The sequence below is a fragment of the Bos indicus genome, chromosome 4 (assembly GCF_029378745.1).
Source record: "Bos indicus isolate NIAB-ARS_2022 breed Sahiwal x Tharparkar chromosome 4, NIAB-ARS_B.indTharparkar_mat_pri_1.0, whole genome shotgun sequence".
Classification (NCBI taxonomy): Eukaryota; Metazoa; Chordata; class Mammalia; order Artiodactyla; family Bovidae; genus Bos; species Bos indicus.
In genome coordinates, this window is record NC_091763.1 from 94,487,815 (window position 1) to 94,631,993 (window position 144,179).

The following is a 144,179-nucleotide window of genomic DNA, read 5'->3' on the forward strand; positions in this document are numbered from 1 at the left end:
AGTTGATAAGAGAAAGATACTGTTTCTCTGGGCAATTTTTTTTGTACATTAAAGAAAAATATATTATTTTTTTCCCCATCAGATAAAGAATAGAAAGACTGACAATTCAGTATTATCAAGAGTATGAAGAAATAAGACCTGTCATATACTGCTGGTGGGAGGATAAATTTATACCACCTTCCCAGGGGGAATTTGGTGATATAAATAAAACATTTCAACATATTGCTGCTTTGACTCAGTAAGTCCACTTGGAGGAATTTACTTTATAAAGATTCCCTGAGAAATTCAAATAAACACATGTACAACATTGCAATAATAAAAATTTAAATAAAATAGAAAAGAACCTAGATAGATACCAGTATTAATATGGATATTACATGTTTACATAATGGAATATTGGGAAGCCGTTGTAGTCTGTGATTGATATGGAAAAATGGTCACAATATACTGAGTGAGACAAGCTGGTCACATGATGGAAATATTCTAAAATAGGATTGTGGTAATGCTTGCTCAACCCTGTAAATTTACTAAACTCCACTGAACTGTATCCTTCAAATGGGTGAATTTTATGGCATATGATTTGTATTTCCACAAAGTTTTTTAAAAAGCAGGCTATAATATAGTATATGGAGTATGAATCTCATTTTTGTTTGGAAAACATATACCCACTATGCCTGGAAGTAGATATTCTCCAATAATAATAATCGTGGTTACCCTAGGTGATGGTTTTTCCTCTTTACACTTTTCTGAGTTTCTTGCAATGAAAGAAGCTACTCAAACACACCAGATCACCTGTGGGTAACGTTACCTAGTATCAACTTATTATCAAAATCAAACATCTATATGATCGTCTTAATTTGTGCCCAGATTCTTTTTCATAATTTGTCTAAAGTCATTTCTTCTGCTGTCGCCCTGAACAAGGTAATTGTCTTACTTTTGGAAAAGTTCATATTCCAGACAGAGCTGGAAGTAAGTGCCCTACCAAGGGCAGGGTACCAACATCTCCTTGTTGGGGCCAGAGGTGGTGCAGGTGACAAATCCCAGGAGCCCTTGCCGCTCACATTTAATTCCTGCAGCAATCTGGGGAATTAATTAGGCTAATGCCTATTCTCCAGGAGTTTTCAAAAATCTTTATTTTAAAATGAACTCATTTACTCCATTCTTAGACCCTTATCCATGGCTCTCAGTGTGGCCTGTGAAGCCATCGGTGGTCCATAAGAATCCTTTGGGTGGTCTTTTGAATTAACACCAAGATATGTATGTCTAGCTTTGGCCTGAAGTTAAAATTGAAATGTCACTGAACACAATCCAGATATGACCTCACCAGTCCCTCATCCAGTGCAGGGCTGTTCATCATCTCAGTGATTGTTTTGCAAGGACATGTGGGACTAGGTGGATTTGAAGATGCAGATGGATTCTTGCTCTAAGGACTCTAAGGTCAGAAACATCATTCTGTGAACACACTGAGACCCAGATGCTCCTTACAGGAAACTGATATGACCAACCAAAACATTCAAACTGGCCAGATGAAGGAAGAGCTCTGAGAAAGAAGCACAGAACACCCGTCAAATCCAAAAAAACTGTCAAAGGGTAATGAATTCTCCCCAAAGCTTTCAGGATCCATTTGGCAACTCAAACTGTGAGCATCATCTACCAACCCCAGAGACAAAGACGGCCAAATGTTTACTGCCAAACTAAAAGAAGAAAGTTAAAAGTCTTCTTTGTAACCACAGTGGTGTGTTCAGCTACATTTTTAGAGGACTGCAGTGGAATGAGAGCTCTGCTCACACACGGACAGAGGTGCAGAGGTTTGCTGCTGCTTCCTCCCATGAAGCCTAGGCCTGTAACCATGAGCCAATTCACACAATTTATGTTTCAGCCTACATCAGAAACATAGCCACAAAGGAAAGAGAAGATCGGACACAAATCATATCAATATGGTTTTATTGGAGAGTTCAACCATCAGGAAAACAGCCTACCTTCCCCGTACAATCTGTTGAAAAGCCTGTAACTCCCCTTCCCTAAGTGATACCTCATTAGGGACACGCTGAGAACCAAAACAAATCTTAGAAACCCTGGGGCACCTGTCTTCAAGACAGGTCACCAGACACAGACAGCGGTGGAACGGGGAAATTCATGGTCCCAGAAGCACATGCTTCTGTCCCTGAACTCCCACTGCCCTTCGTGTAGGTAGAGGAGGAAGGCTTTCAGTGGAATCTCAGGTAACAGGGAAGGGAGGGAGGCGGACAGCCAAGGGAAAGTTACATTTTTGTTGGTGAACTGGAGGCATGGCCAGGGAGAGGGTGTTGGGCCCACCCAGAGGGGGAAGCCCAGAGCAGTGCAGTTTTCTCAACCTTCCAGCTCAGTGACTCAAGGGCAAGTTGCTTAATTTCCACTCGACCCTTAGTCTCTCCCTCTAAGAACGGGGGCGCCTACCTTGTAGGGATGTTGGGATGGTCAAATGAGTCAAAACATAAAATGAAGACTCTAAGAATACTACCTAACACATAGTAGACGCCCCATAAATGTTTATAAGCATAAATACCTGGAAATCTTTAAGACTTGAAACCAAAGAGAAAGTAAAACCTGCTCTCAGATGGGGAGATGGTGTATAACCCGTAGCTGATGAATTCTGAAGGCTATGCTGAGCCTGAGGGGACCGTGGAAACAGGCAGACTGTAGACAGCCAGGGTAACAGTAAAGGTCCTCACAGCTTCCCGGGCACCTCCTGCAGGGGGTAATCTACAACTCTCAGAGTTACGAATGCCTCGCCTACGAAAGGACGTCCAAGGGGACAAGGGTAACAGCCTTTCCGGTCTCCAGAATGGCAGGCCAGGGCTGGGTGACCGCCACGGTGGGCCTGACATCCCAGAGTGCAGTCCTGACGGATTTCTTTAGCTCACTTATTCACATATGCTTATTAAGGGGCACTGTCACGTAGCTGGTGATTTTTACCTTCTAGGAGCTTACAGTCAAAATAATTTTTAAAAATGTAGTCAATCAGTCCGTAGTGTCTAGTAAGTGACCTCTGTTGCCAAACATTTCACCAGGTACCTCAGGATGTTATGCATGTGAAGAGAATCTGAGTCTGCCTTCGGAACAAAGAGGATCAGCACCAGAGAGTGAGGCCATAAGGGGATGGGATGGCGGGGGAAGGAGGCAGTAGAGTTCTGTAAACACATAAAATCAGGCACTGAATCCCGTTCTGCCAGGATTCAGTGCTGACAAATTGCCACCATTACACATTTTATGCCATAACTGACCTGCGTGCCGATTTAAGCACATGGCAATAGCAATTTCAATAATTACTGCAATTTTAGGAAAGTACTACTACCCAAATGTATTTTGAACACTTGGGAAGCACAGTGTGTCCTGTTTATTGTTTTCATAGGAAAAACATATTAATTTTCATCAAAAAAATAATTGAATAGAAGATAAGCATATCATCATGCTCACATAAACTGATGTAAAATACACATTTCTGATGTTTCTTGAAAAAAGAAAAAGGAGAGTATCATGGGAGTTACAACTTTGAAAGAACTGTGAAAAAATAAAAGCACATTATAGATACTGGGAGTATTTTAGAACTGGAGAAAGAAAGGTTCTTAATGATTATCTTCAGGATAGAACAGGAAGGGAGTCATGGATTTAAATCCAGGTGGACAGAAATTAATTATCCCCCCTAAAAAAGTCAGAGAACATAAAAGACAGAATCTACAACGAATATATAACGTGACAGAAACCAAAACCAACACAAGAAAAATTGCCTACATATTTCTTTCTAGCCCAGGACTCTGACTTCACTTATATTCCACAAGGGAATTAGAGAAAAGAAGTTTTGTTTTGTTCTGTGTTCTTGGTGAGTAGCCTAAAGTCTTATGAATTTTTGTATAATCTCAATAGCACTGCGGGAAAAATCCCTCAGCAACTAATGAACTCTATTTGCTCTCTTTTAATTCTGACTTATACCCTAGTCCAATATGATTGTGCTAGTTCTGACTTTCTACTAAAGGTGAAAAATAAAATTACTTTTAGGCCATTTAAATCATTCTATGTCTTTCAGTAGACTAAACCTGACATTACAGCCCGAGATGTTCTTTTTGTACTTGAATGAGTAATGTTGCCTTCTCCTCCCTCTTCACTTCTTGCTTTCACGCTTCCCTCCTTCCTCCCCTCCTTTCCTTCTTTAGAGTACTGAATGTATTAGTTAGACTTTGACCATCACTGTTGCTCAGAGAGAGGAGTAGCTGTACTTCGAGGAAGCATTTTCCATCCAGGGGGTCCTAAGTTCCCAGGCAAGAGCAGCTTGCCAGCCTCTGCAACACTGATGAGAGTCCCATGGTATTGTGTTTAAGGTGGCCATCAGTCCCTGCTGGGCATGGAGAGAAACCCAGACCTTCTAACTGGAGAGCTAAGGTCTCCTGCCCTAACTGGAATGATTTCCTGATTCATTTATACAAAGAAAATAGGCGTTCCTGGGAGATACAGCAAAAAGAAGTACACTTTCCAATCACCCCAGGCTCATGTGACTCCCCACAGATCATCTCAACAGAGAGGGAGAGAGAAGTTGGCAGACTTCAGCATATTAATAGCAAACAACAAATTAACAACTATGTACTTTAATCGTCAACATTCATAATTGCACAGAGTATCACAGATCACTTAAATAATACATGTCAGTTAATCTAATGAAGAAACTAGTCATGCAGAACATTCAGAGCAATACCGTGAGCGTGTAAAAACTGTCTGCGAGTGACACTTAACACAAAAAGTACAGAATGAGAGCAGGTCTTTGAGGAGCAGTTATATAAAACCCCTACCAACAGGCAAAGCACTATGGAGAGACACACGTCAGTACAGTCAACCTGCCAGGTCTCTCCAGTAAACGCACAGCAACTCTAATAGGATCAGCTACACCGACTGTGCACACACACACACAGCCATTTCAAACGCTCTAGTGTTGTGTGGTGATGGGAATGCAGAATAGGAACAAAAGGGGCTACCACTCACTTGTAAAACTGAATCCAGTGGGGGAAATCTAGACTCCTGACTAGTCGACTTGAAAATGGAATAAACAGAACTCTGTCACAGAGAAAAAAAATTTCTTAAAAATGTATATGTGTCCAAAATGGCTGAAAATCTTGTCCATGCTAGGGGAAAGTTGAATGTGGAAAAATTTGCATTAAAAAAAATCTATGCTGTAAAGAAAATAAAAAGCCAGAGCATTTTGGCATTAGCAAAAGGCTGAACTTAGTTCTCAGGCAATAAATTTATGGGGAAACATGACAGGCTCCTCATTAAAGCTTTGTGTACGTTGGCTGAATTTTATACAAGATTCTTGAATCTTATGGAAAATTGGGCACGGCCTGACATCTGAACAATGTCCCTGGTTTGTTTGATTTCTAAAGCATCGGAAAATGTTGCACTTTGGAAATCAAGTAGAGAAGAATAAACACACTAAAATAGAACTGGGCTGAATCTGAAAGTTATTTTTCCATATGTCTCTATAAGATATTTATTACCTTTATTTCTCCTACAAATACAGCTTCCCATGCTGGAAATACTGTGATACCTTTTTTTTGGTGGTGAGAAAAAGAGTCCTGTTAAGACAAATCTTCCCCAGCAGCAATAACCACCTAAGGATAGGCAATTTTCAGCTGGCTTTTCAGAGGCTGGTTGCCATGACAAAGAGCACAATTTATTCCTCAGTCCCTTATCACAACTACAGATCACAGACCATAAAAATTAACAAGCCTCTTTTTCCTTTTCCTGATGATTTCAGAGTTCCTCATCCTTACCTGAGGTCTTTTGTTCCCCCAATTAAATGGAATGAATGTCAGTCATCTAGCAATTCAATTAATGCCGATTCAAAATTCTGGCCAAACAAGAATCTATAATCACAACCTCCTAATCACAGCTCAGTCATGAGAATGAAAAGTAAGCAGGAAATTGCACTAATTACTCAATTAGACTAATACTGTATTTCTAAGCAAGGATTTCAGGGGTTGTCAGCTCTGACAAAGGGCTGTGGAGTCGTCCTCACCTTGTGTGCTGGTGGTGACCCAACCAAAGCCAGTGTTTTCAAGGGGCCATGATTTCTACCCATCTAATATGAATATGCCTGAGCTGGATAATGGAAATTTACAACTAATAAACCAACCACAAATGAGGGGCGACTCCAGGGGGCTTCAATGAATGGCTCTCAACCCAGCCCTGTACAGTGGATAGGGCTTTCCCATGAGGGTGGCTGAGCACACATCATCACCTGTGCTGGCCCCAGAACATCTCGTGAGGGGGAGCTTCGCACACATGTGAGAGCGGCTACTAAGTCTTAACTCAGTAATGCTTACAGGTATCGGCTTCCAAACTCAAGACAGAACGTGCATCGGGTGGGTGCTGGGCAAAAAGCTCCTCAGCCAGCGGGTCCACACCTGATGGAGACCCTGGTGGCGGCTCTGAATCATCTGCACCCCCAGGGGCAGCTTCTCAGGCTGCAAAGCCTACCTAGAGAACCTTCGTGAAACCAAGAACACTGAGTGAAAAAGAACTGGCTGGGAAGGACACACAGATGTGCCTGAAGTAGTTACAAAACAATGCAGGACACAGACCAAAACAAACTCGACCTTATTTTTTAAAAAATGAAAGCCTAAAAAAATTAAGACTTTTTTCCTACTCAGTTTCAGAGACTTAAATATTCTGTAAACAACAGGGAGGACACTAGAGCCTGTCATGCCTCTGGTTTTTGTAAAAATCCTTCCCAAGCTGGATGTGGGAAAGGAGTTGGAGATAGGAAGAGGGCCTGGCACACATGCTGAGGTCTTTGCAGCAGTTTCTGAAATGACCAACTTGGGAACTGCTCGGGGTTCCAAAAGGAGAGAAAACATTTATTTGACTAAGGCAGACAAGGTCCTTTACTTCCAGGGTTTGCCTTGCAGGTGGCCACTGCCCAGTGAGCGGGGATTCTGGTGGCTGGCAGGGCCCCCGGCAGGCAGGTTCTGACCGCTGCGGGTGCCTGGAACCTTGGCATCTCTTCCAGAAGCGTTAGCTTGGCTCAGCCGGCCTGGAGGAAGCAAGAAAGCAGGGAGCAGAGCTGCAAAAATGATTGCAGAGACAATCTGCCAAGTATACTTTTAAACTAATGAAGTCTTATGCTACACACCACTTTTAAGCTAATGAAGTTCTGTTCAGCATCTTCTTTAGGTTAAAACTTACTCTTGAGCCTTGAGATCAATTAGAAGGTGGGGAAGAGGGTAGGGATGAAAGGAAACCCAGATTATTGTTCTTTCCTTCCTCTCCACTGTCCCAACCAACCTCGCCTATTCGTCATTCCTTCTCACTAGAGAAGGAACAGGAACGACTAGAGGAGAAAGAGAAAGCACTGTGTCAAAGGAAAGGCTGGAAGTGTAAGAAGCAGCAGCAGAAGGAAGCAAAGTTTTCCAAAAAGGAATCAAGGGCTTCCCCGGTGGCTCACTGGTAAATAATCCACTGGCCAATGCAGGAGACATGGGTTCAGTCCCTGGGTTGGGAAGACCTTCCTGGAGAAGGGAATGGCAACCCACTCCAGTATTCTTGCTTGGAAAATCCCATGGACAGACGAGCCTGGCAGGCTATAGTCCTTGGGATGGCAAAAGAGTCAGACACGACTTAGCGACTAAACAATGGTAATGATGAGGGGAAAGATGGAATGCTTTGTATTCCAAGAAGGAATCTGAATGCTTTAGCTTAGCCTCTCAGCTCCTCCTAAGATACCCACTTTATTTGACTGAAAACTTTTCTTTCAGTTGTCTGTGTGCAATGCCTGATTCTTGCCATCATCTGGGAGCACCTCCGCTCACTCATTTCCCTTCTCCTCACATAGCACCTGCATATTTCCCTCCCCCCTGCAAATATTTTAAGAATCTGAATATAAGAGATCAAGCTTCTCATATGATGAGGTTGATGTTCAAAGCTGTAAATCTCAAGTTCTACAGAAACATTATTTCCAAAGGTCAAAATATCTTACTAGGATTGTCTGCAGGACCCTGGTCCTCTTCCAGGTAATATTCTATCTTCTTTAGGTCTTCCGGGGTAAATCTCCATTTATTTTCAGCTGGTAGGGGCGGCACTTTGGGACTGGATCGTTTTCGGGCAGAACCAGGAGGAAGGGCCTGCTGGCAAGATGCTGGCAGGGAACCTGTAATCAGTCCTTCTGGGAATTTCTGAGCTAAGACTTTTAGACCTGGGTATGGAAGATCATCAGAAAAAGCACTGTTAGCATGGTAAGGCCAAGGCAAACCTGGAAAGGAGCCCACGTGTCTCCTCAACACAAGGACGGGAAATCTTTCTTAATTGCTTCACCATTAAGTAAATTACACCAGAAAATGTCTGTTGTTATGTGGGATTCTGAGAATTCCACCAGAAATTGCTTTGCTCAAGTCTTCAGCATTAAGGCTTTCTTACAGAACCATAAAGCAACATCATTCTTTCAGGAATTAGAAACATGTGCTGATTGAGGTAAGGGAAGTTTCACATATCCTGACTCCCTTCCGCCAGCATGTTTTTTTTCTATTTCCAGAATACTGAATTCTGAGCTCTGCAGGGGAGGGGAGGGGGGAAACTCTAGGAGTGAAGCAGAAGGAGTGTGAGTCCAAGTATTTGCCTTTTAAGTCCTAAGCAGAACGTAGCCCCTCACCTCCAGAAAGCATGAAGAGGTTCTCAAATCCCCGCTCGCACATGGTGGTGGCCGCCTGGCTGGCCAGCCTCTCGTCGTCGTCATACAGGATGATGATCTTGCCGTGGGCATTTTTCTAACAGTCACATGAGTTAAGGTTTGACCACACTGAGCTAATGCTCCTAGACTATACAGAAATGCCGAAGGAAGGAAAGCAGTCAAGGTTTGCCTATCTTGAGTTCAGGGAGCACGGGATGACCCCTCTTCAGGGCATCCTGGATTTTTTTTCCTGTGCTGAAAACCAGCACAAGCTGGTATCCTTTTCTTGTGTGTGTGTGTACACATAACTCTCTCTCTCTCTCTATATATATATATCTCTCTCCAAGATGGCACTAGTTACATACTGTATACTCTTTGGCCCTTTCATCTGTACAGTCCTGGAGAGCAATTATTATAAACTCCATTTACAGATGAGGAAACATAAAAACTTGAGTGCCTGGTGTGTCCACTGCAGCCTTACTGAGAACGGTAAAAAAGTGGGAACCGCCTAAAAGTCCAGTCCTCCAGAGAAGAATGATTTAGTAAACTACAGTAAATCTTAAGATCAGATATTTTACTGCACCAAAAACAGAGTTTATACAGAGCTTGTGTTAGTGTGGGGAAATTCAAGTAATAGGAAGTGGGGGAAGCAACACACTAAATTATATATCTAAGTATGACTTCCACTTTGTTAAAAAGACTACATAGAAGACCGCCTGGAATAACATACACAAAAGATTCCCTAAGAGTTTCTTATGCAGTTGTGTGGTTATCGGGGATTTCAGTTTTCTTTTTTATATTTTTCAGTATTTAAATTTTCTATTTGTACAATTTTTATGAGCAAAGCAAACTAAAATTTTAAGAAGAAAAAAATTAAAATAGAAGGAAAAAATTCAATCCTTATATTTTACTTGGGGAAAATGAAAAAAAAAAAAAAGCTTTCTGGGGAAAAAAATGTCTTAGGACTAACTGTCAATAGATCCTAACTGTTAATCTAACGTTTCTTGTCCAACTGCAGGATGGACTAGAAAGCAGCCTCAGCAATAGCTAAAGATCCAAATTCTAAAATATGCTAAGTTAGCTAATTAATATCGGTAATAAATTTGATTCTTACAATCCTTATACCACCCAACTCCTTAAAGTGCAACAAAGGATACATACTCAAGAATATCATTTGAGTAAGGGTTCATTGTTCTAGACAGAGTTGCAATTGGGTAACTGTAAGCTGCAAAGAGAAGAAAAAGCTTAGGAAGTTTGTAGTTCTCAGTACAACTCGGCTCCAATCCCTAGCTGGTTTAACATCTAAGAGTTAAACATATTTTCAAACTCACTAGTGATAAACCTAAATGCTTCTGTGAGAGAGAAGAGAACAGGACACAGTGAAGGACAGGAAGCATTCTGACATTTAGCCCTGGGCCCCTGATCCCTCTGAGAATTTCCCCAGCCTCTCTCAGAGCATGCGGTGGAGCCAACTCACAGGTTCCCGGAACCCCTCTGGCTAGCACTGTGCTGACCACGGGGTGTGGGTCGAGTCTGCCTGGGCTCAGGACCGGGCTCTGTTCTTGGGAGTGAGACACTGAAAAGCCTTTCTCTCTTACCTCCAACAATGTGGCACTGCTGGTAAGAGTCTCTATCTCGTACATCTAGCAGCAGGAAAGGGCAGTCGGGATAAGGTTTGTCTTTGGTATTGGGCTCTGTTTTCTTCACAAGCCCTTTGTCTAGATCCAGTTCCCCAACACCACTGATGACGCTGCAAGTGCAAAAGTAGGCCGGCAGACACTAGTCAGGGGTGGGTGGCTTAAAGGTCAAATGCATTTCTTCAGAATGGCGACAAGAGTGCTCAATGTCTTTTCAAAAAGCACTTCAAAGGAAAAGGAAGATGGATATGGTGTCTCAGTTCTGTCTCTGAATGCAAGGTACTATGGATGGATTCTTATTCTATCACCCTGGACACCAAGGAAGGGATCCACTGTCCATACTCACCTTCAGAGAGTGCATGTTAGGTCATTAGCATGGCAGAGGGGGCAGAAACTGTAGGGCACATGCTGCCTCCAGCAACAAGGGCAGCATTCAGAGAAAGAAAGAGGCGAACAGTTAATCCAATGGAATTTTGATGAGTGTAAGAAAGCAGAGCAAAAGAAAAGAATAAGGTTGACCGGACAGGAAAACTGAAGACATTTCTATGTATATTATATGTAACATAAAGTAACAATGGTGTTTTAATATATTTCATATACTGTGACTTATCCAGTATGTCTTATCCTCAATGTCTTTAATAGTTATCTGTAGTCACTTAAATTTTTATGGGTTATGACGTTGAGGTTGAAGAGGCTTTTAGATTTTGTGGCATATGATAAGACGGTGGAAAAACTACGATTAAAATGAGGAAGGTTTGTTTCTGACCCATTTCTGAAGTCAGAATTACCAAAATTGCTTGCCAGGTTAATATAGGCAAAATGTGGTACAAACATGAGTTGGAGAAAACATGTGTTATGAGCAAAATGCCAAGCAGTGAAATATCTGCACTGGGATAAGAAGATGATCACTCTTCTGGTAATATGGAGACACACATGCCAAACCACAGGCTGGTTGGTCTGTAGCAATAGCTCCTCTCCCATCACAGCAAGTCAAAGTCTGCCTTTAAATCCAATGAAAAGCTACAACTCTATGCCATATGGTGCATATTTTGTTGATCAAAGAAGAAAAAACTATGTCATATGAAACTACATCCTCACGGAAGCCTTGTTCGTCTATCTTGTTTTGAATGCAATTTTAGAGTCCCTGCACAGAAGTAGTCATGAAAATAACAGTAGTGCGATTGACAAGAGCAGTGCTGTCCCCAGTAGAACTAGCTTGTCTGGTAGACCTGTTTTACCAGTAGAAGAGATGGATACGTGCAGAACATTAGTACCATCTTATAACCGACAGTGAATACAGGTGAGGACGTGCTGCACCGTGAAACTGCCCCGTGCATTGGAGAGCTGACATCAAGGCTGCTTTCACTCTCCTTCGCACCTATTTAGTATCAGAGCACTATGTGTGGCACTCTGTTTTTCTTCTGATTCTAGACAGGGTAATTATAAGCTGCAGCAGACAGAAAAGGAGAGGGGGGGAATCATACTCTGAGTCAAAAGACAGTGGTTGTAAAACTGAGTCCTAATAGCAAACTTGCATATGTGAAAGCTCAGAAGAAAGGGGTTGAGGAGTGAAAATTAAAGCTCTCCTATCAATATATGCTTGCATTAACTAAGAATGCTGTGAAAAGATTCAGGAGGTGGCATTTATATATAGAGAAAATCAAATGGCTGGGATGAAAATGTGGGATTTCATGACACCAACCTGTTTCTAAGGTAATTAAATCATTGACATGGTACATAGATTAATGAAGGTAAAATGCAGTGAAAACATGAATCTGATAAGAGCACCTCTGAAGAGTTGAGCGGCTAAAGTCCCCGGCTCCCTCACTGTTTATGAACTGCACGGGGCTTGGCGACTGCTCCCCAGGGCTCCCATTCCCGTTGGTCTTGGCAGTGATTTCAGCATCAGGCTCTGAAGTTGCAGAATCATTGTCTAAAATGAATAAATAAATAAATTTAACCTCAGAATTTGTATTTACTTGTTAGGTAGTTCCACTGAAAGTAGGTGGAGAAAAGGAACTCATATGATCATTATTAAACTGTTCTCTAAGTTCTAACATACAGATTCTCAAACTGTAGTCTGTGGACCCCAGGAGTCCCAAAGACCCTTTTTCAGGGGATCTGAAAGGTGAAAACTATTTTCATAATACTACAATGTTATTTGTCTTTTTTATCATGCTGCGGTTTGCACTGAGGGTAACCATGGCAGTAACATTTTTTAAAAAGTCCCTGATAAAGTAGTAATCATAATTTTTATTAAATGTCCTCCTTAAATAACACATCTTTAAAATATTCTGTGTGATGAAATGGGAGAATCCACACACAACAAATTTGCTACATACTAACATCCCATTGGTGTTTCAAGGGAAAGTATGTGTGGGATTCGTGCTGCTTTTGCCTTGAACTCCACTTTTATGTGGAAGAAAAATTGACATGAAAACTATAGTTATTTAGGTTTGTGCATTTGGCATATATTTTCTAAAAGATGATCTAAGTGAATTTCTCATTTCAAGGAAAACAACCAATGGTATTTGTTGCAATGATTAAATTTTAAACAAAAATAGAATTTTGGAAACTATTTGCCACCAAGAGCTTGACTTCTTTACCATCTTAATGACTTTCCTGATAAGATGGGTGTTGAGGTTAATAAATGTGACTTTTTGATATTGTGTAGTGAAATCTGTCAACATTTGGAAGATAACTCTTAACTCAGTGAAAGTAGTGAAAATGAAAGTCGCTCAGTTGTGTCCAACTCTTTGCGACCTCATGGACTATATAGTCCATGGAATTCTCCAAGCTAGAATACTAGAGTGGGTAGACTTTCCCTTCTCCAGGGGATCTTCTCAAACCAGGGATTGAACCCAGGTCTCCTGCATTGCAGGTGGATTCTTTACCAGCTGAGCCACAAGGGAAGCCCAAGAATACTGGAGTGGGTAGCCTATCCCTTCTCCAGGGGATCTTCCTGACCCAAGAATCGAACCGGGGTCTCCTGCATTGCAGGTGGATTCTTTACCAACTGAGCTATCAGGGAAGGCCTCATCAGTACTTTCCAAATGACCAATGAATGATGTTATAAAATTATGTATGAGTAAAAAATACATTCAGAGTTCAAAACAGACCAATGGGCTCAATGTAACAGGGTATGAAAAGTTCATTGATATGGTTTCAGATTCCACACTACAACCAACCTTTAAGAAGGTACCAGCTATCAAGTTTTGATGTAGTGTCAAAGAAAAATATTCATATTATATGAAAGGGCTATTAAAATGTTCTTCCTTTGTTCAATTAAGATCTGGGTGAGGCCAGATTTTCTTCAGGTTACTTCAGCCCAAAGAGTATATTGCAACAGACTGAATGCAGAAGGTATGAGATATTAGCTCTCTTCTGTTAAAACAGACATTAACATGACTTACAAAAAGTGTGAAACAATGTTATGCTTCATATATATTTTTGTTTTGGAAACACAGCTATTTTGCATAAAAATGTTATTTATGTTTGCAATGGGGTTAATATGATTATTTTTAAGGTAAATAGCAAATAAATATTCTTAAAATTCTATTTAAATTTTTAATATCACAAGTATTAATAGATATAATTCACAAAAACCAAAACTCTTTGAGGTCGTCAAAAATAAAGTGTAGAGGAAGACTAGTACCAAAAGGCTTGAGAATGTGCTGTTCTAACCAGTATAATGAGAGAATAAATAGAAATAGGAAGTGTAGTTATTAAAGAGAATATAAAATTTTAATTTGCATATAACATACCTAGAAACTTTAAGAGAATCCTATGAAAATAAGGAGAATATTCATAAATATGTTAGATTTTAAAATTAATCTAGATTGTAAGGTTAATTTAAAAAAATAAGCTATTTATAAAATAAATAAATACTGACAATCAAAATATTTTTTCTATATACCAGTAAGAAAATAACATGAAGAACATCTCATTTACGATAACAGCTAGTTACAAAATATACTGTCCTAGAAAATTAACCTATTAAAAAATGTAAAGGCCCTATAAAAACTGATAAGTGCTTTATAGGTCTTATAAAAATTTTACTTAGGGACATTAAAGAAGACCTGGATGAAGAGAGAGTGACATATTGTGCATGTTCCTGACTTAGTGATTAAAGTAAAGTGATGTTAATCCTTTCCTAATTTAATTTTCAGCCTTAAAACAAATCCCAATGGACTTTTTAAAAAAAAAAAGCTTAAAAGGATTTTAAAGATGAGAAGAAAAAAGATATATGTATATGTAATTCGGAGAATCTGCCTTTTCAAGTAGTCACATATATTGAAAAGGTGAAGGATCAAAACAGTGCAGTAGAACAATGGAAAATTACAAAGAACACAGAAACAAATCCTAGGAGACAGATATATATATATAAATCTAATGTATGTTAAAGGTACAAAAACCAGTAGGTAAGAACTATTAAATAAATAGTGCTGGGATAATCTGCCAACTATTTTAAAAAAGCAACCTTAGATAACCTCTTCTTATTTTGGATTTTATGACTCTAAAGCACCAAAATGAAAATACATCAGGCTAACAGATTTAATCATAAAAAATGCAAACCTCAAATATGTCAAAAGTCAACACAAAGAAAATTAAAAATCACAAATTAGGGAAAAAATCCATGACATGTGTAAGTGAGAAAAGGTTAATATACTTAGTTCATTAATATTTTAAAACTAGCTCTTTAGTAGAAAAAAGATTGTATGCACAAAATAAAAATGCAATCAAGATAAAACTGTTAACATGGAAAGGAAGCCTTCTTTGCACTCCAGAACTGCAGGCCATCAGGCCCCTTCCCCCAAGGGAACTACCTTCAAATATTTGTCTCCTTCCCAAAATGAAACAACTACATATTTTACATATATTTATTTCTCCTCTTCTTACATATCCAGAAAGATGCTATTCATACTGCTCTACACTATGGTTTGTTGTTTACTTTTTTTTTTAACTTAATAACATCAAGTAAAGATTTTTCTCATTTATTTTCAAGGCTATATTGGTTTCCAATGAATAAAGAGATCATAATCATTTAAAGATTTTACAAATCAGTAAGTAAAAGATGAACATTCCATTAGAAAAAAGCAAGAAAGGACATGTCCTCAAAAGAAGAAATATCTATGGCCACAAACACAGACATGTATGCCAAGGCTTGATCTCGTTTTCCGATAAATTAAAACTAAAACTATTATATACCGTTCTTCATCCATCAAACTGGGAAACATTTACAAAAGTGAGAACTATTCAGCACTGGCTAGGATGGGGAGAAATGGGTCTTCTTATTTGTTCGGTGGGAATACAAACAAGTAGAACCTTTCTGGAGATAATGTGGAATCAGCGCTGAGCATCTTAAAACGGTTCCACCCTTTGACCCTCTGCAGCAGTTTATCTTCAGGAAATAAGTCAGAACCATATAAAAATTTATGTATTTACATTACAACATTCTCTCATAAAAATGAAAAATCAGAAAAACATTAATGGCCAACAATAGGAGAATAATTAAATAAATCATGGCATATCTAAAGGCTAGACATTATATGACAACACAGCCTTTACAATTGAGCTTTGAAATCTATTTAATAGCAAAGTTTTCATGATAAAATGTTCAATGATAACAGTATAATACAAAACTATATACGAAGAGTATGGATTTGGGTGGGGAAAATAGACCAAAATGTTAATAGGGTTTATTAGTTATTTTAATTTTCTTCTTTATATTTTTTTTAACAGGTTTTTGATTTTCTAGAAATATATTTTAAAGCAGGGAAAAATAAATATTATAAAAGGAGTTTTTTTATTCCTTCAAAAACAGCCAATGTGTATACAGATACAATCTGCTCTACAAGCATTACTGAGTGAGTTATTATTCTGTATAGAGCACTAAAAACACTAATATTACTCACACATTATGGTGTCCTACTTTACAAGAGCCTATTTTGCTCTGCAAATTTATCTCAGAAGAGAAAATTGCATGTGCCCATATGTCCTGGTGTTGCAATCTCGACAATGAATTAAAGGACAAAATCCAGGTACTTTATAATAACCAGGTTAAAACTGGGAGTACTCGTATGAGGAGACTCAATTATCTCTATTACAAAGAGCCCTTATTTCTCTGCAGTGTGAGAGGCATCCGTCAAAAGATAAATTCCTGCCTTTTTCAGATTCTCTTTATCCTCCCTAACAAAAACAAGCCCAGGGAAATGACAGTTGAGTTGTACAAACCCGGTGTTCAGTCTTCCTGAGAAACTTGTCTTGAAATCAGAAGTCAAATTCCTGGCCTACATCAACCTTAACAAAACACATCCCCCTTCAACAAGCAGCCGCACATTGACAGCTGAGGACTTCAGGATGAATAAAGACCTTTGCTCTGTGGATTCTTTTCATGACAGTACACCTAAGAGGCTTTCTTTTCAACTTGGTATTTAAGAAAGGAGATCTGGTGCCTATCTGTCTTGCTAGTCTTATCTCATAACCCTCACTCAGACCCCAGCCAGACTGGGTTATGTGATTCCCCAAACACGCTTGGACTTCTCCGTGCCTTTGCTCAGGCTGCTCCTCAGCCTGAGACAGTCTCACCCTTAACTTGCACCTGTTGAGATTCCAGGCCCTGGAGGCCATGGTATGCACGTGCACACATGTATTGGGGGGGAAAATAACAACAGAAAGACAAGGTTACTCATATGACAGAAATTCACATGACTCCATGTAAGCAGAGCTGTGTCTTTTTCATCTTCAGCTGTAGTCCCATAGCACCTAACTCTGTGGCCTGTACATATACAGAGAGCAGTAAAAATATTTGTTTAAAAAATTAATTAGTATATTAAACACATTTAAAACATTTAAGACTAAAAATGTTACAACCAGTAAACCAGACAGCTTTTTTTTTTTTAAAGAAATAAGAATTAGCAAAGCAGCAGATAGCATTTCTCAGAGAGTCACAATCTAATTACAGACAGATACATCAAAGTCCCTGTGAACACAATAGCACAGGATCCCACAGTCAAATGGTCAACTTGTTATTTTCCCCAAATCCTCAATTCTCATTACCTTCTAGCCTTTGAATCTCCTCAGCTGTCACTTCCAGTGTTTGATCAGATAGGGACGCAACCTGGATGACCTGATAGAAAACAGAATGAAATGTGTAGATGTGTGTATGTTTGTCTTTAAACAGAGGCAATTCTGGTTTTAACAGAAGACGAGGAAATATCAATCAAAGATCTCCTGTTTTAAGAAACTGTCAGTGTTCCCAGTTGAAGACTAAATCTCAGGTCTTCTTACTTTGACGGCAGTAATTACATTACATTTTCTTCATTCCAGAAGAAAAAACTTGTTTAAAACATTACACAATAAACTCAAAAGACCAAAAGGATAATTTTGGACAAGAAACATAAATAAGGGTTTAAAACTGCCTTCATGTATATTCTAGTTTCAATATAACATGCTATTTCTTAAAAAATGCATAACAGCATTGTATTAGAAATTATTCAGTGAAGAAATAAATGTAATTATGGATATATTGATTACAATGTTGTACACCCAATACATAGTTTTTAAAGTACTTTTCTGTTGTAGGAAGTGATAAATTAGGAGATTGTGATTAATATACACATACTACTATATATAAAATAGATAATTAACAAGGACCTACTGTATAGCACAGGGAACTCAATATTCCATAATAACTTATATGAGAAAAGGATCTGAAAAAGAATATATATACATATAATAACTGATTCACTGTGCTGTACACCTGAAACTAACACAACATTATAAATCAACTGTACTCCAATAAACATTTAAAAAATGGTACGTAAAATTCAAATTAAAAAATAAATAAATCACTTTTCACAACTTAGCTCATTAGACTAACATCCACCTTGAGTTGCATATCACTGGAACTTTTGTTTGGGGGCCAGAGAGACATTTTGTCCATAATTTTCAAATGAAAGAAGAAAGTGACTTTCCTAAAGTAACAAAATAGCCCATGGCAGAAAGACTTGGAAAAAAGAGTACAGTCATAGATGGGAGATTACCTGCTTTCCACAGAGAAATATGTCCAAGCAATAAAGAACCCAGAATTCTAGATTCTCATTATTAAGATAAATTGACAAGGAAAAGTAAAACTTAAACTACAAATTTGATGATTAAAAAGTAGAATTTATATTTTACTGTATAAAGTTCTTTTCAAAGAAAAAAAGTTTCATCCCAATTAGCCCTCTCATAGGTGAAATATAAAGAAGCAGAAGAAAACTCTCTGCAAACATTACTCAGAGTTGAATTTAGAAATACAGAAAGTAGCACAAATTAGATAGTCTTTACTCCAATGGAAGATCATTAAACTTACCAGCTGGGCAAAAGTTGTTACTTTTAGTCTCTTGAAAAGCTCATCTTTTTTGTATCTATAATCTGCAAAGCAGAACGGGACAAATATTTTTCCAGGTTTATTTTGCTTTCTTGGAGGTACTAATTCTTTCTAGTCATCAAGAAATTTCATCAAGAAATGTACCAAAAAATGGTATATTTTTCCAGTTATCTACATGTATTTCCTTGCATTACCTCACTTGATCCTCCTGATACCCTCAGAATTAAATGTGGCAGGTGTTATATCATTTTTGCTTTGGACAGGAGAAGCCTCCAGCTGAAATTCTAAGCTACCTTTTTGGGTCCAGCAATTTTACCTCTTCCCTTTATTTTTATTGGTCTACAATTATCCTTACTATGCTGTCTCTACTTTGACCTCATTGTATAGCATACATTTTTGTAAGTCCTTTAAATCCTTTTCAGAACAAGCAGGGGATAAATATCTGAATTTTACAAATGAGGACAAAGACCCAGAGAAGCTGAGGTGCCCTAGGTCAAAAGCTGGTAAGACATTTATACCCCAGTATTCTGTCTCTGTCCTAGAAGGAGAATAATTATTCCTGAGGTTACAAACTATGCTAGAAATGGAGGAAGACCTTTTTTTCCTGGAGTCAATACTGGGCACAAACTTATGATTGGTCCTGATAATCTCTTATATCAATTTTCCTTCAACTTTACTTCAATAAAAATCAACTTATTGCAGTTTTGCAATAGGAAAAAGTTCTGGAGATCTATTGTACGACAAAGTAAATATACTTAACAGTACTGAACTGTATACTGAAAAATTTATAATCAAAGATTTATGATGGTAAATCTTGTATTGTGGGTTTTTTTAAAAACCAAAATTAGAAAAAAAAGAAAAATCAACGGAAAACATCAATATTTATTCAATGCTATCTTTACAATTCTGAGACATAACTCAAACTTTTGCATTCGTTTGTTAAACAGTTAAGAAATACAGCCAAACTCACTTTATTATTTGTCCCATAGAGGCATGTTAAAAGCTGGCCTCCCTAAACTTTTCTGAAGAAGACTTGCCAATTCTGAAGAGTTTCCAGCATGGAACTCCTGCCCACCCCTACTCTTCACTCTTCTTCTAGTTTATATATTGACATCCTTGACTCCTTAAATACTACCTCATTATTTCAGAATTACTGAAGGTTAGCTGGATAATTATTCAAGTCTCATAAACAAAGAATCCTAGCAAAGGAAAGGCTTAAAGGTACTTAATATTATTTACTTGGTTATACTAATCATTCCCACGAACTTTCCAAAACACCAGCGCACACCAGATAGCTACTTTGGAGGATAATGTGAGCATGGTTTACCAAACACCTTGAAGCTCAGAGTCGGGAAATGATAGGATCTTAAAAACATGCCTTCTCTAAGTACCTCAAGACTCTTTCTGATGAGGAACTAAAGCTTCTCTGTTCTAAAATGTCCTAAAGATAGCAATTTGGCTAAAAATTGATTTTTCTTTCTGGAAATTCTTAAAACAGTTTCTTCTAGATACAACAAGATAACAAACCCAGACGCAAAGTAGTTTCTAAAACACATCAGAATGCAGACCCGAATAAGCTGAGCAGAAGCTTTAGAAAGTGCAACTCAACTACAGTATTTCTCTCAGTTGCCATCAGCTTGCCCACCCAAAGTCATTTATGTAAATCAAAACGGCAATAAGTCAGCCAATGAAAATAGTCAATAGCTTTAAAAGGAGTTTGCACTGTGGCATTTATCCATTGCTATTCTTTTGGTATAGTTAACATAGTTGGAAGTACTACTCTAGTTCTTCACATTCTATGTACAAAATACACACATTAAAATCCTCTTTATATAGAAATCACCTTAAATAAGAAAACAGGCACTGCTGTTTTCTAATGATCGGCATTTCCAGCATCCTCTCATACGCACTAGAAATTGCACTGCACGTTTGAACCTGAACTCTACATACCTGGTTCTGGTTTAGAAGGACAGCCATCATGAGGACTTTCTGACATTATTACTCAGATAAAAGATTAAGCTAGACGCTTTACAGTAAGTCTTAAATTTTATAAAAAGGATAACTTGGAAAGCTCTGTCAGTCTGTCCCTGCAAGGGCGAACAGAGCTTTAAGAATGGAGCTTCTGCTACTGTAGCTTCTCCCGGACTCTATAATGGAGACAAACAATCCTAGTTTCAGATATGTTATCAAGTGTTGCCTCTCCGGTAAGTCTGGAGTCTAAGTGTGTCTCTCTCGAGTTACTGGAAGGACAGAGACCTAACTATCTAGGATGCTTCACACCGGGTCCAACCAGTGTCATCTAACCACCAGAAGCCAAGAATGGGCTTTGTGAATGGTCAATAGACACAGGGTGTCTATTTTCCCCAGGCAGAGTTGAAAGAATATTCAGATCACAAAGGAATTCTGCGTTTTCAGGGTTCTGTTAAAACGCGTTATTAGCAAAGGGAAGTTGGGCTCACAGTGGAAGACAAATCAAAGGAAGTAACAGGACAAGGTTTGTGATTTCACAGAAAGACATGGCATCTAAGGTAATCTGAGAAAAGAGATGGGTTTAGGGTGTCACAAAACAAGGCAACATTCTCTCCTCCTTCTGACCCAAAAGAACACCTACAACAGAAGATGGGAAAAGAGAAGGAAATATTTTCCAAGATGTAGATCCCAAACCAGAATCTGAAGTAATTCTAGCTGGAGAATCAGCACAAAGTGTGTGAAACAAGGTGAGTGGAACCTCCTGTCTTACTAAAAGGAAGCCCACAACTTCTGAAGAGGGAAGGTGAAGTACGCATTTTCAAGGACTCTAACCCACAGGTATTCCTTTTGGGAGATAAGCTCCATTTAAAGTTGATATATCACAGAAACCACATTGTGCTTTTATGAGGAATATTTTAAACAGGGTTTCAGCAAGCTGGGTGGCATGGGACAATTTTTATATGGGACAAATTTTGGTGTGGATGGGTGAGTTTACACTCAGCTACCTATGCTTAGGCGGTGAAAAAGGCTACAAACCAGAACAGAAGCAGGCCAGTTGAATTTTGCGCCCAGTGGATGAATTAAGGATGACAACAATAAAGTTTAGGTGAGTAAACAAGATTTTTTTCATAGTTTAAAAATTTAATATACACATATGTATGAATGTAAAGTGGAATATTTTGCAGATACATAACATTTTAAATATATAGCATAAATGTATAAAGTATAAAATATATAAGAAAAAAGGATACTGTGATATTACACATTAAAAAACAAATGTCTATAGCATCAGTCCTTATAGCTGAATGTAGCAAATAACAGATTCAGCACGGAGCTGCTCCTGCTGCTGCTGCTGCTAAGTCGCTTCAGTCGTGTCTGACTCTGTGCAACCCCATAGACGGCAGCCCACCAGGCTCCCCCGTCCCTGGGATTCTCCAGGCAAGAACACTGGAGTGGGTTGCCATTTCCTTCTCCAATGCATGAAAGTGAAAAGTGAAAGTGAAGTCACTCAGCCGTGTCGGACTCTTAGCAACCCCATGGACTGCAGTCTACCAGGCTCCTCTGTCCACGGATTTTCCAGGCAGGAGTACTGGAGTGGGGTGCCATCGCCTTCTCCAGGAGCTGTTCCTGACTCCATGTCTATTGTCTGGGGTTTCTCAATACTGCAGCAATTCAAAAGGAACAGGAACATTATCATTGAAATTAAAAGTCCTGCTATGTATGTAAAAACAAAAGTTCTGGTGAATTCTGGATTTGTAATATTTTCTTCTCAGAAGGTATATTCTACCAGAGCCAGGTCCTGAACTGCTACCAATCAGAGCAGCTCTCTGCTCAATACTGCCCTAGCACTGGGTTCTCCTACTGAAGCTATGAGCAAATCCATCTAAGAAAACAGATGTCCCTGCTTCTCTGATTCTGGCCATGATGTGTACATTTTACATCTGTTTTGGACACAGATTGAAAAATTATAATTTTGTGCAAGCGCAATGCACTCAGTGACTAGAAGCATATCTTTGCCAAAGATTAGTTTTTTAAAAGGATGTGTATGAAATATGATTTTTAATTAAAAGAAAGCTGACTGCAATGAATTTATAATGCATAACACTACTTTAAGAATAAGCTCTTTCTCACACCTCTCTTTCGTGAATACTGTCGAATTTATACTGAAAAGAATGCTATGAAATAAGATATTATTACTCCTATCTCAGGTACAGAGAAAATAAGAAAATAGGAAAGATTAAGTACCTTGAATACAGATCATAAAGACTGCAGTGCAATGAAACTAGAAGCTGGGGTTCTCACTGCTTAGCTAGAGATTATTTCATATTCCAACATTAATATCTCCCATGGGATTTAAGGTGGGCAGAACTCAGACCCAAAGACCACAGCCTCAGCAGCTGACCCGATGGTACAGTGTTCCCCACATCCTTCAGGGCATCTGCCATGCTCACCTGACTCCCATAGCTTTGTATGTGAGTCACCTGTAGAGTATGGTTAGGATTGTTAATAACCAACTTCCAGAGCCACTATAGGGTTCCATTACCCCACACCATAAATAGTCTTACTCACTTTTTTTGATCTCTTCTAGCTTCTCAATGTATTTAGTCATACTGTTACCTAAAAAGAGAAGGATTTTAAATATGCTTTTAATGGAAGAAAATGACGTCTGAGCCTTCCCATCCTGTTTTTACAGAACTGCAGCAGACAAATGGATCAGACATAGTAAACAGTCTTTATACGGCATTGTTAAAAGATAAGGAATCCCGGGAAATGTTTTGGTCAAATGTGCTAAGCTGAGGTGCACACCCAATAAACATTAAGAAGTCCCCCCAGGCACTACAAATGATCGCTTTATGTAATTTCTTTTGTTTCTGAGTTAAGCCTTTCATCCTCCATTTATTTGCCCCATAAGCTTTTTTTGTGGGGAAGGTGTGCAGAGGAAGAGAAAGAAGCAACAACCTCTGAATGTCTAAAATGAGCTGCCGTGCCCGGCCAAGTAACCCTTTCCTTTTCACTGAATCTTTGTGGTTTCCTTCTCTTCCCTGAACTTGGTCTTCCACTATTCATGCTGATACTGCAGCCTGAACTAGACCACACAGTCTGTACACCAGTATTCACCATGGATTTGATTTGCTGAGAAATCACAGCAGATCCTCAGCACTGTGGGGAGTCCCCCACCCTCATGTTTTATGGCCTGGTTCTATAACACTAGGTTCTAGCCAAGGTGGTTTGGAGAGTTTTCATGCATTAAAACTGGGCCAGGATCCTTATGGTTTCCAAATGAACTAAAGTCTGGTTCTCAAGCCAGGGGCTATTATTTTTTACCGAGCATACTTCGATTTGATTCAATTCAGCACAGCAAGCTCTATCTGGCACCTAACATGTATAGCAAAAAAAAGGAAAACACTAAAAATACTTTTTCATTTCTAAAACTGTGCTCCTAACTTTTAAGTCTTGAGAGCAACTAGTCAGTTTCAGTCACAAACTTTGGGTAAAAGAAGTGCTCCCGATTAATGGTATGAACTTATGGTTTTCAGCACTGTTCTGAACTTTTCTTCATGTGTAGGTGACAAGCAGAGAAAAGAAAATTATTTCTCTGAAACCCAAAGCACATTTTCAAAAAACAACTTAACATCACTTGTTATTATTAAATCTATACCATCATGGAATAAAATTTCACTGAGTTAGAACATTCTTTTTTCATCTGGCAACACACAGTCCCTAGATCAGAACCGAAGAGCAGGACTGATTCAGTGCAGTCCTGGACCCAGACCGTATCCTTCCAGAAGCTCAGAGACGTGACAGTAGTAGGGCTGCTCAGAAGGCCTGAGGCTTCTCAAGACAGACACTGAGAACACCTCAGAAGAGATCCAAAAAGGCCCAAAGCCCAAGGCTGGAATCAAATATGATCTTTTCTAGGTTCTTCAGGCTGGAATGAACCTGAGATGTTGACCAGATCTCCACAGTGGAAACCATGAATCCTTCCCAGACTCACAGCCTCTCCTGTGCAAGTCTGCACTTGGGCGGGAACTCAACTGGTCAGTACTTGGGTTAGAAGACAGGGCAAATGGCATGCTCCTCACTGTCCCACAGGCTTACTCTTAAACGACTTTATAGGAGCTTCTGGTTGCACATTCCTAGGCCTCTTTCAATGCCAGGCTGTTGACGTGGCAGTTAGTTTCTTTTCACTGGAGAAGCAAGCTTCAGGTCTCCTTCCAGAATTGCCGAAAAACTGAGGTACAAAAAGGTCCACTGACTTGTCCGGAGACAGCAAGTTAGTAACTAAATCGAGATTAGTATTCCCAACCTCCTGGTTTCTAACATGGCTCACAGAAACACACTGCTTCTCTAGCTGTGCTGTTTTAAAAACATGATTTCACTGTGAGGTAAATACGTAGGAAGTGTTACTTTCTTCATAGTAGCAGGTGGGAACCATTTCATGCTCTCAAATTCCCTGAGGCATGCTATGCATGGGAAACAATAGCCAACCTTATCAGATAGTCTTTATTATTAAAACACTGCATTTCCAGTCTATAGCAGTTTCCACTAACAATGTGTCTAAAATCCATTTCTCAGTCAGTTAACAACATGTTCAGAATATTTACACAGCACTTCATCTTGTACCAGCAGAGCCTCACAATGACCCTGTGAGGTATGTTTTCATTCCTACTGATTATTTTTTCCACTAAAGGAGAAGGCAGATACAAAGTCTTTTGCAGAGGTGTACAAATACTTGGCAAAATTAGGAATAAATCTAAGAGTGCTATTGATAAGAAGCTTTTTTCATTATGGCTATTCATTCTCTCCTGTAGGGGGGAAATAAAAGAAAACGGAAGATTTCTGCATTGCTTCAATTGGAGAAATGACTAATCAACACAAGAGAAATCCCTAAAAATGATTTTAGAAAGTACGAAAAGTAGTATTTTTACCCCACCTCATGTACTGCTTGTATCTTAACTAAGCAGCTCATCTTACTGGATCTAATTTCATCGGAAAACAGCTTTTTGACCTTTTAAAAAGAATACAAATGAATCAATTCTATAATTGACTTATTTATAAACATATTTTTATTTTATACAAAAGTAAGGAGGCTAAAAGACTATCAACAGAATAATTTTTTTAATTGAAATTACACATTACCGCCAGATATATTTTCCTAGACAAGACTTTGATTAAAAAAGAAAGTCAGTGGCTCCCCACTGCTTACTGACTGAAGTTTAAACTCCTTGCTCTACTGCTGAAGGCGCCAACGTCTTACCTACCTCTTCAATCTTGCCTTAATTATTAAACTTGACAAACTCTGTGAGTCTTTGGCTCGCTAATATGTCACCTTGCCCACATAATCATAATAGCTCACCCAGCTGGAAGTGACCTTTCCCTCCTCTGAACTTCTATAACACTCAGCTTACCGCTCACAAGGCATTTATCATTGTACTGCCTTATTTGTGTGTAAGTCTTATCTATCTTATTATACTGAAAGCCCTAAATAACTATTTACACGCACATAGACACACAAACACACACACAGAATATCTTTATCCTTTCCACTGTCTAGTGTTGGAGGCACTCAAAAATATTTGCTAAATGAGAAATACTATGAAGATGTACTAGCTGAAGAATCCTTATAATGGATCATATCATAATGTAAATAATCATATCCCAAATTGCTTTGAGTTTTTGGATGCCTGATTTTCTCTAAGCTATACACAACTTGATTTATATATAGTACATATATGTTACGTACTACTTAAATGACCTATATTGTTTCAGGACTCAGGTAATAGAAATGTATAAGGTGGTATTTAGCCTCTACTTAGTTTATAATTTAAGTTTCCAAAAAGAGATATATAAAAAGGTTTTACAAATGGAATCAAGAGAAAGAGACAACTATATTGATATTGCTAAGCAAAGATACAGCACAATCAACGAACTGAGGGGCTCATTCATTAGAGTTTTTCCTTTGTTTTCCTATAATGTAATAACCTTATTTGTACTGAGCCAGTAAGAAAAGCAAGTGATTTTGAGCAGCAGTAATCTAAAGTGGTTAAGATTTATAAGGCAGGAACTCAGTTGCTAAGAGACAATTCCACTGCTTTATTTTTCTTCAATATTTCCCTCCTCTATGGAGAAGTTCTTTTGGCTCGGAAGGAGCAGAAAGCGTGAAAAGAGGCACAGAGGTCCTTTGTTAATCTCAATAAGTTACACGAGCGCATAGCGCTTTCTGGTTTGTAAAAGGCTTTCACATACATTTCTTCCTTTGGTATAAGAAACAGAATTAAATACCAAGCAAAGATGAAGAGTACCTAGTCTGTAATGAGTTTCAGTGCTTAGGATCAAGGCTATTAGCAGATATTCAGGAAAAGTAAAGACTAAGAAGAAAAAAAGAAAATGACTAGTTTGTATGGAGATAAGAAAAGTAAGATGAATTTTTAAAAAATAAAAAATGGCTACAAAAGACTGAGTGGAGATAGTCTATGGAATTTTAGAGAGCTAAAGAAATTTGAAATTAGATTGAATATAGATTGAAATGAGAGAATAATGCCAGGAATGAAAGCGTTTAGGAGACTAACAAAGGGAGAGCCCTGTGGTTTGGAAATTGTCCCTTAATCAGCCTGCAGGGCTACAGACAGAAACCCAGAGAGGGTGCTTGAGAATACACAAGGGCCCTGCGGCGGTGGCTGAACAAAACGCCGGCAGGGATTTCATCGGAAGCATAATCCATTCCGGGCACAGTCTGGCAGTGCTGGGGAGCTGGGAAGATACACTCAGGAACCTATGGAACAAAAGAAATATTTGAAGTTCAAAATAATTCCGATATTTCTAGCCATGGCTATACAATGGTGTTTGAATTTATAAGAGAAGTAGCGTCAGAAGGACAGAAATAAAATATTATCTTTACCCAGGAAGAAGATATCTGGCTTTGAAGAAATCAGTAGAAGGCGATTTGGGTGAAGATTGGAGATGCCACAAAATTCTTGATTTCTTGGGATTAACTCTGAGTTGCTCACTGTTTGGTAAGAAAAGATTAAAGACCCATCTATTTAGCCTAGAAATGAGAAATGCTCCTTTGTTCCTGTGCCTATTTCTACTGCTCTGACTGCAGAGCTTAAAAATCATACCTCAGACAGGAATTCCTTACTTTTACTTGACCTTTAAAGTCAGTCTGGTGTTTTCACAGCCAGGATTCCTCACACTTTTCGCCTTATGGCAGACACACATAAGTGGTAACATTTGGACACAACACTGAGGTTTGGGCTGTCTCAGGCCCTGACGGCTAGCCACAGGGCTAAAGAGATCGGTAACCCATAGGCTGCTGTACTGAATATACAGAGAGGTAAGTCACACACACACAAAATGAATAGAAAAAAATGAAAATCTTTCCCTTAAATTGACTTTAACATAATTTTTAAAATCCAAAACAAAAAATCAAACACTAGAATTACATTTCTTCCATACCGACTTTAAAATACACTTGGTTTCCGGCAATGAAGCACACTTTGGCCCTTCCAAAGGTATTATAAAACTAGACTTCTGCTTCCAGGAAGATGAGGTAGGATGTACTTTTCTCTACTCCTCCAGCTAAGTACAACAAAATCCCCAGATGACCCACAAAATAGGAGGAAATATCTGCAAATTATCCTTCAGATAAGGGTCTACTATCCAGGGTATATAACAGAACTCTTGTAACTCAACAATAAAAAGAAAAATAACCCAACTGAAAAAAGAAAACCGGCCAAGGATATGAATAGCCATCTCTCCACGGGAGATGTATAATTGCCAATAAGCACATTAAAAGGTGCTCAACATCATTACTCATTAGGAAAATGCAAATCAAAACCACAATGAAAATACCACATCACACCCACAAAGATGACTATAATCAAAATGATGGACAACAGCAAGTATTGTTGAGGATGTGGAGGAAAAAAGAGCCCTCCTACACTGCTGGTGGGCATGCAAAGTGCAGCTGCTCTGGAACACAGTTTGGTAGTTCCTCAAAAAATTAAACCCAGGGTTAACATCTGACCAAGAATTCAACTTCTAGGTATATAAGCAAGAGAAAACAGGGTAAAAAACATGTGTGCGAATGTTTTAGCAGCATTATGGTCAAAAAGCATAAATAAACCAAACATCTATCAAATGATGAGAAGATACACCAATTGTGGTGCTGTGCTTAGTCGCTCAGTCGTGTCCAACTCTTTGTGATCCCATGGACTGTGGCCACCAGGCTCCTCTGTCCATGGGGATTCCCCAGGCGAAAATACTAGAGTGGGTTGCCATGCCCTCCTCCAGGGAATCTTCCCAACTCAGGAGTTAAACCCAGGTCTCCCGCACAGCAGGAGGATTCTTTACCATCTGAGAAATCAGGAATAGCTATATAAAAGAATATTGTTTAGCATTAAAATAAAGTATTGACACATGCTAGAACAATGATGAACCTTGAAAACATTATGCTAAGTGAAAGAAGTCAGACACAAAGGTCACATGCTGTATGATTCCATTTTTATGAAATATTCAGAAGAGGCAAAGTCAGAGATACAAAACATAGATTAGTGATTACCAGGAGCTGGTAAGAGTAAGGCATAGGAAACTACTGCTTTGGGTATGGGGTTTCTTAATGGGAAATATTCGGGTGGCGCTAGTGGTAAAAAACCCACCTGCAAATGCAGGAGATGCAACAGATATGGGTTTGATCCCTGAGTTGGGAAGATTCTCCTGGAGAAGGAAACAGAAACCCACTCCAGTATCCTTGCCCGGAAAATCTCATGAACAGAGGAGCCTGGCAGGCTACAGTTGCAGGCTTCATGGGGCTGTAAAGAGTCGGACATGACAGAGAGCATGCGTGCACACACACACACAGAAATATTCTACAGTTAGATAGTATTGATGGTCTGACAACCTTGTGAATGTTCTAAAAATGTCTGAATTGTACATTTTTAAAGGTTGAATTTTATGGTTGTAAATTATATCTTAATTTAAGAAAACATACCCAGTTAGAAAAAAAGATTGAATGGAAAAAGAAAATCCTGGAAGGGGTAAATTAAGAGTTTGGGATTAGAAGCTACATATTACTATATATAAAATAGATAAACAAGGTCCTACTGTAGAGCACAGGCAACTATATTCAATAGCTTATAATAACCTATAGTGGAAAAGAATCTGAAAAAGAAAATACATTTTATGTGTATATATATATATATATATATATATGTATAAAACTGAGTCATTGCTATACACTAGAAACTAACATGACATTATAAATCACCTTGCCGGAGAATTGATGCTTTTGAACTGTGGTGTTGGAGAAGACTCTTGAGAGTCCCTTGGACTGCAAGGAGATCCAACTAGTCCATTCTAAAGGAGATCAGTACTGGGTGTTCTTTGGAAGGAATTATGCTGAAGCTGAAACTCCAGTACTTAGGCTACCTCATGTGAAGAGTTGACTCATTGGAAAAGACTCTGATGCTGGGAGGGATTGGGGGCAGGAGGAGAAGGGGACGACAGAGGATGAGATGGCTGGATGGCATCACCGACTCGATGGATGTGAGTTTGAGTGAATTCTGGGAGTTGGTGATGGACAGGGAGGCCTGGCGTGATGCAATTAATGGGGTTGCAAAGAGTCAGACACGACTGAGCGACTGAACTGAACTGATACTTAAAATTTAAAAAAATACTGGACATTATATATAAAACAAACATAAGAAGACTCTGATAGGTGGAGCAAGGAAGGCAGATTGGCTAGGGACTTTGGGACCTGAGCAACGACATAATGGTTGAGCTACCTGGGGGTGTGTGTGTTTGTTTTTTGTCTCATTACCCTCAACATGGAGCTGAAGAAGCCAGAAATCCAAATATACCAACAGATGAAAAAATTCCTAACAAAAATCTGCTATCTCCAGCCAAAGGACAGTAAGACAGAAAACTATAAGATAATAACTACCTTATTCCAGTTGCATTCCACAGAAAAGCTATGTCTTACCCTTACCTGCCCATAAAGGCCAGATGGAGAATCTTGATTTTCATCTTTGTTGGGCTGTGATGAGATGCTATCAGAGTACCAAAAAGGATGAGAAAGAGGCTGGGGCTGAAAATGCACTCAAAGATATAATTGCTGAAACCTTTTCAAATTTGTTATCAGTCCCTGGTGGCTCAGACAGTAAAGAATCTGCCTGCAATTTGGGAGACCAAGGTTTGATGCCTGGGTTGGGAAGATCTGGAGAAGGGAATGGCAATCTACTGCAGTATTCTTACCTGGAGAATTCCATGGACAGAGGCTACAGTCCATGGGGTTACAGAGTCAGACACGACTGAGAGACTAATACTTTCAACACTATCAAATTTGGCAAGTAATATAAACTTCAGATTTATAATAGAAGGAAATACTGTTTGGCGTTTACTCCAAAGAAATCCACAGTAAGATGTTATCATAGTCAAACTTCTGAAAACTAAAGAAAGAAATCTCAAAAGCAGCAACAGAAAAATGACACCTGACCTATATGGGAAAAGCAGTTTGAAAAACAGAAGATTTCTCATCAAAAATCAGGTGTCCAGAAGAAAGTGGCACAATATTTTTCAAGTGCTGGAAGAAAAGAACTGTCAATTGGAATCCTATACGAAGAGAAGACACCCTTTAGAAATCAAGACATTCTCATTAAGGAAAACTAAGAGACTTTGTTACCAGTTCAGTTCAGTTCAGTTGCTCAGTCGTGTCCGACTCTTTGCGACCCCATGAATCGCAGCACGCCAGGCCTCCCTGTCCATCACCAACTCCCGGAGTTCACTCAGACTCACGTCCATCGAGTCAGTGATGCCATCCAGCCATCTCATCCTCTGTCGTCGTCCCCTTCTCCTCCTGCCCCCAATCTCTCCCAGCATCAGAGTCTTTTCCAATGAGTCAACTCTTCCCATGAGGTGGCCAAAGTACTGGAGTTTCAGCTTTAGCATCATTCCTTCCAAAGAAATCCCAGGGCTCATCTCCTTCAGAATGGACTGGTTGGATCTCCGCAGTCCAAGGGACTCTCAAGAGTCTTCTCCAACACCACAGTTCAAAAGCATCAATTCTTCGGCGCTCAGCCTTCTTCACAGTCCAACTCTCACATCCATACATGACCACAGCAAAAACCATAGCCTTGACTAGACAAACCTTTGTTGGCAAAGTAACGTCTCTGCTTTTGAATATGCTATCTAGGTTGGTCATAACTTTCCTTCCAAGGAGTAAGCGTCTTTTAATTTCATGGCTGCAGTCACCATCTGCAATGATTTTGGAGCCCAAAAAAATAAAGTCTGACACTGTTTCCACTGTTTCCCCATCTATTTGCCATGAAGTGATGGGACTGGATGCCATGATCTTCGTTTTCTGAATGTTGAGCTTTAAGCCAACTTTTTCACTCTCCACTTTTACTTTCATCAAGAGGCTTTTGAGTTCCTCTTCACTTTCTGCCATAAGGGTGATGTCATCTGCATATCTGAGGTTACTGATATTTCTCCCGGCAATCTTGATTCCACCTTGTGTTTCTTCCAGTCCAGCGTTTCTCATGATGTACTCTGCATATAAGTTAAATAAACAGGGTGACAATATACAGCCTTGATGTACTCCTTTTCCTATTTGGAACGAGTCTGTTGTTCCATGTCCAGTTCTAACTGTTGCTTCCTGACCTGCATACAGATTTCTCAAGAGGCAGATCAGGTGGTCTGGTATTCCCATGTCTTTCAGAATTTTCCACAGTTTATTGTCCACACAGTCAAAGGCTTTGGCATAGTCAATAAAGCAGAAATAGATGTTTTTCTGGAACTCTCTTGGTTTTTAGACCTATCCTAAAGAATGGTTAAAGGAAGCTCTCTAATTAGAAAGGAAAAGATAAAAGAAGGTATCTCAGAATATCATGAAAAAAAGAATTCACTAAGCAAAACTATGCCTCTTTTCAAGTACCCATGGAACATATACCAAGATGGACCATATCCTAGACAATAAAATAAACATCAATACATTAAAAAAAATAATATATACAGAGTACATTCTCTAACAACAGTGGTATCAAACTGGAAGTCATTAACAGAAAGATAACAGGAGAATCTCCAAATACTTGTAACTAAATAACATACTTCTAAATAACCCATGGATCAAAGAAGTCTTAAGAGAGGTAAAAAGATACACTGAAGTGAATGAAAATGAAAATTCAACATATAAAAATTTTTGAGACATAGCTATTAATCAGTGCTGAGAGAAATTTGTATTACTAGCTATATGCATTAAAAAGAGGAAAAATCTTTAATCAATAATCTAAATGCCTATCTCAAGAATCTAGAAACAAGAGCAGAATAAACCCAAAGCAAGCAGAAGAAAGGAAATAATAAAGAGAAAAACCAATAACATTTAAAACAGAAAACACAGAGAAAATTCATGAAACCAAAAGCTGGTTCTTTGAAAAGATCAATAAAATGGATAAATCTATAGTGAAGAAAAAAAAGACACAAATTACCAATGTCAGTAATGAAAGAGAGGCTTCACTTCAGACATTACAGATATCAGAAGGATAACAAGGAAACGCTACAAACAACTCTATGCACATAAATTTGAAAACTTGGATGAAATGTACGAATTCCTCAAAAAACACAAACCCACAACTCATCTAATATGAAACAAACAATTTGAATATCCCCTTAGCTATTAAAACATTACATTCAAAATTTAAAAACTCTCAAAAAAGAAGTCTCCAGGCACAACAGTTTTATTGGAGAATTCTACCAAATATTTAAGAAAGAATTGACACTAATAATATACAATCTCTTCCAGAAAAACAGGAGGGAATACTTCCCAACTCATTTTATGAGATCAGTATTACAACAATACTAAAACCAGACAAAGACAATCCAAAAAACAAACCAAAACTACAAACCAATGTCCCTCATGAATAGAGACACAAAAATCTTTAATGAAATAATAAATAGAATTCAGTAATATATAATAAGAATTATTATACCATGATTGAGTGAGGTTTACTTGATGAATGCAAAACTAGTACAATATTTAAAAATCTATAAAAGTAATCCATTGTATTATCAAGATAAAGAAAAAATATGTATGATTATATCAGTTGAGGTAGTAAAAAAGTATTCAATAGAATTCAATTGTCATTCGGGATTAAAACTCTCAGAAAAATAGGAAAAGGAGGAAACTCCCTCAACCTGATACAGCGAACAATGAAAGACAATGATTTCCCTGTAAGTCTGGGGTAAAGATAAGGATGTTTACTCCAATCACTCATTTAACATAGCTCTGCCAGTTCTGACCAGTGCAATAAGGCAATAAAAGGAAATAAACACATGTAGACTGGAAAGGAAGAAATAAAACTTTCTTTTTTTAGATGACATGATTGTCTACATAGAAAAGCCCAAGGAATCTACCAAAAACTCCTCCCTTACCTAATAAGTACTTTTAGCAACATCTCTGGATACCAGTTAAATGCACAAAATTAAGCTGTATTTCTATATGCTAGCAATGAAAACATGGACACTGAAGTTTAAAAATACAATACCATTTAAAATTGCTCAGAAAAAGAGAAATACTTATCTGTAAATCCAACAAAACATGTATAGGATTTATATGCTGAAAACTGTACAATGCTGATGAAAGAAACAAAAAGTCAAGTATATGGACAGAAATAGCATATTAATGGAATGTAAGACTCAACATAGGAACATGTCAATTTTCCCCAAATTGATAAGACAGGTTGAATGAAATTCCTATCAAATGTATATCAGTATTTTTAAAGTGTAAATAAGATTATTCTACAGTTTACATGGAAAGCCAAAGGAATTAGAGTAGCTAAAGTAATTTTGTAAAGAAAAATAAAGTGAGAATAATCCATCTAACCAATATCCAATTTACTATATACAGCTACAGTAATCAAGACTGTGGTATTGGCAGAAGGATAGACATATAAATCAATGGAACATGGAAGCAACCTAGATGTCCATCAGCAGATGAATGGATAAGAAAGTGGTGGTACATATACACAATGGAATATTACTCAGCCATTAAAAAGAATACATTTGAATCAGTTCTAATGAGGTGGATGAAACTGGAGCCTATTATACACAGTGAAGTAAGCCAGAAAGAAAAATACCAATACAGTATATTAATGCATATATATGGAATTTAGAAAGATGGTAACAATAACCCTGTATGCGAGACAGCAAAAGAGACACAGATGTACTGAACAGTCTTTTGGACTCTGTGAGAGAGGGTGAGGGCAGGATGATATGGAAGAATGGCATTGAAACATGTAAATTATCACATGTGAAATGAATCGCCAGTCCAGGTTCGATGCATGATACAGGTGCTCGGAGCTGGTGCACTGGGACGACCCAGAGGGATGGGATGGGGAGGGAGGTGGGAGCGGGGTTCAGGATGGGGAACACATGTTACACCCATGGCGGATTCAAGTCATTGTATGGCAAAACCAATACAATATTGTAAAGTAAAATAAATTAATTAATTAAAAAAAAAAAAATCAATGGAAGAGAATACAGAAACCAGAAATAGATCTACATAAATATGCCCACTGGTTTTTGACAAAGGTAAACATACAATTCAATGGAAGAAATGCAACCTTTTAAACAAATGGTGCTAGAGAAATTGGACATCCTCAAGCAAAAGTTAATTTCAATCTAAGTTGTACATCTTATACAGAAATTACCTCAAAATGTATCATGGAAACATTTTGTTACATATAAACAAATATTTATAAACAAATAAAAACATATAAACCTAAAATACATAACTTAAAAAAAATTATGATAGAATATCTTTGGGATCTAGGTTAGGCAAAGCATTCTTAGGCCTGACAACAAAAGCAAGATCCATAAAAGGAAATACTAATATCCTGGACTTTACCCAGATTAAAAACTTCTGCTCTTTGAAAGACCCTGTAGGAGGATAAAAACACAGGCTACAGACTGGCAGAAACCATTTGCAAACCATGTATCCAACAAAGGACTAGTAACTAGGATATATAAAGAACACTCAAAACTCAACAACTAAAAAGCAAGCAATCCAATTAGAACACAGGCAAAAAAGACAAACATTTCAGTGAAGATGAAATACAGATATATAGATGGCAAAAAAGCACACAAAGAGATCTTCAACATCATAAGTCATTAGAGAAATGCAAAACACAAGGGCAATGATAGGCTACTACACATCTATCAGAATGGCTAAAATTAAAAATGGCAACACCACCAAATGCTAAGGATATGGAGAAACTGGATCACACTGCTGATGGGAGTGTAAAACGGTCCAGTCACTCTGGAAAACAGTTTGGCAGTTTCTTAAAACACTATAAATGCAACTGCCAAACAACCTAGTAACTGCACTTCTGGGCACTAATCCTGGAGAAATGAAGGCTTATTTTCACACAAAAATCTGTATTCAAATGTTTATAGCACATTTACTTGTAACAATTAAAAAGGGGAAACAATTTAAATGTCCTTCAATAGGAAAATGATTAAACTTGTGACTCTGCAATTCCATGGATAGTAGCCCACCAGGCTCCTCTGTTCATGGAACTCCCCAGCAAGAATACTGGAGAGGGTTGTCATTTCCTACTCCAGGAGATTGAACCTGAGTCTCTTGCATTTCCTGCATTGGCAGGCGGATTCTGTACCACTCTGCCATCTGTGAAGCCCATGGTGCATCCATACTATGGAATATTCCTAAGAAGTGAAGTCGCTTAGTCGTTTCCGACTCTTTGCGACCCCACGGACTGTAACCTACCAGGCTCCTCCATCCATGGGATTTTCCAGGCAAGAATACTGGAGTGGGTTGCCATTTCCTTCTCCAGGGGATCTTCCCAACCCAGGGATAGAACCTGGGTCTCCTGCACTGCAGGGAGACTCTTTACCATCTGAGCCACCACTCAGGAATAAAAAGGGATGAACTACTAATACATGCAACAACCTGGTTAAATCTCCAGAGAACTTCCTGAGGAAAAAATCCAGTCAAAGTTATATACTGTATGATTCCATCTATATAGAAGTTGTGAAATGACAAAATTATACAAGTGAAGAATAGATTGGTGGGAGCCAGGGGTTAAGGAGCAGGTGAGGGTGGAAAGTGGATATGAAGTATCCTTGTGGTCATGGAAAAAAAGTTCTATATCCAGACTCTATCTATCACTGCCAGTATCACGGTTGGGGTAGTGCAGTATAGTTTTGCAAGATGTTACTATAGGAAACTAGGTAAAGTACACGGAATCTCTGTTTTATTACCATTCCATGTGAATCTACAGTGACCTCAAAAGCCCAGATGGTAAAGAATCTGCCTGCAACGCAGGAGACCTGGGTTTGACCCCTGGGTTGGGAAGATCCCCTGGAGAAGGGAAGGGCAACCCACTCCAGTAGTCTTGCTGGAGAATTCCAGGCAAGAATGGACAGAGGAGCCTGGTGGGCTACTGTCCGTGGGGTCACAACGAGTTGGACACAACTTAGTGACTAACACTATCTATAGACACTAACAAGTTTAATTAACAAAAACACTAGATTAAAAAATTCTCAGAATATAAAAGGATATAGGCAATTATTTTGTATTGTAAAAAGAAAATACAAATATCTCAATTTCCAAAAAACTGAATTATTTTCAGATATCATAATTGAGTCAAACTTTAGTTATGAGTTGAGGAACTGAGGAGAAAGAAATGGGTTTTCATTCATAAAACACAATTCAATTTCCAGGAGGAAAAAAAAAATGATGTAATAAACAAATCTATATAGCTGAAAAACATCTCAGCTCTTACAAATTTTAATTTTGAGAAGGCTCCAAAAGAAAGCATTAATCAGTCTTTAAAACATTATCTGTACTTCTCAGAGAAAATATGTATTTTTAATAAAAGTACTTCCTTCTCAGAATAACTTTTTCCAGAAGGGTGGATCACAGTTGCAATTATGGGGAGATAGGTAGAGACGCAGGAGCTGAGGGCACTGGTGGTAGAAGAAATGAGGCTGGAGGAAATAACTGGGACAGCGTAGCCAAAGACACAGGACACAGGACCTCAGGCCAGGTCTCCAAAGTTGACTTTTTTATCCTGCACACAAATCCTAGTTCTGTCTCCTTTATTGAACTTTAAGTAAATCACGTAATCTCTGGACTAAGATTTCCTCTTCCTCAAAGACAGAGATAACATTTTTTACCTCCTCCCATAAAACAGGATATTTGCAAGGACAGATATCTGAACAGCACAAAAATGTTTGAAAAAAAAGGTCCCAAGAAAGTATCTGCAAAACAGGCTCATTTAAAACATTTAAGTCCATTTTATATGGGGAAAAATGCATAACAGAAGAAAATAATTTTGAAGAAGACTAGGAGAAAGAGAAAGAAAATGAATGAGATTTGAACAGTCAACATATCAATTTATTTTCTTAGTTGTCTTGAGGTTATAGGTAGAAAATTCAGTATTGCTAAAGGCATGTGGTACTCCAATCTACTAGCAAAGCCATCTTAATAGGATGGATTTTCCACAGCAGACTTTAAGAGGTTGAAAAAAACTAAACAAACAACCAAAATCTCACAAGACTGCAAATCCACCAGGGGATTGGGGAGTGGTTTTCATCCTGACACTGAAAAATGTCAACAGCATGGAAATAAGCAGTAATGCACTCTTAAATTTCATTTTACCTGAATTGCAGCACTAATTTAATTTTGTCTGGTATTTTAGTTACTCATTCAAGTCTGTCTGCCTCCACTTGAATCTAAGCTCTTTGATTGCAATAATCAACAGTTCACACTCATCTTTACATGTCCCATAGCCCAGAACTTTGCATGTAGCTTCACTCTGCAAATAGGGAATTGAACATGCACAAAGTATAATCGATTACTCCCAGGTTTAAGCAATATACTTAAATTGCTTAATATACTTAAAGGTGTTCCAAGATAGAGGTGACGTCCTGATATTTTTATTAGCCTCAGTCCTGTAACTTATTAAACAATGTTTGTTTGTTTGTTTTTAATCAGTTTTGCAATTTATAGTAAGCTCAATTATGTGAGTGGAGTTTTTAAAGATAATCTGAAAAATAGCTTTCATAAGTCCTGAACTCAAAAAGACATCAGACAAGACAGTGAGAAACTTTTAGCTATGATTTGTTATCAGGCATGACATACTGCTTTTTGTCAATAATCAGCTATTAAGATTTTTTTAAAGTTTTAATTTGTTAATCTTTACTCACCAGTGTCTAGTCTTGACTTGACATGCTGATACCTTGGGTTTTGTGGTATCCTTCTGGTCAGATACTAAAAAATAAGAAAATTCACAAATAATTGGGTTACTGTTGGGAAAGGGACAATGTACTTTAACAATTAGAACAAATTCTAAAATTTATTGAATTTAAAGATGGAAGGAGCTCTAGAGGTCCAACTGGGCTCCTCACTACAGCTTCTCCACAGGTGAAGATGGTTATCATGTTCTGTCAAAACATTTCCATATTTTGTCAAAATAATCTCATAGCACTATGCAATTAGGAAAAAAGCTCTTGAAAATGATTTCTGACATTGAGCCAAAATTGATCTAATTTCCACCCAGTCCACTGATACAACCTAGAATGAACCATTCCACCCTGCCTCAAGCAAGCCATTAAAATAACTAAAGGCAGCTCTTTTCTCCTTTTTAGTTTTCCCCTTCAGATGATGATTTGAAGGCTGTCTTCTCTGGATGCCCTCTAGATTTTATCTATGCAACCTCTAAAAAATGGCACGCAGACCTGAGCACACTGCCCAGATGTTGCCAGGTCAGGACCCGGCTTGGCAGGTCTTTCCTGCAACTCCCCTTGAGTTGAAGCTTCACAGATGTCATCGTGATGGCATCTGCTCTCACGGCAGCTGGGGTGTATCATGGGCTCAGGGAAAGTTTATGGTCAGTAAAAAGCTGTCAGGTCTCCCCTGTCCTGTGCTTTGGTAGTAAATCTGAATCCAAGTACAAGGCATTTACCCATATTAAATTTCAGTGGCATTTTCAAAAGCCATTAAGAGAGGGAAGGCTAATGAATAAAGACATTACAAAATACAATTTTCTTGCTCAGGCTTTTTTTCTGGCCTACAAGTATGAAAAGCAGATGTTCAGTGACAGGTAGCAGTGGAATTTGAGATTAGAACTGGGTAATATCTCTCCAGCTTCATTTTCTGTTCTCTCCCACATGTTCCTGGGTTGAAGTTGCCCAAATGTTCTCCAAATGTACCAGGTTCACTCAGGTTTCCAGTCTTAGCAAATTGTCAACTGTCCATGTGTAAAACTTCACTTCCTCTATAAAGGTGTCCAGGGTGAAATTAGCTACTTTCTCTCTGGCTCCTAGAGGACTGAACCCTGCACTATTGTTTATACCTTGACCTTCTTTTCTAGCCTAGGATTTCCTTGAGGGTAGGAATGATAACTTACTCAAATTTGTTTTCACCCAGGACCTAGCACATGGAGGGCACATTTACTGATATTCAACCAATAAATAAATATCTAGAATGAGGATTTTGTTGTTTGCTGTTCAGTCACTCAGTTGTGTCCGATTCTTTCTGACCCCATGGACTGCAGCCCGCCAGGCTTCCCTATCCTTCACCATCTCCTGGAGCTTGCTCAAACTCATGTCCATCGAGTTGGTGATGCCATCCAACTATCTTGTCCTCTTGTCATCTCTTTCTCCTCCTGCCCTCAATCTTTCCCAGCATCAGGGTCTTTTCTAATGAGTCGGCTCTTTGAATCAGGTGGCCAAAGTATTGGTGCTTCAGCTCCTGCATCCGTCCATTCAGTGAATATTCAGGATTGATTTCCTTTAGGTTTGGTTGATCTCCTTGCAGTCCAAGGGACTCTCAAGAGTCTTCTCCAACACCACAGTTCAAAAGCATCAACTCTTCAGTGCTTGGCCTTCTTTATGGTCCAACTTTCAAATCCATACATGACTACTGGGAAAACCATAGCTTTGACTGGATGAACCTCTGTTGGCAAAATAATGTCTCTGCTTTTTAATACACTGTCTAGGTTGGTCATAGCTTTTCTTCCAAGGAGCAAGTGTCTTTTAATTTCATGGCTGCAAACACCATCTGCACTGATTTTGGAGCCCCCCCCAAAATAAAGTCTGCCACTGTTTCCATTGTTTCCCCATCTATTTGCCATGAAGTGATGAGACCATACGCCATGGTCTTCATTTTTTGAATGCTGACTATTAAGCCAGCTTTTTCTCTCTCCTCTTTTACTTGCATCAAGAGGCTCTTTAGTTCCTCTTCACCTTCTGCCATAAGGGTGGTGTCATCTCCATATCTGAGGTTGTTGATATTTCTCCCGGCAATCTTGATTCCAGCTTGTGCTTCATCCAGCCTGATATTTCTCATGATGTACTCTGCATATAAATTAAATAAGCAGGGTGACAATATATAGCCTTGATGTACTCTTTTTCCCAATTTGGAACCAGTCTGTTGTTCCATATCCAGTTCTAACTGTTGCTTCTTGACCTGTATACAGGTTTCACAGGAGGCAGGTCAGGTGGTCTGGTATTCCCATCTCTTTAAGAATTTTCCACAGTTTGTTGTGATCCACATAGTCAGTGGCTCTAGCACAGTCAATGAAGCAGAGGTTTTTCTGGTATTCTCTTGCTTTTTCAAGGATCCAATGGATGTTGGCAATTTGATCTATGGTTCCTCTGCCTTTTCTAAATCCAGCTTGAAGTTCATGGTTCATGTACTATTAAAGCCTAGCTTGGAGAATTTTGAGCACTGCTTTGCTAGCATGTGAGATGAGTGCAACTGTGCGATAGTTTGAACATTCTTTGGCATTGCCCTTCTTTGGGACTGGAATGAAAACTGACCTTTTCCAGTCCTGTGGCCACTGCTGAGTTTTCCAAATTTGCTGGCATATTGAATGCAGCACTGTCACAGCATCATCTTTTAGCTCAGTTGGAATTCCATCACCTCCACTAGCTTTGTTTGTAGTGATGCTTCCTAAGGCACACTTGACTTTGCACTCCAAGATGACTGGTTCTAGGTGAGTGATCACACCATTGTGGTTATCTGGATCATTAAGATCTTTTTTGTATAGTTCTTTTGTGTATTCTTGCCACCTTTTCTTAATATCTTCTGCTTCTGTTAGGTCCATACAGTTTTTGTCCTTTATTGTGAGGATTATATTATTATATTACTATTTAGTTTCTTAGAAGAGAACATTAGATTTTAAAACCTATATCATTTGCCCTTGAAAACATAGTTAAATTACAGCATGCCCTGTTGGGAGGACTGAAAAACAAATCCACATGTTAAAATACTTTTTCAAATGACTCACAAAGCATAAAAAATAGGGTATATATATATATATATATATATATATATATATATGTCTTACAGAATATCTATTAGTCAGAGTTTTTGATTTTGTAAACCAGGGAGAATTTTTTAAAATTGGGATACCTACAGAAAATTATCCACATTTAATTTTGACAAGGACATAAACAAAAACAAAGTAAAACCTCACAATTTCCATCTGCTATTTTAATATTAAAAAGAAAGAAAAAATCCTAGAATAAAAAGATCAGCTCTACAGTGTTATTAAAAAACTCATTGATATTGTCTGTGTTTTTCATTTCACCCCAGGCAAATAAAACCTTTGTCATGGACACTTGGCATGAGTACTCAGAGGTGGAACCCCCGAGCTTCTTTATCCTGAGACAGGTTGGAAAGCTCCATCTGATCAGCAACCCCGCTGTCGGTAAGAAAAAGTGACTCTAACGTCTAAGATGAAGACAGAGAAGATTCTTAAGTGAGAGACGGAAAATATTCAAAGACTGAAAAGAGGACTATAGGATGAGTTCCCCAGAGGGAGACGATACTGTGGCAAAACAAAATAAAACGAACAACAACAAAAACCCAGGGAAAATATGTGCCTGTTAAATTAAGTCAAGGAAAGCTAAAACTCGAATTTAGTTATCGCAGGCTAAGGGGTTTTCTTTTTTGTCTTTCCCTTTCTTTCTTCCCTTCACACGCTGTATTTTTATAGTTTCTATACACTGTTTCCTGTTTTTACTCTTGTTTTTCCCACTAGTTTCCTAGCAAAGCTTATTTTGAAAGATTCCAGGCTAGTTTCTGCTGAACCAGGGGGATTTGTCCATACCTCAGCCAACATAGCTAAGAAGTGAGGGTGTCTCTGGGGACCAGGTGTGGTGGCAGCAGAATGATGGGGGGAGAGAGTGTGGACAGCTGCAATGGCTGAGCCTTTCCCGCCCCCGGTTTTCCCTTACATAGACTAATGAGAAATCCATATGTTACAGGACAAAAATGTAGTGTTTCTTGCCCATTTTCCCATTTTGGTCCAAATCCTTGTTCCTGACTTTCTGGTACCAACCATAACATAAAACTCTCGTGTTCTAGCATATGCAGAACACAGTTTATGGAACTGCCAGACTTTTTTTCCTTAAAATCCTTGCTTTCAGGGTGACTGTTTCTTGACCTACTGACCAACTAGCTTCTTTTTTTCAATTACATAAACAGGATGGAATGGTGGAAAGTGAAAGAGCTGAGAAAAGCAGCTGTTTCAAGGAGGACTATTCATTCATTCGACAAAGGCTTATTGAGCACCAACCATTCATTCAGTCGACATCTACTGGGTGCCTACTAGGAGTAAACTGCCATGCTGAGGACACAGAGGTAACAAAACCCAGTCCTTGCCATCCAGCTCTCTCTGATGCTAGGATGTGAGACAAGTGAGCAGATGTCACACTGCACGATGAACAAGCAGAGGGAAGCAGGGGGTGTGTGCTAAGATTGGAACTACTTCCTGAGGAGTGACTTCTGAGCTGAAACCTGAGGGCTGAGGAAGTCAGTCAAGCTGAACTAGTAGTGGGAGCTGCAGGGTTCCTGGTAACCGTCAGACCTGCGGGACTATGGGCAGTATGGGGCCAAGTGGGGCTAGAGAGGGCGGGAGCAGAGCACAAAGGGCCTCGTACTCATGCTGAGAAACCTAGAGTTTATTCTGTAGATCACTATGGATCCTGTACATCAAAAGGGGCCATTTTGCTCCTCCAACTCACAGGGATATTTGTCAATGTCTGGACTGGGTGGTGGGTAAGTTACCAGCATCTAGTAACTAGAGGCCAGGGATGCTGTTAAATATCCTACAACAACAGGAGGAACCCCCAACCCCCAGAAAGAATTAGCTGGCTCCAAATGTCGATCGTGCTTAAATTGAGGAACCCTGGTGTTGATGGGAGTAACTGAGGAAGGTTTAGGGAGAAGGGATGGGATCCTATTTCCATTTTAGGAAGATCACTCTGGCAGCACCCTGGAGAACTAATAGGATCATAGTCAAGAGTGGAGGTACAAAGATCAGGTAAGAGGTTGTGCTCAGAGAATCTGTGGTCCTAAGAAAGTGGCAGTAAAGGTGAGAGGCAGTTTTAAAAAGTCTTTAAGATATAAAATCTTTAAAACTGACCAGTATAACAGGGGAAGGGCAGTGATTGTCATTGTCGTTCAGCTGCTCAGTCGTGTCCGACTCCTCGTGACCCGTGGATGGTAGCCCACCAGGCTCCTTTGTCCATGGAATTTTCCAGGCAAGAATACTGGAATGGGTTGTCTTGGACTGCAAAGTGATCCAACCAGTCCACCCTAAAGGAGATCAGTCCTGGGTGTTCATTGGAAGGACTGATGTTGAAGCTGAAACTCCAATACTTTGGCCACCTGATGTGAAGAGCTGCCTCATTTGAAAAGACCCTGATGCTGGGAGGGATTGGGGACAGAAGGAGAAGGGCACGACAGAGGATGAGATGGTTGGATGGCATCACCGACTCGATGGACATGGTTTGGGTAGACTCCGGGAGTTGGTGATGGACAGGGAGGCCTGGTGTGCTGCAGTTCATGGGGTTGCAAAGAGTCAGACACGACTGAGCGACTGAACTGAACTGAAAGGACCTTCCCGACTCAGGGATTGAACCTGTGTCTCTTGCATCTCCTGCAATGGCAGGCAGATTCTTTTCCACTGTGCCATCTGGCAAGCCCAAAGGACAGTGATACCATTCCCCCAAAAAAGGACTTAAGGAAGAAGCATATATTGGAAAACATTATGTATTCTGTTTGGGGCATTTTGAAAATGAGGTATCTGTGGGTTATCCAAAATGGAAGTGGCAAGCTGGATATCTAGGGGGTCTGCAGACCAAGAGAGATTTCTGAACTAGAAAAAACAAGATTTGGGGGTTGTCAGCATGCAGGCAGCAGGGGAAGCCATGGGAATGACAGAATCACCACTGGAGAATGTACAGGCTGAGGGGGAAAAATCCCCAACGTTTATGGTCAGGTGCAGAAAAGCACTGTGGGTGAAACTTGCAAGAGGCCACAAGAAAGTGGGTCATGAGAATTAAAGAGGAGTTTCAGGAAGAAGGGAATGGTCAACAGCGATTGATGCTGTCAAGTCAGAGAACAGGAGATCAAATATGAACAAGTGAACAAGAATGCAGGTCAAGGAAGAGAAAACAGAAAAGTGCATTTGGACTGAATGAACCAACAGTGGTTGATGACCCTGCTGGGTGCCGTTACGGTAAACTGACACCAAGAAAAGCGAAAAAGCAAGTTAAGTGTATGAGAAGGGAGCATAGTAGCCAGTTGGGTCTTTTTTTTTTTTTCCTTCAGAGTCGCTAAGGAGTAGTTTTTGTTGTCTGAAGGAAGGAGAGGTTCGAGGATGTTTATAAACAAATGGGCTGAATAAAAGGCTGAAAATGAGGCGAGAAGTTATGAAAACGAGGGAGTAGGAGAAGATGAGGCCCAGAGCCCAGGCGGAACGTGCAGCTTTGGAAATATATTTAAGATAATGAAATAAGGGGACTTGCCTGGTGGTCCAGTGGTTGAGACTGCGTGCTTTCAATGCAGGGGGGTGGGTTTGATCCCTGGTTGGGGGAAAAAGGATCCCACAGGCCCTGTGGTGCAGCCAATAAGTAATGAAATAAGATAGGTGGTCATGATGAAGGTTCAACGGGAGGGAGGAGGGAGAAAGTTGAGAAAGTTCATGTTTGTGGTATTAGTACAGGCTCTTTGAAAGCAACCAAAAGTGTCAGAGGCCCTTTGAGGGCTTACATCTCTAGGGAGGGTCGAAAGAAAATACCCTCAACTAGATAGATAGCAGATAGATAGATAGATACCCTGCCTAGATAGCAGGTAGTCAGCTATCTAGTTTAACTTCTAGTCAGCTTTCAAGACCCAGCACAAGCACATCTTCCAGGAAGATTCCTCCTCTGGGGAGTGCAGCCAGATAGAAATCTCTTCCCTGCCTAGACTGTCACAGCACTTTGTACCGTTTACACCCCTCACTGCCTGCACTGGGACAGAGGCTCTACCTGTGTACCTGGTACAGGGCCTTGCGCCAGCGTGAGAGGAGTTAAGTACTGCCAGATGCATGGAGGTGGTCCTGAGACCTGAGCCACATGCAGTGTGAGTGCTAGTGCCCTGTGGGCAGCACTGACATCAAGGGCTGGAGGAACCTGGAACAGAGAGAGCTCTCACACTGGGGGTGACACAGGAGACTGAATGGAAGAAATGGCACTGGAGCTGTGTTTCAAGGGTTGAACTTCTGTGGATAACAAAATGGGGAAAACGGATGGAAAAAGTATTCTAAGTGGAAGAAATTATAATAGCAAGGACACTTTTAAAAGCATGTTTGCATGAGTGCTAAGTCACTTCAGTCGTGTCTGATTCTTTGCTACCCTATGGACTGCAGCACGCCAGGCACCTCTGTCTATGGGATTCTCCAGGCAAGAATACTGGAGTGGGTTGCAATACCCTCCTCCAGGGGATCTTCCCAACACAGGGATCGAACCCGAGTCTCTTATGTTTCCTGCATTGGCAGGTGGGTTCTTTACCACTAGCACCACCTGGGAAGCCCCAAAAGCATGTTGAGAGAACAGCAAACTGTTCTATTTGCTGGAGAAGACCCAACGATAATAAAGGTAATTGCTGCTAACATTTACTGAGCACTTAACTGTGTTGTCAGGCACTCAGCTAAGCATTTCTCCCCATTCTCTCCTTTAATCCTCACAACCACCACTAAAGTAGATACTAGTGTTAGCCTCATTCTACATATTAGGAAACGGGAATAAAGAGGTGAAGTGACTTTCTGAGGTTAGCTGGTAAGAGTGATAGAACCTGGAATTAAACTGGACAGTCTGGCTCTAGAACGTGAACTCTTACTCTACTGCACAGCCTCATTCAGGCAGCGGTTCTGAATATGGGGTCCATGGATGGAACTTAGGAGGTCCATGAGTCCCATGAATCTGTATGTAAAAACTTCGAGTGTATGTGCATTTTTCTAGGGGAAGCGTCCTTGATTTTCACCAAATTTTCAAAGGGGTCTATCACCAAATGGTTAAGAATCACAGGTATATAGAATCCTATGCCGTAAGGTTGGACATGGATACAGAAGCACCAGGTGGAAACCCCTGAATTTACAATAGCAAGGTCTGAGGGTCTGGACTAGCCCTGGAGATGATGGAAGATATCAGAAACACTGAAATATGAGCCAGACAATCAAAGGAGTATTTTGGCAGATCACTATTACATGCAAGGTAAGACCATGTATTTGTGAATACATGGATGTTGGGGAAGAAGGGAAAAGAATGAGATGTCAACAGTGGGGTTTTTCTGCAGGAAAATCACTAAAAAAAATGAGGGAGATTGTCTGAATCACAGGTCACTCAAAAACGAATAAGCTTTTCTGACTTCCCACTTCTTTTCAAATGAAATTCACAAGGTTGTTCACATTAAAATGACAATGTATGATTTACAATTAAGGACTTAAAAAAAATTCCATTACATATTTTGTTCAGAATTTCTCTACTTATCTCATTTGCATAAAGAGAAAATCAATAAAATGAAGGCACTAGGTATCAATTTTAAAAGAGATTTTTTTTTTTAATCGGAGTTTTAATCTGGTCCAATTCTGCTGATCTTAAACACCAGCCTGGACCCACGTTGCATGTGCAGCAGCCCTTACTCTGCCAGCAGCTACCACCTGTGGTAGACTGTATTTTTCAAGATGGCCACAACAGGATTTCCCAGCCCACTTACGCTGTGATGTTGACACTCCTCCCAATGAGGGGTGGGGACCTATGTTCTTTCTCCTTGAATTTGGGTGGGCATGTGACTGATGGAGGTGATGCCACAGGACTTCTGAGCTGGATCATAAAAGACAACACAGCTTTCACCTGGTTCTTCTGAGACACTTGTTCTTGGGACCCAGCTCACACCACAGGGAAGGCCAAGTCACATGGAAAAGGTCGTATGTAGGTGGCATGGCTGACAGCACCAGCTGAGGTCCCAGCAACAGACTATATCAGCAATCTGATGTGAAAAAAGCCTTCAGGATAACTTTAGACCCAGTTTCTGTCTGTCTGCAAAACCACATGAGAGAGCCCAAGTAATTGCCAAGTTGAACCTAGTCAGCCTCTAGAACTTGACCAATAATAATATCAAGTTATTACATCTCCTACACACTCTCTCTCTTCTGGGGGCTTTATGTCCTTACAATAGTATCCTTTTAATGAGGTTTTTACTGAGGTTTTGGAAGGGAGTGCATTTGTTCAATACACTGTCTTCACCCAGTAGGTCATGATCCTACCTTCTTCAGTTTGTTGTTGTTCTAAGCCACTAAATACTGAGAAAACTCATGACAAACCAACAGATAATTGGAACGCCATCTCACCCTTTTTACTTTCTAGCTAACCTCCTTGTTTTATTTATATTTTTTGGCTGTGCCATGCAGCATGTGGGATCTTAATTCCCTGACCAGGGATTGAACCTGTGCAGAATGCAGGAATGAACCTTGCAGTTGAAGTGCAGAATCTTAACCACTGGCCTGCCAGGGAAGTCCCTCTAGCTATGCTCCTTGTTGGTGGGGGGGACCCCTAAACTAAGTAACTGCATCTTACTCTTCCATCCGTTGCCATGTGGCCACTGTCCGCATCATTCTACTATGGTTCCTGGAGGAGCTAGCCAATGTCAGAGATCCCCTACTGCTAAATATAAGCTACTTTTCAGCCTCTAACTCACATGACCTTTCTGCACAGTGTTATATAGTCCCATCTTCTTCAGTTTTCACTTGACTTCAATAATGGCTCTCTCCTGATTCTCCAATGACTCATGGATCCTTCTCTTAGCCATTTAAACACTGTCTTCCCTAGGATTCCATCTTCTTAATCTGTAAGTTCTCTGTGGGCCATTTAGCCTTAATTCTATTTACATGCTTCTAATTTCCAAATAGTGAACTCTAGCCTTGACTTCTTGGAGAAGGCAATGGCACCCCACTCCAGTACTCTTGCCTGGAAAATCCCATGGACGGAGGAGCCTGGTAGGCTGCAGTCCATGGGGTCGCTAAGAGTCAGACACGACTGAGTGACTTCACTTTCACTTTTCATATTCATGCACTGGAGACGGAAATGGTAACCCACTCCAGTATTCTTGCCTGGAGAATCCCAGGGACAGAGGAGCCTAGTGGGTTGCCATCTATGGGGTCGCACAGAGTTGGACACAACTGAAGTGACTTAGCAGCAGCAGCAGCAGCAGCAGCCTTGACTTCTCCCAGCTGAGATATATTCATTTACTCACTTAACAAATATTTAAAGAACAATTGTGTGCCAGGCAGTGGCACAGTACAGACAAGATCCCTATCATTTCTTGTAGATGTGCCAGAAATAGACAAGCAAATAAAATAATTACAGATCATGACCTACTGGGTGAAGATAGCATATTAAACAAATGCACTTCCTTCCAAAACCTCAGTAAAAACCTCATTAAAAGGATATTATTTTAAGGACATAAAACCCCCCAAAGAGAGAGCGAGTGTAGGAGAAATGATAACATGTGTTTTTAGAAGTCTAGGAAGCCCATCAACAAGTGAAAATTACTTGATATACTCAAGAAAATTGAAGGGAAAGCCAAGAAAAGTTCTTAAAAGGCCCAGAAATTGATAGCTCCAGGCACCTCCAGAAGTAAAAGGCTGAAATAAGCAAAATTGGTTGAAATTTGAATAAGAAGCTAGTGGATCTTCAAAACCTTTTCATTCTGTGCCACTGGGTGACTGCCCTTCCCTCACCACAGCAGCTATCCATAGAGTTATTTCTTGAAAAGGGTTTTTGGACTTGGGGCGGGATGGTTTCCAGACATAGGGAAAGGCTATCATTACTGAAAATAGGGATATTAAGTGACTGGTGCATACTCATGTTGAAATTTAGCCCCTAACTTTAATTTCTCCAGCAACTCAACTAGGCTTCTACTCTCAGGCTTCCCTGGTAGCTCAGATGGTAAAGAATCTGTCTGCAATAGAGGAAAACCGGGTTCAATCCCTGGGTTGGGAAGATCTCCTGGAAAAGAGAATGGCTACCCACTCCAGTATTCTTGCCTGTAGAATTCCATGGAGAGAGGAGCCTGGAGGGCTACAGTCCATGGGGCTGCAAAGAGTCGGACACAGCTGAACAACATTAAGTGTACAAAAGAATTGTCTTAAAAAATGTATATATGTTAATTAAAAAATACTTTTTTGCTAAAATATGCTAACCATCATCTGAGCTTTAAGCAAGTTGTAGTAGTAACTCAAAGATCACAGAACATCATAACAAACATTAATAAACAGTTTGAAATAATTGTGATAATTACCAAAATGTGACACGGAGACATGAAGTGAGCAAACGCTGTTGGGAAAATGATGCCAAAAGACTTGCTTGATACAGAATTGCACAAACCTTCAATTTCTGAAAATGCAGTATCTGCTAAATGCAATAAAACAAAATACACCTGTACGAATACACATAGTAGCATCATTCATAATAGTCCGAAAATGGAAACAACGAAAGCGTCCATCAATAAAAGAATGCATGAAAAAAAATGTGGCATATCCATGCAAAAGAATATTACTTAGTAATAAAAAGAAATTAAATATCAAAGCATAATACAACATGCATGAGCTTTTAAAACATTATGAAAGATGCTAGTCACATAAGACATTTTGCATAATTCAATTTACATGAAACGTAGAGAACAGGCAAATCCACAGAGACAGAAACAGACAGGAGAGGATTAAGGAGTGATAGCTAGAGGTACGAAGAAGGCAATGGCACCCCACTCCAGTACTCTTGCCTGGAAAATCCCATGGATGGAGGAGCCTGGTAGGCTGCAGTCCATGGGGTCACCAAGAGCCGGACACGACTGAGAGACTTCACTTTCCCTTTTCACTTTCATGCATTGGAGAAGGAAATGGCAACCCACTCCAGTGTTCTTGCCTGGAGAATCCCAGGGATGGGGGAGCCTGGTGGGCTGCTGTCTATGGGGTCGTACTGAAGTGACTTAGCAGCAGCAGCAGCAGCTAGAGGTTACAAAATTTATTTTGGGGGTGATGAAAATGCTCTGAAATTGGTTTCTGTGATGACTGCACAACTCTGTGCAGATACTGTTGTTGTTTAGTTGCTAAGTTGTGTCCAACTTTTTCCGACCCTATGGACTGTAGCCCGCCAGGCTCCTCTGTCCATGGGATTTCCCAGGCAAGAAAACTGGAGAGGGTTGCCAATTCCTACTTCAAGGTATCTTCCTTACCCAGGGATTAAACCTGCATCTCCTGCATTGGCAGGTGACTTCTTTACCACTCAGCCATCTGGGAAGCCCCAGTATCAGTTAGGAAAATGCAAATTAAGACCTGTCCGACTCTTTGCGACCCCATGGACTGTAGCCTACCAGGTTCCTCCGTCCAATGGATTTTCCAGGCAATAATATTGGAGTGGGTTGCCATTTCCTTCTCCAGGAGATCTTCCCGACCCAGGGATTTAAGCCGGGTCTCCTGCATTGTAGGCAGACGCCTTACTGTCTAAGCCACCAGGGAAGTCATCACTACACACCTATTAAAACAACTAAAATAAAAAATGCTTCTAATACTCAATGTTGCCAAGAATGTAAAAACACTGGATTTCTCAAACACTAGGGCTGGGAATGCAAAATGCTACACCCGCTCTGGAAAACTGGTTTGGCAGTTTCTTAAAAAACTTAACAGATGGGACTTTCCGGTGCTTCAGTGGCTAAGACTGTGCTCCCAATGCAGGGTTTAATCCTTGGTCAGCGAACTAGATTCCACATACTGCAACTAGGAGTTTGAATGCTGAAACTAAAAGATCCTGCATTCCACATGCCACAACGAAGACCTTGCACAGCCATATAAATATTTTAAAAAGAAACACACCTAAATATAAGCTTACCATACCACCCAGCAACTGCACTCTTGAGCATCTATCCCAGAGAAATGAAAAGTAACATCCACACAAAGAACTGTACCCCAAAGTTCATATCTCTGTTCTGTTTGTTGCCCAAACAGAAAACAACCAAAATATCCTACAATAGTTTAATGGTTAAACAAACTGGTATACAACCACAGAATACTAATCAGCAATAAAAACGAATGAACTATTGCTACAGGCAACAACATGAATGTGTCTTAACAGTACTATTTTGAGTGAAAAAAGCGAGTCTTAAAAGGTCACAAACTGTACGATTTCCATTTACGTAACATTTTCAAAATTACAGAAATAAGAGGCCACATTAATGGTTGCCAGGGGTTAGGATGGTGAGGAGGAAAGTGGGTGTGACTAGCAATGAGTAGCTTGAGGGAGAGATTTGTGGCGATGGAATAGTTCTCTACCTTGATTGTAAATCAACACTCATGCAAATCTTGATTATATTAAATCTACACATGTGATAAAATAGCTCCAAACTACACACATATTGTACAAATGTCAAATTTCTGCTTTTCATATTGTACTATATTTACATAAAATATAATCATTGAGGGAAACTGGGTATAGGGTACATGGGGTCACTTTGTACTATTTTGGAAACTTCCTGTGAATTTATTTAAAAATAAAGGTTTTTTTAAAAGGACATTAGAGCTCAAATCAGAGTTCTTAAGAATTAACAACATGATGGCAGAAATTAAAAACTCAATAGAAAGACTGGAGGATAAAGTTACATCTTCCAAAGAGAACAAGAAAACAAAGCTGTAGAAAATAGGAGATAAAATTTAAGAAAATTAGGGAACCAGTCATATAGAAGCAATATCAGAATAATGAATTCAAGAGAGGATGGAGAAAATGGAGGACGTGAGTCAACAACAATTTTTAAAAATGTTTACAGAATAGAAAGACATGAGTTTCTGGTGCCTCTCCCCCCAAAAAGTGAGAACAAACACTATCAAGAAATATCTTTGTGAAACATCATAATGCTGGTCACAAAGAGAAGATTCTATGAGCTTCCAGAAAGGAACACTCAAGTGGCATACAAAGGAACAGAATGGTTTTGAACGCTCCACAACAAAAAGTGAATGCTTATTAGACAACGATGCAATGTTTCCAATAGACTGATGATTTCTAACCAAGAATTCCATACCTAACTAAGCTCTCAGGCAAATAAACATGAAGGTAAAATAAAATTTTTAGATATGCCTAATGTTGTAGACATAAATTTAAAATATTTATTTCCTATGCAATCTTTCTTAAGAAAACAACTGGCAGTTGTGCTCCATGAAAACAAGCGAGTAAGCTGAACATCTTTATCCAGGACACAAATACGCAACCATAGAGGGCATCCCTGTTTCTCTACCCCTACACTTGTAAGACTATTCATCCTCTTTCTCCCATATTTCTGATCTCATTAATGGCATCAGCACTAATGAGTAGCCCAAGCTCAAAGTCATCCATCACACTCTCATTTCTCAGAGTTAATCATTAAGTCAAGATTATTTTATCCCCTAAGTATTTCTCTCTGACCCTAGTTCCACAGCCTTACTTGAGCTCTGTATCATAACAACCACCTAACCCCAATCTCCCTAGCCCCAGTCCTAGCCCCCTCAAATCCATTGTCTGCAGTGTGATTACAACTACCACCTAAAACACGCAACTGATCATGGCACTGGGCTGCTTAAAACCCCAAAGCTTCTCAAATTCTGACCAGCAGTCAGCAGGCCTTGGTCAAAGTGTTACTCTTCACACCAACCTTCCCTACATCCATGGTAGACATTACAATGGATCATGGCACTCCCCTGCAGAGCCTAAATTCAACCTTTCTCAACAAAGGTGCAACTTTCTCAACAAAACTCATAGACATCCATCATGAGATCAAACAAGCTGCAACTCCAGTTTGTTACACTGGCAAGGCACAGAGGCCCTGCCTCTCTACGAGGTGCTGTCTACCTGAGCGTTTCACATCTCCCTAACTTGGCTCCGGCGGTCCTCTCTGCCTGGGATGTTTCTTCATCTGCCTAGTAATTTGAGACTTCGGATCATCTCCAGGCTACTTCTCTCATTCCCTCAGGTGAGCCCTAGCTTTCTTCTCTGCTCTCCTAACATCTATTCTCCAAACACATTGAACTCAAATTGTTTATAAGTCTTCCTCACTAGACTTAATAAACAGGCCTTGTCTGATTCTCTTTGTATTTCTAGCACCCCCTGCACAGTAGGAATCCAGTAAACATTTGTTGCCGTGAAATGACCCCATATGCAGAGGGCAACTGAGTGTGAAACTGCCAAGTAAGTAAAAGGTCTTAATCGAGGAGGAGGTAAAATTTATGTCATATTTTGCGTCCTTTCCAATTAGCTTAGTCTACTTATTCCTGCTCTTTCTGTATCCCCATAATCAGAAATGATGGTTCCTTTGATTTGGTTCCTTTAGTGTTTTGGGCTTCATCCTGATGTTACTTATTTTTTTAGCTGCCATTCTTAGACTGTAAGCCCTCTGAGGGAAAGGATTGTGTCTTCATGCACTTCGCTTCTTTTGGCGACAAACACAATGAGCCTGTGCGGGATGGTGGCCTATGGGCCGCAGGATAAGGGTCAGGCATTTCATTCCCCCCAGACCCGCCCCACCTCCCTCCCCCTCCAGACCCCTCCTCACACCGCCGCTTCCCGCCTTCCGGACGGCGGAAGTCGCTGGCTACTCTTCCCCGCCCACGTGGAGCCTTTTCCGGTGCGCCCGCCTCCTCCGATTCTCCGATCCGGACCTGGCCCTCACCTCAGGATTCCCAATGTGCCTCCGGACAGACATATTTGCTCCAACCGACCACGCCCGGGGTTCTAGCCTCACCGGTAGCCTCTAACCCTAGCTTCCTACCCCCACAACCCCCGCTCAGCCGCCTCCCTACAACCTCTTCTCCGATTGGCCTGCTTTCCCCTGCCAGCCAATGGATGCCCTGTTTACTCTCTCATTGCAGGGTCAAGGGAGAGTGAGACGCTGCTCAATGGTTGCCAAGGGCAACGCGGGACGCCGGCTGGCGAGGCTCTTTGTGCTCTCGCCTGGGCCTGCAGACTCCAGCCTCCGCGCGGGATGAGGGACGCGGGGGGAGGGGAAGCTGCAGACAGCGCGTGGGCGGCTGCGGAGAGTCGAGGGGGGGAGGGGCTCGAAAGCGTGGAAAAAGCAAGTGTTTCTAGCTAAGGTGGAAGCACAAACACCGCGCAGGGCCGCCCCCCTTTAGGGCTCTTTTAGCCAAACATCTGGATACTTCTTCCACAATAAAGGATAGTTATGGGACATGGTTGTTCAGCAGGGATGAGAATCTGTAGTTTATTTTCAGGTTAAGTTAATATGCAAATTGTGCAAAATATCATGTGGAAATACAGGCATTATTGTTGCTTTAAAAGCTTTTAACTAGCAACAGAACGGCAGCCTTAATTGCAAAGCACACACATCATTCTGTGAGTCTTCATTCATTTAACAAATATTTAATAAGCACCTTATGAGAAAAGCTGCAGAAGGTTTTGTGGAGGATGGGAGGATGACTAAGACCCAGTCCCGTTGTCATGGAAACCATTGTGACTCCTGCCATCAGCCACCACCTGTTCTTATTCCAGATCTGAAAATTAAGTCCTAGCACCTTTACAAAACAATCACACACACAGTTTGACTTGGCTCCAAAATGTCCCACCAAATCCATCAAAATTATTATTTCCTTTTACACGGGGGGGAACAAACACAGTAACCCTTTGTCCTTTGCTTTAAGTTGTTTTTCCAGGAATGGAGAAAGGTTACCCTGAACTGTTCATACTGGCTAGCTCTCTGCTTGTGAATAATAGCATACATCTGAGCTGTTTCAGGGTCTGGGCAGATGACCCATTCAACAACATGGTGTGACATGCCCTTGTCCTTTCAGACTCCTTAGCAACCCACCCTTCCAGTCAAATCTTGAGTCGTATTGTCACTCAGAGCTGCTTGATCTCCAGGATCTTAAACTGGCCACAGCTGTCTTCTTGCACGTTCATGCCTCCTGAGTTTTAACTTCCTTGTTATCTCAAATCCTTCCACTATTTGCAATTACCAGTTTTTCTCCCCTCCACTAAAATAAGGAAGAGTTTAGAGACTCCACTGGAGGTGGGAGTATATTTAGAAGCTTTTGCATAGCAAGCAGAGGCTTCTGGACACATTACAACTTAGATGTTTACCTGGTGCAGTGGGGGTGGTGTGGTGATAGATATTATGGGTAGAATAAACAGGAGAAGGGAAAGCAGAGAGGGAAATAATAAGGGACTAAACTACGGGGTTGTGAGAAAGAGGAAAAGAGATTTAAAGACATGAGAAGAGGTAAGGAGTGCAAGAGATAGGAAGGAATCAAGGATGGTTATCATTTCTATACCTTGGAGACTGAATGGATAATAGTGATAATGCATTAATCAAGTTAAAGTACAACGGATGTCAAGAAATCAAAAGAACAGAAAGTACAAGACCCAGTAGCTCATCCAAGTTGGAAGCTCAACTTCCATTTATCAGTGTTTGGACTCACTTCTCTGTATGGTTGGCTCCCCTGTGTTGCAGAGGGAATGGGAATATCAGGTTTCTTTGCCTCAGCAGTCGTGGTTGTCAAATTCGGGCTGCATATAAAGCAATCAGAGATATTACAGAAATGTGGCTTCTCAGGTCCAATTGTCAGAGATGCTGACTCTTTGTGTCTGGGGTAGAAATGTAGGAATCTGTAATTTAAATGCGTCTTCCCCCACTCCCACCCCTGAGTCTGATGCACAGGGTCCAAGGGCCACACCTTGAGAGACTAAAAGAGCCTCCTATTAATATTTCCTTCCATTTTGCCTCAGTGGAATTTTTGGAAAGGTTAAAGCTATAAATCAAAAGTTTTTAACATCATGAGTTTCTCTTTAGGATTTCTTTTGGGTCCTGCTATAGCAAAACTGCTTCAAAATTAAAGCAAGGTGCTATCTGCAATATGAAAAGTAGGTAAATCACACAACATAGTAATTCATAGAAGAAAAGCATTTGATAAACTGTGAAGAAATATCCAACTAGTAGGGAAAGAAATAAAAAATAAAACAATTAGATCTCGTTTTTTGACTAACAAATAGAAAAAGTTTTGTTTTCTCTTCTTTTAATGATAAATGCTAAGTGTTGGCTAACAATTTGTGAGACAAGCGTGCTCGTACATTGTGAGTGTGAATACAAAGAAGTGAAAAGTAATTCAAGAGTGGGTATCAAAAAAGCCCTCTAATTTTAATATGCTGAGAATTCTTCCTGAGGAAATAATCAGAGAGCTGCACAAACATTACACCCACAAATGTTCACTGGAATCTTATTTTAAATGATGAAAAACTGAAACAACCTAATTGATCATTAGTTTAAAAATGATTAAAATAAATAATGGCATATCCATAATGAGTAATATTATGGAACCATTAAAAAATATGTTTCAGGGAATAATGAAGGCAATGGAGAACTAACTGTTCCTGACAGAGGAAATGGAAAGAGCTGGAAACAATTTTTTAGTTAATAGACTCCTGATTTGTGTGGAGAAAAACATAGGTATTCACATATACAAAAAAATCTGAGCAAAAAATATTTAAAATGTAAACCATCTCTAGATTATGGAATACAGTTATTTATTTTATTCTTTACACTTTGTGCATTTTGCAAATCTGCTTCAGGGACTGTGAATTAATTTTATATCTTAATAAAAACCATTCTCTCCATAAGAAGCAAAAAACTTAATTCTGACTTCGGCCTGAAAATTGTCTCTGGTCTTTGTCTGGGCCAATTTAGAGCTGAACTGAATTCTACGCAATTCTGCTCTCTGAAGAGCTATAGCTCTCCCGTTCTTGGCAGTAAAAGACTCTCTAGGCACTTGAGTAAGATCCTTGCAATCAGAGTCATGATTGCTAAGAGGTTCAAGCTTTGTTTGTAAGAGAAGAAGTTCTGATTCTTTTCTTTAAAAGTTCTTACTTTCACTGATTAACTTATTTTTCATGAAGTTAGAAGTGCTCTTGTGAACTTCCATTTGTTGGATGTCTTCTTTTTAACCCTGTATATGTTCCAAAAAGCTTTTGGTCTCTACAGAGTCGATGTGAGCCCCAGGTAGGTAAGTGTTGCTGGTTTAGGGCTACTTACTGTCTTAGGCACTCCTGTGCTTGGTCAGTCCCCTCCACCCAGCCTCCTCTCCCCAACAACTAGATGGGTATTTGCGTACCAAGCAGACTGGCCCTCTCTGAGCTAAAACCTTCTGGACCCCTTTATGCCAAATCCATCCTCTCCTTCAGTCTCATGCCATTAGCTCTCCATCTCCAGCTCTCAGCCCAGTTTCCTGCTCAGAGCCCAGCATCCTCCCCTCAGACCTGTCTCATGACAATGTTTCTGGGATCTGGGCCTTGGCTCCCTTCCTTGGCTTCATTTACCTTCATTCCCTAAATGATGTGCACTTCCAGATGTTAAGGAACTAATTCTTTCCAATCCAGTCCAGTCCTGGGTTCCTTCCCTGAGCCCCCAGAAATGAAACTATCCCTGAGGCAGTGAACCATCCATCCATTGGCCGCCCCCACGCCCATCCGCCGGGCACCCCCCCACCCCCACCCCCGGAATGAGGTCTCTACAGTTCTGGTAACAGTTTGATGTCGTTCTTACCCGGTGGTGGAATGTACCGAGGAAGGAGCACATTAACCATTGATTGAAGAGCTGACCCTTGCCCTTCTCCAGCTTACGACACAGTTAAATTGCTTTATCTGGGCCCAAAGACCTCCAGCATCCATGCAGCCCCTTCCAGGGGAGTAATTCCTACCTCCCAGAATTTCTTTGGCTACATTGCTCACTGGTGAAACAAAAAAATTGGCATGCTGGTTCCTTACCTGATCGGATTGGCATTCCCACGTGTACAGTTTTGCAGCCACTTCTGAGAGCCACATGAGTCTCTTACACTATATACTACACTATAGCATTTCCTCCCAGGGAGATCCAAGACCTTCTTTACCACTTGTGAGCCTAGCACATTTAGTTGTCATATGTCATGTTTTGCTTCTGGGATTTGCATAGAACAATGCTTTGCCATGGAACCAGTTCCAAGTGGACTCTGAGCAGCCAACATGGGTCTCAGAATGGTCTGCCCCAAGGTGATAGAGGAGAAGTCAGTGTTTTGGAGTTAACTGTGTCACTCTGGGCACAATGGTCAGCTGGAGAGCTTGTGCCCCATAAAAATCCAGTAAAAGTGGCTCAAGTGTGTCATATGGTCCCATTTCTCAAAATAATCTAGAAACCTGGATTCTCATGTGAAATCTACAGGCCACTAATTCACAACCCCTGTGCTAGACTCTGTAAATATAATTCCTGTGCTTCTTGGTTTTTAAATAATCAAGATCATACCCAAGGTAAAAACAAACAAACATTGGTGGAAGCCCTGCTTCTATTTAGGATGGAGGAAGCAGCAAAGGACATCACTCACATCTTAACAATAAGAAAAAAATGAATAATCTACAAAATCATGTTTTCTTAAATCCTTCAGAGTGCTGAGATCACAAGGTAGCCAAATAACCAAATTTCAAGAAGTGACAAGTTCTACTGAGGAGAGGAGGGACACACAGACTGCTTTATGTTTGGCAGACCACCGGAGAAAAGGTGATGGCCATAGAAGTGGGCAAGAAAAAATCAGCTACAATCTTCACTAATTCCTAAAGGCTGAGTTTAGCCTAGCAGATCAGTGTAGAATAACCGGGAACCTGTGTTTGTTAATTTTATGCATCAATTTGACTAGGCGTGATACCCAGATATTTGGCCAAACACTATTCCGGATGTTTCTGAAGAGGTTTTGTTTTGTTTTTTAATTTACATAGCATTTAAATCAATAGGCTTTGAATAAAGCAGATTGCCCTTTATATGTGGATGGGCCATATCCAATCAGTTGAAGATCTTAAAAGACTGAGGTCCCTGGAGGAAATGGGAATTCTGTCAGCAGACAGCTTTTAGATGTGAGGTATAGAATCAGCTCTCCTCTGGGGCTTTTGCCTGTCAGCCTACCCTACAGATTTTGGACTTGCCAGCTTCCATAATTGTGACAGCCTCCATGTATATCTGAGAGAGAGAAAATAAATCTTATTTATATTTAAATATATAAATATACATTTGTATCTATATGTATTTATACTGACTTTGTTTCTCTGGAGAACCCTGACTAGCACAGAGTCCCAGACACAAGGAGAGTTTCTGTTCACTTGCAAAATCTTCTCCATGGGTGGTTAATAGGTGCTCCTGAGGAAGACTGGGGGCAGGACAGGAGATCAGAGGGAGCCCCCTTGGAGGTATAGGTTTGTAGAGGTAACTGGCTGCTGCTGGGAATAGGCACAAACCACCACCAGGGTCCATGTCATCTGACCCTTCTTTATTAAAGCAAAAAAGCTTTAAGCCACAGAAGGAGAGGCAGTAGACCCTCCTGCCCCCAGGGTCATCAGGAGAGAGGTTGAATCAAAGACCATCTGCAGATGGGGGATGGCAGGAAATCATTTCTCACTCACAGGAGCTGAGTGGACATCTATTGTTTCAGGAGGAAGTATAGAAGCAGAAGCTGTTTGTTCCTGGGGCAGTGCAGGGAGGGTGGGAGAAATCATGGAAACCTCGGGTCCAAGAACCTACACCAACGTAAAACAGAGGTAGACAACCACTGGGAGAGAAACACATGCTTCTCTCCTGCTCAAACCCCACCAAAGACACAAGGCAGAGCTTGGCTATCATGGGAGATGTGGGGAAGGAGGGTAGGAACATTAAGAAGGTCCCGCTCCCCAGGCGCAGATGCATAGGCCTTATCTGAGACTGGACCAGGAGAATCAGGGACCACCACCTGCTTCCAGCACGGTCTGGTAACAAGCAGCCTGTTGCTGAGGTGGAGACAAGACTGTGAGAGAAAATCCTCCAGCAATCCTTACTCCATACTAAGCACAAGGCAATGGCACTTGCTGCTACACCAAGGGTAATGATAGTGACAACTAAATCAAACCAGCTCAACTACTGCCTGGGAGAAGGCACTGGCGACACACTCCAGTACTCTTGCCTGGAAAGTCCCATGGACAGAAGAGCCTGGTAGACTGCAGTCCATGGGGTTGCTAAGAGTCGGACACGACTGACGTGACTTAGCAGCAGCAGCAGCAACTGCTGCCTACATCAACTCAGTTCAGTTCAGTCTCTCAGTCGTGTCCGACTCTTTGCGACCCCATGAACTGCAGCACGCCAGGCCTCCCTGTCCGTCACCAACTCCCAGAGTTCACCCAAACCCATGTGCATTGAGTCGGTGATGCCATCCAACCATCTTATCCTCTGTCGTCCCCTTCTCCTCCTAACCTCAATCTTTCCCAGCTCAACTCAAGCCCCATAATAATTGCCTAACAGAAGAAACATGACTCTTTCCAGGCATAAACACTATTTGCCTCCATCTCTATTGGCTTCTGCACATAATGTCCAGCATTTGATAACAAATTATGACAATACAAAAAGGGAAAAATGAGAGCAAGAGGGGAAGCCTTATCATCAAGAGATAAAGCTATCAACAGAACCAGATCTCAGCAATAAGGGCCTATCAGATAGAAACTTCTAAATGTCTACGACTAATACATTAAAGATCTAGTGCAAAAGGCAGAAAACATGAATGAACATATGGGAAATTTTGTAGCTAGATGGAAACTCTAAAAAGTAAATGTGAGAGATAAAAAATACAATAGCAAAGATCAAGAATTCTTGTAATAGAATCATCAGCAGACTAGATAACTGGAAGACAGTACATTAGAAATTATCCAAAGTGAAACACAAGGAGAAAAAAGTGGGGGAAGAGGGCACAAAAGTGAGAATTTTAAAACTGTAGGACAGGAAATTCCCTGGCGTCCAGTGATTAGGACTTGATGCTTTCACTGCCAGTGCCTGGGTTCAGTCCCTGGTCAGGAAACTAATCCCACAAAAAATGGCCAAAATGGCCAAAAAAAAAAAAAAAGGAAAAACTGTGAAACTGTGGGACAATATCAAGGAGAAGGTAGAGAATGGGGCAATAGAAATATTTAAAGATATAATGAATTTTCCAAATTTTCCAAGAATTTTCCAAAATTAATGACATACAACAAACTACAGATCCAAGAGGCACAGAGAATCTCAAGCAGCATAAACACAACCAAACCAAAACAAAGTCACATCTACCGATACAATCATATGTCATTTTGTATGTGCTTTACTAATACTGCAATTTTTACAAACTAAAGTTTTGTGGCAGCCTTACATTGAACAAGTGTATTTTCAATTTTTCCAACAGCATTTGTTTACTTCATGTTTCTGTGTCACATTTTGGTAATTCTCACAATATTTCAAACTTGTTTCAAACAAATTATATTTGTTATGATGATCTGTGATCATTGATCTTTGATATTACTACTACAACTTGTGAAAAGCTCAGATGATGATTAGCCTTTTTTAGCAATACAGGATTTTGAAATTAAGGTACATATATATATATATATAGGTTTTAGACATAATGCTATTGTACAGTTAGTAGTCCACAGTATAGTGTAAGCATAACTTTTATATGCACTGGGAAACCAAAAAATGCATGTGACTAGTTGTATTGCAATGTTCACTTTATTGTGGTGAATTCTATGCTCAGTGTAAATATCTGCTGAAAATGAAGATGATAAAGACTTTTTCCAGACACCAAAAATTGAACGAACCCATTGCTAATAAACCTGTATTACACAAAAAGTTAAAGAAAGTTCTTTGGCAGAAAGAGTATGATCCTAGTGGAAATTTGGACATACGTAAGTGAAGAGTAATGGAAATGACAAAATGAGGATAAATATAAAAGACATTTTTAAATATTTATTCTATTTGAAAGAAAATTTACTAAGTACAAATAGTAACAAGGTATTATGGGAATTATAACATACAGAATTAAAATATATAACAATGGCACAAAGGTTAGGAGAGGAAATTGAGATGTACTGTTGTAATGGTCTTAAACTAAACGTGGAGTGGTATGTTATTTCAAGGTAGACTATAATAAGTTTAGGATGCATATTGCAAACACTTACAAAGTCATAAACAACAAGATTAATAAAATACTGCTACTCCAAAGAAGGCAGAAAAAAAAAGAATTAATAATAAATGGAACAAATAGGATACAAAGAGCAAGATATTAAGTTTCAATCCAAGCACGTGTGTGTGTGCATGTTAAGTTGCTTCAGTCATGTCCAACTCTCCGTGACCCTATGGACTGTAGCCCACCATGCTCCTCTGTCCATGGGCTTCTCTAGGCAAGAATACTGGAGTGTGTTGGCATTTCCTTATCCAGGGGATCTTCCCGATCAGGGATCGAACCTGTGTCTCCTGCGACTCCTGCATTGCAGATGTATTATTTTACCACTGAGCCACCCAGGAAGCCCAATCCAAGCATATCAATAGTTAAAACAAATATAAATAATTCTACACCAGGAGTCAGTAAACTATGGCCCTCAGCTCAAGCCTAGCCTGCTGCCTGTTTTTGTAAAATAAGTTTCATTAGAACACAGTCATGCCCATGAATTTATCCATTACCTATGGCTTCCTTCTCACTATAATGGCAGAGTCAAGCATTTGCAACAGAGACTGGATGACTTTCAAACCTAAAATACTTACTATCTGGCCTTTTGCAGAAAATATTTTCAAACAAACCCCTGCAATAAACACCCCAAATATCAATAAATGGTAAAGACTATTATATTGGCTAAAGAAAACCATCTATTTGTTATCTACAAGAAATATACTTTAAATATAAAACTACTCATTGGTTAAATGTAAATGGATAGAAAAAACTATACCATGTAAACACTAATCAAAGGAAAGCTGGACAAGGGAAAGGAAAGTCTGTTCAACAAATGGTGCCTTAGTGGGGAGGAATAAATTAGGAGGTTGGGGTTAACATACACATTACTATATATAAAGTAGATATATATGTAATATATATATATATATATAAAGTAGATATATGTGATCAATAAGGATCTACTTTGTAGCACGGGGAACTCTACTCAATACTCTGTAATAACCTGTATGGGAAAAGAATCTGAAAGAGTAGATATGTGTATATTTATAACTGCATCGCTTTGCTGCACACCTAAAATTAACCCAACATTGTAAATCAACTATATTCTAAAGTAATATTTTTAAATTGTGCTGGGAAAACTGGATATTCACATGTAAAATAACAAAGTTAAACCTTATACCATATACAAAAATTATCTCAAAATGTATCAAAGACTTAAATACAAGAGCTAAAACTATAAAACTGTTAGAAGAAAACATAGGGAGAAATCTTTATAACATTGGACTTGGCAATGATTTCTGAGCCAAGAGCTCAGGCAACAAAAGAAAAAATACTTAACTGATCTTCATCAAGACTAAAACATTTATACTTTAAAGGACACTGTAGACAGAATGAAAAGATAAGCTACAGAAAGGAAGAAAATATTTGCAGGAAAAAAAATTATTGCATAATCAGAATCATGAATCTGATAAGAGATTAATATCTGGAATGTATGAAGAACTCTTAAAAATTAACACCAGCAACAACAAAAGAAAGAAACAGCCAAAATTTAGAAAGGGCAAAGACTTAAATAGACATTTCTGCAAAGAAAATACTCAAATGACCAGTAAGAACATGAAAAGATATTCAACATCATTAGTCATTAGAGACAAGCAAATTAAAACTAAAATAAGATACCGCTTGATAACCAGTAGGATGGCTAGGATTATTTAAAAAATGGAAAACAAGTGTTGGTGAGGATGTGGATTGTAATGCTTATGCATTGCTAGTGGGAAGGTAAAATGATGCATCTCCTATGTAAAAATACTTGTGTATGTGTATTCAGTAGTTCAGTCGTGTCCAACTCTTTGCAACCCTATAGAATTGTAACACTCCAGAATCCTCTGTCCATGGAATTTTTCCTGGCAAGAATAATGGAATGGGATGCCTTTTCCTCCTCCAGGGGAATCTTCCCAACCCCAGAGATCAAACCCGTGTCTCCTGAGTCTCCTGCATTGCAGATAGATTCTTTACTACCAAGCCACTGGAGAAGTCCATGAAAAAATAGTTGATGGTTCTTCAAAAACATAGACATAGAATTACCATGTGACTCAGCAATTCCACTCCTAGGCATATACCTGAAAGAGTTGAAAACGGGACCCAAACAGATATTTGTATACTAGTGTTCATATTTGCATTATTCATTATTATTTGGCATATTAGCCAAAAGGTAGAAACAACCCAAGTCTCTATCAACTGATGAATAAACAAAATATGCTATATATGTATATATATATGTAATATATACTTTAAAATTTTAAAATGGTAAGCTTTCTGTTATATATACTTTATCACAATGAAAACAAAATAACAGGTTGGACTGGCTATATTAATTTTACACCAAGGAGACTTTAGAACCCTTCAGTGATTTTCCAGAGTCTTATGACCAGATCTTATTCTTTAGATGACACATAAGACCTTTGAAATTCTGTTCTCTGCCTATCATTTCAGCCCAATCTCTTACCATATAGAATGGCTTCAAGTGGGCCATGTTATCTCTTGCCCCTGAGTCTTTGTGCTGGCTATTCTTTCTGTTCGGAAAATCCTATTTTCACTCTTCACTCTCCCTTTAGGATAAAATTCATCTCTTCCTGGCAGCCTTCCCTGACTAACTTCTACCCTCATCTCAGACGTTGGGGAGTGCTTTTTTTATTTATTTCTTTGGGCTCCAGGTCTTTGCGGTGACATGCAGGATCTTTGTGGCAGCATGTGGGATCATTTTCCTTTTTTTTAGTTGTAACATGGGAACTCTTAGTTGCAGCATGTAGAATCTAGTTCCCTGACCTGGGATTGAACCCGGGCACCCTGCTTTGGAAGCGTGGAGTCTTAACCACTAGACCACCAGGAAGTCCCTGGGAAGTGGTTTTTCAAAATGCTTCCATGGAACTCTTCCATGGTAGACACACCGTGTCTACCATGCTGAGCTGTGATGGATGATTCCGTGCCTGCCTCCTTCACTACCTTATCAGCTCCTTGAAGGCAGGAATGTAGTTCTTTGTATTTCCAGTGCCTGATACGTTGCCTGGCATATAGTAGGCACACAATAAATATTTGTCAAAGGAATGAAATTCTGTGACAGTGTTCATGAAGGCACTTGGGAGATCAAACCATAGGAAAACTTCCCCTTTATCATACTGGTCATTTTTAACCTTTTTTTCTGCTGTCTATTATATCTGTACATAGGGCACAGTTGTAAAGTATCGTCCAAAATGGTAAATAATATTAGCATTTGATTGTTGAACTAGTGAAATCCACACAAAATGAATGTGAATAAATGTCTGCAAATGTCATCCTAAGAAACAGGATGCAGCAGCTCCTGGAAATTTAATCAAGGCATGATGGAATGTGGAGCAAAGCTGTAACCTAATCAATGGCCTTAACAGCTGAAAAAGGAATATGTGAGCAGAAGAGGGGTCTGTAGGGAGTGCTGAAAAGTGGAGCCAAGGAACAAACATTTGTCATGATGTCTCCAGCCCTGTCAAGGGAAAGAGTTGTTTTTTGACCATTTGACACAAATATGCAGTCCACTCTATATCCCTATGGATGCCACAGAGCTCATCCAATTCCCTCCCTTTGTTCTGATTTCATGCTCACAAACAACCTCTTGATTATAATTTGGCTTTCCATGTAGATTTTCCAACAGGAGAGAATACGCTGACCAGTCAGCATGAACATCTGGTCTCTTTGGCAAGGAGCGTCCTCTTTGTATATGAACACATTGCATTGGTGTTCTGGTTTATACATCAGTCAGTTCATACACCCTGGGGGCTGCGGAGGTGCTCATTCTCCAAGCTCTTGTGAGATTGCCTGCGAGGTCCTGTTCCCCTTTGCTTGCATCCTGCCTTGGCATGAGCTGAGGACAAAGTATCACAAGTCAGCCACTGCTTCTCCAGGTTTGAGCCCTTCTTGTTCAGACTTACATCTTCCCTGTAGAAGAAAAGGGCTTTTGGATCCACAACTTAAGCTGCTGCTCAGGGTCTTTCATCAGAACTTTCTCTCCTCTTCAAACTTTTGGCCTCTGCTGATGATACAGTTCTCATCTTTCCATACCATGATTCCTTGCCAGTGTGTTTATTTATCTTAATAATCATTTCCAAAGGCCTGAGATTAGGCAAAATAATTTCAAGAGAACATGGTTAGAATTGATATGAGTCTGGCGAGGACTTACCCTGTAAAACTCAGGCACAATTAGCATGGAAGATACAAATGGATTCCAGCCTCTACTTGGTTGTTATTCTTGTTGAAATGGATGCTTGGACAATTTCTATAGGCCTAAGGCCACAACTAATGGGTGTTCTGTGGGGTGTTTTGAGTTCTAGAAAAAGTTAGGGGCTAAATTAATGGAGCTGCTGAGAGGAAATGCCAAATGGATCTACACTAGGCTGGAGAGAGACCTTGAATACATATTCAGGCTGAAAGGAAGCTGTGTAGAAAGTAGAGGAAAGGAAGATGGGGTTGGTGAACTCTAAGGGAAAATTTGTAACTAAGGGCTTCCCTGGTGGCTCAAATGGTAAAGAATCCGCATGCAGTGCAGAAGACTTAGGTTCGATCCCTGGGTCGGAAAGATCCCCTAGAGAAGGAAATGACAACCCACTCCAGTATTCTTGCCTGGGGAATTCCACGAACAGAGGAGCCTAGTGGGCTACAGTCCACGGGGTCACAAAGAGTCAGACATAACTGAGCAATTAACACTTTCACTTTCAATCATTTATCCTTCCTTTTCAGCAGGAACTGTGTTTCAGGGTAAGCAAATAGCCCTAGCCAATGAGGCAAAGTGATAACAGAAGAATGCCAGCAAATAAATGCAGAAGGAATTACACAATAAGGAAAGCAATAGTTGGGAAATTCTAATGAAAATATTGTTTCAGGCAAGGTGTGTCAATTGATTTTAAAAGACTGGTGAATCATGTTGAAGAGCTGATACCTGTATAGCACCAAAGCAACACGCCACAAAGAGATTTCCAGTGGTAAGGTGAAAAACGGGTTCAGCAAAGGTGTTAGACTGTCATCACTGTCATCCTGGCCTCAGTCTTAGTGTTTCTAAGAGATGGTCATCCACGTGTTATGTGTCCTATGATATGACTTAATATTGAGTACACAGTATAACCTATGATACATTCTATCCAAATATACCTCACTTGAATAAATACTTTAGATATAAGTTTTATTTTGTATGAAAAACAGGAGATGGAGGCACAAGTCAAACAATACCACGAGGGAGTAACCAAACAAATCCTGATGGTAGGATGTTCTACAAGACAACTGATCTGGCTTCTTCAATAGTCAGTGTCATGGAAAAAGGGACTGTGCTATGTTCAAAGAGACTTGAGAGACATAAAAACAAGAGGTTCTCTAGGGTCCTGGATTGGATACTGATTCAGATGAACCAATTGTAAAGAACATTTTTTTTAAACAAATGGGGAAATTGGAATTTGTATTGGGTACTAGATTAAATGAAACTTACAGAAAGGTCAAGACGACTGGAAAAAAAAGGCTTCAAAAAAGTGTATCTAGTAATATGTCATTTTGGTTAAAACCTTCAGTTCAGTTCAGTTCAGTCGCTTAGTCGTGTATGACTCTTTGCAACTCCATGGACTGCAGCACGCCAGCCTCCCTGTCCACCACCAACTCCAGGAGCTTACTCAAACTCAACTCCATTGAACTGGTGATGCCATCCAACCATCTCATCCTCTGTTGTCCCCTTCTCTTCCTGCCCTCAATCTTTCCCAGCATCAGGGTCTTTTCAAATGAGTCAGCTCTTCGCATCAGGTGGCCAAAGGATTGGAGTTTCAGCTTCAGCATCAGTGCTTCCAGTGAACACCCAGGACTGATTTCCTTTAGGATGGACTGGTTGGATCTCCTTGCAGTCCAAGGGACTCTCAAGAGTCTCCTCCAACAACACAGTTCAGAAGCATCAATTCTTTGGTGTTCAGCTTTCTTTATAGTCCAACTCTCACATCCATACATGACTACTGGAAAAACCATAGCTTTGACTAGATGGACCTTTGTTGGCAAAGTAATGTCTCTGCTTTTTAATATGCTGTCTAGGTTGGTCATAACTTTCCTTCCAAGGAGTAAGCCTCTTAATTTCATGGCTGCAGTCACCATCTGTGGTGATTTTGGAGCTCCCCCAAAATAAAGTCTGTCACTGTTTCCCTATTTGTCATGAAGTGATGGGACCAGATGCCATGATCTTAGTTTTGTAAATGTTGAGCTTTAAGCCAACTTTTTCACTCTCCTCTTTCACTTTCATCAAGAGGCTATGTAGTTCTTCACTTTCACCATAAGAGTGCTGTCATCTGCGTATCTGGGGATATTGATATTTCTCCCAGCAATCTTGACTCCAGCTTGTGCTTCATCCAGTCCAGCATTACTCATGGTTTACTCTGCATATAAGTTAAATAAGCAGAGTGATAAAATATAGCCTTGATGTACTCCTTTTCCTATTTGGAACCAGTCTGTTGTTCCATATCCAGTTCTAACTGTTGCTTCTTGATGTGCATACAGATTTCTCAGGAGTCAGGTCAGGTGGTCTGGTATTCCCATCTCTTTCAGAATTTTCCACAGCTTGTTGTGATCCACATAGTCAAAGGCTTTGGCATAGTCAATAAAGCAGAAGTAGATTCTTGGAACTCTCGGTTTTTTTATGATCCAGCGGATGTTGGCAATTTGATCTCTGGTTCCTCTGCCTTTTCTAAAACCAGCTTGAACATCTGGAAGTTCACAATTCTCATATTGCTGAAGCCTGGCTTGGAGAATTTTGAGCATTACTTTGCTAGCGTGTGAGATGAGTGCAATTGTGCGGCAGTTTGAGCATTCTTTGGCATTGCCTTTCTCTGGGATTGGAATGAAAACTGACCTTTCCCAGTCCTGTGGCCACTGCTGAGTTTTCCAAATTTGCTGGCATATTGAGTGCAGCACTTTCACAGCATCATCTTTCAGGATTTGAAATAGCTCAACTGGAATTCCATCACCTCCACTAGCTTTGTTCATAGTGATGCTTTATAAGGCCCACTTGACTTCACATTCCAGGATGTCTGGCTCTAGGTGACTGATCACACCATCGTGGTTATCTGGGTCATGAAGATCTTTTTTTGTATAGTTCTTCTGTGTATTCTTGCCACCTCTTCTTAATATCTTCTGCTTCTGTTAGGTCCATACCATTTCTGTCCTTTATCGAGCCCATCTTAGCATGAAATGTTCCCTTGGTATCTCTAATTTTCTTGAAGAGATCTGTAGTCTTTCCCATTCTATTATTTTCCCCCATTTCTTTGCACTGAGGAAGGCTCTCTTATCTCTCCTTGCTATTCTTTGGAACTCTGCATTCAAATGGGTATATCTTTCCTTTTCTCCTTTGCCTTTCATTTCTCTTCTTTTCTCAGCTATTTGTAAGTCCTCCTCAAAGAGCCATTTAACCTCTTTGCATTTCTTTTTCTTGGGGATGGTCTTGATCCCTGTTTCCTGTACAATGTCACGAACCTCCGTCCGTAGTTCTTCAGGCACTCTGTCTATCAGATCTAATCCCTTGAATCTATTTGTCACTTCCAGTGTATAATCATAAGGGATTTGATTTAGGTCATACCTGAATGCTCTAGTGATTTTCCATACTTTCTTCAATTTAAGTCTGAATCTGGCAATAAGGAGTTCATGATCTGAGGCACAGTCAGCTCCCAGTCTTGTTTTTGCTGACTGTATAGAGTTTCTCCATCTTTGGCTGCAAAGAATATATTCAATCTGATTTCGGTATTGACCATCTGGTGATGTCTATGTGGAGAGTCGTCTCTGGCATTGTTGGAAGAAGGTGTTTGCTACGACCAGTGCGTTCTCTTGGCAAAACTCTATTAGCCTTTGTCCTACTTCATTCTGTACTCCAAGGCCAAATTTGCCTGTTACTCCAGGTGTTTCTTGACTTCCTACTTTTGCAGTCTAGTCCCCTATAATGAAAATGACATCTTTTTTGGGTGTTAGTTCTAGAAGGTCTTGTAGGTCTTCATAGAACCATTCAACTTCAGCTTCTTCAGCATCACGGGTTGGGACATAGACTTGGATTTCTGTGATACTGAATGGTTTGCCTTGGAAATGAACAGAGATCATTCTGTCATTTTTGAGATTGCATCCAAGTACTGCATTTCGGACTCTCTTGTTGACCATGATGGCTACTGCATTTCTTCTAAGGGCTTCCTGCCCACAGTAGTAGATATAATGGTCATCTGAGTTAAATGCACCCATTCTAGTCAATGGCACCCCACTCCAGTACTCTTGCCTGGAAAATCCCATGGATGGAGGAGCCTGGTAGGCTGCAGTCCATGGGGTCGTGAAGAGTCGGACACAACTGAGCGACTTCACTTTCACTTTTCACTTTCCTGCATTGGAGAAGGAAATGGCAACCCACTCCAGTGTTCCTGCCTGGAGAATCCCAGGGATGGGGAAGCCTGGTGGCTGCCGTCTACAGGGTCACACAGAGTCAGACACGACTGAAGTGACTTAGCAGCAGTCCATTTTAGTTCACTGATTCCTAGAATGTCTACATTTATTCTTGCCATCTCCTACTTGACCACTTCCAATTTGCCTTGATTCAAGGACCTAACATTCCAGGTTCCTATGCAATATTGCTTTTACAGCATCGGACCTTGCTTCTATCACCAGTCACATACATAACTGGGTGTTGTTTTTGCTTTGGCTCCATCACTTCATTCTTTCTGGAGTTATTTCTCCACTGATCTCCAGTAGCATATTGGGCACCTACTGACCTAGGGAGTTCATCTTTCAGTATCCTATCTTTTTGCCTTTTCATACTGTTCATAGAGTTCTCAAGGCAAGAATACTGAAGTGGTTTGCCATTCCCTTCTCCAGTGGACCACATTTTGTCAGACCTCTCCACCATGACCCCTCTGTCTTGAGTGGCTCCACACGGCATGGCTTAGTTTCATTGAGTTAGACAAGGCTGTGGTCCATGTGATCAGATTGGCTAGTTGTCTGTGATAGTGGTTTTCAGTCTGTCTGCCCTCTGATGCCCTCTCTCAGCACCTACCGTCATACTGGGGTTTCTCTTACCTTAGATTGGAGTATCTCTTCCTGGCTGCTCCAGCAAAGTGCAGCTGCTGCTCCTTACCTTGGATATGGGGTATCTCCTCATGGCTGCTGCCCCTGACCTTGGACGTGGGGTAGCTCCTCTCGGCCTCACCTGTGCCTGCAGTGGCCACAGGACTGGAAAAGGTCAGTTTTCATTCCAATCCCAGAGAAAGGCAATGCCAAAGAATGCTCAAACTACCGCACAATTGCACTCATCTCACACGCTAGCAAAGTAATGCTCAAAATTCTCCAAGCCAGGCTTCAGCAATATGAGAATTGTGAACTTCCAGATGTTCAAGCTGGTTTTAGAAAAGGCAGAGGAACCAGAGATCAAATTGCCAACATCCGCTGGATCATGGAAAAAGCAAGGGAGTTCCAGAAAAATATCTATTTCTGCTTTATTGACTATGCTAAAGCCTTTGACTGTGTGGATCACAATAAACTGTGGAAAATTCTGAAAGAGATGGGAATACCAGACCACCTGATCTGCCTCTTGAGAAACCTGTATGCAGGTCAGGAAGCAACAGTTAGAACTGGACATGGAACAACAGACTGGTTCCAAATAGGAAAAGGAGTATGTCAAGGCTGTATATTGTCACCCTGTTTATTTAACTTATATGCAGAGTACATCATGAGAAACGCTGGACTGGAAGAAACACAAGGTGGAATCAAGATTGCCGGGAGAAATATCAATAACCTCAGATATGCAGATGACACCACCCTTATGGCAGAAAGTGAAGAGGAACTCAAAAGCCTCTTGATGAAAGTGAAAGTGGACAGTGAAAAAGTTGGCTTAAAGCTCAACATTCAGAAAACGAAGATCATGGCATCCGGTCCCATCACTTCATGGGAAATAGATGGGGAAACAGTGGAAACAGTGTCAGACTTTATTTTTGTGGGCTCCAAAATCACTGCAGATGGTGACTGCAGCCATGAAATTAAAAGACGCTTACTCCTTGGAAGGAAAGTTATGACCAACCTAGATAGCATATTCAAAAGCAGAGACATTTCTTTGCCGACAAAAGTCCGTCTAGTCAAGGCTATGGTTTTTCCTGTGGTCATGTATGGATGTGAGAGTTGGACTGTGAAGAAGGCTGAGCGCCGAAGAAGTGATGCTTTTGAACTGTGGTGTTGGAGAAGACTCTTGAGAGTCCCTTGGACTGCAAGGAGATCCAACCAGTCCATTCTGAAGGAGATGAGCCCTGGGATTTCTTTGGAAGGAATGATGCTAAAGCTGAAACTCCAGTACTTTGGCCACCTCATGCGAAGAGTTGACTCATTGGAAAAGACTCTGATGCTGGGAGGGATTGGGGGCAGGAGGAGACGGGGACGACAGAGGATGAGATGGCTGGATGGCATCACTGACTCGATGGACATGAGTCTGAGTGAACTCTGGGAGTTGGTGATGGACAGGGAGGCCTGGCGTGCTGCGATTCATGGGGTTGCAAAGAGTCGGACACGACTGAGCAACTGATCTGATCTGATCTGATAAGAGGTGTATCAAAAAAGACCTTGCTGCAATTTATGTCAAAGAGTGTTCTGCCTAAATGTTCCTCCAAGAGTTTATAGCATCCTGACTTATATTTAGGTTTTTAATCCATTTTGAGTTTTGTTGTATGTGAAAGTCTCACACTTCTTTTGTAAAATTCAGTCCTAAGTATTTTTTGATGTTACCGTAAATGGAATTGTTTCCTTAATTTTATTTTTGAGTTGTCCATTACTAGTGCGTGGAAATACAACTGATTTTTAAATCTTGTATCCTGTAATCTTGTTAAAATTTTATTAGTGCTAACATTTTGTTTATGTTTTAGGATTTACTATATACAAAATAATATCATCTAGAAATAGAGATAGATTTTTACCTTTTCCTTCCCAATCTGTTGTCTTTTTTTTTTTTTTTTTTAATTGTGCTGGCTAGAACCTCCAGTACTATGTGGATTAGAAGTGTTGACAGCAGACACCCTTGTCTTGTTCCTGATCTTAGGGAGAAAAGCTTTCAGTCTTTCACCATTAAGTATGTCTTCTGAGGGGGTTTTGTAGATGCCCTTTTATCAGACTGAGGAAGTTCTCTTCTATTTATAGCTTTTTTAGTGTTTTTTATTATGAAAGGGTGTTGACATTTGTGAGATGCTTGTTCTGGTATCTATTGAGATGATCATATGATCATATGGTACTGTGCTTCATTTTATTAATATAATGTGTTACATTGATTTTCATACATTGAACCAAAACATATTCTGTCATAGTGTATAAGCCTTCTTCCATGTGGCAAGATTCAATTTTCTGGTATTTATTGAGAACTTTTGTGTCTAAGATCTTAAGGGATAGTGATCTTTAGTTTTCTTAAATATCTTTGTCTGGTTTTGGTATTAGGTTAATATTGGCCTCATAGAATGAGTTGGAAAGTGTGCCTTCGTCTTGTATTTTTTGCAACAGTTTGTAAAGGACTGATGTTAATTCTTCTTTACATATTTGGTAGAATTCGCTGATAAAACCATGTGGTTCTGGGCTTTTCTTTGTAGGAAGTTTTTGATTATTAATTCAATCTCTTTACTTGTTATAGGTTTATTCAAAATTTCTATTTCTTCTTCAGTCAGTTTGATAGTTTGTGTCTCTCTAGGAATGTGTGCATCTTATCTAGGCTGCCTAATTTTTTGGCATACTATTATTCATAGAACAATTTTTATAATCATTTTTTATTTCTGTGAGACACTAGTATTGTCTGTCTTTCATTCTTGATTTTAGTAATTTGAGTGACCTCATATTTTCTTGGTCAGTCTAGCTAATTTTGTCAATTTTGTTGATCTTTTCAAAGAACCAACTTTTTGTTTCATTGATTATCTCTATTATTTTTCTATTGTCTATTTCATTTATTTCAGGTCTAAGCTCCATTATTTACCAGGGGCTTCCCTGGTAGCTCAACTGGTAAAGAATCCACCTACAATTTAGGAGACCCTGGTTCGAAAGAGATAGACTACCCACTCTAGTATTCTTGGGCTTTCCAGGTGGCTCAGATGATAAAGAATCCACATGCAGTCCGGGAGACCTGGGCTCAGTCCCTGGGCTGGGAAGATCTGCTGGAGAAGGGAATGGCTACCCACTCCAGTATTCTGGCCTGGAGAATTCCAATGGCAGAGGAGCCTGGCAGACCATGGGGTTGCAAAGATTCGGGACACAACTGAGTGACTTCACTTTCAAGCTTTATTATTTCTATCTTCGTGTTTGCTTTGGCTTTAGATTGCTCTCTTTTACTAGTTTTACAATATGGGAGGTTAGGTTGTTGTCAAGAAAACTTTATTCTTTTAAATATAACAATTTAAACTCTACACTTGCATATGAGGACTGCTTTCGTTGCATCCCAAGAGGTTTGATATGCTGTGTTTTCATTTTCATTTATATCAAAGTGCAGCTAACCCCTTAACAGATGAAAGTGAAAGTGGAGAGTGAAAAAGTTGGCTTAAAGCTCAACATTCAGAAACCGAAGATCATGGCATCTGGTCCCATCACTTCATGGGGAATAGATGGGGAAACAGTGGAAACAATGTCAGACTTTATTTTTCTGGGCTCCAAAATCACTGCAGATGGTGACTGCAGCCATGAAATTAAAAGACGCTTACTCCTTGGAAGGAAAGTTATGACCAACCTAGATAGCATATTCAAAAGCAGAGACATTTCTTTGCCAAAAAAGGTCCGTCTAGTCAAGGCTATGGTTTTTCCTGTGGTCGTGTATGGATGTGAGAGTTGGACTGTGAAGACGGCTGAGTGCTGAAGAATTGATGCTTTTGAACTGTGGTGTTGGAGAAGACTCTTGAGAGTCCCTTGGACTGCAAGGAGATCCAACCAGTCCATTCTGAAGGAGATGAGCCCTGGGATTTCTTTGGAAGGAATGATGCTAAAGCTGAAACTCCAGTACTTTGGCCACCTCATGTGAAGAGTTGACTCATTGGAAAAGACTCTGACGCTGGGAGGGATTGGGAGCAGGAGGAGACGGGGACGACAGAGGATGAGGTGGCTGGATGGCATCACTGACTCGATGGACATGAGTCTGAGTGAACTCTGGGAGTTGGTGATGGACAGGGAGGCCTGGTGTGCTGCAATTCATGGGGTTGCAAAGAGTCAGACACGACTGAGAGACTGAACTGAACTGAACTGAACTGAATTGACCCTATGTTCATATTTATTTTCTTCTCTCAATTTTTTATGAAAATTGGACATTTAAAATAATAATGGCAAACCGGAATTCAGATTGGCAATCTGGAATATAATCTTTAAATCAGATTCTCTCCTCTCCCCAGGGTTTGTCATTGCTGTTTCTGTTTGTTATTGTTTGTTTAATGACTTTTCTGAACAAATTCTGTAAAGTCTATATTCTTTGCTTAGTGGTCAGCTAATAATAGGCAGACATTTCTAGAATCAATAAGCCTTCCAGTCTTTGCAGAAGAGTTCAGTGTGTATGTTGGGGCACTTCTTCAACACTCAGCTAGGCAGTTGAAAATTCTTCCTTTGCCTTCACTTCCTGCTTGCTCGGGCTTCCCTGATAGCTCAGTTGATAAAGAATCTGCCTGCAATGCAGGAGACCTCAGTTCAATTCCCTGGTCAGGAAGATCCGCTGGAGAAGGGAGAAGCTACCCACTTCAGTATTCTTGGACTTCCCCTGTGGCTCAGCTGGTAAAGAATCCGCCTGCAATGCGGGAGACCTGGGTTCAGTCCCTGGATTGGGAAGATCCCCTGGTGAAGAGAAAGGCTACCCACTCTAGTATTCTGGCCTGGAGAATTCCATGGACTACAGTCCATGGATTGCAAAGACTCAGACACAACTGAACAACTTTCACTTCACTTTCTGCTTGCAGAGACTCAAGGTCAGTAAAAATTAGTTCTTAAGGTCTTTGCTAAATATATGCACAGCCCTGGGTATGAGCACAACCCAATATATACACGTGGCCTTCTAGATATCCAGGAATATTTTTACATATTGTTTCACTGTCAAATTTTCCTGTTAAGTGTTTTGGTTAGTCTGTTATTTGCCCCATCCATTATCCAATGGATGAGGCAATTGTGAAGTTTAACAAGTACCTCTAATTGTTTTTGATAATTGTCTTGGGGAAAAGGTTTTTGGCATTAGATGAACCCTGAGTCAGTCAAATAAAACCAACCTCGCAGGTGAGATCTCCCAGGATCCACCAGGTAGATCAGATTATGACAATTCTTTATGAGTGGGCTTTGAAGGAGCTCCAGCTCCATTCTGCCCCTCTAGTAGCTGCCAGGCGGTGGGTTTTCACTGTAATTGTGAAGTGTTGGTTTCCAAGACAACCGTGGAGCTGGAAAGACATGCATTGGAATAGGGCAAATTAAATTATTATACAAACCTCAGTTCTTAGTGAGATTTAGCTTTTTTAAAAATAAATACTTTTTGGATTACTGTAACTATTTAATTTCCAGAGTTCTGAAAAAAATTGATTCTGATTATTTTTGCTAGTTTTCCATTGTTTTTGCAGAAGAGAGAATTTTGAGGTTCTTAGCCCACTGTTTTTGCTGACATCACTCAGTAGCAGTAATTTCTAGGTATATGTGTTTTATTTTGTAGATTTGGTTTGTCAACATTTTCTTATTTTTCACAATACACATGTGATGTGTCTGCAAGAATAAGTTGTCATTTACATAAAGAAAAATAAATAAAATCTAGAACTAAAGTCAATGAAATTTTAGTTGCCATCTCAGGGTATTTGGCTATTCACAGACCATAAATTAGAAAATTAATATTCTTTTAATTTTCTCTGATTTTTTTTAAACTTATCATTGTCAGTTTACTTCTAATGATTAGAAATAAAGCCCTTAAAATGAAAAGCCTACCTGCATTTTTGTGGGGGCAGCCAAAAAAATGGTGTGGTGACCATGATTCTTCAGTTAGTTTTAAGAAAGAGAACTCCTTGGCCAGAGAAGTCATCATTAGAGTGACCATATGTCCTGGTTTTCCTGGGATAGTCCCAGCTTATACCTGGTGTCATACTGTAATACTTCATAGCACCCACTTTACATTCACAAGTGTCCCAGTTTGGATGATAAATTTTATGGCCACTCTAGTTATTGACAGCAGCAGGCGGTGAGGAAGCCAGGAGAATACTCAGGGACTGCTGCAAGAACACACAGGAAGCCAGTCTAGTACAAAGACTGGCCCTGGGGATGAACAATTCAAAGTCCTGAGTTCTGACTCTCCAACAAATGCGCAGAGGTTTCTCAGGCATCTCTTGGATCGCCATCTTGGGTGAGTTCTTGATGAAGGTTGATTCCTTCTGAGTTGCTACAAGGCAGTCACTAGATGCTTCTCCCACCTGCCTTGGCTAGCCAGGTAGTTTAGACCCGTCTCCAGGCTCTTGCAGGCATTTCCCATTTATCACTGGTGAGAGAAGCCGCATGGTAGGCCCTCTCTGGGCACCTCGAGTTGGAATTTGTGGTGCTGAGTTCTCTGGTGAAAGAAATTCTGCTATAATGGTCGTCTTGGTGTCAGGAGCTTTGCTGAAGCTTCTTCAAAAGTACAGAGAGAGAGACTCACGTTGGCTTCAGGGACTTAGGTAAGTAATCAGGTTTGGAAGAACAGAAGCTGAGTTGTGTTGCCTGGAGTTTACTGAGAACAGGTTCCTGATTTCAGGGTGGCTCTTAAATGCAAAGTCTGGCTGTGGTGATTTTTGGATGCCTCTGGTGTGCCTCATGTTTCATTAGCATCTAAGATTTTGGGAGGAGAGGAGTATCAGACAGGAATTCTCCTTGTCTGGGGCTAGTATCTGAATGTTTCTCATCAAAAAAATAAAATGCAGCAAATCCCAGAATCCAGTGAGATTGCCACAGCAATGCAAACCCTTTCTACAGACAAAATCTTCTAACAAAGTAGTCAGAAAGCAAAGGTGATTTCTGACTTCATCTTCTGAAGACCTTCATCAAAGGTCTTCATCTGAAAACCTGTTCTGACCCTCACATGCAGTGCAGGCATGGGCCTGGGGTACTGATAATGCAAAGCTCTTTTAAAAAACAGCCAGTGATTAGGCGTGGGGTAAATTGGCAGGTGGGGTCGAGTCAATATTAACTCATATTAGACAAGATTCAGCTGGAGAGAGAATCTTTTAAAAGGTATTCTCGAGTGCCTACAAAATTTTCTGCCACATTTATTTTTTTTTCTCTTTTCTTTAGTTAACAAACTGGACTCTATCCACTGATTTTCAAATATTAAGCCTATCTTCTGTTTGGGGGATAAACTCCCCTGTTGGTCATGATGTATTATCATTTTTACATATTGCATGCAGTTTATTAATATTTTATCTCTTCATGGAGAATATTGACCTGGAGGGTTTTTTTGTAATGGGTTTGGTTTCAGTATCATGGTACCGTTGGTCCCATAAAATGGCTGAGAAGTGTTGACTCCCCTATTTCCTGAAAGCACTTGTGTAAGATTGGTATGATTTCTTCCTAAATATTTAATAAAAACCAGTGAAACTATCTGGGCTTGGGGTTTTCCTTGTGGAAGGATTTTTTATACTCAACTCTGAGTTATAATTTACATGCACTAATTTTAGGCACAATCCCCTGAATTTTAACAGGTGTATCGATTCAGATAACTACATCTGCAAGTAATTCCTTATCTCTCTAAAAGTTTCACCATGCCCTGTGTAGACAGTATACTTTCCCTTCATCCTAGGCTACCACTGAGCTACTTTCTATCCCTATAGGTTGCTGTTGAGTTGTGTCTGACTCTTTGCAACCCCATGAACTGCAGCACACCTGGCTTCCCTGTCCTTCACTATCTCCTTGATTTTGTTCATACTCTTGTCCATAGAGTCAGTGATGCCATCCAACCATCTCATCCTCTGTCGCCCACTTCTCCTCTTGCCCTGTCTTTCCCAGCATCAGGGTCTTTTCCAGTGAGCCAGTTCTTTGCCACAGGTGGCCAAAGTATTGGAGCTTCAGCCTCAGCACCAGCCCTTCCAACGAATATTCAGGGTTGATTTCCTTTAGGATTGAGTGGTTGGATCTCCTTGCTGTCCATGAGAAGACTCTCAAGAGTCTTCTCCAGCACAGTTCGAAAGCAACATTTCATTGGTGCTTAGCTGTCTTTATGGTCCAACTCTTGCATCTGGAGATGTGACTACTGGAAAAATCATAGCTTTGACTGTACGGACCTTTGTTGGCAAAGTGATGTCTCTGCTTTTTAATACAGTATTTAGGTTTGTCATAGCTGTTCTTCCAAGGAGCAAACGTCTTTTAATTTCATGGCTGCAGTCACCATCCACATTGATTTTGGAGACGAAGAAAGTGAAATCTGACACTCTCTTTCCACATTTTCCCCATCTACTTGCCATGAAATGATGTGACCAGATGCCATGATCTTAGTTTTTTGAATGTAGAGTTTTAAGCCAGCTTTTTCACTATCCTCTTTCACCTTCAAGAAGCTCTTTAGTTCTTCACTTTCTGCCATTAAAGTGGTATCATCAGCAAATCTGAGGTTGTTGATATTTCTTCTGGCAATCTTGATTCCAGCTTCTGATTCATCTAGCCTCACATTTCACATGATGTACTCTGCATATAAGTTAAATAAGCAGGGTGACAAAATACAGCCTTGATGTACTCCTTTCCCAGTTTTTAACCAGTCTGTTGTTCCATGTCCAGGTCTAACTGTTGCTTCTTGTCCTGCATACAGATTTCTCAGGAGACAGGTAACGTGGTCTGGTATTCCCATCTCACTAAGAATATTCCACAGTTTGTTGTGATCCACACAGTCAAAGGCTTTAGCATAGTCAGTGAAGCAGATTTTTTTTTTCAGCATTCCCTTGGTTTTTCTATGATCCAGTGTATGTTGGCAGTTTGCTCTCTGGTTCTTCTGCTTTCTCTAAATCTAGCTTGTACATCTCGAAGTTCTTGGTTCACATACTGCTGAAGCCTAGCTGAAAATTTTGAGCATAATCTTTCTGGCATGTGAAATGAATGCAGTTATATGGTAATTTGAGCATTCTTCGGCATTACCTTTCTTTGGGATTGGAATGAAAATTGACCTTTTTCAGCCCTGTGGTTGTTGCTGAGTTTTCCAAATTTGCTGGCATATTGAGTGCAGCACTTTCACAGCATCATCTTTTAGGATTTGGAATAACTAAGCTGGAATTTCATCACTTCCACTAGCTTTGTTCATAATAATGCTTCCTAAGGCTCACTTGACTTCACACTCCAGAATGTCTGGCTCTAGGTGAGTGACCACACCATCATTTCTTCTTTTTTGCTGAGTGGATATACTAAAATTTGTGTATCCATTCACCTGTTAATTGACATTTGAGTTGTTCTAGACTTTATTATGAATGAAACTGCTATCAATATTCATATACAAGTCTTCTCTTCAGTAAACAGGCATGGAATTGCTGGTTTATATGGTAAGTGTATGTTTAATTTTATAAGGAATTGCCAAACTGTTTTCCAAAATGGTTATACCATTCTACCTTCTCACAATATGAGTTCCAATTTCTCCACAATTTCTCCAACACTTAGAAAGGTAGCTTTTAAAAACTGTGATCATTCTGGTGAGTGTGTAGTTGTAAATTATTATACTTTTAGTTTTCATTTCCCTGATGACTGATATAAATTTATCTTTTCATGTACTTATTGCCTATGTGTCTTATTTTGTAAAGATCTCTTCAAATCTTGTCTCATTTTAAAATTGGTAGTTTGTCTTCTTGTTAATAAGCTGTGGTGGATCTATAGATATATTCTGGATACAAACCGTTTATCTGATATATGTGTTGTGGATACTTGCCTTTTGGGGCATCAGTTAATACTACAAATTGTATTTTTTGAGAACTTTCCTCATTTCATCTTGGTGGTCAGAATTATTTCAAATGTTATTTTATTACCCTTTTAATGCCTTTAGGGTCGGTGGTGTTAGCATCTTTCCATTCCTGATATTGGTGACTTGTGTTCTTTAGTCCTGGATCAGTCTAGCTAAGGTTTCTCAGTTTTGTTGGTCTTTTCCAAGAAGTACTTTTTCACTTTGATAATTTTTCCATTATCTATCTCTTTTCTCACTTGTTAATTTCTGCTTTTATCTTTATTATTTCTTTGCTTTTATGGTCATGGGCTTGCTGTGCTCTTCTAATTCAGTTCTTAAAGGAAGCTTAGGTCATTGATTTCAGATCTTCTTTCTTTTAATAAGATAAAAGTTGTCCTATAAGCACTGCCTTAGCTGCATCCTAGAAATTTTAATATGTTGTATTTTCATTGTCATTCAGTTAAAAATATTTCCTCATTTTCCTTGTGATTGCATCTTTAACCCATGAATCATTTATGTTTGTTTATTTTCCTTCTATTTGGGGTTATGAGGAACATATGAAAGAAACTTAAACTCCCATTGACATTTGATTTATTGTTAGACATCTTTAAGCCTTATTGCATGCCTGTGTTTGTTGCCTCCTGTAGCATCCTAATAAGCTCACCTGCATCCAAGCCCCACAAGTACACGTGACTTCTTACTGCTTCTTTCCCTCTCTTCATGCTGGGTGGAACCTCTTTCAAATTTTACTCTGTCAGGTATTTCTCTTTATAAAATGTTGCACATTCACTATCCACTGTCTTTCTGTGTTCTGGACTTCTCTGAGAAATTGCTCTCTCATCACTCACTTTGGAACTTCCACACTCTGTGAGCAATTAATATTTCTTTGATCATCCCAAGATCACTGTCATATTGACATCCAAACATAATGTTGGAGCATCTCCATGTTATGGTGGAGTTGCTATAATAGGATTGTTTTTTTTTTTTGCATTCCAACTCAATGCCTTTGCAGTCAGAGAATACACTCTGTATAATTTCCATCCTTTTACATTTGATGAAATTTATTTTATGGCCCAACATATAGTTTATCATGGTTACTGTATCATATGAACTTGAAAAGAATAGCCTTTCTTAAATCATTAGAAGTAGTGCTCTACAAACGTCAATTAGGTCAACTTGATTAATAGGGTTGTTCAAGTCTTCTATATATTAACTAATTTTCTGTCCTTTTGTTCTATTAATCACTGAGAAAGGAAGGCTGAAATCCACAACCACAACTGTGAATTTGTATAATATTTTTAGTTACACTAATTTTTCTTTCATGTATCTTAAAGCTCTGTTATTAGATGCAAACGTATTTAGTTTTACTATGTCTAAATGACTTGATTATTTTAGTTTTTTTTTTTCTTGTAGGTAAGTTTTTATTCATCTATTGGAAATATTTTCATGCTTCTCTACATATACTCTGTTGATATTTAGCAAAATATAAAGCAAGAGAGGACATAATGTCATATACAGCATTATCCTTAATACTATAAAAATCAAACAAAGAAATAAAGCAAAGCAAATAAATTCTGTACTACCTGGTCAGATTAACTCGGGAAATAGCAACCTCACCAAAGGCTATATAGGCTTATGATTATTCCATTATGTTATATTTTAGGTTTTTAAAATTGTCTTGTAAATCCATAAGATACAATACTTAGATGATTTGATTATTTTATCATTATTGAAATGTTCTAAGACAGGAAAAAGTTTAAAATACTTCACAAAATTTCATTCCCTCTCTGGTTTATGTAACCTGACTAAGCTCCACATTTTACTACCTGGATTAGGTTCTATTGTATTGGCTGTATTGACCTGAGACTGGGGAGATGATCTGGGCAGGCCTGACCTAATCACATGAAAGCAGAAAGATTTCTCCAGCTGGTCACAGAAGAGGCGTCAGGAATTTGCAGCTTGAGAAGGATTCAGTGCTCTTTGCTGGCTTGAAGATGGAGGGAACCACATGACAAGGAATGAGGGTAACCCCTAGGAGCTGAGTGAGATCCCTAGCTGACAACAAAGAAATGGGGAACTCAGTTATACAACCACAAGGAATTGAATCCTTCTTACTACAGTAGCGAACTTGAAAACAGCTTTTTACCGCCAGAGTTTCCAGATGAAAACTCAACCTGACTAATTTGAGCCTTGTCACGTCTTAACTAGAGAAACCTGTCAGGCTATGCCAGTCTTCTAATGCACAGAGTGTGAACGAATACATGGGTATTGTTTTAGGCTGCCAGGCTTGTGGTAACTTATTATGCAGCAACAGGAAACCAGTGTGGTTCTTCCTTAACTCTTAGCAACATTCTAAGTCTAATAAAGTAGACTTTATTCTAATGTCTACTTTCTCTGGTATTTCTATAGATGATCCAGATTTCTTATAACTAGTGTTTGTATGTTATATCTCTCCATCTTTTTATTTTAGTCTATTTCTTTGTACATCAAGTCTGATTCTTATAGTCATCATATAGTTGGGCCTTGCTTTGTTATTTACTCAGACTAGCTCTGCCTTATAATTATTTTCATTTATTTACATTTAATTACATATGGATGTGAGAGTTGGACTGTGAAGAAAGCTGAGTGCCAAAGAATTGATGTTTTGAAGTGTGGTGTTGGAAAAGACTCTTGAGAGTTCCATGGACTGCTAGAAGATCCAACCAGTCCATCCTAAAGGAGATCAGTCCTGGGTGTTCTTTGGAAGGAATGATGCTAAAGCTGAAACTCCAGTACTTTGGCCACCTCATGCGAAGAGTTGACTCATTGGAAAAGGCTCTGATGCTGGGAGGGAGTGGGGGCAGGAGAAGAGGGGTCGAGAGAGGATGAGATGGCTGGATGGCATCACCGACTTGATGGATGTGAGTTTGAGTGAACTTCGGGAATTGGTGATGGACAGGGAGGCCTGGCGTGCTGCAATTCATGGGGTCGCAAAGAGTCGGACACGACTGAGTGACTGAGCTGAACTGAACTGACATATATTGTCTGGCTTATGTCTACCATCTTGCTACTACTTTTCTATTTATCTCATCTGATTTTTGTTTTCTTTTTCTTTTTTTCTGCCTTCTTTTGCCCTAACTGCATATTTTTTAGCGTTTCATTTTATTTCCTCTAATGCATTACTGGTTACGACTCTTTGTTTTTTCATTTTTGTGACTGTCCTATGTCTTATAATATTCACCTTTAATGTGTTACACTGCACCTTCATATAGTATCATATTTAATATGAAGCATGCAACTATATAGTTCTATGTGTGCTCAGCTGCTCAGTCATGTCCAACTCTTTGTGACCCTATGAACTGTAGCCTGCCAGGCTCCTCTACCCATGAGATTTTCCAGGCAAGAATACTAGAGCCAGTTGCCATTTCTTCCTTCAGGGGATCTTCGTGACCCAGGGATGGAACTTGTGTCTCTTATGTCTCCTGCATCGGGAGGCAGATTCTTTACCACTGGCACCACCTGGAAAGCCCATATTTCTACATACAACCCCCATATTTGGTTTCATTGTCATATTTTACTTGTACATTCATAAATCCCACAATACATCAATCATATTCTAGTTTAAGCAGTCAAATATACTTTAAAGAAATTACACAAACAAGAAAATTTATTTATTTTAACCCACATACTTGCCACTTATGATGCCTCTGTGTGTGTGTGTGTGTGTGTGTGTGTGTGTGTGTAGATCTGAGGTTTCTTCCTTCAAGAAGTAATCATTTTCCTTCAGATTGAAAAACTTCATTAACATTTCTTGTAGTATGTAGTACTGAAGACACATTATTTCAGCTTTGTGTTTGAGAATGGCTCTATGTCGCCTTCATTAAAAATAATCTTTGTATTTTGGAATAAATTTAGATTTATAGAATAGTTGCAAAGATAACAGAGGATTCTCATAAGTCCCTCCTGATTTCTTCTATTTTTAATATTATACATTTGGCAAAGCTAAGAAACCAACATGATACGTCTTTATTAATTAAATTCTAGAACTTTTCCCATGAATATCCTCTTTCCAATCCAACATCTTATCTAGGGAGCGACGTCACACTTAGTACTCACGTGTCCTTAGGTTCTTTGGGTCTGTGATAGTTTCTCAGTCTTTCCTTGTGTTTTATGACCTTGAGAGGTTTGAAGAGTACTACTCAGGTCTTTTTTTTATTGTTCTATGATTTGGAGATTTTTTTTTCTCTCTGATAGTTATGGGTTGTGGGTTTTGGAAGGAAGATCACAGAGGTGAAGTGCTTTTTTCATCACATCTCATCAGGAGGTACACAATGTCCACATGATATGGTCATATTATTTTATCATTTAGTCTATTAATGTGAATTATAATAATTTATTTTCTTCTCAGCTTTATTGTGATGTTATTTACAAATAACATTTGTAAATTTCAGATGTACATTGATGATTAGCTACATATTACAAAATTAATACCACAATAAGGTTGGTTAATATCTCTATCCAGTCACATAATTATAATTGTGTATGTGGTGATAACATTTAATTATAGATACTTTTATATTGATAATTTCTAAGTGTTGATTCAGTCTTGCATTCCTAATATGAACTTCACTTAGTTATATGTATTTTCCTTTTTATACATTGGTGGGTTCAATTTACTAACATTTTGTGTCTAATTCATGAGAAATATTAGTCTATAGTTTTCTTGAAATCAGTCTTTGTTTGATTTTTGTATTTAGGATAATTCTAGTCTCATAAAATAAGTTGGGAAGTGTTTCTTTCTTTTGTATTTTCTGTAAGAGAGTATGCATAGTCAGTGTTATTTCTCCATTAAATATTTAATAGAATTCACATTGAAACTGTCTTTTACAGGGTTTATTTGTGGGGGGTGTTTAAACTACAAATTTATTTTTTTCTCTAATAGATAAGAGGGTTATCAGAACTATCCTTATCTATTTCTTCTGTGGCAAGTTTTGGCAATGTGTGTCTTTCAAGGAATTGGTTCATTTTATCAAAGATTTTGAATTTTGAGACATAGAGTTGTTTTTATTTATTTTTTTAATTAATCAATTTATTTTAATTGGAGGCTAATTACTTTACAATATTGTAGTGGTTTTTGCCATACATCGACATGAATCAGCCACAGACAACATGTGTTCCCCATCCAGGACCCCCCTCCCACTTCCCTCCCCATTCCATCCCCCAGGGTCATCCCAGTGCACCATCCCTGAGCACCCTGTCTCATGTGTCGAACCTGGACTGGAGATTCACTTCACATGTGCTAATACACACATTTCAACACTACGCTCTCAAATCATCCCAACCTCGCCTTCTCCCACAGAGTCCAAAAGACTGCTCTTTACATCTGTGTCTCTTTTGCTGTCTCGCATTTAGGGTCATTGTTACCATTTTTCTAAATTCTGTATATATGCGTTAGTGTACTGTATTGGTGTTTTTCTTTCTGGCTTACTTCACTCTGTATAATAGGCTCCAGTTTCATCCACCTCATTAGAACTGATTCAAATGCATTCTTTTTAATGGCTGAGTAATATTCCATTGTGTATATGTACCACAGCTTTCTTATCCATTTGTCTGCCGATGGGCATCTAGGTTGCTTCCATGTCCTGGCTATTGTAGACAGTGCTGTGATGAACACTGGGATACACATGTCTCTTACAATTCTGGTTTCCTTGGTGTGTATGCCCTAGAGTTGTTTTTAACATTGCCTTATCTTTTGAATATTGGTGGGGTTTCTCTTCTTTTATTCCTAATATTGGTAATTTTAATCTTCTCTCTCTCTTTTTCTTTTGGTTATTTGTGCTAATATTTGGTTCTTACTGGGAAGTAGGGGACATTCAGGGAGCAACAACATGCCCAGAAAATCAGCAGTGAAAATCACTGGTCTAAGAACACCTGTAGATTTTTCATTCTCAGTGAAAAATGTGATTTCTTGGTATTAGGAAGGCTAGTGCTATTGATCATGCTGGGGATCTCTGTATTGGGATGAATGGTGAATTTATGTTCTAGCATAATTCCTTGACAATCTGAGTTAAATGGGTACCTTTAGACATGGGTCTAGAATGCTCTTGTGATAAGGGATAAGTTAATGGTTCAAGGTTCTAGAAACTTGCTTTAAAGCTCATTCTTTGAGATTGTTAAAAGCTGGTTCTTTGGGAGCATGTTTACAGGAAGTAAATATTTAGGCATACTGATCAGAAAGAAAAGAACAAAATTACCACTATCAGGAATAAAGGAAGGGATATCACTACAACTCCAACAGACATTAAAAAGATAAGAACAGGGGCTTCCCTGGTGATCCAGTGGTAAGAATCTGCTCCCAATGCAGGGATTTGATCTTTGGTCAGAGAATTAAGATTGCATATACCTGAGGCAACTAAGCCCACACACCACAACTAGCAAGCCCGTGCACCACCAATGAAGAGCCTGTGCCCTGCAACAGAGGCCCAGAGCAACCAAAATATCAATCAATCAATCAACATAAGAAAAAAGAAATGCCAATAAATATCTGAAAGAAAATGTATGCCAATAAATCTGACAATGATTCAAACTACCAAAGCTTTCTCAAGGAGAAATTGGTAACCTGAATAGTCTCATATCTATTAAAGAAATAGAATTTGTAGATTTAAAAATCTCCCTTCCCCAAAAAACAAACTGAGCAACAAAAATCCATCTAGGTCTAGATAGCTTCACTGATGAATTCTACCAATAATTAAGGGAGAAAAATACCAATTCTATACAAAATTTATCAGAAAAGAGAAGAAGAAACAGTTTCCAATTTGTCTTATTCGGTCAGAGTTGCCTTGATACCAGAGTTGGCAAAGACATTATAAGAAAACTGTATATCACTATCTTTCACGAGTGTTAATCACACAGTCATGTCTGACTCTTTTGCAACCCCATGGGCCGAAACCTGCCAGGCTCCTCTGTCCATGAAATTCTCCAGGCAAGAATACTGGAGTGGATTGTCATTTCCTTCTCCAGGGATCTTTCATGAACGTAGTCAAAAATTTTCATAAATGTTTAGGAAATCAAATCAAGTAATACATCATTCACATTTACTTAAGAGGAATATGTCCACACAAAACTTTGTATATGAATGTTCATAGCAGCTAAACTTGTAATATCTCAAAACAGAAACAACCAAAATATTCATCTATAGATGACTAGATAAATGGATAGTTGATTCCAGGTACCTATGGAATACTATTTAACAATGAAAAGGAACAAAGTTATGATATGCACAACAACATGGATAAATCTCAAAATCATTATGTTGAGGGAAAGAAGTCATCCAAAAAGGAGTACATACAAAGAATTTTATTTATGTAAAATTCTAGAGAAGCCTAACTAACCCATCGTGACAGATACTGGCTCACTGATTGCCTGGGGATGGGGTTGGTGGATAGGAATTGAGGAGAGGAAAATAAGTGCACTACACGGAGCAGGAGGAAATTTTGGGGGTGACAGATATATTCATAATCACTAACTGGATTATGCTGATGACTTTGGGGATATAAAGACATATCAAAATTCATGAATTTTGTTTTAAATATATGTGATTTGTTGTACATCAGTTACATATCAATAAAACTGTTAAAAACTCACCCTTAAAAAAAGAGAGAGGGCTGAGGAAACCTTTTAAGTGGATTTGGTCTCTGGTGGTTAGCCATCCCTGGCTCTGCCTCGTGCTCAGTCTTGGGTTTCCTAACAGCCTGGTTCTCCCTTATTTTGACCCTGTATCTTAGCTTCTACTTCCTTTTGCTGCATCAGAAGTTTATAGGGTTAGAACTCGAAGAGAACTGGTTCTTCTCACTCTTTCTCTTAAGCCCCTCTTATATCCCTACTTTCCTCTCGTCATTTTCAAAGCTAAGACCATTTCCAAAGCAACAATTTCTGTTCCCTCTATATATCCTCTGTATGGTCCCTGGCCCTATAGGCTGAGGCCCTTCTGTTGCCTCTCTATAAAACCAAAAGTTTAAATGTAGCAAGTGTTGCCATCTGTTTACTTTCCAGTGCTCTTGAGCGTTTAGCCTTAACCTAATTCCATCCTTCGAATGCAGTAACTGAAGACAGTTTCACCTCTGAAGATGGTCCAGGCCGCTACATCCAGGGCTTTGGGCCCTATCTCTTTTGAGAGGGTGGCAGAAGACCTCTTTTCCTTCATATTCTATTTTCTTTCTGTTTCCGGGACTCATTTTAACCAATTTCATAGCCTCCAGCTGCTTCATCTTGAGAGCAGAGAGTGCTACACTAATAGCAGGCAGCTCTCTCAGTGCAATTTATGGCTTCACAGCTCTGAAAATTACAGTCATTTGCAGTCTTCTCCATTAGTGCCCTGACCCCATCCAGTTATGTCTGCATGTTTTTGGTTCCTGATGTTTAAAGCTTCTTGTTGCTTTACTACCTGAGCTCCCCAAACTGAAAATGTACTTTTTCCATTTCCGGTGGGGGCCTTCTAATCTGGCAGTCATGAATATTCAGATCATAGGGTCACCTTTGTTTGTTTGTTTTCTGTTATTGGGTTCACTAATTCTATTACAGGCCTGTAGTTTTCCAGAGCTAGTTCTCTGATAGGAGAAATTATCAGTGAATTCTGATTCTTCCCAAAGTTCTATTACTTAGGTTAGTCCTGTCTACCTCTTTCCTATGAGCTGGCTAGTTTTGCTTTAAACTTCTCCCCAAATTAGTCCTATCCCAGTGTCAAACCCACACCTGGCTTCTTGTGGCTCCCCTCCAGTGAGTCTCATCAGCTATTCATACATTAGGCCAACCCTGAGGTCTAAGTGAGTCCCACTCCCTGGATTCTTCGCCTCAGAAGCCAGGGATGCTTCAGTAGTGTTGTTCTCAAACTGGAGTGTCCATCACTTTCACTTCAAGGGTTTGTTAAAACACGAATTGCTGAGCCCATCCTCAGGGCTGCTGATGCAGAGGGACTAAGTTTCTAGATGATGCTGATATTGCTGGTCAGGGAACTGCATGTTGAGAACCACTGCTGTGGTCCGTTCTCAGCAGTCACCCAAGGCAATGTATTATCCTCCTGTCCCTATTCCTCTTTCCTTTTTTATTGGCTACTGGTTTATCTTCCCATCTGTCTTGCATGCACATCTTTGGGTCTTTCAGTTGTTCCTTACTCCAAGCCCTTTGACCCATCTTGCTGGTTCTTTGCACTCCAGGAAGCCCCTTCTCTAGCTCCAGCCTCTTGGCAAGGGAGTTCCTGTTAATATTTCAGTACCAAAACCCTTAGCCACCTTGAAGAGGGGTGTCCAGAACCACTTTGGCCAAATCTTAACCCACAATTCTCCTAGCCGTGGCTGCCTAAGCCATCTCCCCGCAATCACTGCCTTGCCTTGAAACTTGCTAATTAACACCTGTGGATTTTATGCTAAATATCTCTGGACTTCCTTCTGTTAAATTTGACATCTCAAGTTATTATCATGGGCACTAAGAGGCAAGCTCCCTGGATTTATTTTTAATATTATTTCTCTATCAATAGCTTTCTGAAAGTGTATTTCAATAGTACATTCTGGAACAGAGGCTAGGGGATAGGTAAGTGTATCTCAGGTTCTGCTCCTAACACATTCTTTTTTTTTTTTCTTTCTATTAAATGTCTTGAGTGTCTGACCACCCATCCTAACCCAGAAACAACTAAAATAGTTTCCTTCTTCCTAGCTTCATTTCTCAAAGCAGTTAAATCTGTATTTATCCTTTTAAGAACATTTATTTCATGCAGTATAGTCTGGTTGCTAAGACATCAACCATCCTAAGCAGTGCCTTTTTTTCTTCTTTCTCCCTTAAGCCCCTGTTATTTTCCTATTTGCCATTTCTAAGCTAAGACTGTCTCCAGGGCAACGGTCCTCTGCTCACCAGCGAGGCCTCAGCTCCTGCCCCCCTGCCAGCCCTCAGCAAAGGCCCCTCCACTCTCTATGTGCAAATTGAATTTCCTGAACCTAATGCTCTGGGTGCAGGCTGATTGTTTTTTTCTTTTGTTTAGCCTTTGGGGTTATAATTATTTAATTTCTTCATCCACCTCAGTCTAAGAATCTATATTTCCAGTTTAATTCTCTCATTCCTCTCCACCTCCTCTTGTTCCTTGTTCTCTAAAATTTGCCATCCTGGCGAAGACTTATTGATTAAGGTTTCCAGAGGGTCCTCACCCAGGAGAGACTGAAGCAGCAATGTCCTTTACTATCCTGTGATCAGGTTGTAGATGTCCTAATTGCCATGAGCTTGTCTTTTTCCCTGTTTTTTCTAACTGAGATATAATTGACATATAATATTATGCAGTGTTTAAGATGTATAAAGTGTAGGTTTGATACATTTAAATATTGCAAAATGATGACTACAGTAGTGTTAGCTCATCCCTCTGTCTTTTAATCAGGTCCTCCTGGGGGGCAATTTTCATGCCATCCCAGGATGAATAAAAGAAAGGACCCATCCTGTCCTTCACTGTGGTGTTCTCAGTCCCTCAGAATGATGTGATCTATGATAAAGTTTTTCTTTTCCTTTTGATGAAAGGGGGAAAAAAACGACCAGGTGCCAGCTAATGGTCCTTTTCTGGGGAAGGACAGTCATTTCCATTTTGTCCTTACTTCTGTGGTGTTAGAACGTCCTTTTATTTTTATGACCCTTTGTAGATCTATCATATCGTATTAAATCTGTGAACACTAAACCTTCTGGGCTCCATCTCTCCTCACCACCAATTCTGAGGCAAAAAGCTGCTGCCTAGAGCTTGTTGTTTAGAGATGAACTCCTCCTGACCCTAGAAATGAATCTGCCTCTCCAAGAACACTAGATTCCTACTCCTCAAAGAGATGCTAATCCAGACCCCAAGCCAGGGCAGGATCCCATACTTTCCACATGAGATGTTACCCAGGAATGCAGCTGCTCTTAGGATTTACGTGACTGGCCCTGAACCTCAGTCCCTCATGCATATACTAACATCAGTTCTGCCAACCTCTCCAGATGTTAGCCCTGCCCTCAAAATCCCAAATCTTTCTGAACCCTTGCCTGATTTCTTCTTCTAGCAAAGTGTCTGGATACTGTGAAAACCCCAGGCACATCCCTTATGCCTTAAAGAAACAGCTCTCAGAATTTTCCACCAAAGCGTAGCAGAGGAAACTGAATTCACATTAAGGCGAGATTGAGAGGCAGCCTGAAGGGCTTATTGCAAGCAAGAAATCTGTATTTTATCTTAAAATCACATGTGTTTCTTGCATTCTACTTCATAATACATTCTTATTTGTATTAATATCAGTTCAGTTCAGTTCAGTCACTTAGTCATGTCCGGCTCTTTGCAACCCCATGGACTGCAGCACGCCAGGCCTCTCTGTCCATCGCCAACTCGGAGTTTACTCAAACTCATGTCCATTGAGTCGGTGATGCCATCCAACCATCTCATCCTCTGTTGTCCCCTTCTCCTTCCGCCTTCAATCTTTCCCAGCATCAGGGTCTTTTCCAATGAGTCAGTTCTCGTATCAGGTGGCCAAAGTATCGGAGTTTCAGTTTCAACATCAGTCCTTCCAATGAATATTCAGGACTGTTCTCCTTTAGGATGGACTGGTTGGATCTCCTTGCAGTCCAAGGGACTCTCAAGAGTCTTCTCCAACACCACAGTTCAAAAGCATCAATTCTTCGACGCTCAGCTTTCTTTATAGTCCAACTCTCAAATCCATACATGACTACTGGAAAAACCATAGCCTTGACTAGATGGAACTTTGTTGGCAAAGTAATGTCTCTGTTTTTTAATATGCTGTCTAGGTTGGTCATAAGTTTTCTTCCAAGGAGCAAGCATCTTTTAATTTCATGGCTGCAGTCACCATCTGCGGTGATTTTGGAACCCCCAAAAGTAACGTCTGTCATTCTTTCCACTGTTTCCCCATCTATTTGTCATGAAGTGATGGGACCAGATGCTATGATCTTAGTTTTCTGAATGTTGAGTTTTAAGTCAAATATAAAAGTACTTAAAATTATTTACCATCAAGCTAAATTGGCCTGACACTTCAGAAGTTCAATATCCTTATCCTGGAGCTTGAGTCCAGGTAGCACATGGAAGTAACCCCACAATCGTTTCAGCCAGCCCACATCCCAGAATGGCCACATTGTGTATCACGTGGCCACCTTCAGCTGAACTTAGAAGTCCCTCTTTCATCTTTAGTCAGCCACCTTTGCCATTCCCCTCAAAGCCCAATCTTATCTCTACTCCTTTCTGCCATTTCCCCTCTATTTGGGCAAGAACAGGGTTCCTCTTGGATGGCATCCTCCTTAACTTCTCTTTCATTGATCACAGAATGCTGCTATGCGGGGCATGTAGACGGCTTGGGTCACTGTAACAATTACCAAAGACTGAATGACTTACACAACAGGGATTATTTCTTCCAGTTCTGGAGGCTATAAGAAAGTTCATGATGAAGGTGCTGGAAGATTCAGTGTCCTGTGAGCATCTGCTTCTTGGTTTGAGGATGGCCACCTCCTCACTGTATCCTCACATGGTGGAGAGAGAGACTTCTAGTCTCTTCCTCTTCTTAGAAGGATACTAAGCCCATCACGGAGGCTCCACCCTCATGACTTCATCTGAACCCAACTACCTCTCAAAGGCCCAACCTCCTAATATCATCCCATGGGGGATTAGAGTTTCAACATATGAATTTTGGGGGGACACACACATTCACTTAGTAACAGTGGGCTTTATGCTATGCTCTCTTAGAAAAGCACCAGAGGATATCGCCTTGGGCTGTGTTATTCTAAAGATAAAAACAAAATAACTTTATCCTAATTCCAAAAGCAGGACATTATAGTATGTGCTTAGTTGCTCAGTCGTGTCCAACTCTTTGCAACTCCATGAAGTACCAGGCTCCTCTGTCCATGGGGTTCTCCAGACAAAAATACTGTACTGGATTGCCATCCCCTCTTCAGGGGATCGTCCCAAGATAGGGATCAAACCTAGGTCTCCTGAATTGCAGGTGGACTCTTTACCATCTGAACCACCAGAGAAGCCCAAGAATACTGGAGTGGTAGCCGATCCCTTCTCTAGGGGATCTTCCCAACCCAGAAGTCGAACTGGGGTCTCCTGCATTGCAGGCAGATTCTTTACCAGTTGAACTACCAGGGAAACCCATACATTATAGTAGTCATATGCTATTTTTTGTCTGATAAACTGCCTTTATTCTGGTTTCAGACCCTCTTTTCTTTTTTCTCCTTTTGAGAACAACTCTTCAGTGTGGGGCTGAGACCACCCTGCCCTTGCTCAGCCCCATGCATGGTCCTGTGATGACCCATGTCTGGCCATCATGGTGCCAGTGATTAGGAAAGGTCATGTGTCCCAGGCATGGGATCCTGCCCTGCACTAAGAGTTGGCTCAGGACTTTTCCTGGTGTGTCTTTTGCTCCAGGGTTGCTAAGGTACTAGGCTGCTTTGTCATCATCACAGGAAGAAAGACAGTCTGAGAATGAATCCAATGCAGGGAAAGGAAGAACCAATAGATGAGGAAAGCCTCATTCTCAAAAACTTCAATGGAGCACCTAGATCTAGCTATGTCTGAAGCTACCCCTCAACCAATACAGGCATGTGAATCAATAAATTCTGCCTTTTCTTAAGTTAGTTTGAGTTGGGTTTCTGTCACTAGCAATCATAAGAATCCTGACTAATATACAAGTCTCTTTGGAAAAAGATGAAACATTATAGAGTACATAACAAAGTGAAATAGCAAAGTGAAAGTCTTTTATAATCTCATCTCCATTGTTAATAATTTAATATACATTCTTCCAGACTTTTGTTAAACTTATACTAAATATTTTGCATCATCTTAAAAGTTAACTTTATTGAAGTATAATTTATATACATAAACTTTAATAACTTTAAGTGTATAGTTGACTCTTGAACAACATAGGTTTGAATTGCATGGATCCACTTACATGCAGATTTTTTTTCACCAGATCTGTACTATGGCACTACATTATATGTGGTTGGATAAATCTGAGAATGTGGAAAGCTGGCTGTGAATTATACCTGGACTTTTGACTGCATGGTGAGTTGATGCCTTTAACTCCCATGTTGTTTAAGAGCCAACTGTATACTGGATATAGACATTTCACCACATTCATAATCATGTTACGTGGAACATCTCTGCCATCCACAAACATTTAGGAGTTGTGTGTAAATAGAATCACATAGTTTTATAATGTTTTGCATCTGGCTTCTTTCACTTAGAATGCTTTTAAGAAACACCCACATTGTTGCACGTATCAATAATTTATTCCCTTTTATTCAATTGAGTTAATGGTGTATAATGTCTCCATTTATAAGTTGAAGGACATCTGGGTTCTTTCTAGATTTGACTTATAAATTAAATTGCTCTGAACATTCAACAAGTCTTTATGTGAATATACATTTTCATTTCTCTCAGTATATACTCAGGATCAGAGTAATTGAGTCCATATAGTAAGTATATTGTTAGCTTCATAAGAAACAGCACATCTCCCAAAGAGGTTGTATAATTTTGCATTCTCATCAACAATATATGACAGTTTCAATTGTTCCACATCCTTGTCAACACTTGGATTGTTAGTATTTTTCATTTTAGTCACTTTACTGGGTCTGAAGTAGTGTTTTACTGTGATTTTAGTTTGCATTTCCCTAATTTAACTTATACGCAGAGTACATCATGAGAAACGCTGGACTGGAAGAAACACAAGCTGGAATCAAGATTGCCAGGAGAAATATCAATAACCTCAGATATGCAGATGACACCACCCTTATGGCAGAAAGTGAAGAGGAACTCAAAAGCCTCTTGATGAAAGTGAAAGTGGAGAGTGAAAAAGTTGGCTTAAAGCTCAACATTCAGAAAACGAAGATCATGGCATCCGGTCCCACCACTTCATGGGAAATAGATGGGGAAACAGTGGAAACAGTGTCAGACTTTATTTTTCTGGGCTCCAAAATCACTGCAGATGGTGACTGTAGCCATGAAATTAAAAGACGCTTACTCCTTGGAAGGAAAGTTATGACCAACCTAGATAGCATATTCAAAAGCAGAGACGTTACTTTGCCAACAAAGGTTTGTCTAGTCAAGGCTATGGTTTTTCCTGTGGTCATGTATGGATGTGAGAGTTGGACTGTGAGGAAGGCTGAGCGCCGAAGAAGTGATGCTTTTGAACTGTGGTGTTGGAGAAGACTCTTGAGAGTCCCTTGGACTGCAAGGAGATCCAACCAGTCCATTCTGAAGGAGATGAGCCCTGGGATTTCTTTGGAAGGAATGATGCTAAAGCTGAAACTCCAGTACTTTGGCCACCTCATGCGAAGAGTTGACTCATTGGAAAAGATTCTGATGCTGGGAGGGATTGGGGGCCGGAGGAGAAAGGGACGACAGAGGATGAGATGGCTGGATGGCATCACTGACTCGATGGACATGAGTCTGAGTGAACTCTGGGAGTTGGTGATGGACAGGGAAGCCTGGCGTGCTGTGATTCATGGGGTCGCAAAGAGTTGGACACGACTGAGCGACTGATCTGATCTGAATGATGAATGATGTTAAGCATCTTTTCATGTATTTATTTGCCATTCATATGTCTTATTTGGTGAAGTTTCTGTTGGAATCTTCCTCATTTAAAAATTGTTGTTTTCTTTTTATTGAGTTGCAGGATTCTTATATATGTTGGATACAAGTTCTTTGTAAGTTATATGTATTGTGAATACTTTGTGTGTCACTTTCCTTTTCATTTTTATCATAATGGCTATTGAGAGTAAAACGATTTTAATTTTGATGAAGTCCAATTTATCATTTTTCCTGTTATGTCTTGTATTTTTATATTCTAGTTAAGAACTAGTTGTCTAACCAAAGCCCACGAAGACTTTTCTCTCATGTTTTTCCTTTAGAACTATTATGGTTATAGTCCTCATAATGTTTAGATATGTAATCCACTTTGAATACATTTTTGATGTAGGCTATAATTCATTTAGAATTTAATTTTGTAAATGGGGTGGGGTAAAATTTTGTAACAGGTTCATACCTCCTTACTTGTGTGTATGTGTGTTTTGCATATGGATATCCACTTGTTCCAGTATTATTTTCTGAAAATATCTTTTCACTACTGAATTGCTTTGGCAACTTTGTTGAAAATCAAATCACCATACATACGTGGGTCTACTTCTGGACTCTACTCCGTCACGCTGCACCACGTGTCCATATTTACACCCGTATCACCTTGTCTTGATTATTATAGTTTTATAGTAAGTCTTTAAATAAGGTATTATAAACCTCCTAGCTTTGTTCTCTATTTTGAAAATGATTTTGGCTATTCTAGACTTTTTGCATTTCCACATAAACTTTACAATCAGCTTGTTATTTTCTAACAAAAAAAAAAAAAGCCTGCTTGGCTTTTTATTGTGATTGTGTCAAATCTGTAGCTCAATTTGGGGAGAATTGCTATTTTAATAATACGGAGCCTTTTAATCTGTGAACATGATACAACTCTTCACTTATTTAGATATTCCCTAATTTTCTTAGTAATGTTTTCAGTGTACAGATCTTGTCATGTTTTATTTAATCTATCCCCAAGTAGTTCATATTTTTAGATGTTACTATGAATGGTATTATTTTAAAATTCAGCTTTTAAATTTTCATTGCTAGTAAAAAGACATACAATTGATATTATATATTAACTTTGTATTCTAAAATCTTACTAAACTCACTTCTTGGTTCTAATACCTTTTTGTAGCTTCTTTAGGATTTTAACACATACAATCATGTTGTATATAAATAGATGTAGTTTTACTTATTCTTTTTCAATGTGTATCATTTTATTTCTTTCTATTGCATTATTTCACCGTCTAGGGCCTCCAGGACAATGCTGAACAGAAATATGGTGAGTAGAAATCCTTGCATTGTTCCCTATATGAGGAGGGAAGGCAGTAAGGATGATGTTAGCTGTAGATTTTTCATCAGATCAGATCAGTCACTCAGTCGTGTCCGACTCTTTGTGACCCCTTGAATTGCAGCACGCCAGGCCTCCCTGTCTATCAACAACTCCCGGAGTTCACTCAGACTCACGTCCATCGAGTCAGTGATGCCATCCAGCCATCTCATCCTCTGTCGTCCCTCTCTCCTCCTGCCCCCAATCCTTCCCAGCATCAGAATCTTTTCCAATGAGTCAACTCTTTGCATGAGGTGGCCAAAGTACTGGAGTTTCAGCTTTAGCGTCATTCCTTCCAAAGAAATCCTAGGGCTCATCTCCTTCAGAATGGACTGGTTGGATCTCCTTGCAGTCCAAGGGACTCTCAAGAGTCTTTTCCAACACCACAGTTCAAAAGCACCAATTCTTCGTTACTCAGCTTTCTTCACAGTCCAACTCTCACATCCATACATGACCACAGGAAAAACCATAGCCTTAACTAGACGAACCTTTGTTGGCAAAGTAATGTCTCTGCTTTTGAATATGCTATCTAGGTTGGTCATAACTTTCCTTCCAAGGAGTAAGCGTCTTTTAATTTCATGGCTACAGTCACCATCTGCAGTGATTTTGGAGCCCAGAAAAATAAAGTCTGACACTGTTTCCACTGTTTCCCCATCTATTTCCCATGAAGTGGTGGGACCGGATGCCATGATCTTCGTTTTCTGAATGTTGAGCTTTAAGCCAACTTTTTCACTGTCCACTTTCACTTTCATCAAGAGGCTTTTGAGTTCCTCTTCACTTTCTGCCATAAGGGTGGTGTCATCTGCATATCTGAGGTTATTGATATTTCTCCTGGCAATCTTGATTCCAGCTTGTGTTTCTTCCAGTCCAGCGTTTCTCATGATGTACTCTGCATGTAAGTTAAATAAACAGGGTGACAATATACAGCCTTGACGAACTCCTTTTCCTATTTGGAACCAGTCTGTTGTTCCATGTCCAGTTCTAACTGTTGCTTCCTGACCTGCATACAAATTTCTCAAGAGGCAGATCAGGTGGTCTGGTATTCCCATCTTTTTCAGAATTTTCCACAGTTTATTGTGATCCACAGAGTCAAAGGCTGTGGCACAGACAATAAAGCAGAAATAGATGTTTTTCTGGAACGCCCTTGCTTTTTCCATGATCCAGCGGATGTTGGCAATTTGATCTCTGGTTCCTCTGCCTTTTCTAAAACCAGCTTGAACATCAGGAAGTTCACGGTTCACAAATTGCTGAAGCCTGGCTTGGAGAATTTTGAGCATTACTTTACTAGTGTGTGAGATGAGTGCAATTGTGCGGTAGTTTGAGCATTCTTTGGCATTGCCTTTCTTTGGGATTGGAATGAAAACAGATGCCCTTAATTAGGTTGAAGAAGTGTCCTTCTAGTCCTAGTTTTCTGAGCATTCATTAGAAATTATATTTGAATTTTGTCAAATGCTTTCTGCATCTATTGAGATGGTATTTCTTTTTTAGTCTGTTAATGTGGTGTTACACTGATTGATTTTTGAATATTAAAAAATTTTACATTCCTTGGATAAACCCCATTATATATTGTTGGATTTAATTTGCCAAACACTTCTTAAGGATTTCTGCATCTATGTTCATGAGGATATTGGTTTCGTAGTTTTCTCTTCTTGTAATGCCTTTGTCTGGTTTGGAACAGAATAATGCTGGCCTTATAAAATGAGTTAGGAAGTGTCCTCTCCTCTTCCATTTCTAGACTATTGTGTAAAATTGGGATTATTCCTTCCTGAAATATTTTGTGGTATTCACCAGTGAAGTCACCTATGCTTGGAGTTTTCTCTTTTGGGAGGTTTTTAACCATGAGTCCAATGTAATTGGTAAATATAGAGATATTGTGTTTGTTTCTTTTTTCTTGAATGATCTTCATAGTTTGCATTTTTCAAGGAATTTGTCTTTCATTGAAATTAAGTTTATTGGCCTAAAGTTGTCCATAATATTCTGTTTTCATCCTTTTAATATGTGAAGATCTTTATTCTCTTTTCATTTATTTCTGACACCATTAAGTCTTTTTTCTTTTCCCTGATTCATCTGGTTTCTATTAATTTGATTTTTTCAAAGAATTAGCTTTTTTTTTTTTTTTAAATTTTCTCAACTGTTTTTCTATTTTCAGTTTCACTGATTCTGCTCTTTATCATTTCTTCCTTCTATTTACTTGGGTTTATTTTGCTCTTCTTTTTACAGCTTCTTAAGGTAGAAGATTAAGTTTTTGATCTGAAACAGTTCTTATTAAAAACAATTGACCCTCCTTATCTGCAGGATGGCCAGTTGGTTGAATGAGATGATGAGGAATCCAGGGATAAGGAGGGCCAACTGTACTGCAGTCATGTTATAGAAGGACTTGGCATTCTTGTATTTTGGTGTGGTGGTGGTCCTGGAACCAATTCCTCCCCTCAGATACCAAGGGGCTATTGTATTCCTTGCTATAAATTTTATTCTTAGCAAAGCTTTAGCTGTATCCCACAAATTTTGATATATTGTGTTTTTATTTCCATTCAGTTAAAATGTTTAATAGTTTCGCTTGTGATTTGTATTAGACCCACGGATTATTATTTAGAAGTCTACTGTTTAATTTCCAAATACTTGAGGAGTTCCATATATTTTTCTGTTGCTGATTTATCATTTAATTCTACTGTGGTTAGAGAACATGTTCATTTGAATTCAGCCCTTTTAAATTTATTGAGATCTATCCAATATGGTCCAGAATATGATCTATCTTTAGTATGATCTATCTTGGTGAATAGTTCATGTTCAGTTGAAAATACTGTGTGTTTTACTTTTGTTGTATGTTTTCTTTAAACAGCAATTAGTTCTAGTTGGTTGATAGTGTTGTTCAAGTGTTTTGTATTTTGATTTTCTATTTCCTCTATAAATTTTTGAGAGGAGTATAAAAATCCCTAGTTATAATTGTGGATTTGTCTATTTCTTCTCTAATTCAGAGAACTATAATTATCATTATAAAATTATAATCAGTTTTTGCTTATTTTGAAGCTCTATTACCATATGTATACACATATAGGATTTTGGGGGAGGGTAAATTAATTCCCATTTCACTGTGAAATCCTTCTTTATCTATGGGAATGTTCCTTGTTACAAAATCTTTTTATCTTTTTTTGATATTGTAAGCCACTTCAGCTTTTTAAACTAATGTTTTATTTTATACTCATCTTTTCTTCCTTTTATTTTTCAATAATGACTTTATTGAGATATACTTTATATAACATATTCACTTATTTAAAATATAAGTGGTTTTATTATATAATTGTATAACTATTACTACTACTAATTTGATACTCACCACTTCCATCCCCAAAGTCCCTGTAACTATTAGCAATGACTCCCTTCCCCGCTTCCTATCCCAGCCCTAGGCAGCCACTAATCTACTTTAGGTCTCTATAGATTTGCCTAGTCTTGACATTTTGTAGAAATAGAACCATATAATATGTGGTCTTTTGTGTCTGACTTCTTTTAGTTAGCATGTTTTCAAGGTTCATCGATGGTATACCATGTATGAGTACTTCAGTCCCTTTTGTTGACAAATAATATTCTATTATATGCATATGCCACATTTTATGTATCCATGCTTCAGCTGATGATCATTTGGGATACTTGTGTGAACTCAGTGGATTTGCACTGAAGTACCTGAATGTCTATGACAGGCATAATGCTGTGGGACAGAGACAGTGGGAATGGGGGTAGCGTGAATCATAGATGGAATGTACCCCCTCTTATGGTTGTAAAACCTCTGGTTCCTCTCTCTCTCTTTCAACGAGCCAGGCAAAAAAAAAAAAAAAAGAGTAATCCACGAATTGGACTTTATTTGTGACCCAATCTCCCCAATTTAGCACCATGCTGCATTCCCCACTGTTCAGACTACAGAAGAGAAAGTCCGTGAAATACCAGCCTAAATTCAACGAAATCTTTTCAAATAAGTAATTTCATTCAACTGAAGAATTTCCAGCAGATCAAAGAGCAAAGTATGGTGTCCAGGACTCTCATACCAGCTGCTATTAGCAGCTGCCAAAAACAAGGGAACGTTTCATTTGGAAGTTTTCCTTGTTCTTATTTTAAGGTAAAGCTTTACTCTTATTTTCAGACTATTAGGGTTTCTAATATTATGTTAACTGTGGAAGCCACGAGCCTACAAGGTAGATAGAGGCCAGGACAGTACATTCTGGTAGACTCTGTACAGGCACATCCAAGGTTCATTTCTGCTGTATCTTTGGTGCTAAAGACTCCCACCTTCTGTCCCATTGGTGCCAACATGGTGGAGGAAAAGAAATTAACTCACAGGTACAGGAGCATGAGGCTCTCCAGGAGCGCTAAGAACAGAGTTGGATTCCTGCAGAGCACAACAGGGCCATGCCCAGCGGCCCATGTGATAAACCACAGGCTGCAATTTTTCATGACAGGAAAGAAGGAGGAAACAAAGCCTGTACATTCCTTTAACTGCACTGGCTGATAAGGGATTTTAAAAGGAGTTTCAAATCTGGGTTTCACAATTCGTCCTTGCTGTTACCGCCTGGTTCAGACTCTGCTTGTTTCTTATCTTGACTGTAGCAATAGCTTCCATATCAGTGTCTCATCTTTCAGGATCCTTATTTTCCTCTAGTCCTTCTTTTCTCTGACATGGAAACATGTCAGTCTCCACTCCACCCTCCCTTAAGTCATAAATGTCATGTTTGCTTATAGAATAGAAGTGGAAAGTAAATACTAAAAGCATGCCTCCAGCTACCCACAAAGGGCCTGCATCTATCCTCACTTGCATTTAGGGGCCAGGTCAAGTAACAACTGGGGGAACTGAAGGGTGTAAGACTAGAGAGTAAAGAGGACTTTATGAGAGCCCTTTCCCACAGGCATTCACATTCAAATTTAAAACAAAACAAAATAAAAAACAATAAATAAATCTCCCTGTAGACCAAATTTGTACCTAAGCTGCCACTTTGCCAAATCTGGATCTTTCCAGGGATTTCTAATACGTATATAAATATATTGATATTGTAAATTTAAAAATATTTAGTTATATTGTACACATGTGTTTTTATGCAAGTAGGATTATAATACATGCACTGTTTTGAACCTTGAACCTTGCTTTTTCATGCAAACTGAAAAACTTTACGTTTTTCAGCCTCATAGTCAGCACCTTATAGATGGCTACTTAGATTGTTTTCAGTTAAAAAGATTATTTTTCCAAATAATGCAGCATTGTTCATCCTTGGACACATGTCAGGGAGTATACACATAGAATAAATTTGGCAAAGTGGAATTGCCGGATCGATTTTAATAGCTATTGCCAAAATGCCCTCCAAAAAAGTTGTATCTATTCAATTCTACCAACAGTGTTCCTCTGTTTCATGTTTAACTTCTTTTTTCCTGTATGTATCTCATTAGTTATTCCCATCAGAATAGCTGCTCTCATTTCACTGGTCCAGAGTGAACTACCCACAGAAAGTTTCTTTACTCTGTTTATTGAAGAACGGGAGGAACATAAATATGTTTTGCCTACATATAAAGTTAATGGTCTGTGGTAAAGAATGTAGACTTTTAAGCAGCCTTCCATGTCATTTGGCTTGGGAAACACTGAGTTAGTGTACTAAACACTTGGCATGGGTTTGGCGGAAAAAGGTGGGCCTTCTTGGGCAGGGCCTGCCAAGCTGGATGATGGCCTCAGTCCTTCCTTCCTGCTCACTGCACACAGCACTAAGTCTGTGCCCATCTGTTTCTCCTCTGGTAGGGAAGGGCTGGAGCCTGGGGATGGGAATGTGCTTGCCTTTCCTGGGAAGTGTGTTTTCCTCTTCCCAGGACCTCCTGGAGTTCTGATTATCCCAACTGGATTTGTGGGTGGGGCTGGGGCTTCTCTGGAGTACTGGGTCACCCCATCGCATGCTTCAGTCTCATCTTCTCCCCTCCGCCATACTCTCATGTCATCTGGGTGAAAGTCTTGCTCTTTTGCCAGGTGGCCAAGACCCCAGAGTAAGGAAACGTTAAACTTTAGAGGTTCTAAGAAACAGAGGTTTCAGTAGTAAAAGATCTATCAACAGATAAAATGATTCTGCAGAAGTTAGGTGGTGTTGCTCTGGTTCTAGCAACTAGCTCCCTGCTGGGTGCCATCTTGTTCCCTGCCCCCACTTCCTAATTCCTGGCTGATCCTCAGGCCCCTCCTCCTCTGGGAACTCCCACAGAGCTTTGTTCACAGCTATATTAGTCACTCATCAGCTTATGTATTTGTCTTTACCACTGAATTGGGAACTATTGAAGTTCTTAACAATAGCATGTCCTCTGTGCTAGAAACTCTTCTCTTCAAACATATTAACTTATTAAGACATCATACATCCCTCACGGTATGTTGGTATCCCCATTGCTGGTAAGTTTTTGAACATTGTATGATGACTTGTTCAATTTAGCTTTCTCTCTCTACTCTTATCCAGAAGGAGTTTTGAAAAAAAAAAGTCTACTTATTAATGGTTTACAATCAACAGCCCCTTAGCCAAAAAAAAAAAAAACACACACACAACATTCATATAATAAGAATAAATTATACAGAACAATAGCAGAATTGTTTCCTTATTTAGTCTGTTGGTGCTGCTAAGTCGCTTCAGTCGTGTCCGACTCTGTGTGACCCCATAGAAGGCAGCCAACCAGGCTCCTCCGTTCCTGGGATTCTCCAGGCAAGAATACTGGAGTGGGTTGCCATTTCCTTCTCCAATGCATGCATGCTTGCTAAGTCACTTCAGTTGTATCCGTACTCTCTGCGACCCCATGGACAGCAGCCCACCAGACTCCTCTGTCCACAGGATTCTCCGGGCAAGAATACTAGAGTGGGTTGCCACTTCCTTCTCCAACAGCTGCTAAGTTGCTTCAGTCGTGTCCGACTCTGTGCGACCCCACAGACGGCAACCCACCAGGCTCCCCCGTCCCTGGGATTCTCAAGGCAAGAACACTGGAGTGGGTTGCCATTTCCTTCTCCAGACATCAAGGCTATTTATTTGGCCTTCTATAGCATCAGTTTAAATTAGAACACTCTTATTTCCATCTACTAGACTAGGACAGCTGTGTGTTTTTCCTTTAAAAAATTCTGTAAGCATTAATACTTTTAAAAGGTGATCTGTGATTTTTCAAATATCATTTTAATTCTACAAAACTTTTTGATGAATAGATAAACAGGAGCAGACATATCTGGGTTCAAATCCTGGCTCCACAACTTACTAGCTTTGCAACCTTGGGCAAGCACCTTCTTCTTTCAAAGCCTCAATTTTCTCATTCATAAAATTAGGATAATAATAGTCCCTTGACAGCATTATCATCAGAATTAAATAATATAATGTACATAAAGAGTTTAGCATAAGAGTTTGGCACATAGTGATCAACAAATGTTTGTACAAGGGGCAGAGATAGCACTGAGGGAGTAATATATCTATAGGAAGCTTGTGGGGAAGGCTTGTAAGAGGTTGTGACACCAAAGTTGAATTTTAAGGAATGAACTTTTTAGATAGACAAAGTGGGGAATAAAGTATTTGGGGACAGAACATGTGTAAAGGCATGGAGAATAGAAACCACACTGTTTTGTGTGGTTCCCACACAGGGAAGAACTACAATTAGCAACATTTGGTCAGATTATGAAATTTGGGGAGGTAGGTGAGGTAGGGGTGTAAGAGAGAAGATACTAGAGTAAAGGAAAGACCAGATTTTTGAAGTGTTTTCCATGACCAGTGACAGAGCTTGAATTTAGCATTGGAAATAGGAGTTAGTAAAGAGTTTCCAGATGAAGGGAGATGTGATCTGATTTGCATTTTAGAAAGGCCACTTTTGGCAGGTGTGTGAATACTGGATTAGAAAGGTGTGATTGTGGAGACCTGGAAAACCAATTAGGAGGCAGTAGTCCAGGTGAGAGATAATGAAGCCTGAACAAGGGAACTGTTTGTTGCAAATAGAGGGAAGCAAGATGAATTCAAGATACTTTGGAGGTAAGTTGAAGAGAAGGGGGAAGGAAGAAGGAGGAAGCAGGGAACTTGCTCGGATTTGTACCCAAGGCTGCTTGCCTTTTAGTCCCATTCCATCAGGCGACAGGTATTGGAGGAGATTGGAGTGGCTAATGATGCCATTAACAGTGATAGAGAATACAGAAGGTAACACAGGTTCTGGGGAAGGGGGAGGAATCAGTTTGTAGTGTGGGAAGGAGAAGATACATAAAGGGTAAGGAATTTCACTTAGCCCTTGTGGATTATAAGACGTAAGTGGGCCTCTTCATTTATGTGAAGAGGAACAGAAGGCAGTCAAATATATGGATCTAGAGTTTGGGATAGAGGGAAGGGCCGGAGACGTAGATTTGGGAGTCTAATGGCACCCCACTCCAGTACTCTTGCCTGGAAAATCCCATGGACGGAGGAGCCTGGTAGGCTGCAGTCCATGGGGTCGCTAAGAGTCAGACACGACTGAGCGACTTCACTTTCATTTTTCACTTTCCTGCATTGGAGAAGGAAATGGCAATCCACTCCAGTGTTCTTGCCTGGAGAATCCCAGGGACGGGGGAGCCTGGTGGGCTGCCGTCTATGGGGTCGCACAGAGTCGGACACGACTGAAGCGAGTTAGCAGCAGCAGCAGCAGGATAACTATGAAGATAGGGAAATAGTTGAGATATGGAAGGCTCACCAAAGATCTCGGTTAATAACTAATCAAAGTATCACTTCTTGGCCTTCAGTTTTATCACATAAAAGTACGCAAATTGGGCCCTGTAAAAGTTTATTCGTTTATTCAGCCTCTTCTTGTTCGAGGCACAGCCTGCCATTTCATACCCTTCTCAACAGGTGGCGCTGACGCCCGACAGGTAGCAGCACAGGTTGGCTCGGGGGCGATGGGCATGAGCTCGGAGGTGGCGACGCTCTAGCCCTGAGCCGGGTATTCGGTGGCTTGGCTGGGTCTTCCTTGGGACCGGGGTCAGACTGAGGAGTGCTCACCACGGGAGGCGCATGCGCAATCTGGTCCCCCAACCATGGAGTCTTGTAGCCCAAGTCTTAACTAAATCAGCTAGGAGACGGGCAGGGAAGAAATGTCCCGCCACCTTTACCCTCCCAGCCCACCCGATGAGTGGGAATGAGCACACTCGGGGTAAGTGACTAGTGTGCGTGGACCACACCAACCCTGGGGCCAAGCTGTGAGTGATAGTGGCCCGGGAGGCCGTGAGGCCGGCTGAGGCGTGCCGGACTACGCTGGGGTTGGTGGGTGGCCGCACGAGGTGTGAGCACCACTCGAGGGCCACGTGGGCGAGGTCCTCCTCAGTCATCGTATCGTAGAACCTCAGGGTCGGACGAGAACACAAAAGTCCACTAACCCTCGTCCGAATCTCAGCCTGCTTAACCACCCCTTCAGGAAATCGGGTCTCGAGTTGCCGGGAAGCTGCGTCTTCCCGCTGTGGGACATCCTGGGTGGTTGGGAAGGTCCAGCCACACGGGTCTGGACGAATGTCGGGGCTGGGGGGATACGGGGGGCGCACCCGCGCGGCGCTGGGTGGGTGGCTCTCTCTGGGAGTTGGAGCAGCCGAGAGCGGGGTGCGCAGGTTCATGACAAAGCGCTGCGGTAGTAGCGGGGGTGGGGGCACTGGAGGGACTGGTGGAGGAGGACAGCTGAAGGTGTGAGGTGTTGATAGCAATCGAGGAAAAGCAAAACACCTGCTTCTGGTTTGACTCATCCAGGCTGGAGGAATAATCTAATGTGGAATGTAGTTTTAAAAAAAAAAAGCGAGTTCTGTGCTGTAGCCCTTTCTTCCCCAGGCAGCTAGAAAATCGCTTGTCTGACTGGGAAAAAAAAAAACACAAAAAACAAAAAAAAAACACAACTGTTTTCCTTAGAGGACTGTGATGAGCATCAGATGAGATAATATACATGAAAGTGTAAAGAACTATAAAAATGCAAGATAGGATTCATATCGAATTCTTAAACTCATTTATCTCTGTGTGCAAGATGTATTCCAGGTGTGGAACAGCAAAACAGGACCGAATGTGGGATTATGGGATGTGTCCAGTAATGCACAGGGTGTGTAAAGATACTTTAGGGGTGCTCAGTATTACTGTAATCTGTCTCTTAGGTTTATCTTATCTGGTTAATGGGTTATTCAGCTCCCTTGCTTCTCCCCAAAAATGAGCCTGAAGAGGAAAGGAAGACACCAGTGGCTTTTTGGATATATGGGTTAAATTGAATTGAGAGGGAGGTTGACATGACTGTATGGATAATTTCTTCAATTTGTCTTGCCCCCAGCTTGAAGCATCATGTTGTACAAAGTGCTCTGGGCTGAGGAACACCCAGGAAAGATCTTGTTGTGGATCTGACCCATCAGGGAGGGGGTCACCCTGGCCAAGTTCCAGCACCTCTCTGAGCCTTAGTTTCTATCAGATGGGACAAGACCTTAAAGGTCATTCATGCATTCATCCAGAACTTGCATACCTGCCACAGGACTGCCCAGCCCCTAGAGATGGCAAACTTGTCACGTCTCCACATGGCTGAGATACCCAGTCTCTCTAGACAACCCTGACTATTGGAAAATTCTTTATGTTGAATCGACATCTGTTTCTCTACAATTTGCACTCATTGGAGCCATACAGAATAAAACGTCTAAACATCTAATGCTGCTTCCACAAATATTTGAGCACTGCTAACACATTTCCTTCTTCCACTCATTCCACAAGGCTTCTTTTCTTCCAACTAAATATGCCCGGTTATTTTAAACAGGGAGGCAGTGTGGGGTAGTGGAAAGAACGCCAGCTTTGGAGCCAGAACGCATCTGTGTTCAGTTCACAGTCCTTTACATACTAACAGTGCTCTGAGCTGCTGTATCTTTCTCTGAAAAATGTAGATGAAAATACTTATCTAGCGATTTATTATGAGAATTAGGGATAAACTGAGTAAGGATTCATGCTATAGTAGGAGTTTAAAATATGACAGCTTTTATACCTTCAGTGACATAATTTGCAATGCATTTTAGTCTTCTCTGAACAAATTCCTGTTTATGTGTCTCTTAATAATATCTGGTCTGTAGAACAAAATAAAACACTTTCCTTGAGGTCTAACTAGCAAATAAAGCAGGATTAGCTTATTCTGGGTGCTTCTCTAATTACAGTCTACAGTCTGCTATGGGTTTTTTGGAGACATATCACAGACTCACTGTCAACTAAAATCATGAGTCTCTTTATGTGCTGCTGTTCAACCCGGTTTCCCCCATCTTGAACTTCTTTATTTGAATCGATAATTTTGGCTCTTGAAAGTGGCAGTCTCAGTTCTGTCCTGTTGTCTCCATAAATATCTTAGTGTTTGTCATTGTAATGACAAACTAGGGTCTCAAACTGGGGTTCAAAAGATATTCAAATCAGCCCTGCTGATCTTGCACTGCTGTTGCACATCAGCAGGCTAATAAATGTCAAACTTTCTACCCTCATCCTTGCACAAATCTGAGGTCTTACTATGTGAGACTGTCTGAGAATTGGAATGTGACAAGAATGTATGATAAGCTGTGGGTTGAGGGAATGCTGCTATCTGTGATCTCGGTCAAGTGTGGTATTTGTGTCTAAGAGCTGAAAGAGTGCACTGAGAGCCAGCCAGAGGCAGGCTTTGGATTTATGTACGGTTACATGTTTTCTCAGGCACTTAAAATGTTTTATACTTTGGGCCAGATTCTCCCCTGGTGGAGGAAGCTTCTCTCTGTAAGTCGAGCACAGTTAGAAAACTCATTAACTGTTTGGCTCCTGGGGCATTCTCTAGCATTTTCTCCTGGCTTTAGCCAAGCTGATCTCTCCTGGTATCCTCTTCATTTTTCAGACTCCTTGCCTGTGTGCTGGGAGGTTCTTCCAAACAGGAATGCTTCCTTCAGCTAAACGAGTTAGAGATTTGAAGTCCTTTGCAACTTACTTCTAGGAACGTTTTCCTAGCCCTGTGTCCGGGAGGGTTTGTGGAGAGCATTAGAATTTCACTTGTCTTTAAGCACTTCCCTTGTCCCCACCCCTCCCCCACCCCAGCGGTCTCCCCTCCTGTCTGCCCACTTGTTCCATGTGGGTGGACATGTTCCTTGGCTTTCAGAATAAGATCCTTTGTGAGCACACAGTCCATTAAATACAAAATTTCCTTCATCTTGGATGCTGGTGCTTCTGGTGTGGTGAGAATAAAAGTAGGGAATTGCTTGTAGGACTCATAGGTTCCATTGACAATGACTATGAGAAACTATAATGCCGTTTGTTTTATATTGTTCTCTTAGTTAAAATAGGAAAGTCTTTATTTTGTTGAAAGGACTGATTTAAATTTTGCTCAGTAATTAATTCCGTCCTTAAAAGGTGGCGGTTCGTTAAAACAGGTAATCCTCTGCTTGTTAAGGGGAGTAATTGAAATTTCATTAAGTAACCAATTAAGGCCGTAAAGGGTTTAAATCCAGCGGTGGCTCCTCATATTCTTTAAGACAAATTGTAAACTCCTTAAGATGAAATACTCCTTCTAGCCTAATTTTTTGCCTCTCATCTCCGTAGCCCAAAGGGTTTGCAATTTTCCCCAAAGGTCATGCGGTCCTGCACCTCCGGTGCTTCTCGAATGCCGTCCCCTCTGGTTAGAATGCCCTTTGTCTCTGGTAAATGTCTATTCATCATTCGAAACAACCCTTTCCCCCTTCTCCTTAATTACTTCCTCCCCTGTGCGCCCTCAAATTCTTGCACTTATTCATGCAGTATTTATTAGGGGCCTGCTTTGTGGCCAGTGCCTTGGCGGGCTCTTGGGGATACAAAAGGTGAATAATACTTGGGCTCGGCCTTTGAGGGGCTTGTGTGTTGAGGGGAGGGGACCAACCTGTCACAAAACGTTGCCAGGAAATTAAAGGGAAATTTTAAGCCGTTGTCAGTTCTTGGGTGTCATCCCTACCAGATGGTCAGCATCTCGCTTTGGCGGGGGTGGGAGTGGGGTGGGGGGGAGCGGTTCCCGGGGCCATTTCTCCTTGGCCTTTGCACCGTTAGCTCTTAGCGTTCTGGAGGTGCTCCGTTAGCACTGTTTCAGGAACCTCTGAGGCGACATCAGTAGAGGTGAACCCTAGACCGCGCCGCACGTTTTTGGTGACAACGTTCACAGACAGCGGTTTCACCTGTGTCCAACTGGCACCCCTCAGCTCCCTGGCACCCTGTGAGGCGCCCGGTGGCCTCAGCTGGCCGAGCCTTTCAAGCCCGGGATGTCGGGACTCTGGCTCGCCCGCGCTCTGGGCAGCGGAGCGGCCGCGGTGGGCGCGAGTGGAAGGGAGGCCTGCAGCGCCCCCTCTGGAGGGAGCCGGCAGCGCAGCCCGCACGTTTGTCAGGATTTCCATTTACAGCCAAAAAACGGAACACACACTCTGATTCTCTACACTTTTCTCTTCAAAGGTACTTGATAAATGCCTTTTAAAGGATTGTGGATGAAGGGGGAAAAAACCCTTCCCTCTTTTCGGTACCATTGGGGCCCTCACATTGTGATTCAGTCTTACACAAATAAAGGGCGCTTTAGTCTCATGTCCTGTGCCTATCACCCCTCCTGGCTCGGGTCGGGTCGGTGCTGGGAGTGGGTACCGCGGGAGGGCTGCGGCAGGGCTCGGGCGTGCGGACCACGTAGCGCTGCCGCAGAGGACAAGCCCGCGGCCATGGCCGCGCGCGAAAAAGAGCCTTGCTTTTCCGCAAGTTTTGCCATCCCACCCACCCCTTTTTCTTTTGCTTCTGAGCGGCCGTCCCATGAATCCGCCGAATAGCTCAGAGGTAGGCCCAGCTCAGCTTAAATCCCTGCAGTTAGGGACCTAGGAGGTGCTGGGAGTTTACGGACCGCTGCTTTGCCGCGGGCGCTTGTGCCGTGCCCCCCTGCCTCCGCGAGGATCGCCAGGCAAAAGCAGCAGCCCACAACCCTGGGTCTTACTGCATTTGAGGTGGAGCGGCCACCTTTGGGGCTTTGGGGGGGGCTTATGGGTGGTCTGGGGGTGGTGTTGGGGGGGTCTCAGGAATTTGTGGTCTCTACCTCCATTGTTAATTCGCCGGAGGAGGGTTTTTGTTTGTAGAACCTGTGGTTCAGGGTAGGGGGCCGTGAAGGAGCAGTGGGGTGCTGGTGGGGTCAACACCCCTGAAAGTGCCCCCCCCCCCGCCCCCCGGAGCTGCACTAGGAGGGGCGCCAGCAGCAGGGCTGCGAGGAGGGGAGGTGGCTTCAGCGGGAGGGGCACTGCGGCGCGGTGGGCGGGCCAGGGGCGGGGCGCGGGTGGGCTCTAAAAGTCGGTGCCCACTCGCTCGGCGCTGCCGCGGCCACGAGCACCTCCTGGTGCATCCCGGCGGGTGGCGCCTCCTCTGCGGCAACCGCGCCTTCGCGCATTGCCGCAGCGCCCACCCCGGTGGCCGCCTGCCGCGGCCGCGCCGCCCTCCTGGGCCGTGGGCTGCGCCCTGCTGCCGGCCAGCCCTGCACGGCTGCGGGCGCTGCAGCGCGCCCTTTGCTCTGGGCCGGCGTGCAGGCGGCATGGGCTAAGACACCACCATGGTGCGCCGAGATCGTCTCCGCAGGTGGGTGCGTGGCGGGCGCCAGGGGTGGGGTGGCGGTGGCAATGTGTGCCTGGCTTGGAGCCTCTGTCCCCAAATAGGGTGCGGGCTAGCAGGTAAGACGTTGCCGGTCGGAGCTGGGGCTACCGGACCGGCACTCGTGCACTGGAGGGGAAAATCTCGGGAGGTCGGGGGGGGGGGGGGGGGGGCATGTGTTCTTGTCCCCTGAGCCCGCTCTACCTGCTTGGGAGGAGATGTCTCGCCCGAATGCTGTAGAATGTTCAAAAGAATGCTGGAGTGTCCTAAATTAGGATTTCTAGACCCCGGTATCGCTCTGATGCAATTTAGAATTTCTGGACCCTGGGCGTCGCCCTGTGCGATTTAGGGTTTCTAGACCCTGGTATGCCCTAGGGTTAAGATTTTTAGACCCTGGTACTACTCTGATGTAATTTAGAATGTTTAGACCTCAGTATCACCCTGACATGATTGAGAATTTTTAGACCCCGGCATCGCCATGGTGCGATAGAAGATTTTTAGATCCTCTCGTCACCCCTGCACAAACGACGATTTTTAGACCCCAATACCGTCTTGGTATAATTGAGTGTTTCTAGACCTGGGTTTCACTTGACGCGACTTAAGATGTTTAGACTCTGGCATCACCTTGGCGCGATGTAGGGTTTCTAGACCTGGGTTTTGCTTTGGCGTGATTTAGGGTTTGAAGACCCTGCGGTCGTTGTGGCATGAGTTACCGCATAGGTGTGACTAGAACTGGCAGTGTGTTATCACCAAGGCGTAAGTATTTTTTAGATTTAAGTAACAGGAAGCCAAGTGAGAGTGATGTGACCAAACTGTCATAATATTACACATGAATTATTTGCACTGGTTTACAAAGTATTGGGCTTCCCAAATGGCGCAGTGGTAAAGAATCCTCCATTTGATGCAGGAGACGCAAGAGACGCAGGTTCCATCCTTGGGTTGGGAAGATCCCCTGGAGAAGGAAAGATCCCCACTCCAGTGTTCTTGCTTGAAAAATCCCATGAACAGAGGAGACTGGTGGGCTACAGTCTATGGGGTTACAAAGAGTCGGACACGATTGAGCGTCTTAGCACACACACACACACGCACAAAGTAGCTCATAGTCTCACCTCGATGCTCTAAAGTGGGCAGGTTTGGTGGTATTAAATGTGTGCATTTTTCCTATTTACAAGATAAAGGCTCGTAAATGTTCATTAATTTCTGGAAGGTTTGTTACTGGCATTTGCTGAATTTATATTCTTAATTCTTGGCTCATCAAATAATGGAGATTTTAGTCAAAAAATGTTTAATCCATTTTACCTACTGACTGCCTGACTGCTTTCATACTAACAATCCTAAAATATTGTTAGGGGCATTTTTACTGAAGTAATTAAATTTATGGCTTCGTGAGGGGTTGCCTCTTTGCATTCTTAGAGTAAAAGAGAAGGAAGAGGTGGCGGATGGTGGTGTCCAGAAACAGCGTCTGTTCATTCCTGGGGCTACCACTGCCCCCCCGCCACCACCACTTCAACCCCAGGAATGGAGGGGGGAGCTGCCTCCTGCTCCCCTCCTCTAGTATCCCCTCCCTGACTCTCTGCTGAGTCACTGCAGATACACAGCTGCTGGAACCTGTAAATGAATGAGAAGTATTGGGAGATCAGGAAGGATGAAATGCGCAGGTGAAAATGTATGTCCAGGACAGGTAGCACGGAGAAATGATAACCTAAACCTAATAATACCTTTTGTCACCTCACCTTTTAAGGAGATAATGGGATGCAGCCTATTACTGTTACGGGGTGAATACTGTGATATAATGATCATGTTCAGGGTACTTTTTCTAATCATTTCTTAATCTTTCTACCTTAAAAGAACCAAGTCACTGACTATTTTATGGACATATACTTCGGGGAGGCGGGGGGTGGGGAGACTGCCTTGGTATGCCTTAAAATAGGCAAAGGAGCTGAGGTTCTCTGTGGACATAAAACCACAAGTTATTAAAAAAAAAAAAAAAAGCTCTAAAATAAATATTAGTTTGTTAGGGATTGTGACCAGATTATAGGTAATATGATGGAAGGGTGTGTGTCCAGACAAAGCCATTTCCACCAGGGCTTTCACAATGAATTCCGCTTATTTATAGTTCTGTGTTCTTTGTAATTCTTAGTTTTAGGAGGTATTTCCTTCCATTCTGGCTACTTTTAAGAGAACATCCATTCAACTGATAATTCTTTCTTTGGTGACCCTCAGGAGTTATAAACTAGAAACTGAGGGGACTGTTTCTAATTCCTGTTTAGCACTTGTTATTGTGGATAAACTGACCTGGACCTTCAAAGTCATGGGCATGAAAAAGTTGGGTGTGTAAATCACTGCCCTCCTCCCCAAAACAAAATCAGTTCTCAGATTCTCTGCCTCCTTTTGGGTGTGGGGGGAGATGGGGAGTAAGGAGCATGCTAATAAATAAATAGGGGTGCTTCCTTAAGAGTGCTAAAAAAAGCAGAAATAAAATCTGCTGCTCCACTGCCTTAAGAGATTAGATATTCAGGGTCATGACAAAGCTGCTTATGTTGGAATGTACAAAGCACCTATCTTCTTACTTTCACACTCTTTACCCCTACCAGTTTCTCGGCCCAAATCTATATAGTAGTATCAAACTGGGCTTCACTGGAGTCAGAGGGTTGATAAACACTAGAAAATCAAGAGCAGCTCTCTGCTTAAGGACATGTGATGTCATTACGTATTTTTTTAAATGAGTTAAAAAAATATATATTTAAAACATTTTACTGGGGCGGGGGCCAGTGGGTAGGTTGTAGAGCTTTTAAAGTAAATATGAGGGAAATACCCCCATCCCCCCAGGAATGCCTTGATAAAAGCCAATGTAGTTACTTAAGTAACTTGTCTTCCTTTTACTTTATATAAAAACCTCTACAGCACAAGGGGAGGGGCTGCAGAGTTAAAGTGGGGAGAAGTTGAGGGGGAAAGTTACATATGAAAATAATCTATTTTCCCTTAAAATTAGAACGACGACCAAATACGGCAATGGCCGTAGGAGGCAGAGTACATTTTCTGCCATGGTTGACATGGAGGACAAGGCAGTCACCACACAGCGCAGAAATCCACCCCCTACTTGACCGGTTTGGGGCTTGCAGATCGTGCGCATTGTCACCTGACCGCTCACAACAGGTTTCTGATTTTCCTACAGGATGCGGGAGTGGTGGGTACAGGTGGGGCTGTTGGCGGTGCCCCTGCTTGCGGCCTATCTGCACATCCCGCCCCCGCAGCTTTCCCCCGCTCTTCACTCATGGAAGTCGTCAGGCAAATTTTTCACCTACAAGGGACTGCGCATCTTCTACCAAGGTAAGAACAGGGCTCTTCGGAACACTGCATGTAAAAGGTCCCATGGGTCCCACCGAGGTAGTTATTTTGCATCCATTGGTCTCTGTCGCCCCTCCGCGATGAAGGCAAAAACCCTTTTTTTTCCTGTGCAGTGTTCATTTGGAGGAATGGACTAATTTCTCTCATTACCTTGACAGCAGGGAAGCTCACAGAAAACTGCTGGGAGGGAGAGAGAGTGGTGGAATTGAGATTCCTGTCTGCAGACTGACTTGTTCATTTACTTTGCGGTCTGGTTTGTGTTGATAGACAGTACTGGCTTTTCTCTTGTGAGCGCCCCTAGTGTCAGGTAATATAAACAGCATTCATAGACACAGCTACCAGTGGTTCTGTTCCTCCCCTACCCTGGAGTTTTATTTTTCTATAAAGATTATTTCTTACATGCATAACTGAATGTGATTTAAATATTATACCTTTGTATAAATTAACTTGCTAATAATTATTGTCATTACTGCTACTTATCGACTGCTTATTACCTTATGGTAGACATTGAATTATGTTTTCAACCGTCATTATTTCATTTAATCTTTACAACAGTACTTGGAGGTAGGTGCTGTTCTTCTCATTTTATAGGTAGAGAAAATGAGAAATGAGATCGGAAAAGATTACTTTTGGGCGGGGGTCAAGAGCAATAACGAAAAATGTTTGTCATAAACCGTTTTTCATTATTGCTCCTGACCTCCTCTCATTTGCTGTACTCAATAAAAAGTAAGTATATAATTTTCTTTATGTTGGTCACTTAGATTGTTTCCAGTTTTTCAGTGCTTTAAATAGTTAATGTTGAGGGGAAATCTTCATGTATGTGTTAATTTTTTCCTTATTTTTTTTCAAACAGTACTACTTGTAAATGAAATGATTTATTTGTGTGGATTCTCAAGACTAAGATGTCTAGGCTAAAGTATATAAAATTTTTAATTGCTTTTAACAAATTATTTTTATAAACCTCATTATCAAATTCTCATGCCAATGGTGGTATATGAATCTATCAGTTTTAATCTAATACTATTAGCAAGGCTCCTTACTCTTTAAATGCTTGGCTAATATAAAAGATGTTTATAAATTTAAAAATGTTCATGATTATGTTGATTAACCTTTTTTATAGTTGTTAGAATTTTGCAGTAGTCGAGCATTACGCTTTTAATATTTGACTGAGTCTCCAATGCGGGAAATGATAGTGTTGGGCAAACAGCATAAACTGAGCTCAGTGAGTGGAAAAGAGTTACTATATTTTAGGGAATTTTTGTGAGGCTGTTCATTGGTGCACAGAACTTGTAGTTTGTAAATTGTGAGTGTACTTTTAATAACTGTGAAACTTTACTGTGGAAAAGCAATTTATATAACAATAATACAGAATAAAGGGAGAAATAGGGAAATATTTTAAAAACCTAGGTGAAAGTAAGCAGTCTGCCATCAAGTATTTTCATATAAAGTGAGCTATTTACATTAAAATGAAGTATAGTTGATTTACAATTAGTTTCTGTGTAGAACATTAGTGATTCAGTATTTTTATAGACTATGCTCCACTTAAAGTTTGTATAAAGTATTAGCTGTATTTACAATTTTTAAGTATACTGGATAAAAGGAAATAGTTATCAAATGCCTGTTCTTACCTAAAGCAATAAGCTTGCATTTTAAAAAGAAATGTATTAATGTCATTAATTTGGTGAGTGTTTCTTGACCTTTATACCAGATTACTTAGATTTTTTTTACATCTTCAAAGTTATTTTCTTAGAGTTGGCCTAACTGTTCTCTCTCCTTCCCAGACTCTGTGGGTGTGGTTGGAAGTCCGGAGATTGTCGTGCTTTTACACGGCTTTCCAACATCCAGCTATGATTGGTACAAGGTAATAAAATCAGACTTCTGGGTCCTACTATGCCTTTAAAATCCAAAATCAAGGATTTTCTTGCAACAGCAGAAGGCTTTTACGTATCTGAGTTGCTTAATAAAATAGGATTAAATGTAGAACAGTTTCTCATTTACTGTAAGGGAGTTAAAAAAAAAAAGTCTTTGGCAATCTGGGAGGGATCATTGCCAAGTTAAAAAGTGCTCGAGTTCCTCCATCAATGGAGATTAATTATTAGGAATAAAGCACTTTCCGAGAGGATCATTTGTGGGCCTGTGGTGGTTTCATGAGACTTTCCCTTTATCAAAGGCTGTCTGTTAAGCTGAGATAGGGATGAAACTCCTTTATTCCTGTAGGTTGGAGACGAGGAGAAGGATTAGGACCAAACTATCCCTTTCTCTTTTGTAGATTTGGGAAGGTCTGACCCTCAGGTTTCATCGAGTGATTGCCCTTGATTTCCTAGGCTTTGGCTTCAGTGACAAACCGGTAAGCGGCATCTAGATGGTACAGCGTTGAGGGGTGGGGGTAGGTGAGGATGAAGGGATCGGCCTGGCAGACAGACCTGCAGCCTCAACTTCATCCTGTGTGTCTGGGCTCTCCTTTCTCTAGAGGCCACATCACTATTCCATATTTGAGCAGGCCAGCATCGTGGAGGCACTGCTGCGACATTTGGGGCTCCAGAGCCGCAGGATCAACCTGTTGTCTCACGACTACGGGGACACCGTGGCTCAGGAGCTGCTCTACAGGTCAGTGAGGCGCTGACGTTCCTACAGGTCGCACTCGTCTAAGATGGTAGAAGTACATTCTTTCTGGGCCTTTTCCCTCTTGGGAGTTCATCTTCACTGGCTCAGTTAGCTGTGTTTCCCTCCCATCTCTAGATTCAAGCAGAATCGATCTGGTCGGCTTACAATCAAGAGTCTGTGTCTGTCAAATGGAGGTAATTGCATGGAGGAGGGTGGGAAGCGAGGTGTAGCCTAGAAGGGCCACGTTTAGAAACGGCAGTGACGTCTAAATGGTCGTCTGATGGTACTGCAAACAGACCCACAGAAAGGAGTGGATCTTTACCTCTCCTGTGCCATGACCACTTTTGTAGTCTGAAGAGATTTACTGACCCTTTCTCAGAACAATGTTTTTTAATATAGAAAATAAGATTACAAAGGAAACTGATTATCTTGATATAAGTTAATAAAAAGATGTGTTACCGTAAGATAGGGTATAGTAAGATTTTTAAATGTGTTTAATGCATATTCCAGCAAGATCTCACGGTGGGTCTGGTAACAGCTGTAATTAGAAGCAGTGGGGAGTGCAGATGATGCTTCACCATCTCTGCGACAACTGCAGTGGGTTCTGCAGACTGAAGATGAAGCCACACGTGCTTCCAACACTGTCGTGGTTTGTGTCGGAAACTCTCAATTCACAGCAGTGCCAAGTTTCAGTTGCAAGTTAGAGAACCCTTAATTAGACCTTTTGGAGATGTTTCCTGTTCTTTGCCTGCCATTGAGCCTGGCTTGTAAATCCATGAATATATCCAGGTGTCCCTCAAATACCTTAGACTACCTTAAGGGCAGATGGGGAGAGGAATCTTTTTATCAGTCATGCTCATAGCTTTCTCCCACAGACTCTGGGGGGAAAAAAAAAAGGAAATGGAAAAACTAGGTTTAAGGACCTACACTTCCTAAAAAATCTCTGGTTTCCTTTGCAGCCCCAAACAGTAACAACACTATGCATTCCAAGGAATGGGTGGAATCACTAAGGGGAGCAAGTCTAGTCATTGCCAGTGTGGATGACTGAGACATATTTTTCCCTTTTCTCTGCAGTGGGGAAAGTAATTCCAGTGGGATAGAATCTGACCTGGTAAACACAATGCCCTGGAGAATTAATAAATGACAGTACTAAGTTTTTATTTGTAATTCTGTTTTTGGCAGTAATAGCCACTAAGGTGATTAATAGGGTGACTAGCCTTTGATGATGAGTCTCTGTTTGGCCTAAAATTGTTGGTAAATGACTAACTTAAGTCTCTTCTCCTACAGGTATATTTCCTGAGACTCACCGTCCTCTCCTTCTACAAAAGGTTGGTTACTCCATCGACCAGCTCTTTAATAGTTTTTCAAATTTATACTGATCTCTGTAATGCTGGAACCTTTACAAGGGCCCATACCTGCTGCCACAGGCTGTAGTTAAAAAATCTATTTCTTCCTGAACTTACATGTTAATAAAGTTAATTTTTTCCTTAATAAAGGAAAAGCAAAGCAGTAGAAGTAACCCTATATAAACAAAGCTTTATTTCTGAAATTGAGATCAATAACTATTTTTGGAGAAATACAGCTATCTAAAGACTTAGGATATTAGCATGATGTTTCAACAAAATGGGATCCTAAAATCAAATATATCAGTGTAGAATGTAATCTTAAAGGAAATTAGAAGTAGCTTTGTCATCTATGAGAAAAGAATGTGGGTAAGCAAATCAAGAAACTGAAATCCAGTGGATTTAGTTAAAGTCCTTTTTTAGTTCCTAGTATAAAACTTTATATCCTGGCTAGTTGTCTTCTTTCCTTGGAATCCTGATTTTTACTTTTATACCTATAGCTTCTCAAAGATGGAGGCATGCTGTCACCCATCCTCACACGGTTGATGAACTTCTTCGTATTCTCTCGAGGGTAAGTTATTGTTAAAGATGGACTTACTTCAGCCCAGGAACAGCGTAGTGAAAAGTTGCTGCATTAAAGCTCTGGGCCAGATCTTAGGGCTTGATACTTTAAAGGTGTTGACCACTTGCCAGGCAAGTAGTAGGAGGAATTCATAAAAACCAGTCAAGGGCTGGACATAGGTGACCTGAAGTGCCAATCATACTTGATGTACTGAGCTCTTCTCACACTTAGCCTTTCTGCTTTTTTGGACTTATTCAGTCTCACCCCCGTCTTTGGGCCATACACCCGACCTTCTGAGAGTGAGCTGTGGGACATGTGGGCAGGGATACGCAACAATGATGGGAACTTGGTTATTGACAGGTAAGAAATAACCTTTGTTTTGGTTTCCAGAGACACTTATTTGGGGAAGTAGGGAAAAGATGTGGGATTGTGTTCTGTTCTTTGCTTTCATAACTTCCAAGAAGAGTGCTTATGACGTATGAGGCAAACCAAGAAGTCCTGCTCTGTACTTTCTAAGAAAGAAAGAAATTGAGAATAGTAGCCACTGAGCCTAAGCCATTTGGTACAAAAAGTTTGGGTAAACAACTGCAAATTCCAGTGCTAATTCAGTTTGTAACTGGCTGATTGACTGGTAAATTGTCTTTGGACTTTTTGGCAATAGTAAGTACTTCAAAATGTATAATTCTGAAAGGTGCCTAATTCCTCTCTCAAAGTACAGGTTTCTTACTTTTTTGCATCCTTTCTATAGCAACAGGGACTGAGAAGGGAGGATTCTCTGTCTTGTACAAAGAATTCCCATCCTTTGGTTCAAATGAGAATGTAGCTGCTTTCACAGAGGGACCTTGAGATAGGATATCCGGAACTGCTTGGGATACGGCCTCTTTGCCAGCTGGGTCAGTGTAGCTTCCAGTGTTTTAACTGGTGGCTCTGCTGGAAATTGTGAGGTCAAAGGAGTCATTCCTCCTCCTCACCTCAAACTCACCTGGGATCCTTGAAGATTCATTTTAATATAAAAAAAATTGGAAAACAAAGCCCTCTTTTAAAATTCCCTTGTATTTTCAAGAAAGTTCTACAAGGTGATGTTTTAAGTTCACAAAAACAGTTGCCAGGCACAGTTATTAGAGCACACGAGTTTGAGTTCTGACATCTTACACTGTGGGGAAAGGGCTCCTCCTCCATTTTATCTGTGGATAATGCAGGAGATGAAGCTTTGTGCTCATGAACTTCTTCTACCCTGAGAATTTTAGAAGCAGATGTCAATTTACAGATCTTGTAGTTGAGTCCTCTTAAAGATGAGAAAACTGAGGTGAAAGGTTACTAACAACTTTTGAGTCACAGAGCTAGTTAGTGGTGGAGCCAAAATCAGAACTTTAGACTCAGACTTTAGTCACTTTTAATCCAAAGTAATTTCCAGCCTTCCTAGATCTCAGTCCCTGCTTCATAAACACAGAGAACCATTAATTCTGACATTGATAGTAGGCATGATCACTGCCATAGCTACGTAGTAGTGAACTCCAGAGGTTAAGAGAAATGAGTAAGTTAAGCGGGCCATTCCCAGGAATAGCAAGGTGCTTCTGGATTAAGAAAACATAGATGGTGTTCCTTGTGGTTCCTGTCAGGCCTTTGCATCCACAGAACAATAGAAGTTTCCTGTTTTACTCTTGCTGACTTGTCTGTCCTACAGTCTCTTGCAGTACATCAATCAGAGGAAGAAGTTTAGAAGACGCTGGGTGGGAGCCCTTGCCTCTGTATCTATTCCCAGTGAGTATTTCTGTGTTACTTCCTGGCAGGAAAACTGAGGGACCATGGGCTTAAATAATTGCCAGACCTAGCAAATCAAGATACAAGATACCCAGCTAAATTTGAAAATAAATTTCAGATAAACAACAGATATGTATTTAGGATAAGTATATGCTGTGCAGTATTTGAGACATACTAAAAAAAATTCATTATTTGAAGTTCAGATATAACTGGCCCCCCGTATTTAATCTGGAAACCAGGGACATGTGTTGTAGAGAAGTATATAAAATATTGCGTTCCTATCACAGAAGGCGCTGGTGTCTGTCAGTGCGATTAGACCACTTTCTGTGCTGTGCACTGTCGGTAGTCGCCACGTTCAGTGCTGAACTGCTGGGACGACAGACTGTTTAGATTACTAATCAAGAGGCTTATAGGTGGTTTCTGCTCATTTGTCTTTTCATTCCTATGGACTGAAAAACAGTGCATGGTCTCACATAGAATAATTAGTGTTCAGGATATCATTGGTTGATTTCAAATGTCAAGGGTCAATTACAAGTGAAGAGAGACTTAAAAGAATGACAGTCTCCTGGATTTATAAAATGGAAATGTTGGAAGTGGGGCTTATACCTTTTGGTCCAGGGCAAAGAAGAGAGGAAGAGAATGAATGGGTGTTTATAGGTGAAAAGGTCTCAAATGGACTAATTTTTAGGCTTATTCTCATATGTTCCTTGTAAACTACTTATTGAAAGAAGCTACGTTTTCTATTATTAAAAAATTATTTAAAGAAAAAAATTTTGAGGGGTAATTTTATGGTGTGAGAGCTGTTAATAATTCATTCCTCTCCCTTCTCCTAGTTCATTTTATCTATGGGCCATTGGATCCGGTGAACCCCTATCCTGAGTTTTTGGAGCTGTACAGGTGAGTCTCCCTCAGGGGTCTTTGTTTTCCTGACAGTGGTGAACAGGACTGCCCGTTGAGGGCTGTTGCGCTAGCCTGTCTCTGACTTCACTGGATGAACTGAGGAAATCTTAATTCTCACATAGTGTAAAGATCAAGAAATTCAGTTATACATTCTCTTGGTTTATACAGCCTGTTTTCACTATCATGGTTATCAGTCTACATGTGTCACTCTACATGTTCCACGGTGTACAGGTAAGAAAAAGCTATTGTGTGAACCAAGGAATGGAAGTGGATATATTTTAACTGTTTGCTTTAAGTTTGATTGTAAAGCCACTCATTGGCCTCAGCTGCGGAGACTGTGCGGGAAGAGAGAGCTGTGCAAAAGTGCCTTCTCAGGTTGTTCTGCTCTCTAGGTACTTAGTGGGAAGGTGTCGGAATATGAGTGCTTGATTGACAATGTCACATAAAAATGTTCCATACCTTCACATGGCCTAGTAGAAAGAACCCAGTAGTAAATAGCTTGCATTTAATTTTAAACAGACTGCCCTCTCATCTCCTCAGGGTAAGCAAGGTCTTTTGTCTTCACTCACAGTGAGTTGCTGAGTGGCCACTTACCTAAGGAGCTGGGAGTCATCCTGCTCTGACCCATGTTGCACGTGTGTTGCATTTTCACATTGTGGTCTGTTGGAATATTTAAAAACTAGTCTGTATACATTATAAATGGAATTGGCGTGTTTATCTGCCTAAAGATACAATTCCAAAGTAGAAGGTGAATGAGCTCTTTGTTGGTTCTTTCCAGTGTGGTATGTCCACAGGGGCATTTACTAGGGCTGCCCACTGGCTTACACCCCTCTCCCTCCCTCCAGCCTCAAGTTCACCTCCATGCTGTTCTCTTCCACTAGGAAAACGCTGCCGCGGTCCACAGTGTCGATTCTGGATGACCACATTAGCCACTATCCACAGCTAGAGGATCCCATGGGCTTCTTGAATGCATATATGGGCTTCATCAACTCCTTCTGAGCTGGAAAGAGTAGCTCCCCTGTATTCCCTCCCCTGTTCCCTTATCTGTCGTGTAATCCACTTAGGAAGAAATGCCCAAAAGAGGTCCTGGCCACCAGACACTATTCTCTCACTAAAGTCCACCTGACTCACACTGGTGAACAGCACATAGTAAAAAGCCAGCAGAAGCTGTAAGGTGACCGGATGGTCCACCTCCCATTCCTTTGACATCTGATCAAGTGTATGGACTTGCCTTTGTCTTTGTGTTACACAGGAAATTATGATGGGCACTACCACTCACTGATGCAGAAAGATAGATATTCTTTTGCATAAAAGTCTTTGAAACACTTCTGTGGACTTTTCTGAAGTATTTGGAAATGCTGATTTCTGGCCTGGTTTGGAATTATCTAAAGGTGCTGCCTTCACCTTGCCTCGAATGGCTTTGAGTTCTCTAAGTGGTACAGCTTCAAGTGAGAGTGAGTTTCCCTTGTCATAACTTTGGATTTAGTTTCATTAGCTGCTTCTAGTTGTAGATATTTTGTTAGACTTTGGTTTAAATAATGCAGTATTCTAAGTATACTTCAAGACTATGATTTCCCTACACTTATTATATATATAAAGATACTAAACCAGCAGATACTCTAGCAGACCTTAAACATTTCATTTGAGTAAACTGAACTAAATCCAAGCTATTTACAGAATTTCCTAAAATCACAGGACATTAAAGACAGTAGCCTTTGTGCCAGAGATTTACTGTTATTTTGCTGTTAGAACTCATCCTTCCAGCTTATAACAGTCAGACTCTTCATACCTCAGTGCATAGAAGCATTGTCCCTCCTGAGCTAGTGGAGAGGAGGGGAACGTTGTACAGTCCAAGTCACCGGGCTGAATGTATACTGACTGCTTAACTTCTCGTTGGTTGTCCCAGAGAGGGTTCCTCATGTAGCTCAGCAGTTCCTGTACTTTACAGACAGGAAAGTTCCAGAAACTTAAAGAACACAGTCTGAAAGGCCTATGAGCAAATGGTGCTGAATATTTTTTTTTAAGCCGCAGTTTCATTGTCTTAGTAGTTAAAGCAGGATCATTAAGTGGTGATTTATATTTTTTTTATTAGCAACTTCAAGTATAACAACTGGAATAAGTGTTTCTTTTCTATTAATAAAAATGAATTTTGACAAAAGTGGACTCTGGCTCCCCTCCCCAACCACCCCTCTGGGATAAAAGCTTTCCAACACTGCCAGGAGCCTTCAGACACACATTAAAGAGTTCAATGAAGCTAAGCAGCTGGGGTAGAGGATAGTATTTGATTTTCAAGCTCACCAAAAGCTGTACTATCATACCAAAGCTGACCAAGTGTATTAAAAAGGAACAACAACAGAAAGACATGCACAAAGACAGATGTTTGCTTGATCTGCTGGCTCAGGGCCAAATATTTAATTTGCTTTTTTTTGAAATCATTAATTTTTAAAAGTATGATTCTGGGAAATTCATGCCAATAGCCTGAAAGCCCACCGACAGTGAAGGGTACATCAATTTCAACTCGCCCAGTAAAACCTTATCCAACAGAAGCCAAGATAACATCTACAGGTGTTCCCTCTTTGCTTCTGACAGTCACCTGCATGGTCACCCCATCTGCTAAGGCCAGCCTGGACCTCACCAATAAATCATAGCCACCTCTGTATACACCTGAGAGGAAAAGAAGTGAGGAAACCATGTTAAGAACTCAAAACAAGCTCTGAATAATGAAACTTCTCATGCTCTGCCTGCATTTCCTTTCTATTACTTTAGCTTTTCTAGAGATTTATGCCTATGGTGGGAATTGAATCCTACATACAGATTCTAAATACTCTTTTATATTCCAATAATACCAGGCACATAGAAGGTATTCAGTAATACTGATATGGAGTACTTAAGGTGGGGGCATTGGTAGCTATAGGAGAGATTTAAGTGCTTTGGGCCAAATATGCATCTTAAGAGAACAACTTAAGGACAGCACGCAAATTAAACAGCTACAACATTATTCAGTTTGATGGGGCTTCAAGCTGTAACTCTGCTAACAGTGGGACAGTAGCAGGGCATGAGATGCCCATGCACATCCCTTCCTATCAAATTCTGCAACAAAATAAAGAAGAAATCTGATAAAGGTTCTTACCTGCCAGATAGAGGGAATGGGAATTCTTGTTCTCAGGTACTTTGTCTGACCTCTCACATGGCTGCATGCCCAGAAATGTGATGATGTTGTTGACAGCTTCTGTGTTGAGAAGATGGATGCAGCAGTATCAGAAAAGGTCAGCATAGGGGTTTGGCTCTGTACTAGTTTGGGGCGGGGGGGTGGGCGATAGAGGTGGGGACTGGTGGTGGTTTGTGCAGGGAGATGACTGGACTGGAAGTGGGCTGACTCAGATGATGAAGACAGGGTTCTGGCCTCTTAAGTGAAACAGTTGGTGAAGTATTTAAGAAAAGGGAGTCCTTCTAGAATAACAAATGTGCCTATTAGGTGTTAGACTGTTATCAGGCAATACACTATTAAAGAAAATTGTTCTTACCTTCAAGAGTTTTGGTAGAACTGAGGGCAAAGGTCTCCTCTTTCTCAAAGGTGTTGCCAACCTCCTCCCAGGCAGCAGCAAAGTTAGGCTTCATTACCTTCTGAATGTGGTCAGACACAGTCACTTCAAGATCTTCTAGCTAGTAGGTTAACAAGCAGGGGTCAGAAAATGAACACCCTCTCAATTCAGAACAAACACAGTAGAAACTAGTTCATTTGGTTTTATCATCCTGCATTATATCCTTTGCACGAACCTAGGAAAAACTACTAAACTCAACTAAAACTTCAGACTAGTTTGAAGTTCTGTAGTCTGGATAAGTCAAACAGCATAGGGGATAAGTCAAACAGCATAGGCCCTGACAAAGGAAAGCAAAAAACCAGGTTGTTTGGCAAGACCTGTATTCAGATCAGCATCTGTAGCACTGGGGTAGGTACAGAGCAGTCACGTTCCCACATATCACCACAGAGTTCAAGCTGTATGCCTTCTGAACTCTGCATTCTCTAACAGGTAGATTTTTCCATAATAAAACTTTCCCTGAATTCTTTGAAGCCTTTGCCATCCATGATGTGGCTACAAGTAAATTAAAAGTTGCCGAACAAAACAAAAAAATCGCAATTCTCAATACTTTAAATAAAACTGATCTCAATGAAGATCATGTAATTATTTTCATCTCTGAATTATCCCTATTAACAAAGACATTAGAAACGGTGAGTTTTGCATTAACCAGTCATGGGGTAAATCCCATGACAGATTAACCCAGGTCCTCCTCAGCTGTAGCGTGTATGAGAAGAATATAGTCCCATAAGTTCATGTCAGATGTTCCTATAAAAATGTTCTCTCTGGACAGAAGTCACTCAGTGGAGCAAGGGGTCAGAGTGAGTCCCTCTGTGCAGGGGAGACTCACCACGTACTCGTCGTCATACCCCTCCTCGGTGGGAACCCCCGTGTCAGGGTCGCAGTCCCGGACAGTGAACTTCATGGTGCAGCTAAAGGTGCCTGCAGCTGAGGAGACAGAGCAGGCAAGCCTGTGTCAGGGCCGCACAGGCACATGGTCTCCAGCAGTCACCTGGGAGGCACGGTCTGCCCTTGGCTCTGTGTTCTGAATTATCAAGTGAAACATATGTAGGCTGTTCTCTAGGGTCATAGTTCTCACAAGGCGCCTGTAGGCTGGACTTTGAAATCTGGTTCCTGCTGCAAGTCAGAATAGTACAGAAAACAAGACCTGAGCAAAATTCTGTTTTTATATTCAGATAAGGAAAGCAGGGGGTCGAGCTCAGTGGTAAAGCATCTGACTATGGATCAGGAAAGCAGCAGGGGAGACACTTTCCAAGGAACTTTCCACCACACCGGGCAAAACATTAAAAGCCACTGGTTTACGAGCTGACAAAGCATAAAATATGGATAGTTACAAGCACACAGATCATTAATCCTGACAAAGTATATCAGAGTCTCAGTATCTTTTACAAATAATCATATCTAGAGATTGTGGACCAACAGTGGATTTACAGATCACCAGAATGAACTTGCAGTATGTCAACTTTCAACCTGTAGTGAGTAGGTCAGCAATGAAGTTCTAATATTGGCAAAGTCAGTGTCGTACAATGGAAGAGCAAGTGGGCAATGATATGTTTTGAGATAATCAGCAGAAACAGTAAGAAAAGAAGGACAGTGAAGTCTTCATGAAGAAGAGAGGATTTTCTAAATTGTTTGAAGGAGGGTATTTATTAATCATGGATGAAGAAAAGGCACAAAGGGTCTAGTCCATGGACTGGAAAAGGATTAACAGTTTAAACAGTTTCGTGTGTGTGTATGAAACTGGAGTTAGAAAGCTGGGGGACAGTGTGTGTGTGTGTGTGAGAGAGAGAGAGAGAGAGAGAGAGAAACTATGGAGTTAGAAGGCTGGGGGACAGTGTGTGTGTGTGAAACTGTGGAGTTAGAAAGCTGGGGGACAGGCTAGGAAAGGAAAGAACAGGCTCAGATGTAAAGACCATGTGTGACAGGTTGGAGAGTGGGACTTTCATTTGCTCAATCTTAACTTTAGTAAACTCCCTCCATTCAAAAATATAGAAAATGTCAATATATTTATAATGTAAAGGTGCAAATAAATGTGCCAGGCCCTTAGGTAAAAAGATGACTAAGACATGACCTCTCTCCCCACAGCTGATTGTCTAGGAGTTGAATAAGCATGTGTGAGAGGTCTACCTCTACACACCTGTTGGCATTACAATTCAATGCTATAGACTCTTTAATGTAAGCTTTAACAGAGTGCTATGTGGGAGTTCAGGATTAACAGCCTGGGGAAATTACAACAAATTTGAAAGGATGTACAGTTTAATCGGATTCTCAAAAGATGCAAAAGAGCTTCAGCAAGCAGAGGAAGGTACACAAGCCAAAGGAAAGAGGCCAGAAAGGCATGGTATAAATGGAAGCAGTAAGGAGATGCTAGTACATAGGTGCTGAGAAGAGAATCTGTTTAGGAACAAATCTGAAATACTTTATACTTCCAAGGAAGGAGGAGGAGAATAGATATTTTGCAGTAGGCTCTAGTGAGCTTAAGCAGTCAAGAGATTAAAATGTTAGAGATAATTGAAGCCACTGCTAGGAATCCTATGAATAACAGGCCTGAATTCAGAAAGCAAGTGAATTTACTCAAGTATACTGAAAACAGATGGTGGAAGTGGATTGCCCCACATAGGAAAGGGTGTACCTATCAATTACAGAATCTGTTTCAGTGCAGTAGGGGGTTCATTGATGAATGATCTTGGTTAAACTGAGGTAGGGTTTTCTGCAGGAGGAAGGTGGAAGAAGAAAGTAGAAATTAACAGAAATTTAGAATGGGTCAGTTGAGTTATTTTAAAAAAAAAGGAGAAGATGGGACTATGGTATGGACAAAGGTCAAATAAAAATGGAGAGGCAGAGCAGATGGTGAGTCATAGAAGATTATGGGGTATGGCGAATCCCATGCTGGTTCACCGAGGCCACTGGAAAATGAGGAAGAGCAGTAAAGAGAGATGGGAACAATGGTAGATCGGAGACTGGGCTACCTGGTTAAATTTTATTATGAGTAAAGACACAAGACACTATGTATAAGCAAGGATAAGGAAAAATGGATTAAAAAAGTAAACGGGAGTGGTATTAATACAGATAGTGTTCCTGAAACTTTTGTGGCAAATTTTCAATTAAATGGTTTGGTTGATACAGTGAAGAGTTACATGGACTCTAAGGTGAACTCCAGTAAAACCCACTGGTAGCAATCGCTTATTGTTGTGAGAAAGGATGACTACTAACATGAGCGATGAGGAGAGTGGGTGAGAGAGCCTTTCCATGGCAGGAGGACAAGACTGAGCATATTGCCATAAAAAAGATAAGTGCTTCATGAGCCACACAAGGCAGATAACAAGGGCACAGGGGAGGAATGCCCTGAAGATCTGCATTAAAACTGTTCCCAGAAAGGAGGCTTGTCTTGTGAGGACTGACTGAAAATGGGAGATAACTATTGAGCAAACCTGTACGGAAAAAACCCCAAAACACAGAATTAAAGAAAAGCTGGATGCTGGAAGACAAGAAAGGCAAGAGCTGTGTGACTCAGGCTGGGGAGCAGGACATGCGCTATGACAAATGGCAGGTTGGGAGCGGCCAGGCCTCAGCCACTGGAGGGAAGGAAGACTGCGACTAGGTAAGGGGGATTATGCGGCGATTCCAGAAAGCTTCGCTGGAATGATAGATATTGAGAAGGATGTGGTCAGTGGGGCAGAAGGTAAGAGGATAGGAGGGATGGGCCAGAAACACAAGCTACCTGCAGCATTCCCCACAGGTCTGGACCGAACTGAGAAGAAAGCAGTGCATAGAGAGTGAGGGGAGTCAAGGCAAATGAAAGAAAGCGAGTGGGGCAGTGAGTGCCAAAAATGAGGATATGTGCTCTCCAGGGAAACGCTACACACGTGGCAGGAGGGGTGCTGAAGATAAGGCTGTTCTAGGACAAATATGGGGGGCAAGGAAGAAAGGTACAGAACCGAAAGATTAGACTGCTCCCAGGCAGAGAGGAGCCACTGAGGAATGACAGGGGTCAACAGGAAGGGTAAGACAGCACTCCTGGGCCACAAGTCAGGATGGAATAGGAAAGGAGAGAGAGACTGGAGGCAAAGAAATGGAAATACTGTACAGTGGAAAGCAGAGAAGGCAGAGAGGTGTGGAACAAAGATTTTGAATCAAAAACCCTGCCAGAGCTCAGCAGGGTCTAACGGGACACGTTTTGAACGTAAAGACCGTGTGGGGATGAGAAGTACACAAAGTGTGAGGCCAAAGACTGGAGTGGGAGGGAGGAGCAGATCAGCTCTTGAAGCACCAATTTGGAGGGAAATTGTCAAAGGACTTGGGTGACAGGAAAGTATATAAGGAAGCCGGTTACAATGAATGCAGATAAAAACCCACTGCTGGCATCTTTAGAGATCAAGTTTGACTTATTAGAGGACGTGAATAGGTAGTTTGGCCAGAGGATAGGTTATTGTAGTAGATGGGGAGATGAGTGAAGATTCTGAAGGAAATATACCTGAAGAGAAGTATTTGCATCCATTTCATCTGTAGACAGATGGTAAATGAAAGGGTGATAGACAGCTGAGATATGGTAGATTACTGCAGGGTACCATTAAAATTGGTTACTCTTAGAAGTTACCCTATTATGGCTAAAAGTGACAGACATTTCCTAGGGAGATTTGTGTGGAAAAAATTCTGGAGGAAGAGACAGGTGAGAAGATGGAGGCTAGAAGCATAAAACAGAAGTTAGAGGGTTTAAGTTGGGGTGCTGAATGTAAGGTGTGTGAGAGTAGGGAAGGGCAGTAAAGAGGGCCAGAAGGAGGAACACTGGAAAAGGGCAGAGATGCGTATTAAGTAGAGAGATGGGAGCTAAGCTAGATTACAACCAAAGAGGAGAGAGGATGTGAAGAGGAAGTGGCATATGAGAGCTGGTGTTAATGAGTGAGTGCCTAACAGAATCTGGGAATCTTTGCTCCAGTGATGTTTGAAGCAACAAATATGACCAACTGAGTGATAAAACAAGAGTCTAAAGGTGATGGATCTGAGCCATGGCCAGTGGCAGAAGGTCTGTACTGAACTGAAGAGTGCAAATGTACTCATAATAGTGTGCAGGAAACAAGGAAGATGAAAGAAAAACACTCACTACTCAATCCATGGGGAGTGCTACAAAGGTAGTTGCTGAAAAAACGAGTGATGTAGGTAACATAGTGTTTCTCTAGGGTTAATCAAAGGAAAGAGCAGAGGAGCCTGCAGAAGAGATGGGGTCATGTGAAGACTGGCAGGTACTGCAGGAGGGAGCTGGCACTGTACTTGTACCAGAGATCATGATTAAACAAGAAAGAAGAGAGATGGGAAACTACCCAAGGGAAGAACTACGTGAAGAGTAATTGAGAACAGGTGGAGTGGCATGGGCAGATAAGATGAGGAACAGTTTCCCAGAATGGGAACTCCTGTAAGATCTTATAATAGGTCTAATTGGTCAAATGATGGTTCTTAATGCCAGAGTCTGAAAAGCAGTATATACAATGGGAGAAGAACAGGGCCTAAAAGTAATGGGATGTTTTAGTTAGGAGGATTAAAAACAGGCTAGCAACCTCAACGACACCAAGATAAATCTCTGAGCACTTGGTTCTGTAGCATGGATCATGAGGTAAGCGGCCAGGGATAGTTGTAAACCCAACTGAAAAGTAAAACTTCATTTGTTATTTTCATGTACAGATGGTAAAGGAAATTATGCTATATGTAATTAAGATGTGGGAGGGCAAAAACCAAAGGGAGATACAAACAAATATCATGCAGATACCATGTTAAAGTTATCCTTAGAATTTACTCTGCCATGTGAAGGTTTTCAGAAAGTGAAGAGACAGCTACAGAGGAGAGAACCTGGCTAGGGAGTGCTGTTTCCAAGGAGACTGGATCCACTTGAGTGAAATAGAATGGTAGCTAAAACAAGAAGAGAAGCTAAAGATAAGGTACCACAGTTCTTCAGGGCAAGACAGGTAACAAGAAAACGAATTGGAGAGTGACGTTACAGATGCCCCCAGATTAAAAGAATACCATTTAAAGAATGACAGCTATTGACTGGAGAGAGAAGGTCCCATATGTGGGCCAAAAGACACAGAAGAGGGCACGGGGCGGGGGGAGTTAAAGCCAAGAGGAGTGCTGCACAGACAAGAGGGCGACTCTGAATGGAGGGCAACAAGCAAACCACAGGACCCTCAGGATTCCCAGAGTGGGCAAGCCTGCAGGTGTGAGGACGGGCCAAAGTGCTCAGTGTGCTGGGTGTCAGCCAGACTGCAATGACTAGTCTGTACAATGGGAGAGAAACAGGCTTGAAAAGGAGTGACAGTCAGGAGTAGACTCGCTCCTGATGCCTTCGTTGGAAATTTTAAATTAAAGGGGTTGGTTTTTGTTAGAAAATTCTTCGGCCCCACTAGACCCACTGAATCAGCAATTTCGAGTGGGACTCAGTCGTTTGTATTTTAACAAACTGAAGTTTGAGAGCCACTGCTTTAGATAAAGGCAGATAAGGAGTAATTCTGATTAAAAAATCTTTGCTAGCAAGCAGTCATACTAGGATTAGTTGAAAATAAGCAACTGAGGAGACTTGTAAGAAAAGACAGTAGATAAAGGGAGAATGGTGGCTATAAAAAGGGAAGGGGCTGTGTGACTTAAGACTTGGGTGGGAAGCTTGCAGGAAGTAACATGGCCAACGAGTAGGGGCATTGAAAGAGTGCTAGAGTGAGAAATCCTGGGACGTGGGAGAGGAGGAACCTGAAGACAGTGATTTTTGTTAATCTAGATGACAACCACTCAAAGAGAGGAAGGAGGGAATGTGGCTACATAAGAACTGAGGTGATGGGTGGGGGGAACTGTTCAGGAGACTTTGTAGAAGACAGGCTACAGGGGCTGGAACTATATAATCCAGTCCAGGGTCTGAACCGTGACTGCTGAATGTGACATGTTCCTTTATCTAGATATGGGAATATGTACGTACCCAGTCTCTGAATCAAAGAGGGGTGCTGAATATAAGGTACCATTTTTAATAAGCCAAAAAGGAGTACAATAGTAAAGTTAACATTGCTGCCAGATGAGACGGTATCACTTAATATTGACGAAGAAACTGTCACTGATACCACGTGGAGGCATATGGCACCACACCTGAGCCAGAGACCATGATGAAAAGGAAGAAGACAGCTTAGCAGCTGTCTAGGGGAAAGGCTTGTCTAAAGAGTAGAAAATTGGTTTTGAGTGAGGGATAGAGTGGGAGTGAGGAGAGGAGGAAACCTCAAAAAGAATATGCATTCATTGCTATGAAAGTTGAAGATATATGGGGGAATTCTCCAAAGGAAAATTGACTATATGAGATATACTCAGAAGTTAAAGAAATATATTAGAATTTACAGAAGGTAAGAGAAGCACCTGGGGAGACTTGAATGAAAATATAGCAAAGAAGGAAAGAGCAAAAGAGGTTAGAAGCTAAATAAGGAGAAAGTGTGTGTGAATTAGGGTGAAGAACATGCAGGGCTGAGGAATAAACATGGAAGGGCATGAAGAGCGCTAAATGGGAACATTAGCGAATGGGAACTGGAGATGTGTCAGAGGTGTGTATGAATAAGGAGAGAAAGTGAGGTTAAAAGGTAGCCAAACAAGAGCTGGAGTATGAAGTTCTGCGGTCCAGGATGCTTTTTGGAAAAATACTGGCAGTAATGGGTGTGGTCAATAAGAGTGAAAGGTCAGAAACAAGGCAAGTGGGATGGACACAAAAGGTAGGCCAGTGACAGGAACCCTCTGGAAGTTTCTGTTGAATCAATGGTACAAACAAATGCTGTGGGAAAGAGTGTGGGACACTTAGGGAAGATGGCAGGGGCTGAGCAGTGAGTGCCCAACATGAGGGGATATCTGTCCCGAAGCAACAACTGTATCTGTAAGCATGCGTAAATGTAGGTGGAAGCTGAAAAGAGGGACACAGAAGACCAGGAAGCTTGCTTCTCTAGGGCAACACAGGAACAGAGGGAAAGGAATGAAAGAGCAGTGAAGCTTCCTGCAGATGTGGAGGGTTGATTTAAGAATGGTGTTTATTGACTGGTGGGTCATGATACAGAATTTGGACTAAGTTTATAATGGACTAAGAAGGAAAAGAGAGTTTGTGAAGTGAATAAAGGACTATTGTATGAACTAGAGAAGACTTAAGAATAATGGAGTGGCACCAATACAGATCAGGGATGTAATAATGAGATGCAGAATGGAGATCTTGATATAAGTTTAAATGTTCACATTGGATGGGAAGGCCCAATGGTAATGAGTGGTGTATCTGTTAGGAGAGTTTCAAGGATCTAGATAAAAATGGGAATTAGAGAGTAGACTAGAATGCTTTGAGTAAATTACTCACAGTAAATTAGAATGCTGTGAGTAAAATTTTTTAATTAAAAGCTTGTTTAATAGAGTTTAAAGGGGTTTTATTAAGATGAATTCTCATAAAAAGACACTGTTAGTAACCTTAAAACACATCAGGATTGACCAAATAGGGAGCATGGGCCAGTGGTTCTTCTGTAGAGAAGATGATTTGTATTTCTTGAGGAATGGTTGGGAATCACTAGGGAGGTAAACCTCAGCAGAAAAATACTGTGCCCTTTGCTGTGATATAGGACAGTAGCTGAAACAGTTAAGATATGGTAGAGCATAAAAGAATAGGAAAGAAGAGGGGGTTTTAATCTTAAGTAATGGGAGCATCGCATGAATTAGAATGGGGTTCTCAGTAGAGTAGCAAAAAGGCAAATGAGATATGGAACTGAAGAGACCTGGAATGGAGAAGTCTTTCACATCTCAGAAGGGGTCTGATTGGTTAAAAATGTTTGCTGTTAAAGAGGACAGGGAGTGGTGTGTATAATGAGAGAGAAGTAAAGGCCTGCATATGAATGAGTAGGAGTTAGAAAGTAGACTAGCACTTACAGTCTTCATGGAAAAAAAAATGGGACAATTTATATAAAAAACCCCCAAAGATAGCATTACATATTATTTATGGGTATATAAATATTTATGAAAAGTATAACAAAGTTTATCAAATTATTTAGTGATTCTTCTCTTAGGAAAGAGGTTAGGTGGTACATAAGTCTCAATTATATGTGCACTGTTCTGTTCCTTTAAAAAATATCAATCAAATATAGTATAAAATCAAGATATAAAGAAGTGAGGCAGTAGGTGTATGAATTTGGGGGGAATAAAACATTTTAAAGGGCTGGGTTGATAAGAATGTTTAGAAGGCAAAGTTAGGATGATAAGTCATTGATAGCAACCTGAAAGATACTGGTTTGACTAGAAAGTGCAGGTGAGTGGTTTATCTGGTGAAAGGATGAACTGTATTTGCTAACAAGTAAATGTAAGTATGCCTCAAGGGTACACCTCAAGAGAAGACTTGAGGTGTCCCTCACTATGATTAGAGATGGCAGCCAAAAATATTATAGATGTTCATATATGACAGAGCAAATAATCAATGGAACTCAGGAAGAACTTGTTGAAGTATGATGTTAAACTGCTCAGAAATTAGTCTGTTAGGACTGGCTGAGAGAAACTGCTGAGATACGTATTTTTAAAGAGAGAGAAAGAAAAAGTAGGGAAAAACAGAGGCTGAGGTTTAAGTAAGGAGAAGGGAGTAGATATAGGCTGTGGTGCAGAGCATGCAGTTTCGCAAAATGTTAAACAAACAAGGGCACTAAAGAGGGCCAGAATGAGGAGCATAGGGCCGTCAGAACTGGACGTTCAGTGAAGAACTGTATGGTAAGCCAGACATCAACCAGCTGAGCAAAGAAGTGAGAATATTGCTAAATAAGAGCAAGAGTATGATGTGTTGCTGCCCAGAAAGTTTTGTTGGAAAAAGATTTTTAGTAATCAGCGTAGTCAATAGAATGAGAAGTTAGAGAGTGATTAAATGCAGCTGGACTTAAAATGGGCCAAAGCAGGAATCCTGATTAGATTTCAGTACGGAATGCAGGAAATAAGGAAGATGGATGAAGGTGGAATTGTGGGTGCTGAATATTAGAAGTATACATATCCAGAAAAGATGATTAGATTCATTGGAATGATATAGCTGGAAGAAGAAGGCATGTTGGAGGAAACACAGGGAGTTTTCAGCAAAAGGAGGAGGCAGAAAAGGAACAGAAGAGCAATGTTCAAGTTACTTGCAGATGGAAAGACATTATTTGAATAGTCATAGTGATGAATGAAATGGCTATTACTCCATACTAAGGCCGGAGGTTATGACAGAATAAGAAAAAAATAAGAGGATGGCAAGTAAGTAAAGGGGCACAGTATGAATTATATAGGAGTTCTGAGTAAACAGAATGGCAACAACATAGATCACGTGTGAATGAAAGAAACAGAACCATCAGGTCCCTCAACTGTGTTTAGAATGAAAGAGGATCTGGGGCCTAAAGAAGAACAGGACTTGGGTAGGCTGGCTCTTGAAGTGTTCGTGGGAAATTTATGACTGAAGTGACTACTTGTGAAGAAATGTTAGAAAGACATAGATTAAGATACAACTTGACAAGAAGGCATTGGTGGAAACTTAAAGATATCACCACTGATTGACCTTTTAGGAGGCGTGGATTGGATACTTTTTTCTGATAGAACAAATGAGTGCTATTGACTAAGGAGTGGTCAGAGATCATGAGGAAGCAAACCTCATAGTGCTAAACTCATCCATATATTACAGAATCTGCAGGGAAAGATAAGGAGAATGTTTAAGATGTGGTAGGGCAGATGTTCAAAAGGAGTTATGGAAGACTTGCCTGTAAGTATGAGGTTAGTTTGCCAAGAAGTTAAGGTGTCACATGAGAGCTGGTTGACAGTGAAAGAAGCAACTGCAAACGCTTGTATTAAAGAAAGAGGAAAGGGGAAGGGAGAGAAGATGCTGGTTAGAGAGGGATGCATGAAGTAGGTTGGGTATGTAGCATGCAAGGTGCAAAATGGCAAATATTCCTGGGACCAGAATGAAGAATGTGGGTATCTCCAGCTGTTTACTACATTATCAGAATACTTGTTAACATGAAAAGTTTTTAACCTGCATATCATCATGTGCTCCAGCAACCTGGTACAGTCAGTCAGCACTCTTAAGCTGGCAAAAACTGAGTCTGTACTGTTTGGGATAGTGTATGTTTGCTGCAGATATAGTTCCTCCATCTATAAGCTCACTTCCTATGCTCAAGGGTTTTAAATGTGTTGTGCATTATTCCTGTCGTCTTCCCTACAATATGTGTGGATCAACTCCAGCAATTCACCAGTTGGTAAGTAAATGTTTCCCAAAAGTTTCTTACACATTGCATTTAAAAAATGTATCTGCATTTGGTATTTCTCTTGAGAACCTTTCATTATCCATGCAGTGTAAAATGGAGAATGCAATTACAGTCTTATAGTATGGGGTCATTTTGCACTACAAACAAACATGTACACTAGTGAATGAATTTTATGCTAAATAATTATGTAGTTGTTCTTGAAAGTGGTTTATAAGAAATACTTAAGAGTTTTTTATAATAGCATTTTTGTGATGGTTGAGAAGATACATTGGATTTTTTTTTTAATGAAGATGGTTACAGGCCTTTTGAATTTAAGATATTGCAATATAAGCATTTACTAAGAAAAACTGTTATTCAGCATATTTTAAAGAAAAGATAATGAAAATTGCTTGTCCTTATAAAGCAGCTGAGCCAGGAAGAGAACTAGGTGGTGAGGCATTTATTAAAAAAGAAAGGTGGGGAGATAAAGTGATAACTGAAAATGAGACATAAGGACAGGATCTGCGAAAGCATGTCTGCATAAGACAGTGTAGTTGGCAGAAAGGTCAAAGAGAAACTCAGTGAAGTGGCCCTATAACAAGACAAATTGCAGGGCTCCAACCAAGGAATAAATAGAAAACTAAAGCAATTCAGCAAAATATGTAAGAAAGGACAAACATGGAACTGGATTGAGCAATGAATGTAGAACAAAAAGAACCAAAGAGGGAGGTATTAGTGAGTGTGTGAGAATGGAACATACTCAGTATAAAACGGTTAATAAAAGGTAGAATAGGGAAAGAAGAAACAGAAGAGAATGGGTGGAAAAGCAAAATCTAACCTTAGATGGGAAAGATCGCGTGAGCAATGATATGCTGAAAAACAAGGTTTGGTATAATTGTATCTAATGGAGCAAGGAAGAATGTAGGTGATAGAAATCAAGGAAAGAGCACTGTATGGATAAAAACATTTGTGAGAACAAAATTAAACACAGGGGAAAACAGTTTCACAACAAGGAGATCCTTGCTGAGGGCAGAAATGGACACAGGATTAAAGACAGGTCAAAAGTATTAAATAAGTGAAGGCAGATGGAAACAAGTCAGAAGGCAACTGCATACATTAGAGTGGAATATTACAAAAAGGCAAAGTGAAAAAAGAAGACAGAAACAAAGAGGGGTTCAGCTGACATGGGGGAAAGGATGCCATGGAATGAATTAAAAACTGCACATCCGCATGTAGAAAGGATTTATAACTTGGTAAGATGGTACTGGGCAAATTATGAAATGGGGTTGGGTTGAGGTATGCAGGCTTGGAATATGGCAGAGAAGAGAAAGGGGAACAAAACAGATAAGCAAAACTAGAGTTACACCTAGAAATTAAGGAGTCCATGAGAAGAAACAAGAATGAGACGAAAATGTCCTTATTCAGTAATAATGGAAATAGAGGAAGAACAAAGGAAAGGAAAACTGCATGGATTACATAGCGACAATGACAAAACTAGAGTCTAGTAACACCCGATGCGTGAGGAGGAGAATAGCAAAGACTGGGTAAAGTAAGGAGGGAGAACACAGAATCCTGCCCAGCTCGTTACAGCATATAAACTTAAAACATGTGAAGTGTTAATGAAAGAAGAAAATATTAAATGAGAATGTGAGTGAAATCAGGTTAAGAACAGGGGTTAAACTCACATACACCTTTTAATACCTGGGTTCAGGAAGATTCAAGTTTTCAACGAGATCTAGAAAGGAGAGAAATTAAGAGTCTGGCAATGAGACTATAGTAGAGGAACAAAGGATGAGAGGAAAGGTTAGAGCGTTTCCTGCAAAATATTAAATACACAAAAGAATGAGAGCTGCAATGAGTAGATTTCCAGGGTCTATAACACAGGGAACAAGAAACACTTTGAAAACTGTAATACTGGAATGAATGAGGGATGGTTTAGGAAGTTTATGAAGAAAGAATTAAAATCCCATTCAACAGTTATTCCTGACCAAGAGGGAAGGCAGACTTAAGAAAATGAAAAGTTTAACTGGGAAAAAAAGGCTGGAGTTTGGGGCATGTAAGATGGACAGGAATGAGGTGGTTCCAGGAGGACCAGGACAGTGCCTGGCCAGTGTCAGGGCAGCAGAGCTGGGATCTTTGAGGAGCTTGCAAGGGGAGAGTGCAGCCCAGGGAGGCAGGCTGGCCCTCCACAGCAGTGATTCTTCCCCGGGGTGGGGGGGGTGGTTTTCACCCGCGGGGGGGCTGGGGCATGGACCCCAAGGGAGGCCTATCAGAACATCGGAGGGCGAGCAGCGCTCTGCTCCAAACAAAAACAAACCCAAAAACATGCAAAAAGAAAACACAAAAACATTCCTCAGAGATGCTGCTGATAGGCCAGCCTTGGGGGTCATGCATCCTCGGGTGAGAATCACTGGGGGGGAGGGCAGGTGGAGAGCTGGGCAGAGAGGTGAAGGGTGAGCAGATGAGCCCATGGGTGGGGCAGAGGGAGGCATCAGAGTCCAGACTGTCAGACTTGGAGAAAGGACCCAGGACCAGGCAGACAGCTAGCAAATGGATGTAGCCGACAAGGCACCTGGAACGGTGGGGGCTGGGGGTGGGACTGGGGAGGTGGTTACTATCAGTTGGTTGGGAGTGGATTGCAAGCATGGTGTCCCTGGGCTTAAGACTTCTGAGTAGGGCTAAGGGAGATGGAAATGGTGACTGAAAGGAAGGAGAGTTGAGTGTATTTGCGTAGAGCACGTGAAGGGACGTCCACACGATGGAAGGGGCAGAGCGGGTGGGAGAGCTCAGAGCATCTGGCCAGAGAGGTGACTGCTAGGAGCGGGGAGGAGGAGGAGGGGGAGACAGCAGGCCCAGGCTCTGTGCAGGTCTGGACAGAGGGTGGAGGTGTCGGGGGCGGGGGCTGGCCAGCAGGTGTGGGGGCAAGAAGGTGAGAAGAAGTGAGAGCGCTGTGGTGAAAGGAAGGGGGAGCAGAATCAGAGGCTGAGGATCCCTGAGAGCTGTGTCAGAGTGTGAGACGAGGGTCTGCATGGAAACATGAAGGGTTACAGGGGCTGTGGGACCTGGGAGGTGAGCTCAGCCGGGCTCTGTAGCATGTGCTGAAGGGTGGAGCCTGTGGGTTCAGCAGAGTGTGTCTGAGGCAGAGACGACTGAACTGGGTTGAGCAGCGGTTGGGGGACTGAGAAGGCAGCACACAGCAGAGGAGACAACTGAGGCCAGCTGGAGGGGTCATAGAGAGTAGCTGAAGTGTTGCTGTGTGCGCCCTGGAGAAACCAGGAGAGACCTAGAAACCGGGCCCAGGATGTGGGAGGTCAGCTGAGCTACCTCGGACAACTGAGAGAGGGTCGTGGAGGAGAGGTCCACCTCTGTCTGACAGGCTGGAGAGTGAGGAACCGCAGGAGACGGCGCCCGGCAGCCAGGACAGGAGAGGCTTGTTGAGAGGATCCGGGAACACACTGTGCCCAGAGGGACGGCAGGGAGCTAGGAGACAGTGGGTGTGGAGAACCTGCCCCCTAAAGTGGGCCAAGGGCATGAGGAAGCCCCTGCAGGAGGAAGAGCACAGCACAGGTCAGGCGAGTGTGGAAGTGGGAGAGGTGGGAAGAGGCCAGCACAGGATGGGCTGCTCGAGGCAGTGGCCCAGTGGAGAAGGGTGAGCAGATGAGCCCCCGGGTCTGAGGGAGCATCAGAGTCCAGACTGTCACACATGGAGGAAAAGGACCCAGGACCAGGCAGACAGCGAGCAAATGGATGTAGGCGACAAGGCACCTGAATGATGGTGTTGTGTTGGAATTGCTGTTAATGGTTCAAGAGTGAATTGCCAACTTGGTGGCCCCAGAGCTGAGGATGCTTGAGATACGAAGCCCAGACATGCAAGTGCAGGCTGAAAGGAAGAGGGGTTGTATGTACGCGGGCAGAGAGCACCAGAGCGGACATCCACACTGATGGAAAGGCCGAAGTGGGTGGGAGAGGTCAGTGCAGGAGAGCGTCTGGGGACAGGTGGCTGCTAGGAGGGAGGGGAGGAGGAGGGCGGCAGCAGGCCCAGGGCTCTGTGCAGAGGGAGGCTGGGGTAGGGAGGGGTGGCAGCCCAGGGCGAGGCTAAAGGTATCAGTACTGTGGTGAAGGGATGAAGGCAGAGAGTCAGGAACGGTTCCCCACGAATGTGTCAGAGGAGTGTGAAACGATCTGAATGGAACAGGAAAGGTTACCCTACAGGGAACGGGAGGATAGGAGCTTTGGAGGCTGGACATGTGGACAGACAGTGTGTTTCAATGTGTGTGAGGCAGAGACGGCTGAACTGGGTTGAGCAGCGGATAGGAGACTGAGAAGGGCACACAGGTAGAGGAGAAAACTGAGGCCAGCTAGAGGGGTCACAGAGAGTAGCTGAAGTGTTGCTGTGTGCGTGCTGGAGAAACCAGGAGAGACGAAGAAACCGGGCCCAGGATGTGGGAGGTCAGGTGAGCTACCTCGGACAACTGAGAGAGGGTCGTGGAGGAGAGGACCACCTCTGTGCGACAGGCCAGAGAGTGAGGAACCGCAGGAGACGGCGCCCGGCAGCCAGGACAGGAGGGGAGGCTTGTTCAGAGGATCCGGGAACCCATTATGCCCAGAGGGACGGCAGGGAGCTAGGAGAGAGTGGGTATGGAGAACCTGCCCCCCAAAGTGGGCCAAGGGCATGAGGAAGCCCCTGCAGGAGGAAGAGCACAGCACAGGTCAGGCGAGTGAGGAAGTGGGAGAGGTGGGAAGAGGCCAGCGCAGGATGGGCTGGTAGAGGCAATGGTGCGGTGGAGATGCTGGAGATGGCGAAAGATGAGTAGAAAGGGCACAAAGAAGCAATGACCTTCCCCAGTGCAGTGGGCACAGAAAGGCATGGGGCCTAGGGTGGAATCCACACAGTAGATGGATTTAGTACAGTGTACTGGGGACAAAGAAATTGACCATCCTGGGAGCATGAGCGTTGGTCAAGGAGAAGAACACTGCATGCTTCTCATGACTGAGTGGTAGGGAGTTGCTCAGAGGATGGAAGGGAAGAGAAACGGGGATGGACATCACAAGAGAAGGGGGAGGGAGAAAGCCTTAGGGATGCGTGAGGGGCTCAGCAGGGAAAGGGGAAGGCAGCCTACAGAGTGCTCAATCTGGAGACTTCAGCAGATTTCAGGGTTCAAGGGGCAGGACGTAGGTGCAGCACAGCGATGAGACCTAACTGTCCAGGCATTTGAAAACCTCAGGTCCTCAGGAGCAGATGGGGTCCTGGAGCTGCAGTGACCGGGCATCACTGCACATTAAGAAGGATCCTACGGAGAACCACCAGTGCATAACCTCAGAGATTTTGGATGGACTTAGATGGTTGGAGTTCAGAGTGTGGGTGGCAAAACTGGCGGGCAGTGAGGGAGAAGCAGGGCTGCGCTGACATTTCCCAGCCATCACCA

The 144,179-nt window shown here is 40.9% G+C and overlaps 3 protein-coding genes and 1 long non-coding RNA gene across 12 annotated transcripts in view; 2 read left to right on the forward strand and 2 right to left on the reverse strand.

The window, feature by feature from the left end:
- Positions 1–4,603: 4,603 nt before the first annotated feature.
- CEP41 (centrosomal protein 41) lies at positions 4,604–54,837 on the reverse strand. 5 transcript variants are annotated; one of them, XM_019959089.2, is made up of 13 exons: positions 54,708–54,794; positions 38,891–38,954; positions 27,570–27,677; positions 25,605–27,443; positions 23,240–23,287; positions 18,683–18,744; positions 17,386–17,455; positions 12,115–12,259; positions 10,288–10,439; positions 9,847–9,914; positions 8,672–8,786; positions 8,003–8,218; positions 4,604–7,090 (listed from the first exon to the last, which is right to left on the reverse strand). In XM_019959089.2, exons 5-13 carry the CDS (start codon positions 23,277–23,279, stop codon positions 6,912–6,914), a joined length of 1,047 nt encoding a protein of 348 aa, XP_019814648.1. In that variant the 5' UTR covers positions 23,280–23,287; positions 25,605–27,443; positions 27,570–27,677; positions 38,891–38,954; positions 54,708–54,794; the 3' UTR covers positions 4,604–6,911. The 5 variants fall into 5 exon arrangements, with proteins under 5 accessions (XP_019814648.1, XP_019814647.1, XP_019814645.1 ...); XM_019959088.2 differs by lacking the exon at positions 27,570–27,677 and having other exon boundaries at positions 54,708–54,774; XM_019959086.2 differs by lacking the exons at positions 25,605–27,443; positions 27,570–27,677 and having other exon boundaries at positions 4,604–7,060; positions 54,708–54,837.
- On the forward strand, positions 53,777–55,112 carry LOC139182761 (uncharacterized). The gene is made up of 3 exons (XR_011566313.1): positions 53,777–54,011; positions 54,140–54,226; positions 54,907–55,112. It is a non-coding gene; the product is annotated as an uncharacterized lncRNA (long non-coding RNA).
- Positions 55,113–107,851: 52,739 nt separating this feature from the next.
- On the forward strand, positions 107,852–125,251 carry MEST (mesoderm specific transcript). 3 transcript variants are annotated; one of them, XM_070788175.1, is made up of 13 exons: positions 107,852–107,976; positions 116,584–116,738; positions 118,538–118,617; positions 119,026–119,103; positions 119,227–119,363; positions 119,496–119,554; positions 120,648–120,688; positions 121,204–121,274; positions 121,524–121,625; positions 122,950–123,026; positions 123,860–123,923; positions 124,095–124,157; positions 124,808–125,251. In XM_070788175.1, the coding sequence occupies exons 2-13, from the start codon at positions 116,585–116,587 to the stop codon at positions 124,923–124,925; spliced, it is 1,044 nt and encodes a 347-aa protein (XP_070644276.1). In that variant the 5' UTR covers positions 107,852–107,976; position 116,584; the 3' UTR covers positions 124,926–125,251. The 3 variants fall into 3 exon arrangements, with proteins under 3 accessions (XP_070644276.1, XP_070644275.1, XP_019814653.1); XM_070788174.1 differs by lacking the exon at positions 107,852–107,976 and adding an exon at positions 113,145–113,396; XM_019959094.2 differs by lacking the exons at positions 107,852–107,976; positions 124,095–124,157 and adding an exon at positions 113,145–113,396.
- Positions 125,252–125,993: 742 nt separating this feature from the next.
- COPG2 (COPI coat complex subunit gamma 2) overlaps positions 125,994–144,179 on the reverse strand; it is a 200,016-nt gene continuing 181,830 nt past the window's right edge. For 2 of the 3 annotated variants that reach the window (XM_019959091.2, XM_019959092.2), the window contains 4 exons: positions 128,355–128,452; positions 127,451–127,589; positions 127,057–127,155; positions 125,994–126,590 (listed from right to left, as the gene is read on the reverse strand). In XM_019959091.2, coding sequence (XP_019814650.1) covers positions 126,460–126,590; positions 127,057–127,155; positions 127,451–127,589; positions 128,355–128,452 — 467 coding nt within the window. In that variant the 3' untranslated portion in view covers positions 125,994–126,459. The other variant, XM_070788173.1, reaches the window with a different exon arrangement.

Excerpts from the sequence above, each read along its gene's own strand:
- MEST (XM_070788174.1), top strand. The coding sequence starts at position 113,371 with ATGGTGCGCCGAGATCGTCTCCGCAG. Across the intron at positions 118,618-119,025 it reads CCAGCTATGATTGGTACAAG|ATTTGGGAAGGTCTGACCCT; the intron begins GTAATAAAATCA and ends TCTCTTTTGTAG. Across the intron at positions 120,689-121,203 it reads GTCCTCTCCTTCTACAAAAG|CTTCTCAAAGATGGAGGCAT; the intron begins GTTGGTTACTCC and ends TTATACCTATAG.
- CEP41 (XM_019959085.2), bottom strand. The coding sequence starts at position 54,740 with ATGTCTGTCCGGAGGCACATTGGGAATCCTGAG. Across the intron at positions 12,260-17,385 it reads GGAGATTCAAAGGCTAGAAG|ACAATGATTCTGCAACTTCA; the intron begins GTAATGAGAATT and ends TATTCATTTTAG. Across the intron at positions 8,219-8,671 it reads CCTCTTCATGCTTTCTGGAG|GTCTAAAAGTCTTAGCTCAG; the intron begins GTGAGGGGCTAC and ends TTCCATACCCAG.